The sequence below is a fragment of the Thamnophis elegans genome, chromosome 11 (assembly GCF_009769535.1).
Source record: "Thamnophis elegans isolate rThaEle1 chromosome 11, rThaEle1.pri, whole genome shotgun sequence".
NCBI lineage: Eukaryota > Metazoa > Chordata > Lepidosauria > Squamata > Colubridae > Thamnophis > Thamnophis elegans.
This window is the reverse complement of record NC_045551.1, coordinates 15,938,748-16,082,926: the sequence shown is the minus strand read 5'-3', so window position 1 is coordinate 16,082,926 and position 144,179 is coordinate 15,938,748. Positions and strand designations below refer to the sequence as shown.

At 39.7% G+C, this 144,179-nt stretch overlaps 4 protein-coding genes across 7 annotated transcripts; 2 read left to right on the top strand and 2 right to left on the bottom strand.

Annotated features, from left to right (window-relative positions):
* Window positions 1–11,793: 11,793 nt before the first annotated feature.
* On the top strand, window positions 11,794–22,147 carry CRIP1 (cysteine rich protein 1). The gene is made up of 5 exons (XM_032226831.1): window positions 11,794–11,833; window positions 12,680–12,710; window positions 18,033–18,180; window positions 18,714–18,771; window positions 20,940–22,147. The coding sequence occupies exons 1-5, from the start codon at window positions 11,794–11,796 to the stop codon at window positions 20,978–20,980; spliced, it is 318 nt and encodes a 105-aa protein (XP_032082722.1). The 3' UTR covers window positions 20,981–22,147.
* Window positions 22,148–47,067: 24,920 nt separating this feature from the next.
* Window positions 47,068–102,403, bottom strand: ALDH9A1 (aldehyde dehydrogenase 9 family member A1). Its single transcript, XM_032226460.1, is given in 18 exon segments — window positions 47,068–47,968; window positions 48,625–48,737; window positions 49,031–49,131; window positions 49,133–49,173; window positions 52,283–52,370; window positions 62,962–63,012; window positions 63,014–63,052; window positions 63,054–63,131; window positions 63,133–63,153; window positions 66,254–66,394; window positions 66,912–66,946; window positions 66,949–67,036; window positions 67,038–67,108; window positions 69,590–69,724; window positions 70,652–70,781; window positions 91,687–91,832; window positions 100,202–100,403; window positions 102,296–102,403. Coding segments are annotated over 17 exon segments (1,557 nt in total). The 5' UTR covers window positions 100,386–100,403; window positions 102,296–102,403; the 3' UTR covers window positions 47,068–47,873.
* A 2,304-nt stretch (window positions 102,404–104,707) lies between these two features.
* On the bottom strand, window positions 104,708–120,276 carry TMCO1 (transmembrane and coiled-coil domains 1). The gene is made up of 7 exons (XM_032226580.1): window positions 120,144–120,276; window positions 117,756–117,833; window positions 115,888–115,947; window positions 114,858–114,904; window positions 112,571–112,638; window positions 107,621–107,765; window positions 104,708–105,370 (listed from the first exon to the last, which is right to left on the bottom strand). Exons 1-7 carry the CDS (start codon window positions 120,211–120,213, stop codon window positions 105,272–105,274), a joined length of 567 nt encoding a protein of 188 aa, XP_032082471.1. The 5' UTR covers window positions 120,214–120,276; the 3' UTR covers window positions 104,708–105,271.
* A 761-nt stretch (window positions 120,277–121,037) lies between these two features.
* Window positions 121,038–139,544, top strand: LOC116515094 (trichohyalin-like). Of its 4 annotated transcripts, none has more exons than XM_032226995.1 (8): window positions 121,038–121,353; window positions 135,514–135,590; window positions 136,311–136,370; window positions 137,186–137,250; window positions 137,503–137,628; window positions 137,767–137,907; window positions 138,162–138,287; window positions 138,634–139,544. In XM_032226995.1, the coding sequence occupies exons 2-8, from the start codon at window positions 135,534–135,536 to the stop codon at window positions 139,193–139,195; spliced, it is 1,137 nt and encodes a 378-aa protein (XP_032082886.1). In that variant the 5' UTR covers window positions 121,038–121,353; window positions 135,514–135,533; the 3' UTR covers window positions 139,196–139,544. The 4 variants fall into 4 exon arrangements, with proteins under 4 accessions (XP_032082886.1, XP_032082885.1, XP_032082887.1 ...); XM_032226994.1 differs by lacking the exon at window positions 121,038–121,353 and adding an exon at window positions 133,852–133,957; XM_032226996.1 differs by lacking the exons at window positions 121,038–121,353; window positions 137,503–137,628 and adding an exon at window positions 133,852–133,957.
* Window positions 139,545–144,179: the final 4,635 nt, after the last annotated feature.

Here is a 144,179-nt window from a genome sequence, read left to right as displayed (position 1 = left end):
CCAGGGGAAGGATACTATGAAATCTACATTTCCTCCCCACTCCAGGGAAGGATACTATGAAATCCCCCAAATCCTCCCCACTCCAGGGGAAGGATACTATGAAATCTACATTTCCTCCCCACTCCAGGGGAAGGATACTATGAAATCCCCCAAATCCTCCCCACTCCAGGGGTAGGATACTATGAAATCCACATTCCCTCCCCACTACAGGGGTAGGATACTATGAAATCCCCCAAATCCTCCCCACTCCAGGGGTAGGATACTATGAAATCCACATTTCCTCCCCACTACAGGGGTAGGATACTATGAAATCCCCCAAATCCTCCCCACTCCAGGGTAGGATACTATGAAATCCACATTTCCTCCCCACTACAGGGGTAGGATACTATGAAATCCCCCAAATCCTCCCCACTCCAGGGGAAGGATACTATGAAATCCACATTTCCTCCCCACTCCAGGGGAAGGATACTATGAAATCCCCCAAATCCTCCCCACTCCAGGGGAAGGATACTATGAAATCCACATTTCCTCCCCACTCCAGGGGAAGGATACTATGAAATCCCCCAAATCCTCCCCACTCCAGGGATAGGATACTATGAAAGCCACATTCCCTCCCCACTCCAGGGGTAGGATACTGCAAAATCCCCAATTCCTCCCCACTCCAGGGAAGGATACTATGAAATCCCCAATTCCTCCCCACTCCAGGGGAGGAAATAAATATTCAAAAACATTATTGGTATCTATTTTTATTTTTGAAATTTACCGGTAGCTGCTGCATTTCCCATCCTAGGCTTATACTCGAGTCAATAACTTTTCCAGGTTTTGTGGTAAAATTAGGTGCCTCGGCTTATATTCGGGTCGGCCTATACTTGAGTATATACGGTATATACAAATCAAAAAGCCAAGGTTTTAATAATTAATGGTGAATTAATGCAAAGTATAGCAATCCAGAAAGGTATAAGACAAGGTTGTCCCCTATCCCCGCTGCTGTTTATATTAACCTTAGAGGTTTTAGCCAGGAATGTACGTAAAGAGAACAGATAAAGGGACTAGAAATTAAAAAGGAACAATTTAAGTTACAGGCTTTTGCGGACAATCTAGTGTTTGTGTTAGAGGCTCCTATAAAGTCGGTATGAAACTTATTGAGGAATTTACAGAATATGGGAAAGTAGCGGATTTAAAGATAAATATGACAAAGACTAAATGCTGGTTAAAAATATGACATCAAAATCAAAAGAGGAGTTAACGAAGAAATTGGGTACCCAAATTGTCAAAAAAGTCAAATATCTAGGTGTACATTTATCTGCGAAGTGTGTGACCATCAAAGAAGATAATTATACTAATTTGATCAATAAACTAAGACTTAGAAAGGTGGAAAAACCTACAATTGTCCCTGATGTGGATTGCAGTCATAAAAATGAATGTATTACCAAAATTTCTTTTCCTATTTCAGAATATTCCCATTAAATTAGAAAAAGGTTTTTTAAGGATTTGAATCAACTGGTTTCAAAATTTATTTGGCAGGGAAGAAAAACAAGAATAAAACTCAAGGTTATGCAAGACACTAAGGAAAAAGGAGGATTTGGTGTACCAGATTGGGAACTTTATTATACTGCAGGCCACTCTAACATGGTTAAAAGAATGGATAATGTTGAGAAATAAAAGATTACTCAAATTAGAAGGTCATGACCTCCAAGTAGGATGGCATGCCTTCCTTTGGTATTAAAAAGGATCTGCACACAAATATTACATCAGACAGTCCTTGTTATTAATATGGAACAAAATTAAACATGACCACTATACCAAAATACCCATTTGGCTATCTATGATGGAAGCATACATACACCCAAATTTAATTAATATGGAAAATATAGTTACATATAAAAGTTATTGAACAGACAGGGGAGATCAAAACTAGATTAGAATTGGCATCACAAGGGGTACAAGTAGAATGGTGGTCCTACTTACTGATACAATCAAGGTTTGCACAGAATAGGAAGGACGGTATTGCCAAAGATTATACGATATTAGATAAACTTTTGATACAGACAGAAAACAGGCTGATGAAAGTATTATATAGATTTTTGTTGGAATATAAACTAGAGGAGGAACATGTCAAAGAAACTGGTCGCCTGGGCGAAAAATTTCAGTTATAATGTGGAATTGGCTAAGTGGGAAAAACTTTGGATACTTAATTGGAAACTAACAATGGCTACGGCGTATAAATAAAACTTTATAAGATGTTCTACAGATGGCATCTCCCCACCAGCACGGCTCTCCAAAAAGTTTAAAAATCTGGCCCCAAATTGTTGGAAGTGTAAAAAAACACCAGGCACTTTTTATCATGTGGTGGACGTGCAATGAGGCAAAAAATATTGGAAAATGATTCAATCATGGTTAGAACAAATGGTGGGAGACCAAATCTTGTTTAAACCAGAAATTTTTCTCCTAGGTATAATACCAGAGGGGTTTAAGAAAGATACACTTTATCTAATTATACATGTTCTAAATGAGGCGCGCATAGCTTATGCACCAATATTGGAAAAAAGAAACATACCATCAGAGCTAGATATAATCAGAAAAGTGTTGGCCTGTGCGGAAGCAAATAGGCTCACTCTTGAACTTAAAAATAAAGGGGAAATCAGAATATTTTGAAGTCTGGAACAGATTTTATAATTGGTATAAGACAAGGTGACAAGACTGGGACAAACTGTATATATTGTGATTGGACAGAAGGACAGATAATGCACTAAGTAGGCTAATTGTTAATGGTTGAGACTAGCTGTATATAATGTGAATGTATGGTCACTTTGACTTTGCAGTACTGCATTGTTTTAACTGTAAAAATAATTAAAATATATTCAAAAAAAGAAATTGCTCTCGTCACTGAAGAAACCTTGGCCCACTGTTCATTGGTCCACTTGGCCCACGCACATCAACGAGAGTGGTGAGTGTCCTGTGAGTAAAGGTTTACTTCAAGCCCTACAGCTTTTGAGCCTTCTGGCAAGCTGTCTGTGATGCACTGTGCTTGTGCACACTTTTACATCACATGTTTTACCCCAAATTCTTGTAATCTGAGTTGTGGTGAGCTTCCTGTCAGCCATCAAAATGCGTTGCAGAGCCCGATCTTGCCATTTTGTTGACTTTCTTGTTCTTCCTGAGCAGAGCCTGTCATCAACTGAACCAGTTATTTGGTATTTTTCAACCACTTTGCTCACTGTGATGTGATGGCATTTCACTTCTTAGCTATTTCTGTACAGGAGTAATCCTCTTTTTTTAAAAAAATAAATAAATTTATTTATTTATTTATTTTCAAAACAAACATATATTGTAAAAAGTATATCAGCTGGTTACAAAAAACTTTTGTGCATCTCTTCCACCGTCATCAAATATAATTCATATTAATTCAAATATCTTAACTCAAATATTTACTATATTGACATCATCATACCTCCGCTTTTATTTGACTAGTTATTTAAACATCCTTCATCCTTAAGTATACCAAGATTCGATCCATAACCACATGCTGGCATTTCATTTACTTATTTATAAAATCCTCCATTAACATTAAGTCCTCATATCCTGTTTTAGCTAAACATCCATAATATTTAATACCAAGTTTTCTAATCCTCCATGTATATAATTTATTATCATTATCCTTTCTTTATTTAACTATATCCTATATCATAGCATTTTCCCCCTATTAGATAAAATTTAACTCTATATAGTTTTATTTTTTATTATAATTATTATTGTTATTAATAATCTTATTAGTAATCCTCTTCATGAAGCACAATGATGTGATGCCACTGCTCAGTACTGGTGAAAGCAAAGGCCTTCATCCTAGGCCGCAGCCAGAGCTAAATTAAATTTCTCGATGCTTTTTATGCCTATTTATAGTCAAGAGAGTATGACAACATTGATTGGCTCATAGATTTAGCCTCTGTGCATTTTGATTGGTCAGCCAAAGCTCACTGCTGATTGGCTACTTTTGATCTTAACATTCTCGAAAATTCAAGTTGTATTTATTTTAGTACATAAACTCACTCAAAACCTTAAAAAGACTGGTTATATTAATAAAAATTATGCATCTCAATCCAACTACAGAAATTTTCATCAAATTACTAATTTTGTGTGGTTTCTATGAGTGAAAATTGTAAATACAGTTTAAAACTGCAAGCATACAGGACTTTTTCACACAGCTGTACATTAAAAAAACTAGCAGGCAAGGCAGATAACAAAACCTGGCAATGGCTAAGAGCAGGGAAAATTGAAGAAAGAGGGGCTAATTCTGGCTGCACAAGACCAAGCTTTAAGAACAAATATATACAAAGCCAGAATTGAAAAGACAGTAACAGACAGCAACTACCATCTTTGCAAAGAAGCTGAAGAAACAATAGACCACCTTGTTACCTGCTGCAAAAAGACCGCATAAACACAGCATGACCAAGTAGCAACAATGGTACGTTGGAAGATCTGCAAGAAATAACATTTTCCTGCAAGCAAGAACTGGTAAGAGCACAAAATAGGCAAAGTTATAGAAAATGAAGAAGTTAAAGTGCTCTGGAAACTTTAGAATTGTTTAGAATTCAAACAGACAAACATTTACACACAACAGTAGACTTAGCAACTGTTGCTAAGAACGACAAAAAAGTGTGGGTAGTGTAGACAGCAAAAAAAGGAGATAAAGAACGTGAGAAAATCACAAAATATAAAGATTTGCTAATTGAAGTAGAAAAACTGGCAAAAGAAAATAAAGATAGGATTCTATTAGCTTTTTTGGCTGCAATTCTATAACTTTTTCCCTGGCATCTAAGCACCCTGCAGCATTCTCACCTTCTTTGAAATGTAATAAGGAGGGAGACCCATGTGGATTGTTTAAGTTTGCTGAAAGCGGAAGATCCTGGGAAGTCTCCTTATGTGTTTTCTCAAGAAGGCCATTACAATAAACATCTTCACACCTGTGGATTGGCTAAGTTTATCCTACTTGATCCTTGGGGGAAGGCAAATCTACCATGGTTGATATATTTATAGACAATCAGAAGAATAATCTGAAGAAAGGGGTTAGGATAATGATACAGATGGAACATTTTTTCTTATGTGAAAAAGCCTCAAAAGTACTGGAAAGAAATACATGGTGTTATTTTTAAAAAAATTGAATTGAACTGAATTTCATTTTTTTTCTTTTCCCTGTACATCTGGCCTGCACAATTTTAGAAGGGAAAGTACACTGATAAATTAAAAATATTCACAGACCACAAAGGAATATCTGGTACACTGACCAGCTATTTGGCAGCTAGTGGAGCAACAGCAGTGCTGAAACTTGTAGCAGCAGCGAGGCCTGGAGGTACTTGGCAGTGTGATTTTCAGGGTGGTGACAAGGTTTGGCAGTGGCAAGTTTTTTAAGGCTTTTTAGCAATAGCAATAGCATTTAGACTTATATACCGCTTCATAGAGCTTTCAGCCCTCTCTAAGCGGTTTACAGAGTCAGCATATTGCCCCCAACAATCCGGGTCCTCATTTTACCCACCTCGGAAGGATGGAAGGCTGAGTCAACCTTGAGCCGGTGAGATTTGAACAGCCGAACTGCAGAACTGCAGTCAGCTGAAGTAGCCTGCAGTGCTGCACTCTAACCACTGCGCCACCGTCGGCTTGGTTTTGGTGGACCACATGCAGCCCATGGGCCTGCTTTTCTTCCAGGTTTGCCTTAATTTCATATAGCTTCCATTTCTTCACAGTACCTTCTCGCAATTGAAATTGTTAGCATTAGAGTCTTTTATAGATTTGTAACGGTGAATTACCTTTATCTCCAATGCTCAGAGCTACTCAAGAGGAGCCCCAGCCCGTTGCCAGAACTGGTGCGTGCTAGCTGAATAAGTAGAGATCAATCAAACCCAAAACAAATACCACACCAGCAAAGTGTGGAAGAGTATCTGGAGATGAAGAGAGAGGCAGAGAAAATCGAAGTCCAACCGATGCGTTACACCACCTGCTTCAAATGCAGAAAGAGCAGCAGAATGCCAAGCTTAACTGTCAGGAAAGGAGACCAAGCACCAGGAAGAAAAGCCATGAGACAGGAGCCCTGCATGAAGGAGACAGCCCTGAAGAGCTCAGAGGTTGTGGAATTCACCTCCTCACCCAAATGAGAGGAGGAAACTCGACTCTGTTGGAAAGAGACCAGGGGTTAACCAATGACGACCAATGTTCCCTCTAATTTTTTTCAGTGTGTGCTGAAAGTATAGTGTTTGAGCGGCACATTTTCATACCTGAGCACCTGAATTTTTTTCACAGATGTTTCACAGAGCAATTGATTTATAGGATCCGAATTGGAATGGAGAAAAATGGTTGTGTGTGTGTGTGTGTGTGTGTGGTGTGTGTGTGTCAGTGGTGGGTTTCAAAAATTGTTGGAACCTACTCTGTGGGTGTGGCCTCCTTTGTGGGAGTGGCTTGCCGCCCATGTGACCGGATATGAAAATTATGAATTAGTACTTAGGTCGGTCCAAGTAGCTATTCAGAAACTCTGGCATTGAAGCACGCAAGTCTTAAAGCTGTCAAGTTACAAGATCCTGTCCCAGTGTGGGTTCAAAATTTTTTGGAACCTCTTCTGTAGGTGTGGTCTGCTTTCTGGGTTCACTGGTGGAACCTCTTCTAACCGGTTCAGTAGATTTGATGAACCGGTTCTAACCGAATAGGTGCGAACTGGTAGGAACCCACCTCTGGTGTGTGTGTTTGAGTGAGTGAGGGATCCGATAAGGGAACTGCGCCTATTTAGAAAAGGTAAATTATTGCAAACATGATCAGTCAAAGATAAGTATGGGGACAGATTGGGTGGTAGAGAGAAAGTGATAAAAGAGTGGAAGAGAGGAAGAAAAAAGAGGAAGAGAAACAGAAAGAGACAGAGAAGGAGAGAGAAAGTGACAGAAGAGTGGGAAAGAAGGGTAGAGGAAGAGAGACAAAGAGAAAGAGGGTGAGAGAGACAGAAAGAGACAATGAGAGAGAGAAGGAGAGAGAAAGTGATGGAAGAATGGGAAAGGGGAGAAAGAGAAGAGAGACAAAAAAGAAGAGGATGAGAGAGACAAAGAGAGAAGAGAGGAAGAGAAAGAGTAAGAGAGAACATCTCATTTCAACCCTGAGGTGCAATATTCTCTTTGATTGATAATTTTATTTGTCCATTTACTATCGAATACTCTCATTTCTCCTTAAGTTCATCAAGAATTCCCTTCTTTTTATTGAATTTATCACAATACCTTGAGAACAACTTTTTCAGCATAGCTTTACAGCTATTTAAAATATATAGTAATTTAGGTCAGGTTTTCAGAACATTAGTTTATAAGTCACTAAATGCAAAGAACAGAATTCAGAAAGTTGGCTTCCCTTTTTGTAATTGCCTACTGCCTGCTTATTTTTCTACCTACATTTTTGATAACTGATAGTCACTGTTGACCCAAGAAGCCCTCGTAGAAAGAAACCCTCCTATGAACTGTGTTGGGTTTCCATGGAATGAAGTTTGATCTTTTTCTTAACCATACAGTAGCATATTCTTTCTAAGGAGGATATAATCAAAATTATGGATTTGGATTTGGATTTACTTTATTTGTATGCCGCCCTTTTCCCTGAGGGACTCAGGGCGCTCACAAGTCAGGGGGAGGGAAGGACAAACAGTTACATACATGAAGATAATACATCATTAAAAAGTGCAACAGTCATACTATTCGGGTGGGGTTGAAGTCTTTAGGCCCCAGGCCTGTCAGGACAGCCAGGTTTTAAGGGCTACGCGGAAGGTCTGGAGGGTGGTGAGGGTACAAATCTCCACGGGGAGTTCGTTCCAGAGGGTCGGAGCAGCCACCGAGAAGGCTCTCCTCCGGGTAGTTGCCGTCGACATTGACCAGCTGATGGAATTCGGAGGAGGCCTAATCTATGGGATCTTATTGGCCTAGTGGAGGTATTGGCAGTAGGCGGTCTCTCAAGTACCCAGATCCAATACCATGAAGGGCTTTGTAGGTGACAACTAGCACCTTGAAGCGCACCCGGAGATCAACAGGCAGCCAGTGCAGCTTGCGGAGGATAGGTGTTCGTGGTGAACAGGGTGCACCCACTATCGCTCGCGCAGCTGCATTCTGGACCAGCTGAAGTCGCCGAATACTCCATAATAGTCCATAATTGCCTATCAATCGAACAGTATGGCGATTGACAATATAGTTCAACTCTAACTCTTTCAGTCTTAAAGGTTTGATGGAGGAAATCCAAAAATTCTTTAAAGAGGAAAAAAAATGCTTGCACAATTGCATCCATGGAGACATGTATGTATGTATGTATGTATGTAATTAGGTATGTATGTATGTCTGTATTATGTAGTATATTTTAGAGTTACAACCCCCGGTATGCCCAAATATGGGAGGAAGTTCACTACTTCCATTCTCTGTCCATCGGCCGTCACAAGAGACCATCCAGACAGAAACCCAATATTTTTACTGTTGCCTTTGTTACATTTTGTGTTGTATTTGTGCTGGTAAATAAATAAAGGGAGACTAGTATAGATCTATTTCAAGCTATTTAGCTCTCGTCAGCTAGCCATACCCTTACTGGGATTCGAACCTGTGCTGTATTACATCTTAGGCAGATGTCTTAACCATTGAGCCACAGAGCTCGACTCCTTATCAGCCAGCCAGGGTGAAAGGTATCTATTTAGATTTTACAACCCCAGTATGCCCAAATATGGGAGGAAACTAACTGCTTCCATTCTCTGTCCATCGGCTCGTCACAAGAGACCATCCAGACAGAAAGCCCAATATTTTTGCCTTTTTTGTAACAACACAAATGTACAATTACTCGCACATTACTCGCTGTTGCTCATACCTTAGCTCATGTAAAAGACTTTGAACTATTAAAACACATTATAGTTATCTGTTCATCTCACGATCGGATAAAAAGAGCATGTTCCAGGCCCCTTCCATTAAATGTTGCCACTTTGAGACCTAGGAAGGTCTTTTCTATAGCATTCCAGCTCTATGGAATACCCTTCCCCTTGAGATCCAGCAGGCCCCACCAACTTGACCTTCATTAAGAGCTGGCTCCCCCCGCCCCCTATTGTAATATAGCAAGACATATTACAAGACTATATAGCTCGATGAATGTGCTGCAATTGGATTGGGTGCCGGGCTTCTTATTTGTGGTATTGTTGTGATGGGCTGGCTGCTAAAGCAAGGTCATGGCACACACTTGAAAGTAAATCAGGAAGACTGTAAGTGGGGAGGGTGTGTGTGTGTGGCAAGAACAAAGAATGCTTATCAACAGGAAGTATGCATGCGTAAAGCTTGTAGCAATTATGGGTAGTTAGAAAGTTGATAAAATAACAAGGATTAGACAACTTGCACACCTTAGCCAAAAGTTAGCAATGGAGATGGTCTGCAGCAAATGAAATGTCTATTAGATAACTCCTGGAGCATTAATTAGCATAGGCTTAGAAATGGGACAGGCTATAGACCAATAGAAACAAATTATAGAATTATTGCTAAATCTTTATTAGAGGGATATTTCTTATTATTTCACCTTGTCCCGCCTTCTCCTTTAGTGAAAATGTATAAAGCTTCTTAATCCTTTGTTCTGGGTTCTTGGCTTTTTGGCCAGGAGCTCTTTTCCCTTGGAGTACTCCATAAAAAGCAATCAGAAACCTGCACCTCGTGTCTGGCGTCCATCATTGGCTTCGGCACCAGGCTCAGACCCGATAGGGGAGACAACAGTTGCATTCTAATTTTTATTATTGGTTTTGGGCCACTGAGAGTTATGTCTCCAAGTTGGAGAAACATGTACCATATGTTTCGGAGTATAAGAGGCACCTTGCCCCAGCCCCAAAGTGGGTGAAAATATAGGTGAGTCTTATAGACTGGAATACAAGTCATTTTTGGCTTCCCAAACCCTCCCATGTCACGTTTTCACTCTCTCAGGCCCCCCAAAAGCACTCTGCAGTGCTTTGCACATCCAATTTTTGCCAAAAAATGCGCCCATTTTTGGGCTCCCAAGCCCTCCGCACGTCACATTTCTGCCCTCTCCAGCCCCCAGAAGCACTACTGCAAGCCAAAAAATGGGCCATGTGGAAACATTGCAGAGTGCTTCTGGGAGCCTGGGAGGGTGAAAACAACGACATACTGAGGGCTTGGGAGCACAAAAACAGTTTTGGCAAAAAATAGTCCTGTTTTTGGAGAAACGGGCCAGGCGAAGCACTGCGGAGTGCTTCTGGGGGCCTGGGAGGGCAAAAACACGATGTGCAGAAGTCTTGAGAACCCTAAAATGGGATGTGCGGAGCACTGCAGAGGGCTTCTGGGGATCGGCGATGGCGGAGGCCAAAAACTATTTTCTTCTTGTTTTCCTCCTGTAAATTTAAGTGCGTCTTATAGTCTGAAAAAATACGATAAATCTTTTCAAAAAACAAATAGAGCATCCAGAAAGCAGCAGCTTAAGTGCATTCATGTAAAAACTTTGTTCCAAGAGCTATATTGGTTTTTCAGTGCAGTTCAATATGCCAATTGTCACCTTTAAAATCCTATATAGTTCAGTGTCTGGGTGTCTGCAGTATCTCAGTAACATCTACCATTTAAAAAAGTTCTAGTAGGGCAGCTTCACCTCAGTCAGGTCCCTGCCATCTTCAGGGACCATGGAAGTCTGGTTACTCAGCTGCTGCTCACCTGATATGAAATAGTATTTCCCACAATATTTGAATAGCCTCGTCCTTCTAATCTTCAGAAAATTAGTGAATTCTGTTGAATATGTTGTTTGACATAGGCGTATAGGCCAGGTGGCGCAGTGGTTAAATGCAGCACTGCAGGCTACTTCAGCTGACTGCAGTTCTGCAGTTCGGCTGTTCAAATCTCACCGGCTCAGGGTTGACTCAGCCTTCCATCCTTCCAAGGTGGGTAAAATGAGGACCCGGATTGTTGTTGGGGGCATATGCTGACTCTGTAAACCGCTTAGAGAGGGCTGAAAGCCCTATGAAGCGGTATATAAGCTAACTGCTATTGCTATTGATTTATGCTATTCAATATTAGCTTTTGTATTTAAATTTGATTTGTATTGCTTTAAATCTAGTTGGATATTGGACATTGTATGCCAGAGTTGGCAGGTTGAAACAGCCAATCAATCAATCAATCAATCAGGAAGTGTTAGATAAAATACAAGAAAAAAAGATTTTGATTTTATATTAGAAAAAATACTAAGTGCAGTTCAGTATTTCAAAAAGTGGTGGAATCTCCTTCACTGCAAATATTTCCTAGAGGATACACATTTTGCTTACTATGCTGTTGTAGTAGATTTCTTTACTGAGCAGGTTTGACTAGATGTTCAAGATCCCTTGCAATTTTTGTATTCTTTGATTTAAAAAGAATTTCCTTGGGAAAACAATTATAATAATAAACTTCTAACAATTATGATATAACTAAGCAATAGTTTGATCCATTTAATTCTCTTTCAAATGTATTCTTTTAAAAGTTCCTAACTGCAACTGAATTGAAGCTACGATCCTTTGAAAGCTTCTGCTGTTTTCCAAGAACTTTCCTTCCCTCCGCTTTAGAAGGCCTTTCTTTCCTAAAGCATCTCCACCATGCCATCTACCCTCCCGGGCCTAATCTTGACGGTCGCGCCTAAAACTGCAGACTGCTGCTGCTCCGAAAGCGCGGTCCTCCCTTCCAGTTCTACTGCCCTCGCGGGCGTGGCCGGAGGCGATAAAGCGAGATATTTTCTGCCGGAAGCCTCACTTGCTGCCTCGTTGCACTGCGGATCGATTGAGCCTTCGCCGACGCCATGCCCAAGTGTCCTAGTTGTCAGAAGGAGGTCTATTTCGGTAAGGGAGAACTACTGCCCCTTCCTCACTTCAGGACAGATGCAGCCGGGATGGAGCAAGCAAAGAAGGGACCAACTATCGGAACCAATTCCGAAAAGCATCTGAGAGACTAAAATATAAGGTCTTCCCCGCAGCAGGCGTTGCGTGTGAATCAAGGCTGATTCAGAACAGAGATTCTCGGGGCTGGTAATGGCTAATCTCGAAGTAGAGAGAATTTGGGCGCGCTAGAAGAGCGCCCCAGATCCTGGGAGCTCGCTGTAGTATCTGAGCTCGAGGTCTTCTGTACAGCATAGAGAACTTGGGAGACGCAATTTCGATTAGAAAAGGGCACCGGCTTCAACTTCTACTATGTTTTTCTCGATTTCTCTATAGTTTGTGTTGTTGTTGTAATCTGATCCTAACTTTTTGGTGCATCTCAGTGCATTGAGAATTATTGTCTCACACATTTGCACGCGCCACTAAACGATTTTAGTATACCAGTCCTAGATTCCATACTTTGCACTTCTAGAACTTTAAAAAGTGTCTTTCCTTTCTTAGAATGATAATTTGGTATTCCAACTCCAGCGGAGGTTGCACAAGAATAAATAAAAATGAGATCCAGACAGCTGTGAGGAAAGAAGAAATATTTATTCCTAAAAGCAACCGTTTTGCCTTTAGGGGAAGTCCAGAGAAATGGGGCACAGCAACCCAGTCTAATAGGGAGCTTGTCCTGGGTGTGGAAGTGCTGATTCTAGGGTGACACTTGAGGGTGTGTGTGTGTGTGTAGGCATATCTATGATGTTTATTCTTGGGAATATACAGTTGTGTTGGGAGACCTAATTTAATTAACTCTAATTGTGTTTGTAGACCTATCCTTTGATATGTGGATTCGGTCTGGGTATTTGGAGGCTTGAGGAAATTTGGGTAAAATATTTTCCGTTTGCTATTTTTACTTGATTAATTTAGTTTCAGCTTGACTCTCAATTACGGTATTTAGTGGAGACACTGATTCTCAGACCATTGTGGAATCTCTTAATATTTTAATAGAAAATGGAAACAGTATAAAGATAAAATATATTTTAATATAAAGCTTCTCATACCTTAAAGCGGAAACGAGAGTGTCAAATGAAAAAAATGGGAGGGGTGGAGATTATAGCCTGTTGCAGGAGGAGAGAGGAAGTGTGGAGTAAGAGAATGGTACTCAATTTATTTAAACTGCTTTGTGTGTTTCTAGATTCTCCTAAAAGACCTAAAAGAAGTCTCAGTGTTGTCTTGCTGGCTGAGCATCATGAGAGTTGTTGTCTCAATTAATGTGAAAAGTGCCAGACTTTGGGATATCGTAGAGGGTTATAAAAATAAATTTCAGGCTATCTAAAAAAGCCATATTTGAGGGTTGGAAAGTGCCTTTGATTGGATCTAAAGTCCAGTTGGAGCTATATACCTGTTATCATTATAAAAAAATGAAGTATATCGTGGTTAATGCTTGACTATCACTTTATAAATATATTTTCCAGTATTTCTGATAGAGTGGCTAAATGATATAAAATTTGCTTGAAGCCAATAAGAAACAATATTAAAATAGCACAATCAACTGTTCTCGGAGACATCTCTTGGAGAACATATACTTGTGGAACCTATGTGCAGGAAAGTTAGGCCTGAGAAAGACAAAAAGACAAGAAATAAGAAATGCTAGTTGCCAATTGCTATCACCTGAATTATAAATTCCTAGTGTCTTTAATTTTTACCAGTAGGAGAAGGGAGAAACAAGTATTTAACAGGGATATAATATTAAAGTTCAGAGACTTTTCATGCCAACAATATAGAATAGGAAGTGAATCTTGTAGATTTCATAATAGATGGAATATCCTAGATTCTAAACCAGTGTTTCTCAACCTTGGCGACTTTAAGTCCTGGGGACTTCAACTCCCAGAATCCCCCAGCCAGCACAGCCAAGGTTGAGAACACTGTTCTAACACCAAGAATTAATTACTTAATTAGTTTACATACACAATGCAATACTGTAAATTAGGCAAACCAGAAATATAAAAAGATCAAGGTAAATAATTTCTCCAGCTTTCAAATTGAAAAGTGTATATGTGTGTGGGCTCAGTTCATGCCTTAGGCAAATCTGTGATATTTATGATATATGGCTTGACACTGTATTAATCTAGATTTTTATTGTTCGTAGATTATACTTCAGAGTTAAGTGCAATCTGTACACACTAGATTGTAAATTATTTACAAATCTTACTTAGCCTTAGCATGCTGTCCAAGCCAAGCAAACGCATCAAGTTTGTACAGGTCCATGGCAATATTTCATGGGTGTTATGTGAGGGAATCCATGAGTTTGTTGCAACATGTTTTTACTGTACATTATTCAGAGCTACAGCATGCATCTTGGAAGACATTGCAATATCAAATTGGTGGATACAATTTAATATGATATGAGGAACCTTGAGATTTTATCCTGGTGTATTTCTTTAGTGCCAAGTACAGTTTTAGAACATAAGAGAGTTAGCTTTGAATATGTCAAAGCCCATAAAATATTGTCTGTCTGTCTGTCTATCTTCTGCCACAGCACTTCTTAGGAAAGTTGCTGTTTGTTTTCCTTTGCACATAATGGGGCCTTTTGAACAGAAATGAGTAATAGCTGTTCAAACTTATTTGCTGTCATAGAACAGTAAACTAATGCTACCTTTGTCCACAATAGCTTTGATTTCAACCTCTTAGTTATATGTTATGTTTATCTTAAGTAAACATTCAGCAATACAATTCTTGTTATAAAAATATGTAAACATAATTAGTGAGAGGAATACATGCAACTGAAGAAGATAAATAAAGTAAATAAAATGCTTAAAATTAACCCAAAGGGTTCCCAAATGAAGTTAATAGCAAACATAGAATGGGCAATTCTCCCTGGACATTGTAAGGCCATGACTAATGGCTGCAGTGCCTTCCTGAGCTGACCTAGTTCATTCCATACTACCTAATTGTTTTCTTTTAAAATACTAGGCATAGAAAGTCTTAAAGACCACCCTTGTCACAATGGAAAAAGCTGGACATTTTTATTGTTAAGTATTTTGTTTAATCTTTGTAAGAAAATTTAAACAGATCTGCAGTATGATAAAATGCAGAAGTACCCATATGTAAGAAAAGTAATATCTAATTATTAATAATCTACAAAAATAATCTAATTCTTTCCTCCAGACATTCAAGGCTATATAAATATTACTGTTATTTGGATCATCAAATGGTTGTGCTAGTGTACCATTATGATCCAAAAGTATTTTGCTGAACTGGGCTCATGTTACCGTGTTAAGCTGTCTGCTGTACAGTGCAGATTCAATTGAAAGCATACATACTATATATATATGGAACGAAAAGAGAAATGTCCTGACAGTAAGAACAAATAATCTATGAAAGAGTTTACCTTCCAGAGCTGTGGGTGTGCCATTGCTGGAAGTCTTCAAGAACAGAGCCCCTCCCAACCTTTTTGATTCCACGGACCTGGGTGGCAGCAGCTTCAGTGGTAGAAGGAGAGAATGGTTTCACACGTGCAACCTAAATCCTGTGCATACGCAAATGAAGCTTTGTGTGCTCGCCTGCTGTTTCAGCAGTCCAGTTACCAACAGGCAACGGCCCTGTCCACTGTCCGAGGATTTGGGACCTCTGTTCAAGAAAATATTGGGCAGTCATTTGTCCAGGATGGAATAAGGTCTCTTGCTTTGGAAGAGTAGAAGTTGGAGTAGAAGTCTTCCAAGGTTTCTTCCAGTGCTATGATTCTATGATCAGTTCTCAATATTTTAAATACGTAGGAAAATGAATGCCTGTCAAACAACTGTTCAGACACCTATGAAAGCATATTTTAGAAATCTGTGAAAGTACATATAAATGTTTTTCATTGTTCAGAGCAAAGTTGTTGTTCATGTCTTAAACTAGCTTGGAATAGATAAACAATGCTTTGGCAGCTTTCAGAATCTTCCATCCACAGTATGGAAGTAGATTAACAGTCTAGTCCACACAATAGTATGTATAGTTTAGAAATAAAAAGTTATCTTAATATTCAAGCAATGAGAATATTTGAATCCTAGAAAGTGGTTGTAATCCTGAGGCATTTGCAGAAAAAACCAAAGGAGACATTTTCCCACTGTTCAAATGATCCTTAAATCATTCAAAATTCAAAAACCAGTATCATTCCCTTCCCTTTCTCACCCCCACCCTTGTTTAAATCTCTTTTAAAATACAAGATTCCAGCAGGGATTCTCCTGCAGTAATTTGGGGGGTATTTATTATTTTTAAAATCTAGGTTTTGCTTTACCTTTGTTTTGTTTTTATTACTGGGAGAGTCTTGGATAAAATTGAGATAAACAACTTAGTCATTTCCTTGTCTTACCCAGCAATTTTCTCTATGGCAACTGTTGTCATGTTACTGCAATAAAAGAAGAACTGAATTATACACAGATTTTTAAAAGACTCTGTTCGAAGAATCTAACCAAAGTGTTTTTTTCTACATGGAATGGTTTAAGCACTTCCAGAATTTCCTTCACACAAAATATATAAATTGGTCATCCATTGATGTTGCACCTTCCAGAAAATAACCTGTTAAGTGATCTGTTCTCTGACCTTGCTCCCTTTTTCATGTCATATATTTTTTTCTTCTCCAAACACTTCTAAAGGTCAAGCCATCTCAGAATGTCTTTTCTTTCTGGAGCATGGTCCTTCTATGATTATATAGGTGAAACTCGAAAAATTAGAATATCGTGCAAAAGTTCATTTATTTCAGTAATGCAACTTAAAGGGTGAAACTAATATATAGATAAGACTCATTACATGCAAAGCATGATAGTTCAAGCTGTGATTTGTCATAATTGTGATGAATTATGGCTTACAGCTCATGAAAAACCCCAAATCCACCATCTCAGAAAATTAGAATATTACATGCATCAATAAAACAACAATTGTACATAGAGCAATATAGGACCTCTGAAAAGTATAAAGTATGAAGTGGTCCAAAGTCCTCTTTTCTGAGGAGAGCAACTTTGCATTTCATTTGGAAACCAAGGACCCAGAGTATGGAGAAAGAATGGAGAGGCCAATCAAGCACAGTAATCCCACGGAACCAGTTTTTGGTGCTTTTGGCAAAAGTTGCTCTCATCAGAAAAGAGGACTTTGGACCACTGTGCTTCATTAAGACCAGGGTCAATGCAGCCGTCTACCAGGAGATTTGGAGCACTTCATGCTTCCTTTTGCAGACAAGATTTATGGGGATGCTGACTTCATTTCCAGCTGCCCACACTGCCAAAAGCACCAAAACCTGGTTCAATGACAGTTGGATTATTGTGCTTGATTGGCCAGGAAACTCTGCCTGACCTGAACCCCATAGAGAATCTATGGGACATTGCCAAGAAAAAGATGAGAGACATGAGACCGAACAATGCAGAAGAGCTGAAGGCCGCTATTGAAGCATCCAGGTCTTCCATAACACCTCAGCAGTGCCACAGGATGATAGCTTCCATGCCACGCAGCATTGAGACAGTAATTGCTGCAAAAGGGGCCCAAACCAAGTACTGAGTACATATGCATGCTTAATATTTTTCAGAGGTCATATATTGTTCTATATCCAATCCTTGTTTTATTGATTGTATGTAATACTCTAATTTTCTGAGATGGTGGATTTGGGGTTTCATGAGCTGTAAGCCATAATCATCACAATTATGACAAATCACAGCTTGAACTATCTTGCTTTGCATGTATGAGTCTTATCCTCATATATTAGTTCACCTTTTAAGTTGCATTACTGAAATAAATGAACTTTTGCACGATATTCTAATTTTTTGAGTTTCACCAGTAGGCCTTACGTTCAGATTCATCTTCCTATAGTAGTCAAAAGTATTTCCCAACTAGCACCAAACTATAATTTTTTTCTTTACCTACTCACTATTAACATCCAGCTGAGGTTTTGATTATTATTAACTCATTCTTTCCAGACAACTCCCACTCAGTATGCCCCATCTTCAGGACATACTCAATCATCTTGCTAGCCACTAAATAACTTGTTTTATTATTTACAGAAATAGAAGATAGATTGGGGCTATGAGAAAAAGGATTTTTAAAAAAGTTCAGTTCTGCAGAAGGGGTGGTGACTGCATTCACTGACTAGATAATAAAGCAATGATAGAAGCAACAGCTCAAAAGCAAGCATATTTTGTGTTTGATAAAGTAGCCACAGTAATATCTCTCCTTCCTCTCCCCCGCCCCCCAATATTATCATAGCTGAAAAAAGTCACCTCCCTTGGGAAGATTGGCACCGGCCATGTTTGAAGTGTGAAAAATGCAAGAAGACCTTAAGTGCAGGTGGCCATGCAGAGGTAAAGTGGGACTACATGAAGACAACGCATGTTCTTGGCTTGAAGAAGCAGTTTTGTACTGTCTCATAGCTTAGTTCTTTTAGTAACTGTTTTCCTGTTCTTTTCAATGTTTACCTGTTTTATCTTAGCTATCAAACCATATAAAGGACAAAAAGAATGCTGCAATAGGCTTTTCCTATACCACTTTTGGGAATATGTTCTTCTGTAAATGGACATGTTCTCCAGTGATGCTTGGGGGGAAAAAAATCTGTGCAGAAAAGCTGGACAACAGATATCATACTTGAGATGTCTGTCCAAGTGAGAGGAACTTGGGGGCAAAAGCAGGCCTATAGCTCTTAATGTTAATCTGTTTCCCACTGCAAAGTACCTAGTACCTGCTTGCTTAACTTTGGGGAGAAATAAACTGGCAGCTACAGACTTTGTCTCTGCCTCCGTTCTCAGAAGGAGAAAGTAATGGAACAAAAATTTAAATAGACTTCCATCATATATAATTTTGTTTATGTTGCCTTGAGATATTTCTCTTATTTCTTCAGCATGAGGGGAAACCTTATTGCAACTACCCCTGCTATGCTGCATTGTTTGGACCCAAAGGTAAGAGCAAGTTTATTCTATAAACTACCTACCTACCTAACCTACCTATCTACCTACCTACACACACACACACACACACACACACACACAACACACACACCTATTATAGATAGCCACCCAAAGTTGTATGATAATGAGATGGACACCATAAAATTAAATAAATACATAAAAATTATAAATGCATAGTATTTATATCTGGCATCATTCTAATAGCAATAGCAGTAGACTTATATACCGCTTCATAGGGCTTTCAGCCCTCTCTAAGCGTTTTACAGAGAGTCAGCATAGTTGCCCCCAACAATCTGGGTCCTCTTTTACCCACCTCGGAAGGATGGAAGGCTGAGTCAACCCTGAGGCCGGTGAGATTTGAACCGCTGTCTAGCAGTAGCCTGCAGTGCTGCTTTAACCACTGCGCCACCTTGGGCTCACTGTTGGTGTGCCACATCTGAAGTAAGGATCAGAAGGCCAGTCAAGTAAATTTCTACAATGAGTTTAGAACAGTACATTTGTTCTATGCCATTGGCTCATTTACTTCCATGTTTTGTTAAAGTCTGCTTAACAACATACGTTATTATTTCATGTGCTTTCTACATATATTTTGTAACAAATGTTTCCTTACATAATGTTTTTCTAAACAAATTTTGAATTGAGAACTCAACCATAACATTTGAAGCATTGTCACTGTAACATATCTGAGAGATGATTCATTCCGAAATTCTATGTACGGCATTAGGATTGAAATATAAAAAATCTTGGTTAGATGGAATACTTTTGCTATTTAAAAAAATAGCATAAATAAATCCAAATAAAAAATAGCATAAATAAATATAAGGGATTTTATGTAAAAACTAGCTATTAAAATTATATACTGGGCAATCCTATGTTGTATTGTAAAATGCTTCAGCTTTCTAGCAGTTCAAAAGCCCTGTCTGGCAGTTTTCATGGTCACCATTTTTTAACTTCTTAATTTTTCTTTTCTAAACCATGGGAAAAAAAATATTAAACTAGGCCAGCAGCTGTTCTAATTCCCCCTGGGTCAGTAGCATAACTGAAGTCTGTGAAAGATCTGCAAATCTTTTTGCATTCCCGCCCTTTGCCCAATTACCTCTGATATTTAAGGCTTTTTAAGAGATTTAAGAGCGATGAAAAATCAGAGAGATTAGCTGGAAGGGACAAAATTCTAGTATGTCTGTTTTCTTCTTAAGAATGGAATCACCTTAATGACCTTGGAAAGGGAACGCTACCAAATCCTATAAGACCCAGTAATTTTCCCCCTTATTTCCCTGTTCAGTTAAAATGTGAATTGTGGTTTGGTATGACGCTGGAAATCTTGCTATACTAAACATATTTTTCAACTACTTGGCTGAAGTTCTTGAAAAACAGACAAATATTAACAACACTGATGTATCTATTCATCTTAGATTAGGATTAAGCTTGCCAAACAGAAAGCTTGTTTTGATAACAATCCATGTTTTACAACAGATTGGGGGAATAATATTCCCCAACATGTTTCTATATGTTTCTAATAGGAAATTTTACCAAAGGTATGGCAAATTTCTGCAGAGTAGGATTTTTCCAATGTGAGGTGTCAGATTATCTTCAGTGCATGTTCACTAAGACAATGTCATAGAAGTCTTCCATTTGTTAAGGATATTGTTACATTTTTGCTGCCAAACTATAAATGTTATAGTCTTATTTAACCGGAAGCGTCAGTCTATTTAAATACATTCTTATGTCATCACTACAGAAAGAGAGCAGTTATAGATAACTCCTACCCAAAACAAAAAAAATATTTTTCCTCTATATCTGAACGGTATAGAACAGGGTGTCAAACTTGTGTTGTCACGGTATCATCACATGATGTATCACAACTTTCCCCCCCTTTGGCTAATCTGGGCATGGGCGTAGCCAGTGCGTGACACATCTGGCCTGCAGGCCGCGGGTTTGGCAGACCCGGTATAGAAGAAAGAAACATAGAGCTAAAAGATCTTAGCTAGCATTTAGCATTTTTTTCTGATTTTTTTTTTTCTGGTTCATCAGGTAGCACAGAAACCTTAGGTCTCCAAATACCTTATCTCAAAATGAAGGACAAGCACTTGTCTTGGACTGAAAAATGGAGAAGTGCCATTAAAATCTTTAATGCTTACATTAGTTTTTTTTTTTTAAAGGATTTGGGCGTGGAGGTGCTGAAAGCTACACTTTCAAATAAACTTAGGTGAGTCCCACTTTTCTATTAATAGCGTCATGATTAGAGAGCTACATGTAGCATTGTAGATTAAGTCTTGTTCTTTTGGTTTTGCTTATATGTTATCTTTTCCTTCTAGGAGTGGAATGATGAATTTTGGCTGATTCCAGCGGAGTTCATAAGAATACCACACTGTGTTTTTTCACTAGAAGTGAATATAATGAAGACTTCAAAAGGGGAGAGGGGGATGATAATTGAATGGAGGGTTTCCTGTTTAACATAAGTTGAGAAATATAATCATGTGGAAACTAGGAAAGAATAGCATTGGGGGGCATCATAGGAAAGTGTGGAAATTTTAAAAAAATCAAAGCCTGTTTTAGATCTTTCCTTTTATTCTTATTTTTCTAACTTACAAATAAAATCTTAAATCAAAAGAGGCTTGCAGATACCAATGATCAGAAAATGAACATAAACACCTGGGAAATGCCGTATTTACTAATGTTCTTTAAGAAAGGATATCCAAAAGTGTCTTCAGAATTATTTTTAGTGAACTAACATATAACGGTGGAAATGAATATTTATTGCATCCAGTGAAACTTTGCATTTTGAATTTATAAATTTGCAATTCCACTGAAATCCATCGGGGAGCAATTGGCTGATTGTACAATCAGAAACCAAATACATAATTCTGCAGAACATTGCTATATATTTGTGTTAAAAGAATTCTGAGAGAGGCTGGTTGTTCATTTTTACTCAGAATTAGTAAGGTGTTTAATTTACTGTACAATATATATTATATATTTACAGTGGGTACAATTGCAGTAGAAACAAGTTTACCTGACTCTCCTTAGCATCTTTAGCTCCTTTTGTCAATATATTTTTCCATGCCTATACTGCAAACTAGCAAGTCTAGGCCTCTGGTAAGGCTAATATGGGTTTGACTTTAATTGAAACTGAAAAGTGTGTGGCATAGCGATGGGATCCAAAATGGCCCAAATGTCAATTCGTCAATTATGAGATTTACTGACATTTTCATTTTACTTAAGTTAAACCAGATTATATGAAAGTAGTTGGCTCCAGTTAAGATGAGAACCTACTGTGCTGAATTAAAGAAACAATTATTTCCTATTCAGTACAGTTTTTCTAATTTAAACAACCAAGAATATTCAGTGACAGAGATGCGCCCCATTCTTAGTAAAATAATGCAAAAGACAAAACAAGTGAAGGCCATTCTGATTGGAATTTTAGCATTTGGTTTTCCTGAGTCTTTTGGCTTCAGATATCTCTGCCCTGGTTTGAATAAAGTATTTTCTTAATTCTTTTACTGACTGAATATCTTGGAATTGGATTTACCTCCATTTGCTACAAATCTTCATTTGTGTTCTTAAGAAAGATAAGCAGTCATTTATAACGGTTTTAACACATTTACTTTGCTCACTGAAATAAAACGTGCATCTAATTTCATCTCTAAGTATTAATTGCTTAATAAATTCATCAATGTTTTAAAAATAGAGGCAAAACAAATTAATACAAATTATACAGAACTCTGGATGTAATTCGTCAGTGGTTGAACTCCTCTAGAGTAGGCAGGTGTTCTCTTACCATTTTCTTACTTTAATTTGTATTCCTAGTCTGTATTTTAGGTTATGTTTTTGTAAATTGGCCTGTATTATCTTTTTGCGTGAAGACACATGCAAAGAATGAATTAAGAAGATCCATGCTCTTTCTACTTGCCCTTTACTTCCTTGCCTCCTTCCCTCATTAGTGGACTGATTGTTTCCTTGACTTTTTTTTTATATGTTGAAAGAAAACTGTTTTAAATATACATTTCACATTTGGTTGCAAGTTTAGTTCATTCTGAGCCTTAGTTTTCCTGACCTCATCTTTACCATTTCGGGCTATTGTTGGTATTCCACCTTAGTTATGTGTCCCTACAAAGCTACAAAGCCTTTCACAGTATTTACTCCAGAATGAATGAAAAAAGGATGCTCTGTGTACAGGGTAGTCGGCTAGTCTGTTCACTGAAAGAAAAAGTCAAATTCCTGTTTAAGGACAAGAAATAGATCAAATGAAATAAATTCACACAATAGCAAGACCTGTTGCAAGCAAAAACCACACACACCATTAAACAAAAAAAAAAATGTTGGCTGTTGCTTTTTCAGAGATTTTGCGGAAGTTCTAGTTGCTAAAACATTTAGTCATCAAAACAAAGGCATCTGCTCTACTGGGTGTGGATAGAAATAGATAATGAACGGAAAGACATGCAGAAAACTGATTGCCTTCGAACAGATGTTGTAGCTGTAAACAGGCCTGAGATCAAAACAAGGAGAAATGAACCAAGACTCTGATTCAGGTTTATTTTACCCAGAACACACAAGAACTGCTTTCTGGAGTCCAACAGAAAAAAATAAGCATTGTATGCTCAGCTTGGCATTATACTATAACTCTTCATATTGTGTATTAAACTGGAAATTAAAAATAAGTGCTAACCAAATATGACAGAAGTATGAAATATATCTCTTGTTTTACTGAGCATTCCTACATCTGCTTTCTGTCCTCACTACTGACTACAAGCCTGGGTTTTTTCAGCACCACAACCTGCCAGGCATCTCCTTGTACATTTTAAAATGTACAGACTGAAATCACCTCAGTGTGGGAAAAATCGTTTTGAGACGATCAAATTAAAGCAAATAACACAAATAATTAGGCAGTTGTTTACATAATTTAACAGTAAATACTTTATGCTTACTGTATAGAATACTGTTATTTCTCTAGTTTATCTTTTATCTATTCTATCTTCTTGGTAGTCTGTCTTTATACAGACACACACACACGTATATATAATAAAAAAGAGTATGTATGTATGTATGTATCTATGATATCGATCTATATCTATCTACCATCCATCCATCCTGTTCAACTCTGGAACGACTCAAGCAATTTCAACCAAATTTGGTACACAAATTACTTACCCTCTGGAAAAAAAATACTCTGTGGGTAAGACATCTCTCAGGTGTGGGTGTGTGTTCCAGTAGAACTCTGGAACGCCTTGAGCAATTTCAACCAAACTTGCTACACAGATGACTTGCCCGCTGGAAATAAATACTGTGGGAGTAAGATACACCTGGGGTGTGTCTGTGTTCCAACACAATTCTGGAACACCTCCATCAATTTTAACCAAACTTGCTACACAGATGACTTGCCCTCTGGAAATAAATACTGTGGGAGTAAGATACACCTGGGGTGTGTCTCTGTTCCAACACAATTCTGGACACCTCATCAATTTAAACCAAAACTTGCTACACAGATGACTTGCCCTCTGGAAATAAATACTGTGGGAGTAAGATACACCTGGGGTGTGTCTGTGTTCCAACACAATTCCTGGAACACCTCCAGCAATTTTAACCAAACTTGCTACACAGATGACTTGCCCTCTGGAATAAATACTGTGGGAGTAAGATACACCTGGGGTGTGTCTCTGTTCCAACACAATTCTGGAACACCTCCATCAATTTTAACCAAACTTGCTACAACAGATGACTTGCCCTCTGGAAATAAATACTGTGGGAGTAAGATACACCTGGGTGTGTCTGTGTTCCAACACAATTCTGGAACACCTCCATCAATTTTAACCAAACTTGCTACACAGATGACTTACTCTGGAAAAAAATACTGTGGGGGTAAGACACCCTTAACACTCATCTGTGTGTGTGTGTAATGAGTGTGTGTGCGTTCAACCATAACTCTGGAATGCCTCAAGCAATTCAACCAAGCTTGGTAGACAAACGACTTACCCTCTGGAAAAAAATATTGTGGCGGTAAGACACCTCTAACACCCATCGGGGTGTGCGTGTGTGAGTTGGAGCATAACTCGGGAACGTCTTAAGCAATTAAAAAAAACTTGGTACACAGATGACTTTCTGGGGAAAAAAACACACCCTTGGGTGTGTATGTGTGTGTTCCAGCATAACTCTGGTATGACTCAAAACAATTTTAAAACCAAACTTGCTACACAGATGACTTACTCTGGAAAAAAAATACTGTGGGGGTAAGACACCCTTAACACTCATCTGTGTAATGAGTGTGTGTGCGTTCAACCATAACTCTGGAATGCCTCAAGCAATTTCAACCAAGCTTGGTAGACAACGACTTACCCTCTGGAAAAAAACATTGTGGCGGTAAGACACCTCTAACACCCATTGGGGTGTGCGTGTGTGAGTTCCAGCATAACTCGGGAACGTCTTAAGCAATTTAAAAAACTTGGTACACAGATGACTTTCTGGGGAAAAAACACACCCTTGGGTGTGTATGTGTGTGTTCCAGCATAACTCTGGTATGACTCAAACAATTTAACCAAACATGCTACACAGATGACTTTGTGACAGTTTCGTAGATGGCAAGAAAGAGGAGCACATGAGTGGGGGAAGGGAGAGGGCATGGATAATGGTCAAGGGAGTAGAGGAGTAGAGGGAAGAAAAGCTCCTTCCAATACTGTGAGGGTAAGTCTCCCTCCCTCCCTCCCTCCCTCCCTCAATGTCTGTGTGTTCCAGCATCACTCTGGAATCCCTGGGCTGTTAAGAAGAGTGAGTGATAATGGGGAACCGCCTGATGTTCCCTTCTCTTGCAGAAGGCGCCCCTTGTGGATTTGGGGCAAAGTGCCAGGATCATAGAAGGTGGGGAGGAGAGGAACGCATGGGAGAGGGGAAGGGGAGAGGGCAGGGATGGTGGGCATGGGAGTAGGGGAAGAAAGGGCCCTCCCAATGGCTCCCTGTCAGACAAACAAGCACCCGGGCAACTCCGGTTATAACTATTGAGTTATAAAGGCAGAGCCTAGAAAGGTTTGTCCAACCCATCTCAGTCCCCCCTAAAGCAGGTGTCGGCAACCTGCGGCCTGAGAGCGGTATGCAATGCAGCTCTTTGACCTGCGGCTCCCTGCTGACCCAGTTGCACGATCTCCTCTCTGCCCCGAGAAGGCACGAGCCTCTCGGCTGCTATTTACGATTCCACGTCCTTCACAGACAACTCAGCGCCAGGAAGAGCTCCAGTCATTTCTTGCTTTCACCATCACCTTTCCTTATCTCGCCGTGCAAACAAAATACCCTCCTGGGCCCTCACGGCGGTGGGACAGCGACTCGTCCTCCGGCTACCGACCGGTGCACAATGAGGTGAGTAGCTGCTGTGCAGCGCGGTCCCCTTCGTGTTAGCTCAGAAGGAGGGGAATGAGGAGCAGCAGGGCTCTCCTGCGTTGCACAGGAGAACGGGAGCTCTTCCTCCCTGCATCCAGTGCTGGTTGCTGCTGCTACCCCAGCTGGAAGAGGAGTCGCGTTCCCGCCGACTATGATCCCAGCCCAGGAGAGTGTTTGCTTGCATGCGAGTGTGCGCGCAAGAAAAAGATGAGAGTGAGAAAAGAGGAAGGGAAAAAAAGAGAAATGAAGAGCTGGAGGGAGACAATGAGAGAGTGAAAAGAGGACAAACACATCAGAGAGAGAGAAGGGTAGGGGAGAGAGAAATGAAGCGACTGGAGGGAGAGAAGAAGGAAAAGAGGGAAACAAATCAGAGAGAGAAGGGATAGAAATGAAAGAGCTGGAGGAGAGAATGAGAGGGGAAAAGAGGGAAACTAGAGAGAGAATGGGGAGAGGAAGGAAGAGGAAGAAAGGAAGAGAAAGAAAGAAAAAGAAAGAAAAGAAAGAAAGAAAGAAAGAAGAAAGAAAGAAAGAAAGAGAAAGAAGAAGAAACTTTCTCAGCCCCATGAGGAAAGCAATGGCAAACTAGATCTCTTGCCAAGAAAACCAGTTTGCCAGAAGGCACAAATTGGAAGCAGGTCTGATTTTTTTTAAAGGAAATAACAGAGATGGGAAAAATGCATCTGAAAATAAGATTATTTATAATTTTTGGATATGTAGTATATTGTCAAATTCAAAAGAAATCAAAATATATGTGCTATTGCTGTTAGTGCAATCTTACCAGCTTCTATCAACTTAGAGTTCACTATGAAAGATTGGAGCGAAGCAATGTCCCAAATTAATAACTTTATTTTGGATTTGCTATCATATTTAATGAGAAAGAAAGAGAGGGAAAGGGAAGGAAAGAAAGGAAGAAAGAAAAGAAAAGAAAGAAGAGAAAGGGGAGGAAAAAGAGAAAAACAGAAATGAGAGGAAGAGAGAGAGAGACCTATTTCCCACAGAAAACACCGAGAGCCATGAAACCTGGGTAGGCGTGGTCTTTAACCCTAAAGAAACTGTTTTCTTTCTCACATGGGACAATGTAGATTCTGTGACTGAGCAAAGAATAAAAGTGATGTCTTCCCAATTTTATTAACTCCTCACAGCCTCACAATATTAGCCATTGTTCACTATATACTGCGATCATAATATTATAATGATATAGCTTTTTTGCTTCTAGGATAAACGTAATGTCAAAAAGAAAAATTAGGACGCAACTATTTCAAACAACCTCTCACACTTGATCTTTAAGGAATTTGGGAAATGTGAACCATAAGTGTAATTTGTAATCCTGCAATGCAACGTTAAGGAGAATGAGAACGGAGTAAATTGGGAAAATTACTTTAAAATGAATCAGATTAGCAATGGATTTCCAAAGATAATTTATTCTTTTCGATTGGTAGATATGGAAAAATAAATAGACTGAAGACCACAAAGTCTCAAATGATCTCCTCACTCTGAACTTTGCCAGTTGTTTTCCAAACACATTCTTCCTGATTCTTATAAAATGTAGCGTATCCCCTGCTGAAGCTCCTCATGTACGTAATCCAAATTCTCTCGATGGCACCATCCCTTGAGCCAATTAATTTCAAAGCACAATAATGAACAAACTTTCCTTTCAGAGTCCTTCACTCCCTCATTGGATGTTGATCTTCCATTGGATACAGATGAAAACGCATCTGTGCTTTTATCTGTTTGCTTTTCATGCAAAGTTCCTTGACATTGTTTGCAGGCTCTTTGTTGTATCATGTTTCACCACATGAAAGAGGAGAAAGGAATATAATCTATGGTCTTAATTATTTTAGAAAGCCTCTCAGTCACATATTGATTTTGCTTCCCCAAAATCTTTTGCACTACCTCTCTATCTATAAAGCCTACCAGTGGTCCCTGTGGCATTAACCACCAGGTATGTGGAGGTATGTCTAGATTCTAAGGAGATTCTCAATCATCAAGTCATGGTTGTCCCAAAGGTGCTTTTTCAAAAGGCAACTGGACTTTTCGTTGTTGTTTCCTTGAAAATGTTTCACTTCTCATCCAAGAAGCTTCTCAGGTCTGATTGAATGGTGAGGAATGGAAGAATTCCAACTCTTTTATCACAATAGAAAATAATAACATTACAGCCTTATTTTTTTGATTATACACAGTAATACATATAGCCATTTCCATAACATAAAACATATCTAATCAGCAAAATCCAAATTAAAGTTTCAATTTTTTACCATCTCAAGCACAAAATCCAGAAGTGGTTTCCAAGTGGAAACAAAATTAGATGTGTTCTTTTCTTTGAGTCAATTTTTGGCATTTCTACTTTTATCTTTGTTGTGGAGAAAATATATATTTCTATTTACATTTATTAATGTTATAGACTATTTATATTAACAAATTCACGATACTATTTCAAATTCTTTAGCCTTAAAGCCTCGATTGTGTCATGTGATATCACATGATGTATCACAAAGTTTTTCGCCTTTAAAGACACAACTTTTTATCTCTCTTTTGAAACTAAAATTTTATTTAAAAACAAATTTTAAAGTCAATAATTCTAATACATATTTTTAAACTTCCTGTTAACATACAGTACATACTTTTAAAATTCACTTTCAATAATATTTTTACATACATTAGGAATTACTCAATCATGATATATAAGAAAAAACATTTTTAATCCCACTAAACAAAAAATCATACACTGGAACTTTCTTTCAATTACATATATCAAGCTGGTAAAAATCTATCCTAACTCCAGTTAACTCATTAAGTTTTAAATCCCTACCTCGAATTTTGCCTGATAGAATAAACCATCTTCTTCTTGGAATATCTGTCAAATAAATATAACTTTTTTTTTCTCAGAAGATTTCAATCTTGTTAGCATCCATGTAGTCCCAAACTTGTTCTGAGGATTGTAGATTTACTTAGAACTTTTCTTCCATTGAACTGGAAGATGTTGTATTTAAATTGTTATTAGATTACGCATTATTAGTTTCAGATTTATATTCCAAATTTCAGTTAAATCCTTTTCATTGTCAAATACTTGCGGAATAGCAACAGTAAGTTTGGTAGCTTTCTATACATAATTGCATCTCTGGGATACTCATCTTCTTCCAATTACTTGAAGTAATTTATTCCTCTTTTGTAACACCTTTAGATCATAATTTGTAAAGTGAATTGTTTATTTAAATCACTTTCAAATATAGCTTGGTTTTCTAAAGATTTCTATAGTTCTTCATTTTCTCTTCTATTCTTTAGCTTCCTCTTGTGGTCAAAGAACAGGCTTTTATAAATCAACTGTATTTCCTGGCCAATCAAAATTCATTAAAGTTGAAAGATTTCAGACATCAACAAGTCTAAAGCAGGGGTGTCAAACTCAAGGCTGGATGCGGCCTGCGTGGGGCTTAAATCTGGCCCATAGGGGCAGCCTGGAAATAGCAAAGGACTAGTCCGCAGAGCCTCTGGCAGCCAAAACAGGGCGCAGGGTGGCCCACATTCATCCCCCGTGCCTCATTTTGGCTGCAGGATGCTGCAGAAGGCATCCATCCTGTCTCTTCCTCCCAATGCTGATCAGGCCTCAAATCCAGTTTGACACCCCTGGTCTAAACCAAATAAGAGTGATACACCTTCCAACACCAAGTAAAGTGATACATTCATAAAAATGACAAAATAAAACCACAACTTTCTAGATCCTTATGTTTCTCCATCAAAGTTTTTAAAAAAAAAATACTCCAAGCTTACTATTTTAACTCATCTGCAGCAATGATGGCTTAGTGGTTAAGATGCTGAGTTTGTCAGCTGGAGAGCTGACAGCCTGGATGTTCTGAACCCAGCATTCGCAAGTAGTGATAAGATGTTTACTTACAACCCCTTTTTAAAACAGGGCAGTAACAGTCTTTTATTCATAGGGATGAACAAAATATCAAATGTAATTAGTCCTAACAAACCTGGGTTTATCAAGAAATCCGAATTCGTTAGAAATTAATGTTTGTCGTGCAACAACTGGCCACTCCTAAATCCCTTGTAAGGGCCTGCCCATCCTCTCATTCAAGAAGTACAACTCTTGAAGCAATTAGCCTTTCAAAAAGGAACCTTTTATTGAAAGAAAGGGATTGCAGGACAAAGGAAGCAGGATCTGAAGATTCCGGTGCAATTCAGTTAGGATAAAGCAGTTAGAAACCCCTCCCTCTCTGTCCATACATGGATCTGGGATGGGCCCAGTCTGTTCCACCCCTCACTCAGCTCAGGCCCTGAAGACAGCTGCCTCTCCACCTGGGGGATGCTGTTCCTTATCAAAGCTTCCAAAGGCTCCAAAGCTGGCCCAGGGGCTCCTCTACCTCCTCCTCATCTGACTCTGCAGCTATCCTGCTGGCAACCAATGGAACACAACACTGGGTTTGAGACTTGAGCTCCATGCACAGGGTGATTTCCCTGCCTACCTAGCAGTTCAAAAACATGCAAATGCGAATAGATGAATAGGTAACACTTCGTTGGGAAGGTAACAGCATTCTATGTGCCTTGTTCATATAACCATGCTGGCCACTGACCATGAAAGTAGTCTTCGGATAATGCTGGCTCCTTCAGACAAGAAACGGAGATGAGCATTGTGCCCTAGAATCAGACATGACTGACAGGGAGAGCATTACCTTTAGCTTTTCACAGCAGCTCTCTTCCTTGTCATTCAGCAATAACAATATCTCCAAAATGGCACAAATCTTCAAAAGGAGTAACAGCTGTGATTAAAAAGAGCCTCTTTTAACTCAAAAAATGAAGTGTTGAAGAAGTGAAAGGTACAACTTATTGTCCATTGAAAAACCAGTTCCAGACAGCTACTTTTCAACAAAGTGATTGCAATCCAATTTCCCAGCTTAATGGCTTACCAATTATTCTGAAGCACAGCACCCTGAGTCTTCCAGGAGATTGCTCCTGTATGGAGGATATTGTGGGATTATTCTTCCTTACCAAGGTGAATCATATTACAGTTCTTTTGTTAGTAAATTGAAAAAGCTTCCATCTGGAGAAAACTCTCTTTCAAGCCTTCTCCTGGACTGCTAGTTGTCCATCTTCACTAGAAGCCTCCAGTCTATTCTTGAAAACCTCCACTAATGGAGCTCCCAAACTCCAGGAGGAAAGCTATTTCATTGATTAATGTTCTGTCAAGAAATTTCTTCTTAGTTCCAAATTGGTCTCTGACAAGCTTCCACTCATTACTTCTTGCCCTACTCTCAGATCCTTGGAGAATGTCAGTCCCTCTCCTCTGTGATAGTCCCTCAGTACCAGAAAACAGGTATCATATCACTCCTAATCCTCTGATACACTAGTCATAGCTACCTATCTCAACTATTCATCGTATGATTTAGCTTTCAAACACTATATCATTTGTGTTGCTCTTCTCTGCACACTTTCTAGGGTTACAACATATTTTTCGTATCATGGTGATCAGAACTGAATGCAGTATTCCAAGTGTGGCCTCTCTAGTGTGGTATAAAGCAGTACTATAACTTCTCGTGATCTTAATGCTGTCCATCTGTTTGATGTAGCTAGGACGGCATTGGCTTTTTTGGCAGCTGCAGTACATGGTGACTCATGCTTAAGTGGTGGTGTACTAGGACATCTAGATCAGTGGTTCCCAACATGGGGCCCATGCCCCACAGGGGGGGCCAATTTGATTTTTAATGGGGGAAATTGAACTTTGTTTAAAACAAATTAATGCCCTTTTAGACTTCCTCTGCGTGAATGGAGTTCACTTTTTGAGTAAAGTAAGAATTATATGTCACTGTGTGTGTGTGTGTGTGTATGTGCGTAATCAGGATTTTAGAGATGCTTAGGTGGGGCATGGCCAGAAAAAGGTTGGGAACCACTGATCTACCTTCTCAAAGTTATTACTGTTGAGTCAGGTAATCTATTCTATATCTATACATTTAATTTTCCCTGCTAAATTACATTACATTTCTTATCACTAAACTGCATCTTTTTTAATAACTCACCAACTGTTTTTAGCAAGGGTCAACCAACATTTTTTTCCACATAACCAATCAGAAAGTCTGCCTGAAATATAATTCTCATTGTTACAAGACCTCCTCTTCTTATATTGAAATCTGAACAGTGCATCCTAGCAGACTTCCCTAGACATATACCATGAAATCTGCTATTGGCTTTATATTATTCAATGTAACTGTAATGGTGTGACTTATGCTTAAAAAAAATGAGTCTATCAACTGAAATCTATTAAATACTGGAGACCTGACGCTTACAAGTCGACATATACCCCTTTCATCTAACACGTGTGCATATATTTCTAACTTGAATTGGGAAGAACAAAGGTTTCTTAAGATAATATTCACACTAAATAACTTTACATAAATTCCATTGAGCTTTACTTAATGAATGTCACAATTTTAGGCTTTTGTGTTATTACTATACCATGCCCATATTGGAAATGAATTGGGGTGGCTAGTTTGATAAGGCTACACTCTTAGTCAAATATAACTCTTTTCCTTTTCCTTCTTTGTTTTGCACAATTTAAAGAGAGTGCTTGGCGGCATAGTGGGTTGTCAAGACTATCACCTGAAAACCCCCTGCCAACTAAACATATAAACATTTAGTCTTTGGCATGTAAAGGAAGTTAACAGAATAACAGAATTGAAAGTTACACTGCTGTGCAAAAACAAGTCTCGCACATGTAAACACATGTAAAATTAAATATTGCATTCCCTTTATTGTACTTTTCTGGTAAAATACCCAACAAGAATATTTCTGCTTTAAAATCTATATGTTGATTTACCGTTTTTTTCTAACCACGTATGTACTTTTGTCAATAGTTGTTTGCCTCACATATGACAGTACAAACTCGGTATCTGATTGCATTTCCAACATTTGGTGAACATGTTTTAAACATCTTTGCCATTCTTGTTGGTGGTAAATGCCACCTATAAAACTTTTGATATAAATTTTCCTTATAGGTAGTTGACATTGTTAATTGGTAATTTCTATCCCATAGTTTCTACCATTTATTTAGCTCTATAGTATATCTAAAGCTTTGGGCCCACACTATCATTGTTTCTTCACTTGTTCTTCTTCCATTACAATACTCAATAGATAGTTATAAATTTTTTAAATTAATTTTTCACTTGTCCCTAATAGTATCTGATCTAATTCTGTGGTTCTTTTAAAATCCAACATGTTTACATCTCTCTCATACCTTGATAGTATTTGCACGGTGGCCACCGTGCTTAAATCAATCTTTTGATTTTTCAATTCTTGCTTAGTTTTAAGTTCCCCTTTTTCATTCAAAATGTCTTTAGATCTTGTAATTTTTTCCAAGTCAACAACATTCAGATGTAACAGTGCCTCCATCGTAGAGAGCCAGACTGGTATTTTCATATGTTTTTCTTTGATCCCCCCCCCACTAACAACAAAGCATTTCTAACATAATATCTTTGGAAATATTCTATGTATTTTATTTTCCCCATACATAGAAAGCACGTCACCCCCATTTAAGATCATGTCTCTCCACGATTAATAATCTTTTATCCCTCAAATTTATCCATTCTTTCATCCATGTAAGTACAGCGGCCTCGTAATATAGCTCCCAGTCTGGCAGCCCCCTTTGTTTTAGAGTCTTGTAATATTTTTCAATCTTATTCTTGCTCTTTTCCCTTGCCAAATATTTTAACATCATTTTGTTTAGCTTCTCACAGTATTTTTTTTTTACTTTATCGGAATTGTTTGGAACAAAAACAATAATCTTGGGAAAATATGCAATTTTATTGTAGCTATTTTTCCTACCATTGATAATTGCGAGGTTTTCCACCTCTCTAGATTTAGTTGAATGTTGCATTAGCTTAGTATTATTACTCTTTAATAGTGCACATCTTGCTGTTAATTGGATTCCTAAGTATTTACTTTCTAAACTATCTGAAATCTGTCTTCTTCATCAATTCTTTTTCTGTTTATCTGTAAGATTTTGACTAGTATCTTGGTTTCTCTTTATTTATTTTCAATCCTGCAACTTCATCATATTATTCTATTTTTTATTAATTTGGGTCCAGTTCTGTGGTTCTTCCAGAATAAATATTATGCACAGAATTGTTATATGCTACCTCTGCAAAAGGCCAAAAAGGCAAAAGGTAACCCAATTGTCCTGTTGGTAATAATGTAGTTCCAGTACTGCATAGTTCTCTCACAAGCCCCATTAGTTTGGGGGTGATGGAGGAGCTTAAAACCTGGGCAGTTCCCAACAGCTTCAAAAATTCCCACCAAAACTGTGATGTAAATGCACTCTCTATTGGTTGGCTCAGGTTCACTGTGCAACCTATATACATGTTGTATGAAGAGTTAGCTAACATCTTTGCAGAGGAAATTTTGGGGCATGGAACAAAGTGCACCTGGTCTGAAAAAAAAAAGTAACAACCCAATAACAATGTTCTCCAACTTCCAGGCAATTCCACAATAAATATTTATTTCCATGGTGGCTTGGGGTTAGCCACCATCTGTAAAAGTGGGTTTCCGCGGAGATCTCTCTGCAACAGCACAAAACTGGACAGCTGGCCACATAGCTTTCAATGTCTTTCTTCAAGGAAGTCCACCAAAACTGCCTCTTAAACCAAGTGTAGGGTGTCAGGGTTCCAAGTATCACTCCCAACAAAATCAAAAACTCTGAGACAGGCATCTTCCTCAAGGCATGAATTTATTAGAGATGTCATATTGGCACATCTGGGAAAACCCCAATCTGAAAGCCTCAACAGTCACGGTTCTGACTGATGCCTTAATTAAATCACGAGCTTTGAGCCAAGCTTCAAAGAAATCCAATTAATTGACTTCTGGGGGCGGAGCCTGTCGCCGAAGGAGCTCAACGGAGCTCCTCTCAGAGTTCTGGTCTGTATATCTAATTAAGATCAATAGATATCACCCTTTTTGGCAGAAAGGGGGCAGGCAGAAGCTCAGGTGCTAGGATTTATTCGTAGTTCACAGCCCCTTTTCTTTTTTTTTGGGCTGCGAACGGAGAAAAGATCCAGCGTAACTGAGCTCTTATCTCCAGCCAGTTCTTCTCAGCTGCTTTTTTTTTGCAGCCCTAGACAGGCGATCCCCCCCTCAGGACAATGATAAACTGCTTAAAGTTACTTAAGACCAACACGAGCGGGTTTACTCCTGAGATGTTCCTTTTTTATAACTATCTAAACACCAGCCTCGTTTTCCTTTGAAGCTTCTTTGTTCAATCGTGCTACCAAAATGGCGTTTTTACTGTGTTGGTGATTGATGGACGTAATTAACCGGCTCTATCTCCCCGGAGACTGCTCCTCATTAACAAGCAAAATCTACAAATAACTTATTGAGAACTGAGCAGGTGAAGATACTGTTTATCTGTTTATTCTCAGCTTTTATCTATAATGCCTCCCAGGTCTAAGCAGGCAAACGCTCCCCTTCGCATGTGCTTAAAGAACTTGTAAGAAATCGCTGCCCTTGCCTCCTACACCCCCTACTGGAGATTCCTTAACACAGGAGCTTCTTTTTCAAATACTCAATGATTTTAAACAAGAAATCAAAGAATTTGTGCTGGATTTATGCGACAAAATACAGACCAAGATTGCCCAAATAAAGATGGATATGTTTGAAGCTATGTCTACTTTGACAGATTATATCGAAGAAATGGAGACTAAACTGGAAACTTTGGAGGAGGCTAATTCTAATTTGACTTCCAACATTCAAGCATTACAACAAGAGATTAGAGATACTCAAACACAACTTATAATGATAAATTACAACAGAAAGGCGTTTGCAATAAGAGTCAGAGGACTGCCCGAAAAGAAAGGAGAGAACTTGAAACAGACGTTGTAGAGGCTTTCAGTCAAAGCGGTGGAAGTCGGGATTCAATTTTGATTGGAATATTCGAAAATCTATCGCCAGAATCATGTGTAGCAGAACAGCGACAGCTTCCAAGAGACATAATTATATACTTTTTCACAAGAGAATCCAGAAATGCGATCATCCAAAGTTTTACAACAACAGGCTGCGAATCGATGGGCAGGATTTGTTTGTCTTTAAAGAAATACCATTCCAGATGCTGCAAGCAAGGAGAGACGATACTTTTTTTAACCCAAGAGCTTAGAAACCACCAAATACAGTATAAAGGAAGCTCCAGTTGAATCACAGTTACATTCGAGAATCAAAGATTTCGTCTCAATTCTGTTTCGGAAGCTCGGGACTTTTATTATAAAACTCTGAAGGCTGGGACTTCTGACTCCCATCGGAAATGCGGAAAGACAAGGTGAAGGAAGACAAGCAGCAATTCACTTGTTACAAGACGGAGGGAGTTGTTCTCCCCATACCGGAGAGCAGAAGAGCGGAAACTGAGGATTTAGCCATATCTTCAAAGCAGCGGGAGCACGTGGTTATAGGCAGAGGGGTTGCCTTCTCTTTCCGGAAGGGCAAAGAGTAAGAATAAAGATCCAGCGATGTCTTTAAAATACTTTTTAACTCTTGGAATTGATTAAAATGTTAGGATTCCAGTTTGGTATGAAATGGTAAAGCTGTTTACCGTGAGGAACGGAAAGAAGCATCGCTTATTTTGGACAGATATTGTATGGGATCTTATAAGACTTATTTGAATCTTTAAAATCCAAACTGCGCCATGAATTGTTTTCTGGGTGTGAGAAGCGGAGACCAAGATTTATTTGAATTGCGGTTGGGATGATGGAGTCGGGAGGAGTTGGGGCAGAAGGAAGGTTGGAGCGGGATATCGATGAAGGGATCTTGGGACTGAATGAAGTGGTAATGGATTTTGGGCACACATTTTACGGATTTACATGCTGAAGTATAACATAAAAAGCTCAGGATTTTAAAGTGAAGAGCGAGATCCTAATCTTATGGAATTTTGGCTGGGAGGAATGGAGATGAGAAACGAGGGGGTAGGAAGAAGAGTAGCGAAAGTATGATTAGACTGCTCTGTATTTGAAGGTAAATTGATTTTGTATAAACATTATCTGAATATAAGGTTAAGAAAGGCTATTTGGAGAGTCTACAGGAAGATGGGGGTAAATATCAAAGAAGCAAGGGACGAAGACAAAATATAAATGGAATGATCTATACTGTTTAAATTTTAAGAATGATGGGAGGCTGAGCATAATGCAAAAGATTTTTTTTCTTTTTTTTTTTTCGGAGTGTTCTTTTTATTTTATTTCATTATTATTGTTAATCTATTTGATTATAAGATATTCTAGAAGGTGAATGGTAGTGAACTGTGCCGGGTGTGGGACCTGGGAAGTCGGAGGGGATTAGGGAGGGGGGTTTATTGGGGGTGGGTGGGTGGGTGGAGATATAGTCTCAATATATAGAATAAGAAGAATACACTTGTATACTGTTGTTCCTTATCTTTTCTTTTTATTTTTCTCTCTTTTTTTCTTTTTCTTTTTTTCCTTCTCTTTTCTTTTTAGCGCAATTTTTAGTAACTGAATAGATTAATGAATAGAGAAATGCACCAAAGTGAGAAGTAGAGGAAAAGAAGAGGGAGAAGTAAGGAGGGAGGAAGAGGGGAATGTAAGGAGGATGAGAGGGGAAGGAGGGTGAGGAGGCGAGAAGGAAGATAGGAGGGAAAGGGAAGTAGGAGGGGTGATTGTTGGAGGGAGAAGGAAAGTTGGAGGGGGAGAAGAAGGGGTGTATGAAAGCGACAGGTTGGGTTTATGATGAGTTGTGTTTAGGTTGGTTTTATTTTTTTATATTATTATTATTGCAAATATTCAGTATATAAGTGAATGTACAAAATTGAAAATGAAACTGAATAAAACATTTGAAATGTATATATAAAAAAAAGAAATCCAGTTATTTATTAGGAGCTTCATGTCAGCACGTTTCAAGTAAGCCAACTCTGACCCCTTCATTTATGTTCAATATTTCAATGTTCCTTTTTAATTCCAACTGATATACATAGTAATACCATCTTTCAACTCTAACTTTCCATCTAGTTATTACTTATATTCTATTATATAAAAAATTATATCTGCTAATATTCCGCCTATTTTTCCTTTCTATTTCTATTCTAGCTTCTAATCAGACCACCATTACTAACCTAGTGTTAATACATGTTTATATCAAGACATAGTCCTTCATTATTTGGTTATTCAAGTCTCAGTATGCCATTCTAGTACCAATCAACCTATTATGGCCCCAATAGTAACACCTTTCAACCTCCATTTTTCCATCTACTATTGCTTTATATAAAGGTGTGTATTCTTATTTCTACCCTCTCTTCTGGTTTTTAATCAGGCTATCATATTAAAAAAAAGAGAAAGAAACAAATTCCTTTCTATTCATCATCTCTTGCCTGTTTTAATACTTCAATTCTTATTCATTTTAGCTTGCCTTCCATACTCCTCTCTTGGATCTATGTCCTCTATCAGCATCTGTGTCTTCACCATTCAGTCTGAATATTTCACCCATCTCTATCCTCCTAAGCTGTCAGGTCTCCAGAGTGTCCACCCTCCCTCCCAGCCAGTGGCTCAAGCCACCACCGAAGGCCAAGCCAGGCACTGAAATAACCCTGGAGGGGATCCAATGACCTTGAGGAAGCACTTCCAGCAGTCCAGTGGCTCAACGGCAACAAAGACGCTTTCACCCTCAAAGATAGACTAGCCTGGAGAGGGACAAAGTTGTACATCCCTAGCAGCCTGAGACTCCAGATCTTGCAGCACAGCCATGACTCCAAGTTTGGTGGATATTTTGGATACTTAAAAACCTCTACACTTAACCAGGAAGCAGTTCTGTGGCCAAAAATGAAAGCAGTCGTGAAGAACTATGTAAAGAGCTGTGCCACTTGCGTTCCATGAAAAGCAGCCAAGGAAGCCCCCAGCCTCCTCCAGCAAGTGGCAGACCCAGCTGACCCTGGCAAGAGATTGCTATGGATTTTATACTTGCCGCTCCCAGAAAGTGGCGGGAACACAGCCATTTGGATTGTGATTGACTTATTTTCAAAGCAAGCCCACTTTACAGTCTGCTTGGGGCTACCCTTAGTCAAGAAATTAGCTAGAATGTTCATAAAACAAACAGAGATTACATGGGGTGCCCCACAGAATTATCTCTGACAGTGGGGTCCAATTTACCACAAATGTCTGGAGGGAATTCCTCCAGGCAATAGGGTCCACACTAGGAGCACAGCTTGGCATTTCATCCGAGCACAATGGGGTGGCAGAACAAGGGAACACAGTACCTGAGGTGTTACATGCAATATCAAGTAGCACTGGGGCTGACCCATTTCCAGATCACCAGTGGCATGGAGTTTGTCCCCATGCCTGAGTTACCTAGGGAACCACCCTCCTCCATGTTCTTGAACGACGTGGACTTGTTGAGACAAGGGTGGGGAAATACGAAGCTAGCTTTAGTAGAAGCGGTATAAAAAGCAAGTTTGACAAACGCTCCCCTCAGCCTCCTTTCCACATTGGAGAAAAAATATAGTTGTCAACAAAGTATCTAAAATCTTCTTACTAAGTAAGAACTGGGTCCAAAGTTTCATAGGGCCATTCCCAATAGTGAACGTGATAACTGTTCAGCTTAGACTCCCATGCTTACTAGGGAAAGTGCATCCAGTATTCCATAACAGCCTGCTAAAGCCAGCCATAAGCTCTCAGCTAAGGCCGGTTACTCTGGTTAAAGATATACTTCAAGGGACATCTGTGTGCTTCCCTCTTATCACTCTCTGTAGCCAAGCAGTGAGACCTTGCAATGTCAAGCCAAAGCAATCAGTGAAGAAAAAAAAGTGTTTCATTTCTAATATACTAACTCCAATAGACAAACCTCCCAGCCTTCGAGTAGCTGTGTTATTGTTGTAAATTTCCTTATTTCCTTATTTCTTTTGTATCTTTGTATCTTTTTGTATTTCAAGTTAGAAAAAAGAGTCCAATTTTTAAATGGGTTAGAAGAACACCCACATTAATGAAAGAGGAAAATTTTAGGCCATAGGTTACAGAGATAATAAAAGAAAAAATAGAAGAAACTTAATCCATTGTTTTTAAAAGGCTTGCATAATTTCCATTCATGAAGATAGCATTTAAAAAGGTAAGATAACCACTGTCCAAAACCATTCCAAATTTAATTCCGCCACTTGATTCTTCTGTTCTCCAATTAAAATTAATTTTAAGTTTTTTATAGGCTGTCTTTTTGAGACAGTAAAAGTTCCTCAACAGCTGAAACACTTTCTTCTTTCCCGCATGCTTCCGTTTTAGAGCCGCCCTGACTTGTCAGCCTTGGCTGGATTTTCGTCGCCGGCTTGAAGAACTTCTCTTGCATCGATCAGGGACTTTGCGATGTCCCTGAGGTCAGCATGACATATTCTTCCTGTTCACTGTCTCTTCGGGACAGTTTAGGTACGATTGGACCACCCAGTGGCAAAAGTATTGGCTGCGGTCTCGGAGTATCGAGACTGCAAGTCCGTATTGTCGCGATGTTGGTTCCTCCCCCCCAAAAGGTACTTTAACAGATTTCTGAGTGGCATATATGGAAATCTCTTCTATTCAGTGACCTCTCATGGTTCAGCTTCAATATTTTGTCTCAGATTCACAGAATCATAGGGGTGGAAGGGACCTTGGAGATCTTCTAGTCCAACCCTTGCCAAGGCAGGAGACATTATGCCATCTCAGACAAATAATGTCCATTTTTTTCTTGAAAACCTCTAGCACTTACACCTCTAGGAAGTAAGCCATTCCACTGATTAATTGTTCTCATCTTCAGAAAAATTCTCCTTAGTTCCAGGTTAATCTCTCTTAATGAGCTTCCACATTACTGCCCTCAGGTGCTATAGATAATAAATTGATACCCTCTTCCCTGTGACAGCTCTTCCTGTATTAGAAAACAACTATCATGCCACCCTTAAGCATAAGGAAGTTTCTTTAACAAATAAAAAACAAGAAAAAAGGCAAGGAAACATTTGATCACTATAGAGAAAATGGCAGGAGGTCAATCAGACTAGAGCTGGGAAAGAATCTTGGAGGCCTTCTAGTCCAGTCCCCTGCTTCAGCAGGAGAACCTATGTCATTTCAGACAAGTGACTGTCTAGTCTCGTCTTAAAAACCTCAGTGATGAAGCACCCACAATTCCTGATGGCAGCTGTTCCACTGGTTAATTGTCCTCACTGTTAGGAAGTTTTCCTAAATTCCAGATTGCTTCTCTTCTTGATCAGTTTTCCATCCATTGTTTTTGTCCTGCCCTCTGGTGCTTTGGAAAATAAGTGACCCCCTTCTCTTTGTGGCAGCTTCTCAAATATTGGAACAGTGGACTGCTTAATTCATTCTTGCATCTATCTTTATACAAATGAAAAAAAATAATAGTCCACCTATCAGAAGCAGTACTGTAGAAAAGAGAATGGAATACAAGTCAAAATGAGCAAGAAAATAAGAGAACACCTATCCAGTCTAGACAAGTGCAAATCATTAGGATATTCCAGAGTTCTGAAGGAGCTGAAAGACATGATCTCGGATTCAGGAAACTATAGACCAATCAGCCTGACATCAATACCTGGAAAAATTCCGGGAAAGATAATGGCACCTAGAATAAGCATGGCTTTGTTAAAACTGCTCATGCCAGATAAAACATGACAAAGTGACTAAATTAGAGGCTCATGGAAATGCTGTGGACATAGTTACCTTAGATTTCAGTAAGGCATTTGACAAAGAAGACCACAACCTATTTCTTGATAGATAGAAAAATATGGGATAGACAGCATCACCACCAGATGGATTCGCAACTACAATGAACATGTAGTCCTCAACAGAACATCTAAATAGATGGAGGTATGCAGTGGCATATCTCAAGGTTTCTATCTTAGGCCCAATGGTCTTCAATATCTTGATAAATGATCTGGAAGAGGTTTGAGGTTTATTCAACTTGTATGCCGCCCTATTCCCGGGGGACTCAGGGCGGCTAACAAACCTGGAGGGACAGGGGCAACCATACAAAAGGAAAGAACAAAAAACAAACAACAATACAAAAACGGTTTAAAAAGGTCTCAACAAACACTCCAATTCAAGAGGGATGGAACTCAGCAGCCCCAGGCCTGCTGGAACAGCCAGGTCTTAACGGCTATACGGAAAGCCTGAAGGGTGGTGAGGGTCCGAATCTCCACGGGAGATCGTTCCAGAGGGTCGAGCAGCCACAGAGAAGGCCCTCCTCAGAGTGGTTGGCCGGCAGATTGGAATTCGGAGGAGGCCTAGTCTGTGGGATCTAATGGGTCTTAGGGAGGTAATCGGCAGGGAGGCGGTCTCTGAAGTACCCAGGTCCAATACCATGTAGGGCTTTATAAGTGAAGACTAGCACCTTGAAGTGTATCCGGAGACCAATAGGCAGCCAGTGCAGCTCGCGGAGGATAGGTGTAACATGGGTGTATTGAGGCGCACCCACAATCGCTCGTGCGGCTGCATTCTGGACAAGCTGAAGTCTCCGAACATTCTTCCAAGGTCTGCCCCATGTAGAGCGCGTTGAGGGGATAGAAAGGGATCTCTTTAAATTGCTAAAACCTTGGAAATAGATTCATGATTTAGAATGATCTTGACAGACTTGACCATTGGGTCCTATCCAACAAAATGCAATTCAATGGTGAGAAAAGTAAAGTCTTGGGCAAGAAAAACCAAGTGTACAGGTAGAGAATAAGTGGTACCTGGCTCAACATTAGTGACTGTGAGGAAAATCTAAGTGTTCTAGTGGAAATCCACTTAGTATCTTGCTGCAACTGCCAAAAAAGCCAATGCCATTCTATGTTGCATCAATAGAGCAATAGTTTCAAGATCATGTGAAATGATAATACCACTGATAAGATCACATTGAAATATTATGTCCAGTTCTAATCCCACAATATTAAAAAAATGTTGGAATCCTGGAAGCATGCAGAGAAGATAACAAACATGATAAGGGTTTGGAGGCTAAACTGTACAATGATCAATTGCAAGAAATAGGTATGTCTAAGTCCAGGGGTGACATGATAGCAGTCTTTCAGTACTTGAGGGGCTGTCATGGAGAAGGGGGTCAACTATTCTCCAAAGCACATGAGGCAGGACAAGGTGTAATGGCTGGAAGATTATTAGAGAGAAATCCAATCTAAAATTAGGAGACGTTTTTGACAGAAGAACTATTAAACAGAGGAATGTCTTGCTTCTAGATAGTGCTCCACCATTGGAGGTTTTAAGAAGAAATTGGGTGACTATTTGTCTGACATGATAGGGTCTCTGCTCAAGCAGGGGATTGGACTAGAAGACCTCCAATGTCTCTCCCATTCCTGTTATTCTATGTTCTGACCTTTCTCTTCATTAGGCTAAACCTATGTAGTTCCTTAGGCCAGGGGTCGGCAACCTGCAGTTCTGGAGCCTTGTGTGGCTCTTTGACCCCTCTGCTTGCGGGTCCCTGTAGAACCGGTAAATTTCTGCAAACTGGCTGATCCCACCACTAGCTGGGCCTGCCCTCTCTCCTCCCTTTCAAGTCATTCCTTCCCCGGCCTGAGACGTTAAGGGCGATGACGGGGGATGGAGAAGTGGCTGGATCTCATCTCTTGCTGGATCTTGTGGGCACTTCTTCTGGCCCTTTTTGGTGCTGGGCTTGGAGAAAGCCAGAGCACCCTCACGTGCGAACTTTAGTGGGGCCAGACCCCCTTTCCCGTTGCCCTGAGCTTTACTTCAGCAACTGAGGCATGCCAGCACCCATCAGCCAGTCAACTTGCCTGCTCCACACACTTTTGCTGTGCTTTGGCAAAGTTCATCTGCTTGCTTGAGGATCTCCCCACTCATGCCCACCCTTCCAGCCCCGCCAGAGCCAGCCAAGGGGTCCTGTGAGGAGGAGGAGGGTTTTCTTTGGGGTAACCACCACCACAGCTCGCGCATATAATAACAATTTCTTGAAAGCTGCTTGACATGCATAGTCCAATTCAGAGGCTTACCTGGCCTAAGTTTAACCTCTTCCTTTGATTTTAGGAGATTTGTAATTGGCAGTGCAATGCTTGCGAACGAGAGGATAAATTGACGATAGAAATTTGCAAATCCCAAAAAACTTTGTAGTTGCTTCGGGTCTGAGGAGGTGCTCACTCAGTGACAGCCTGGACTTTGCCGGGTCCATCTTGATACCTTGTGGGAGATATGGTACCCCAAATAATCGATCCTCTCCTGGTGAAATTCACACTTAAAGACAATTTGGCATAAAGTTCAGTGGCCCAGAGTTTTTTGAGAACCAAGAATACCAAAGTCATGTGTTCATCATGTGTTTCCGTGTAGATAAGGATATCGTCCAGATAAACCAACACCCCTTCGTACAGGTGCTAATGGAAGACTTCATTATTAATTGCATGAAGACTGCTGGCGCCCCCTGAAGTCAAACAGGAGTACTCTAAACTGGAAGCATGCCAAAGGGCAGTTGAAAGCAGTTTTCCACTCATCTCTCCTTTATTCTGACTCTGTAGTATGCTTTCCTTAGGTCCAACTTCGTGAAAATTTTCCCTTTACCCAACTGGGCCAACATGTCCTTATGAGTGGCAAGCGGTAAACATTTTCCTGCAAATCACATTTAGATTTTTATAATTCATGCATAAACGAAAGGAATCATCTCTTTTCCCTGAACAACATGGGTGCAACCACCCATGGCCTAGACTGTTGTATGAACCCCTTTTTAAATTTATGTCAATGAACTTTCATAATTCTGCCATCTTATGGGGTCATCGAATAATCTTGGGGCTTAGGGAGTTTTTCCTCTGGGAGGATTTCAATACTGCAATCAGTGGTGTGGTGGTGGGGGTAGTTTGTTGGAGGCCCTTTCACTGAAATCTCCCTGAGGTCCCAATATTCTTTGGGGATTTTCTCTTCTCCTTCAATCTTTTCCTGCATTGCGGCAGCTAGGTTCATTTCAGCATTGGCTATGTGGGACATCCTCCACTTCCCTCAGTGGGTTTAGCAGAACGAATGCGCAACCACTCTTTCCTCCAGTTCACATAAGGGTTCCATTTCCGTAGCTACGGTAATTCCAGTATGAGGGGCCGATTCATCCCAGGTGCCACAATGAAACTCAAGGTTTCTTGGTGATCCCCCATCCACATTTCTATTGGTTCAGTTATAAAATGGGCAGGGGCACCCCCCAGCGATTGACCCATCCAGCTGGCAAAAGGCAATGGGCACTTTCAAGTCTTCAGTCTTAAACCCATTTTCTCCATCACCTCCGGGCTCATTACACATCGGGCGCATCCAGTCTCTAAAAGGGCCAGCATCTTCCCCGGGCTCCAGTTGATGGCACTTTTAATTCTACTGGGATAGTCATGGGGGCCCGATCAGGGGCTCACTGAGTGGTCATCATCTGAATCAGTTTCACTTTCTCCCGCAGAAGAGGAGGGTTCCTTCTCCTCCTGGCTTGGAGGAAGGACATCAGCAGTTCCACGCCTTCCAGGGCAATTTCACAGCATCTCTCTAGCTGCCAGCTAGGTTCCTCCCTACCAGCCGGGTGCAGTTATGGGCTATGTCTAGCATAGCAGTTGGGCTCCCAATGCACCTCCTGTCCTGCTTTTGGTGCCTCCCAGACGGCCCCCGTGTATGCACAAAACAGCTCACAAAACTCCTGTGTGTACTCAGCCTCAGGCCTCACTTCCTGGGTTAAGGGTTTCATCCTGCTTTTCACCTTTAGATTTAGGAGAGGGTCATCAAAACGTTTCCTCAGGGCAGTCATAAACCCCTTGTAATCCCTCAGCAGGGGAGAATTATCATTAAGCAAGGCTACCATCCAGGCAGCCACTTGCCTCCCAAGCCATGTAACACTTCTCTCTTCGGCAACTTGCAATAAGAAATCCTCCACATACTCTTGCATGTAATCCCAAACTTGCAGTAAAAAAAAAATCAAGTTCTTTGGGATCTTCTCTGTACTTCACTCCAAGTGCAGGTATCTGAGGCATTTGGTGCCTTTGGGGGATTTCCCTCCTTCTTGGGGAGCTTGAACTGTTGCTGCTGCTGTGGCTCCTCCCTCTTGCTCAGCTCCGGTAGCTGTTCTGTTCAGGGCTAACCAGGTCTTCTGCTCTGCCCTCCGCCTGCTCGGCTAATCACTCTCTCTTTCAGCAAGACTTACATGGACGCTCATCGTTCCCAAGCCTCCTGAAGGAGGTGTAAAGCATAGGTCATCATTAGATTCTCTCTTTCAGCTGCCTGCCAGTCATCCTCTGGTTTTCGGCTGGTTGTGACCTTTGCCATCGTCTTCTCTGCTTGTTGCAAGGGTTAGGCATTTGGGTGCTCCCCCCACGGAAGCTTTTAACTCCAAGATGGGTGTGAGGTGTGATCTTGCTTAATGTCAAGCATGCCTCCTTCAATATCCAAGAAAGGAGAATCTCAACTCCATTGTTCATAGAATTAAAATACTTTACTGGTTATGAAAAGATAGCAGTGAAAGTAAAGCAAGATCTGAGCCAGGAAGGCGTGAACAAATACATATCAAATGACAACCCAGCTCCTCCCTCCAACGACCCCACCCCAGTGTCCAATCTGCAACTCCCTTAGGTATCATGTAGGGTGCATCTCCAAAAGGCATCATCAGGTTGGTATGCAGGACAGTTGGCCTTGGCCAAGTCAAACACCGACTACCAGCATGCGCAGAAGATGGTGAGAATAAAAACTCCCTTTTCCATTCACTCCTATATCATTTATTCCCATCCCAAACACCATGCCCCCAACCCTCCCTGTTTCTTATGGCAGCCAATAGTAAGGAAGCAAAGCAGAGGCTGACATGGTGCTTTGAAGGTATACAATCTCCTTTACTACAGTTCTCCTAATATCAAAATAGTAGTTAATTATTCAGAAATTAGCAGGTTTTGCTTCTATGGCATGCTTAAATCAATCCATATATTAAACCTTTTAAGGGAATTATGAAACTGTCTCTCACTTAGGAAAAAATTCTGACTTCTGACCATCTCCTTCAACGGTTTTTTATTTTTATAAATCTGGAAAAAATGTCATTTGCAGTCTCCTGGAATCATAGTCCTATTTTTGCATAAACCAGTGAGAAAGAATATATAACACGAAATCTTGTTTTTATTGAGACAGTACAGATTTGTCCCAGTAAAGAGAAACCTAGCTTTGAAGGATTGATTTTCCAGTCATTTCTGAAAGGTAGAATCACCTCTTTGTAATTCTATTTAACAAAATGCTTCTGTGTTAAAGGGGCTTAATTAATTTCCTATCAAATCCCTATCCCTTAAGGCATAACCCATCCCACACATTGAGAACAGCTAGAATACTTGTGTATCTCATGTAATTTATGCATTCAGTGCTCAGTATCGGAACCTTTATTTGCTCAAACTGCATTATATAAAACTGCCTACCTAGAGTAGACAGTAGGAATACAATCAACCTCCTTTGTGCAGCGATGTTAGTTACTGTTTCTGGGTCGTGACAACTGAGATCAATAGATTGGGAATATAAGTTATCATAAGGACACTTATGATGCTGAGACTCTGCTCTACTGTGCTTAGGTCAGAAAACTTGGCAAGAGGTGTCAAGCAATTATTTGGGACTGGTTGCAAAAAAATCTTATAGCCAGTGATTGTTCTTTTTCTCCATTATGTACTTTCAGAGAAGAAAGGAAAAAAAACAATGGAATTCAAAGTAGTTGTAGGAAAACAATGATGTAATCAAATGCTGCAAAGATCATTTCCAGCTTCTGTTGTACATAGCATCTCAATAGTATGCTAACCAGAAGCAACTATACTAAAGGCATTAGAACACTGATTCTACATTTCCCATTTCCACAAAGATTGTCTTCAGCTGGGAATAGTATTCAATTGCTGCTTTGCCATTCTCTCGTCCAAACCCTGAAAAGACAGATAAATTTATAAAACTGTAACCATCTGCTCTAAAAATTGCAAACAATGCATCAGAGAATGAGAATCTGTTGAAACAAACTTAATATTCTCATTCTAGAAGTGAGCAAAACTGATTCATTAGATTCCTAATTATAAATGACAAATACTTCAAATATAAATCAAGCGTTTTACCTCACCCACTCAGCAGCAAAGAGTCTATAGTTTACAAATCACACATTAATTTAATACCAGTTTTTCTTATCTGTTTTAATTAAAAATACCATGTATACATTTTTCCACTTAAGAGAAGTTTCTTTACAGCCTGTATGTAGAAGTTATCCTTACTGAATGGATTTGCATCCTTCTTCCTAAAATAGGTTTACGTAAGTAGGTAGGTCCTGTATCTTGTTTTAAGTAAATTCAACTTCTTTTTGAAATAAAAGTTTTCAGAAAGAAGGTGAAATTATCATGAGAAAGCAACAAGTCAATCTAGCTATCACTGCTACTGTAACTGGGTAATAAAGTTCTGCTGCTTTAATTGTGTACAATGAAATTGTGAAATTTAGTTTACAATCCAATTTAGGGTATTCTTCAACTTTTGCCAAGTATCATATAAGCAGCTATCAACAGCCAAAATATTACAGCAAAGTTGCTGAGTGAAATACCTGACATCTTGTATCCTCCAAAGGGAAGCTCCACAGGACTGACATTATAGTTGTTGATGAAGCACATACCAGCCTGGAGACCAGCTGCTACTCTGTGGGCACGCTGGATATCTCTGTAAAGCAGAATAATTTAAATTCACTCTTATTTCCCTAGTACTTTGTCCATCATTTATTAACTCTGGGACATGGCTAAGGATGTCTGCTATTTTAGTGAGGCATCAGAAAGTAAGGATAACACTCAGTTTATATCAAATGGAAGAACTATGCAGCAAACAGCTTTTTGCCATGCTCCAAGCTGATTGTCTGCTTCCAGCCTCACAGCTGTCATAATTGCCTTATGCATAGGCAGCTCAACTTGCCATAGCCATCTCCCACTTCTGAAATATATTCCCTTTCTTGATGGTACCTGGTGAAGACACCTCCTGCCAGGCCAAAACGGGTATTGTTGCTCTCTCTAAGGACCTCTTCTTCTGTGTCAAAGGGTAGAATAGACATGACTGGCCCAAAAAATCTCCTCTTTTACACATGTCATGGTGTCCTTACAGTTTCCTGAAAGCAACACAGGTGTGATCATACAATATTAAGAAATCAGTCAATCTGAATCTACATGAAATGAGAAGCACTACTTCAGCTACTAAGAACTAAGTAGCAATAGCAATAGCAGTTAGACTTACATACCGCTTCATAGGGCTTTCAGCCCTCTCTAAGCGGTTACAGAGTCAGCATATTGCCCCCAACAACAATCCGGGTTTAGAATTTTAGATTACTTTTAAAGTTCCATTTGTAAGATCTGAGATAAACTTTTAAATTAAATAAAGGGCCAGAGCACATCTGTAAATAGTTAATTCCAAGTCCCACTTTAGAGTTTCAGTTCAGTTTTAGCATCTGATCATGAAGTCTGTTTTTAATGTCTAAAACATATTGGGTAGTATGCTCCTCAATGCAATTGGAAAACTGGATCTCTCTTTAACAAGCTTCACCCTTTCCTTCTTATCCTGCCCTCAGGTGCTTTGGAGAATAATTTGACCCCCTTCTTCCTGTGACTGCTTCTGAAGTACCAAGACAATTATCATGTCACTCCTAATCTTTCTCTTCATGGGCTAGACCTACCTAGTTACCTTAACCATTCCTAATGCAGTTTAGCTTCCAGACTCCTTTATCTCTTCGTTGCTCTTCTCTGAAATCTTTCTAGGGCATCAGCATCTTTTTTTGTAATGTGGTGAATAGAATTGGATGCAGCATTTCAAGTGTGACTCACTAATGCAGTACAGAACAGTACTATCACTTATCATGATCTTGATGCTATCCCTCTGTGATACAGCCCAGGACCTCATAGGCTTTTTTTTTGGCAGTTGCAGCATACTCATACGGAACTGAACTGCATCCTGTTGGCTAAGACCCTAGGTTCAGTTCTATCAACTGAATCATGAGTAAACTTCTGAAATTGTTAGCAATTCCCCCCAGCTTATTGCCTGCAAATTGGATGAGTGCCCCTTCAACTAGGTCATTTATGAAGATATTGAACAGCACTGGGCCCAAGACAGAACCTTGAGGTATGCCACTGCATATTTCACTCCATGTAGATGTAGTTTCAGCAAGTGTCCATGTAGAATAGATGTAGTTTCAGCAAGTGTCTAATGAGTGTGGTGGTCAGTCAGTTGTGAATCTATCTGGTGGATATAAATTGTGGCTTCTTTGTCAAATGCCTTCCTGAAATCTAAATAAACTATATCCACAGCATTTCCACAATCCTCTAATTTAGGTCACTTTTTAAAGGTGGCAATAAGGTTTGTCTGGTATGATCTGTTTTTAACAAAGCCATGTTGGTTTCTAGTAATAGCTGTGTTCATTCCTAGGTGCTCGATTAACTTTCCAGGATTTTCCCAGGTACTGACGTCAAGCTGATTGGTCTGTAGCTTCCAGATCCATTCCCCCACTCACACGTTTTGTTTGTGGAAGATTGGAACCACACCAGCTCTTTAAGATTGCAGCAGTAGTTTTCCTGGTGTTCTAGGAGTTTGAAAAATTTTGTTCAGTGTTTTCAAGATCATGTCTGCCAGCTCCTTCAGAACCATCTGGCCCTGGTGATTTGCACTTTGCAATAACACTATTTGCAATAGTGAAAGGTAAACACCTGGAAGGCCTTTTTATTTTGGTTTCATATCTACTGGAGTTTTGGCTGCTTAAAAGTATTAGTGTGCTGTTTGAAGATTTTTAAGGCAAGGTGGATTACAATTAACAAGAAACATCCATGAAACTGAATATCTAACTTTGTGGACTAAAGACATTTGTGGAAATTTGGTGGAACAATCTGGATTATTAAGATCATTTGACAGAACATTCTACGAGGTGAAAGAAGAAAGAAGAAAAATGAAATAAGGCTTAAAAACTTGGAAAACATAGGGGGGTGCAAATTGGAAAATTTAAGGACTATAAATTTAAGGGATTTTGAGCAACAGCTCCAGGTCTGTGTACATTTTATTAATACTGGTGTTTTTGGTGTTTCTGGACAACTGGGATATTAAAATTTTGGTGGAATATTGAGCAGTGATTAGTGTGTATATCAGCACAAAATGTCTCAGCAGGGAAAACAAATGTAATCTATAAGTAAATATTATTGATGTTTCAATGTATTAAGGAAGATATAACAAAGAATCATAGGGAGAGATGGAATTGATGCACGATACTGTGAGATTAGGAAACCCTAGCAAATAGCAATAGCAAATAAACAAAAAACTCAGAAAATACAGGAGATACCAGAAAGAGCTGAGGAAAGAATAGAGGTGATAATTCCAAAATGATACAAGCAGACAAAGAGATGGAAGAGACAGCAATAATCTCTAACACGAAAAAATAAAATATTTTTTGAAAATTCAAAAGATAAAAGAGAATAAAGAGAAAGATCTAAAATAGGGGAACTGCGGATGGGTGCTAGATGGGTGAATCTAGAGATTCAACAGCAAGAATCAGATGCTATGGCAGAGGAAATATTTAAATAAACATGATAAAAGATGTTACAAGATACCAGAGGAGAAGCAGGACAGATTCACCAAAAAGTTAATGAGTTGAAATTCTAAAAAGGGCAAGAGATGATGGATAGATATAGAATATTTTAACATGGTGGTTATTCTATTAAGTGTTGGAAAAACAAGTAGAACATAGAAATTGGGAAAATAGTATTATGCATACTGAAATATAATAGAACATATTATAATTATATACACAAATATTAGAAGTTGGAAAAATATGATATGTATATTACCAGAATTGTATGTAAGTATGTTGACCCAGATAATACACTGTTCACCAATCACTTATGAATGTTAAAGAAAAAAATCATTAAAAATTATATATAGATAAAAGAAATGCTAAGAGTTACCCTGTGGTAAGATGGGTGGCCAATAAATTTAATAAGCAAGGTAAGTAAGTAAGTAGGCTGTGGAATTTGTCAAATGCTTTACTGAAATCCAAGTAAACTATACCAACAGCATTCTCTGATCCACTAATTTAGTCACTTTCTCATTTTAATTTAATCACTGTTTAGCACCATGTTATTATCTTGTTTTCACCTTACCCCTTTAGTTTAGTCTAGTAAGATCAAAGTTTTGACTATGGTTAAAAAGTAGTGCCAATGGCATTAATAATATAGTATCCATACCTAAGACACAAGGAGACATATAAAAGCCATTTTTCAGACTGGGATCATCTGGCACAAAGGCATTCCCTCCACACAGGACTTCTGCACCCTAAAAAAGCGTAACAGAAGATAATGGCAGAAAACCACAATGCATTTTACATATAATTAGCAAAACTTTGCCAACCTATGCAGGAAGGTACCAAAACTTGAGTGTATGTAATAAAACACTATATTGGACAGAAGATTCTTCTCTTGGTGCAATATCACTCTTGGCAATAGAAATGAATCTTCTCCTATCACATAATGTGTATAAATGTTTGAAATCCAAATAGATTGGTTTGACATTTCACCAATGGAAGAAGCATGTGACTGACATGTTTCATTTTCTCATTTTTACTACAATAGAATAAAGCTACTTCAAAATATGTATGATCAGGATACTCAGCAGATTGCCTTCTATATTATTCTAAGTCAGTGCTTTCAACCTTAACAACTTTAAAATAACCTGGAATTCCTTAGCCGTTTTGTACAGTGCCCAGAGCTTGCTAGTTGGGGAGTTCTGGGAGTTTATCCATCTTAAACTTGCTAAAGTTGAGAAGCACTTACTTAAGTATTGTCAGCTCTTCCCTACAAATTTATTTTAAAAAGCAGCATATATGCTAGAGAGGTAAATATAGACAAGGAACAAAGTGTATTTTCAGTTTTGTGATTAAATGAGCTCTGTCTTTTTGCACATTACTCTTAGGGACTATGTGAGTCTCAAAAATGGCCTGGAAAACGGCCTGAAAAATGGTCAAAAAACAGGCATGCGTGAGCTGGCCAGCTAGTCTTTGGGTTTCCGATGCTCAGGCGTGCATTCCAGTTTGGGCACTCAGTGCCGAAAAAGGTTCACCATCACTGCATTATACATTGATTTCATAAAGTGTCTGCAAGGGGTGGTTATAGGGAAGCAATGGCTGATAGTTAAGTTGCATTTCTTATGTCAGGGTTCCAAGTAACACCCCTAACGAAAGAAGACTCTTAGGCTTGAGTTTCTTCAAAGTTCTATTTTATTAGAGATGTCATATTGGCACATCTGGGAAATCAGAACCTGAACATTTCCAGGTTTTCCCCACCCAAAAGAAAGTTCAAGTTCCTGCCCACATGCCCATCACATGATCCAATCAGGCACCATCCAAAACAGGAGATACCTCCCAATCACCTCATCGGAGATGCAGGGACAGATGATTCTGAGAAAGAATGTTATCATGGCTATACATCACCTACTCTCTATATAATCCCCAGTAGAAAATGTGGCAGTCCCAAAGATAAAAGATGGCTTCCAGGTCTGACAGGCTGACCCCCCCCCCAGCTGAAAAATGTATCCTGTAACAAGAGTAATGCAGGGGGTAAGATTATCCAACTAACCCGCCCCCCAGGGAGACCCTTTGGCTTGTCAGGAAATTTGTCATGGAACTGCTTAACTAACCTGTCTGCTTTAACATGCCAACTCTTAACCTAGGTAGCTTCAGACAAAGGGTACCCTTTCTAACGAACTAAATATTGCAAACAGCCCCTATACAGCCTATAATCTAAAATTTTCTTCACTTTGTAATGGGTCTCTCCTTGCACCGCTATAGGAGGAGGAGGTGGCTGGGTCTGAGGTCTTAACCTAGAGCCAAGGGCTGGTTTTAGCAGGCTGCAATGAAAAATGGGATGTATTTTCCCTAAGATGTGGGGAAAGCTAAGCTGAACTGTCACTGGGCTAATTACTTTCACTATGGGAATGGCCCCCAAAACATAGGTTTTTTGCTAGGCAGCCTCAACCATATGTATTTGGTTGACAGGAAAACGTTATCTCCCACATGGGAGGGGGTTGAAGCGAGTGGTGTTTGCCTGCTTCTTATATTCTTCTGCAGCTTCTGCTAGCACTTTCTTGGTATTCTCCCACCCCTTTTTCAGAGAATCCATCCACTCTGTTAAAGACATTTAAGAGTTCTCTGGGTAGTTTGGGCATGGGGACAAATTCCATGCCACTGGTAACTTGGAAAGGAGTCAATCCAGTGCTGCTATGCACTGCATTATTGTAAGCCACTTCTGCAAACGGCAACAGGTCGGACCAATTTTCTTGTTGGTAATCCACATAGCAATGGCTATATTGTTCCACTACTGTGTTTGCTCATTCTGCAGCTCCGTTTCAACTCGGATGAAAAGCCGAGCTAAGTCCTTGTGTGGACCTAATGGATCTCAGGAACTCCTTCCAGAATTTTGCCGTAAACTGGACTCCACGGTCAGAGATGATTCCCTGGGATACTCCGTGCAGGCGGTAGATGTGGTTGATGAATAGCTCAGCTAACTTCTTTGCTGAAGGCAGTCCAGAGCAAGCAGTGAAATGTGCTTGTTGTAAAATAAATCAATTACTGTCCAGATTATAGTGTTCCCCCCACTTTCTGGATCTCAACTATAAAGTCCATTGCGATTTCTTCCCAAGGTCTACTGAGGCTTGCTACTTGCTGAAGGAGCCCAGGGGTTTTTCCTGGTCTCGTTTTCATGGCAGCACAGTGTGGCTGTAAGCTTGTCCTGGCTGAGGTCTGGAGGCCACCTGCCTTGGCCTCTGGTGGTGACTTGCACTGCTAGTTGTGCGTGAGGATGATGGCATGGACTACTTCCTCCTGCCAGTTGTCAAATTGCGGCTTTCTTGACAAGGTATCAGCTAACAGGTTTTTTCCTGGCAGTATGTACTTCAGTTCAAATTTGAATTGTCTGAAGTACTGTGTCCAGCGGACCTGCTTGGGAGACAATTTTCAGGTTTTTTTCAGAACTTCAAGGTTTTTATGATCAGTCCAGATCTTGAAAGGCATTAGCCCCCCTTCTAGAAAATGTCTCCATGAGAGCAGGGCCCAGCAGGCTGAGTAGGCTTCTTTCTCCCAAATTGCCCATCACCTCTCAGAGTCCGTGAGTTTTTGGGATACAAGGCAGAAGTTGTCCTTTTGGACCCTTTTGCAAAAGCACTGCTGCCACAGTTACATTGCTTCCATTTGCCTGTATTATGAATTGTTGCTTTGGATCCGGGTGTTGCAACATTGGCTCTTGGACAAGAGCTTTTTTAACTTCTCAAAGGCTTTTTGACAGTCCACTGTCCAAGCGAGTGGTTGGCTTGGCTTTTGCTTCACCAGCAAGAACCCCATTTTCAACAGTTCTGTTAGGGGCAGAGTGACCCACAAAAGCTGGGATAAATTGCCTGTAGAAGTTGGCAAACCCCAGGAAGCTCTGAAGTTGTCTGTGGGTGTGTGGGGGTTGCCAGTTGAGCACAGCTCTTACTTTCCCCTGGTCCATTTCCACCCCTCCACTGGATATCCAATAGCCTAGATAATCGAGGGAGGTTTTGTGCAATTCACATTTTGACAGTTTCACATAAAGTTTGGTGGCAAGGAGTTTCTTCAGTACTTGCCGTACCAGCTTTATGTGTTCTTCAAGGGTCTCACTAAATATGAGAATGTCATCTAGGTAAACAAGGACCCCTTTGTAGAGGTGCTCATGCGGCACTTCACTGATTAGTTGCATGATGCTGTGGGGGCTCCCTGCAAGCTGAACGGCATGACCTTAAATTGGAAGCTTCCAAACAGGCAGTTGACTGCAGTTTTCCATTCATCATCTTCTTGGATTCTTACGTGGTAATAGGCTTCTCTTAAGTCCAATTTGGTGAACAACTTGCCCTTGGACAAGTGATTCAGCATGTCCTTCATGATGGGAGGGGATAGGCATTCTTCACGCACACTGCATTAATTCCACGGAAATCAAGGCAAAGTCTCACCCCCCCCCCCAATCATTTTTTTCTTTGAAGGGTACCCGGGCTGCTATTTTGGACTACAGGGGATATAGAGGGGGCATTATTTATTTATTTTGCAGTATTGAATGGGAATAAAGAGTTGAGACTTATTTTGTCCCTTAAAATCACCTAAAGCCAAAAAGGTTCCACTGCTCATTCAGGTAATACCATGACTTTACCAGCCACATGAGTTGCAGCCCTACAGTGTAAGTAAATCTGCTTATTTAATGCTTATTTAACATTACTGTCTTAAATTTGTTGAATATAGGGTTGATGAGGCACACCACCTGACTATAAAATGTTTTTTCTATGGTAAATGCTGCTCAAATCTGAGTTCTTCCGCAATAAGAGATAAAAACACTAATATAAGATCTACCATTAAGCATGCCAATTTTATTCCAGATGTGGTTTGTGCTCATTATTATTTTTAAAAAAAATTCTAAATTTTATTTACAAACATGTAAAATACACACACACAAAACTTAGGTATACACCACATTTACACAATACAATACGAACAGGAGCTTCCTGTTCTTTCTAATAGCAATTCCTAATTGATATCACCCACCTTATATTGTTTCCCCTTCTATTATATTTCATTTGCATTTCACCATTCTTAACCCTCTTATCTTACTCATCTGTCTGCTATATTGGCTGATTACCTCAAGTAAATTTAAACCACTTGGATACATATATACATATGTGTTAATTCTCCTTAACTACTAATTTTGGACTTTGTTGTCTTCCTTCATTGATCCTTGTTTCTTTCCTCCATCCACCTATACTATTTATCCCTTATCTGGTAATATTCTGTTTCTTCTTTTCCCTGGATTTCTTTTGTTAATTTGTCCATTTCAGCACAGTCCATAACCTTTCTTATTATTTCATCTTCGCTTGGAATTAATTTCTTTTTCCATTTCTGGGCAAAGGCAATCCTCGCCGCCATAATTATGTGTAATATTAAATACTGAATTTCTTTTTTATATTTTGCAGTCATTATTCTAATAAAAAAACTTCAGGTTTCCATTCTATTTTAACACCTGTTATTACCTCTAGCCACTTTTTGATCCTTTTCCAAAAAATTTTAGCCTCCTCACAGGTCCACCATATGTGGTAGTATGTTCCATATATTGATTCATATTTCCAGCATTTTGGGGAGGTATTTGTTGAGATTTTAGCTAACCTTGTTGGTGCCAAGTGCCATCTGTAAAATATTTTGTACTGGTTTTCCTTGTATGCAACTGATAGTGTCATTTTTAAGTTTGTTCCCCAAATTTTTCCCATTTATCCAATTCAATATTATAGCCAAAGTTCTGGGCCCATTTTGTCATTTATTATTTCACAATTTCCTCTTCCATTTTATGCTTCAGGAGAAATTTATATATTCCCCCTATCATCTTTTTATCTGAGCTGTGAATTATTTTATCCAATTTGTGTGGTTCCGTTTTGATGTCATATATTTTAGTATTATTATTGTGTTTAGTTTTGATTTGCAAGTAGATTAGCCATTCAATTTTCATGTTTTGTTCTGCCAATTTTTCAATTGTTTTTTAAATTTCCCTGTCCATCAATTATGTGTTTGTATCTTAGCATTTTATTCATATCTATAAAATCTGGGTGAGTCGTCCTTTCTGTCGGTGATAGCCAATTCGGGATTTTCACATAGTGGATTTTTTTTGATTTTAAGCCATTTTTGCAATAACGCTCTTCTGATTAAATGTTTTTGAAAGTATTTGTGAATTTTATTTTATCATCCCATAGAAATGTATGCCAACCTGCTTGCAAATCATGGCCTTTTAAGGTCAAATTCTTTTATTCTTTAGCTCTATCCAATCTTTCACCCAGTTATTTTATTGCTAATGTGTATAATTCCCAATTTGATAATGCTAAACCTCCCCTCTCCTTGCTATCTTGCATTGACTTTAATTTAATCCTCGCTTTTCATCCTTGCCATTCTATTCAACATCTACATGGAAACCGCTGGGAGAGATCATCCGCAGGCACGGGATAAGATACCATCAATATGCGGACGATACCCAGTTGTATCTGTCCGCCCCGTGCCAACTCAATGAAGCGGCGGACGTGATGAACCGAGGTCTTGAGGCCGTTATGGACTGGATGAGGGCTAACAAGCTTGTACTCAACCCAGAAAAGACCGAGTGGCTGTTGTGCTTCCCTCCCACAATTCGACCAATATTCCATCACTCAGGCTGGGGGGTCAATTCTACACCCCTCAGAGAGGGTTCGCAACTTGGGAGTCCTCCTGGATCCACAGCTATCCTTTGACCACCACCTGACGGCCTGTGACCAGGGGGGCATTTGCCCAGGTTCGCCTGGTGCGCCAGTTGCGACCCTACCTGAATCGGGAGGCTCTCACAACAGTCACTCGGGCCCTTGTGACCTCTAGGCTGGAATACTGCAATGTGCTCTACATGGGGCTGCCCTTGAAGAGCATCCGGCGACTTCAGCTAGTCCAGAACGCGGCCCGCGCGAGTGATCGTGGGTGCACCCGGTTCACCCACATAACACCTATCCTCCGCGAGCTGCGCTGGCTACCTGTCGATCTCCGGGTGCGCTTCAAGGTGCTACTAGTCACCCATAAGCCCTTCATGGTAGTGGATCTGCGTACTTGAGAGACCGCCTTCTGCCAATTACCTCCCTGCGACCAATTAGATCTCACAGATTGGGCCTCCTCCGAATCCATCTGCCAGCCAGTGCCGGCTGGCAACTACAAGGAGGAGAGCCTTTTCAGTAGTAGCTCCGACCCCTTTGGAACGAGCTCCCCGGGAGATTCGTACTCTCACCACCGTCCAGGCCTTCCGCACAGCCCTTAAGACCTGGCTAGCCTGTCAGGCCTGGGGACAAAGATAATCGCCCCTCCCGAATGATGAATGAATGTTGCTCATTATTTTTACTCTATGTGTGTCTACGTTACTGTCTGTATTCCCCTCCCTGATTTTATGTAAGCCGCCCATGAGTCCCCTCAGGGAAAAGGGCGGCCTATAAATGTTAATAAACTACAAACTACAACTTGCCAAATGAACCTAGCGGTTATTTTGTTTAATTCTTGAAAGAAAGTTTTATCCGGGTTAATAGGTGCGGCTTGCAACAAGAATAAGATTTTGGTAAAATATTCATTTTGACTGTGGCTATACATCCCATTAGTGATAGCTGAATATTTTCCAACTTTCTAAATCTTCTTTATTGTGTCACTAGTTTATTATAATTATCGTCCTTAATTGTGGAACATTTTGCCGACACCCAGATCCCCAAGTATTTCACTTTCTTAGTTATTTGCATTCTAGTTGCTAATTCCAGTTCTTCTTGCTTTTTGTCATATTCTTGATTATCATTTTGTTTTGCCTTTATTGATTTTTAATCCTGCCACTTGGCCATATTCTAATTTTTAAATTAATTTCAGACTGGATTCTAATGGATCCTCTAGAACAAATACTAAGTCATCGGCATAGGGTTGGGCCTTATACTCTTCGTTTTTGAGTCTCAAACTTTTATTCCCTGGTCCTTCCTAATTTTATTTAATAAAATTTCCAGGGTTAATATAAACAGCTAAGGAGAGAGGGGGCATCCCTGTCTGACTCCCTTTTTTATTTCAATTTTCTCTGTTAGTTCTCTGTTCATCAGAACTTTGGCTGTCTGACTGTTGTAAAGTTTTTCTATCATTTTTGTAAATTTTCCTCTGAATTTCTCCTGTCTGTTATTATAAATTTCCAAATTATGCTGTCGAATGCTTTTGTGCATCAAGGAAAATCAGTACCATTTGTTTTTCTGGATGCACCTCGTAATATTTCTATTAGTCTAGGATGACTCTCATATTATTTTTAAAGTGTTTGTGAGGTAAAAAACTATTTTGGTCCGGGTGTATTCGTTCATTTAAAACCTGTTTAATTCTTCCTGCCATAATTGCTGCAAATATTTTATAATCGGAATTTAGTAATGAAATTGGTCTGTAGTTTTGGATTCCTTGTAGATGGGTTTCTTCTTTCGGGATTAGCAAATGTTATTGCTTCCGTCCATGATTCAGGCATCTTGGCTTTTCCTAAAACTTTGTTAAACATTCTCACTCCTAGTTCTCCAATATTATTTGATTATATTTGTATAGCTCACCGATATTCCATCTGGTCCTGGGGTTTATTATTTTTCTGGGTTTTCAGGACTAATTCCACTTCGGCTAACGTTATTGGCCTGTATATCGCCTCCCTTTGTTCTTTTGAAATTGGTGTATCTTTTCTGTGTTTAAATAATTTTTATCTGATTTCCTCCATACTATCTTGTGTGTATAGTTTTGCAAAGTATTATGAATAATATGCTTCTTTTCTTCCGCTTTGTATTGAATTCTTCCCTTATCATCTTTTAATTGGTATATCATCCTTTTTTCTCTTTCATTCTTCAATCTGTATGCCAGCCATTTTCCAAGTTTGTTGGCTGTTCAAAGTAATTTTGACTGGCTGCTTTAATTTTCTGTGCTAATTCCTTTTGAGTTATTAAGTTGATCTTATGTTTTATCATCTCTCTTTTTTCTTTTTTAATTTTTATTCTTTGGGTCTTTCGTAGTTCAGGTTCGGCTTCCATAAGTTTCTTTTTGCAACATTCTTGTTGCTCTTTTTGTTTTCTAGTTTTTCTCGCCATGTTGGCAATCGTGAGGCCTTGTGTCTGCTTTCATAGTGTCCCAGAGATTTTGAATTGAGGTGTCTTCCTTTTTATTTATTTTTTTAAAAAGTTTTAATTCTTTCTCCAGCATTTGAGTGTATTCTATTTCATTTACAATATTTGAGTTCATCATCATCTTTTCTTTCTTGACCTTTCCATCTTAATTTTATTGGATTATGATCTGCCCACTCATTTGCTTCTATATCTATTTCGTCTAATGATTACATAGACCAGATGAATCCAGGCCATGTCAATTCTTGATAGGGACTGGTGGGGATTCGAATAAAAAGTATATTGCTTTCTTGTTTTGTGCCTTTCTCTCCAAAATATCATGTAGTTTATATTCCATTGCCATCCCAAAAAAGGGTTTGGGTAATGTATTTTTTTTTGTTTTATTTTTATTTTTGCTTTCATAGTCCATTTTTTTAATCCACTATGCATTATAATCCCCAATTAAGCAAATATTTTCATATCTAATTTGTTTATTTTGTGTGTAATTTAGAATCCTCTTGTTCTGATTTGTCTGCATATATGACTAATATAATATTGGTTTTTCTGTTGTCTTTAATTCAATCATAGCATCCTGCTCCTTTCATCAGAGTAGACTGCTTTGGAGTTTACTTTTTCCTTATATAGGTGCTATCTCTCTTTTTTTTAATCTGTCAGTGCTGTATATAATTTCCCTAATTTTTTGTTTCCAGTAAATTCCTATGTTACCCTTTTACTATGCACTTCCTGTATACAAATTATATCCGCCTTCAGTTTCTAAGTTTAAACCATTTGCCACTCTTTTTTTTTTGGTGCGTTCAGTCCATTCAAGTTTATCGAGATAATTGTTATTTCCTGGCCATCTTTAGATGGGGTGTTTTTTGTTGCTTCTGGTTTGTATTCTGACTTTTCCCTCTCGCGCCGTCCCTTTCTGCTCTCTCTTTCTTGCCTGTTCTTCTTTCCTGTTCTTTCCTTGTCTTCTGAGTTTCTTCCTCTTGACTTCTACTTTCTAAGTCCCCTTTACTTCCTTTTTTCTTCTTCCCATGTGCCAGTATTTTTCATAGAATTCCTGCGCTTCTTCTATATTCTCTATCTTATATCTTTTTCCTTGGCCAAGATACCAGTACCCCTTCTGGTACCAATCTTTTACATTATTCTGTTTTTACTTACTGATTTGTTAAAAATTGGTATGTCTATGTTGTTCATGAATTCTCTGTGGAATCTGTTTAGCGTGATCAACTCTTTTCCCTGTAATGTAATCGTCCCTTCTCTGGTTTTTTTTGTACACTTCGTCTCTAGTTGTTTTTTTGGCAAATTTTACGTGCACTTCACTGGGAGCCTATGTCTTCTGGCATAATTAGATGCACATGTAAGCTTCATCGATGTCCCCTCTCAACTCTTGTTGTTTTCTCTGTAGAATTTCGGTGAGATTTTGATCATTTTTCCTTTCAGGTCTTCCTCCTTCTCTTCCGGTATGTTTTGGAATCTTAGATAAAATGAAGCTTTTTTGTTTTCAAGGCCAATTATGATAACTCTAATTCTTTATTGACTTATCTATATTCAGCTCCATTTTTTTCCATCTTCTGATCTGTTTGTTCTATTTTTGTTTCAATGTTCTGGATTTTCTGTTCGTTGATTGCTAAGGCATTCTGTATCCTTTCAATTTTGTCATCCATGTTTTTGATATTTCCTTTCAATTCCCTATTTCATTTTTTCATTTCTTCATGATTTGTAGTCGTCACTCTTGGTTTTTCGTCAATGTCTCTTGTATCATCTGGAGCATCAATTGCATACTCTGCATTGTTGGTGCTGGTCACGTTGTTCCTACCATCGTTCCGCCTTTCTCCAGCTTATGTCACCATTGATTTTCTTGCGGTCAGTTAGTACAAGAGTCCAGTGGCAAAGGCAAAACAAAGGGTGGGTAAAGAAGCCCTCTAATTGTTCCAAAACAATTCTCTCTCTACTGTCTCCAGTGTCGTTCCAAGTAGAATAAATACTGTGCTCATTATTTTTAGCCACCCAATTATAGTTTGTTAAACATATGCATCCAGATCAGATTTTTTCACTGAATAGCCATAAACGTTTCAGACACATAAAAGCACCTTTGTTCTACCTTGAATACTCAATTTTGCACATATGATGGCTGTATGATGTTCTAGCACCCCATGTGGCAAATGAGTGAAGCATTTCAGTAGCCCAATCCCTCAGGATAAAGCTCAGTAAACATAATGCTCACCTGCTCCTTTGCTTGTTTAACAAAACTCAAGACCTTCTCCAGGTGTGCCTTTGTTAATAAGTGCTCCCATCCTTGTATCTTGCAGCAGGGGGGTTACCAATTTTGATGTTCTGAGTCTGTTTCACAACTTCTTTGGTGAAGGCTTCCAGGGATGCTCGTTGTACATACACCCCGAGTACCATTGCAGCAAACCTGAGGCATAGAGAAAGGTTTAAGAAAGAGCCCACTTTCAGAATTGACAGGCTCAGAATTAATCTGTAACTACCAACTTACAGACCACCATTGGGTTAAGTCACTGAATAAAGTTGTTAAGTGACCCACATAGGTTGTTAAGTGGAAATGCCAGGGAGAAGGCCTGGGCCTTGCAGGTGTGGTGGGGCAGGAAGAGGGCACAGATCGTCCACCACACCCAGGCCCTCTCCCGTCCCACCAGGGAGAATACCCACAAAAACTATGGTGTTGCTATTGTTCACTAGAGCTGAGGCCCGTTTCTCCAGTGGGCTGATATATTTCACTCTTAGAGGGGAAGCCTTCAGCATTCTGGAAGAATAGACCTCAAATCTGGTGAAAATGCTAGCAAATACCATTGTTTCTGAATGGCTCAGAATGCTGGTGTTCACTAATGTTTTTCCTCTGAAGATTGGAGGGGGGGGGAATGCTGACATTTGTTAGCATTTTCATCAGATTTGAGATCTGGTGGATTTCTTTAACTGCACAGAGGAGGAGAAATCCCTCAGCGTGCTGGAGGAACAGGCCTCAAATCCAACATTCCCTCACAATCTTTCCTGACAGCTTCTCCAATGTTTTTCTGGGGAAGCTGACAGAGAAGATTTCAAATAGTGATTACAGGATATTTTGTAACTGGTCATACATGTGGACAAATTGCCAAGCACTGAAATACGGTCATATGATGCCAGCAGTTGTGATGCAACATTTTACAATGGTCAAAAGTGCTTTATGGTCAGCTAAGCACCCATTCAAAGTCTGTCATGCCTGCAAACAGTCATTAAATAACTGATCATAAGTTGAGGATTACCATATTTTTCAGAGTATAAGACGCACCTTTTCACCCCCAAAAGAGGGTGAAAATCTGGGTGCGTCTTATACTCTGAATGTAGCTCCAACCATCTGCTGCGCACATCACATTTTCAGTGGTCCAGGCCGGGGGGGGGGGGAATTCCTCACTTCCACATGGATCCTGATTCCCGAAGCAGCCCGGGGAATTGACTCAAAGCCTTTTCAACGAAAGCATTTTTGGGCCGGCAGCACCACAATTCCCTCCCCAATTCCAAAAGGGCGCATGCAGAAGCAAAAAAAATACATCACGTTTCAGGTGGAAGGCAATTCCAGTACGCGCTGCCACCTCAAAATGCTTTCCTTCCCAGTTCCCCAGTGCACATTGCAGAGCCGCCGCGCCTCCTCCTCTGCAGACTCGCCCTCTCTTTTTTCCTGACCAGCACTCTCAGCTGGGGAAGGCAGGGTGAAAAGCGAGAGGGCAGCGTGGTCAGATGAGGGCGCAGGAGTTGGGCATGGACACAGGGCAGGCAGATCAGAGGCAGCCAGGCGATTGCTGGCTTGCCAGCTTGGGCTCCTGGCCTGGGAGATGGATCTAGCCAGGAGGAATGCACATCTGTTTTTGCAATCGGGGAGGAAAAAGAGTGTTTCAGGTGCGGGCGGTTCCAGGATGCCGGTGATCCCTGCAGTTTGAAATCGCCTGTCACATAAAATGCTTTTTTTTCTTCCCTGATTGCAAAAAATGGCTTTTCTCAGGACACTAGATTGGAAAATAAGGAGGACGGCATATACAAAAGCCTCTGAGTAACTGGGAAAGAAGGCCGCACTTGCAACCCCCCGAAAACTGCCGCCAAAAAACCTGGCTTCTTTCCCGGTTACTCAGACACTTTTGTATATGCCGCCCACCTCCTCCTCCTGCAAATGAAGAGGTGCCTCAGAGATGCTAGATTTCTTCAAGATGCTAGACTGGGAAGTAAAAATCTGGAATGGGGTACAATCAAGCTTGATTCAAGGCTTTAGCTTTGGATCGCTGCGTTGCCACCCAAAAATGCTGTTATAGCGATCTCTGCAGAGCCCACTTCACCTGCCCCTTCTTGGCAATTCCAGCTGGCAGAGATCGTGGTAACAGCGTTTTTGGGTGGTAGTGAAGCGATCTCAGGAGCTGATTGTATCCCTTCCAGGTTTTTAACTTCTAGCGTCCTGAGAAAAGGCTTTGTGGGAGGAGACTGTTCCTCTTCTCTTCCTCCACCACCACCCCCAATCTGCTTGGATGTGTCATGCAGCAACGATATGGTAGCTGGGAGTCTGGCACCTGCTTTTGCCCGAGACTAAGAAAGCAGGATTGTGAAGAGGGCTGTGAACAAGTCCGGTTTTTTTGAAGGAGGCAGACCTTGCCGGTCATCTCTTTGGGCTTCCCTTTTGCTGCTCAGGCACCACCATGAGGAACTGTTAATCCAAATGGAAGGGATCCCCACCCTGCCTTGCCCACTGGGACGTTCCAGTCCAGTGCAGCGGCAGCTGTTCAGCAGCCCCCACGTGTCTTTCTTTCCTCACTGTAGAGAAGAAGTGAGCGACTGCAACTCCTTGGGCCAAGAGGCTCTGCGCGGTTGCCGGTTCAGAGGGGAAAAAAAATAAAGTGCAGAGATATGTTTAGTCCTGCCCTGCTGTGGGGAGAGGTAGAGAAAAGCGGATTTGAGATTGATAAAAGCCTTACCCTTTAGGAAGATCAAGCCCCCACACATTGCATTTTTGCCCTCCCTGGCCCCCAGAAACATTTTGCAGGCCTCCCAAACTCCCTGCATGCCTCATTTTTCAGAGGGTTTGGGAAACCTGCAGAGTGCTCTGGGGGCTGGGGAAGGCAAAAACTTTTTTAAAAAATTTACCTCTTCAAAATCTTGGTGTGTCTTATACTCCGAAAATACAGTACCTGACATTTCTGCATTGATTTAATATTTCTTTGGAACAGCAATCCGTAACAAATATCAATAAGTCAAATCAATCAATACAAGATAATACCAATCCTGAAAAGCAATAAACACTGAAAAATTTGGATCTTAGAACACAGCCCAAGTTTAGGCATTCCTCCTCACTCAGAATGAAATAAGAAAAATGTTTGTGAAATGGTAAGGCACCAAGATTCTGATAACATTTCCATATTACAATATTTTACAAGATACAGCAAATTTCTTCTCCAGGTATGGAACTTAACTGGACTTTTAAAAATGATTAGTCAGACCCACAGCTTCTTCCCTGTTAGATAAAATTTGCCTTTCCTTACCTCACCCTGGGTAAGGAAATTAGCCATGAGGGCTCCTTTCACAGCATTATCCAATGCACAGTCAGAGAAGATAATGAGGGGAGACTTTCCTCCTAACTCTAAAGTAACAGGTTTGATCCCTTTGGCTGCCATTTCCATAATCTATTGGGGGAAAAACAGAACAAGATATAGCAGCTAACACAGGCAATTATAATATAAATATAATATAAATATAAAATATATCTTTCTTAGTAGGTGCAAAGAGCCTCAGCTAGAATTTGTGAAGCTATACTATTAGAGTAGCAATGGACCATTATTGAAGCTTTTTTGATATGAATAATAAGAATGTTTTTTCTTCTTCTAACTATAATGAATATGTTTTATTTGAACTGTTGTTAATTATGTATTTAATTGCTATTTTGACTATAAATACTGCCAGATGCTTCAGCACAGAAAAAATAACGTATAAATACATTGAGTAAGAATTACTGATAATTTTTTCACCAACATGCAATTCAGAAGTAGAATCTGGACTAAGAAGTGATCTTCACATTTCCAAGAAGACTTTGTAATTTCAATGGACTACCTGTAGATTTGGCAACTGGCAAATCAATAACTTACACAATGAACAGGTATATGTTCATTCATATAATTAATGTATGTATGTATGTATGCATACCTTAACACCTGTGGGCCCACTCCCGGTGAATGAGACTTGGCCACATCTGGGTGTTGGCACAGGAATTGTCCTGTGGCAGCTCCACCCTGCACCACATTGAAAAGTCCCTTAGGGACACCAGCCTCAGGTGTAGATCTCTGCCAGCAGCACAATAGAGATGGGGGTGAAAGGAGAAGGCTTGAAGACCATGGCATTACCTAGATAGCCAAATTCACAAGAATAAAAAGAATCATTTTCTGTCTAAAAATAGTTTCATCTGCAATCAAATGAAAGAGCAATACTGAAGAAAAAATATTTCAGCCCAACTAAGACAATGTCACACAGGCATCTGGATCATTATATCCATCCCACGTATGGTTTTAAGCTAAATCAATGCCAATATCTATAAAGTGGTCTCTTCTACTATCATTTAAGTGTTATTAAGTTCTAATAACCGTCCATTGGAACTTTATTCCCCATTATCACATCTCAAATGGTAACAATGAACTCCTAGAAGGCAACCCTGACTACTAGTTTCTGTTTGGTTTGGTTTATTAGATTTATATGCCGCCCTTCTCCAAGGACTCAGGGCGGGCGTACAACATTTAAAAGAAACACATAATACAAAAGTTAATAAAACTTAAATAGAATATCCCAAACAAACCCCAATTAGAATTGACAATAACATTTTTTTTTAAAAAAATTCAAATTAAATTAACAATGGTCAATAATTTATTTTGGTTTGTTCAGGCCAGGCTGGCTTTCTGGAAAAGCCAACATTTTAGGATGCGTCGGAAGAACCGGAGGTCGGGGATTATACAAAGCTCCGGGGACAGCTCATTCCAGAGGGAAGGCGCTTCCACAGAGAAGCTCTCCCCCTGGGGGTCGTTAGCTGACACTGTCTGGCGACGGCACCCTGAGGAGGCCAACTCTGTGGGATTGCACTGGATGGTGGGAGGCTACCGGTGGCAGTAGGTGGTCTCGCAGGTATCCTGGGCCTAAGCCATGGAGCGCTTTAAGATCATAATTAGCACCTTGAATCGCATCCGGAAGACAACCGGCAACCAGTGCAGGCCGCCTAAAAGGTGTGTAACATAGGAGCACCTAGGTGCCCCCATGATAACCTGTGCAGCCACATTCTGTACCAGTTGAAGCCTCTGGGTGCTTTTCAAGAGCAGCCCCATGTAGAGAGCATTACAGTAGTCCAGGCGAGAAAGGACGAGGGCATGAGTGACTGTGCACAGAGCATCCCGATCCAGGAAGGGGCGCAACTGACGTACCAGGCAAACCTGATAAAAGTCCCCCTGGTTACGGCTGTAGGTGTTCTTCTAAACTAAGCCGCGTATTCAGGAGGACACCCAGATTGCGGGCCCTCTCTGAGGGGGCTAGAATTTCTCCCCCTATTGTCAAAGATGGAACAAGATGCACAAATCGGGATGATGGAAACCACAGCCACTCAGTCTTGGAGGGATTGAGCTTGAGCCTGTTCCTCCCCATCCAGATCCACACAGCCTCCAGGCATCAGGACATCACGTCGAGGGCATCGTTGGGTGGTTTGGGGTAGAGATGAAAAGCTGGGTATCATCAGCATATTGATGATACGGTACCCCAAAACCACGGATGATCTCACCCAGTGCTTTCATATATATGTTGAACAGGAGGGGTGAGAGAACCAACCCCTGGGGCACCCTACAAGTGACGCGCCTCGTGGTCGATCCCTGCCCTCCAGTCAACACAAACTGCAACCGATCCGACAGGTAGGAGAACCACCGTTAAAACAGTGCCCCCCACTCCCACCCCCTGAGTCGTCACCAGTAGGATACCATGGTCGATGGTATCGAAAGCCGCTGAGAGGTCTAATAGGACCAGGACAGAGGAGCAACCCCGGTCCCAGGCCCGCCAGAGATCATCGACCAACGCGACCAATGCCGTCTCTGTGCTGTACCCGGGCCTGAAACCCGACTGAAACAGATCCAGGTAGGCAGCTTCATCCAGGAACTGGGGAAGCTGACGTGATACCGCACTCTCAACAACCTTTGCTACAAGGCGAAGGTTGGAGACTGGATGATAGATGGCTAAAGAAGTTGGGTCCAGGGAAGGCTTCTTAAGGAGGGGCCTCACCACCGCCTCCTTCAAGGCAGTGGGAAAGAACCCCTCTCTCAACGAAGCGGTTGGTAATTGCCTGGAGCCAGCCTCGTGTCATCTCCCGTGAAGCCGAGACTAACCAAGAGGGACACGGGTCCAGCACACAAGTGGCAGCACTGAATCTCCCCATAATCCTGTCCATGCCCTCGGGGGTCACAGGGTCAAATTCACCCCAGATGGTCCCCACCAGATTCATCCCCGTCGACTCACCTGAATCTACCCAGTCAGAGTCCAAGCCTGTCCGGATCTGAGTGATTTTATCCTGCAGATACTGAACAAATTCTTCAGCCCTATCCTGCAAGGGTCTTTCTCAGTTCCTTGGTTAAGTAAGGAGCGGGTCACCCTAAACAGGGCGGCTGGACAGTTATCTGCGGACGCAATAAGAGTGGAAAAATGTTGCCGTTTTGCCACTTTTATCGCCACTAAGTAGGATTTAATATGAATTCTTACTAGTGTTCGATCAGATTCAGACCGGCTGGCCCTCCAACCACTCTCTAGGCGTATTTTCTGGTGTGAATGAAACACATTCATTTATCAAAAATAATTTATTTTACCACAAGCCAAAGCAGGGGCTGATTTCCAGCAGGCAATCTGAAAAGGGTAGTTCCAAGCCCCTATCCCAGCACAAACTCCAAGAGGTTCTCTTCTGGTATAAGCAAAGGATCCCTCAGGGAGCTGGACATGTTGACCTAAACAGAAGAGACGAAGAGATCTGGGGATAAGAAATATAAACCCATTCTCAAGAATGAGAAGCAGAGTAATTAAAAAGGCTTTATATCCAGAAAAGTAGTAGAGGAAGGATGAACTTATATTCTAATTATTGAAGAAAAGACTTTTCCTTCCTATAATAAATACAGAAACTGAATGCTCCAGAAAATGTAGATTGGGCAACCGGTCTTTCTAATCACTAACCTGCATGGAATTCCAGCAAATCATCAAATCAAATCATCGAAGAGGGCAGAAGCATAGCTATTTTTACTTCTTTTCAACAAGTCATTTCTTGTAGTAGACATGTGCTACATATTACCTTTCTCAATGATTGTGGAATGGTAAAAATAACACAAGATTCATTTTGAGCAATTTCAAATTATTCTATGCAAATTAAGATGAATAATCTAAAAAGCTAGTCTCCCATGCCCCACTAATCTGGAAATAAGTACCAAAACATTCAAGAAAAATTCTGCTAGTCTACATCAACTATAGCTCAAATAAGGTAACCTTTGCTCTAAGATTTTGCCCTTGGAAGTATCTCATATTAATTCTTAAATATTAAGTACTTATAAACTGAGCCGAGGTGGCGCAGTGGTTAGGGTGCAGTACTGCAGGCCACTTCAGCTGACTGTTATCTGCAGTTCACGGTTCTAATCTCACCGGCTCAAGGTTGACTCAGCCTTCCATCCTTCTGAGGTGGGTGAAATGAGGACCCAGACTGTGGGGGCAATATGCTGATTCTGTAAACCGCTTAGAGAGGGCTGAAAGCCCTATGAAGCGGTGTATAAGTCTAACTGCTATTGCTATAAAATTGTATTAATTGGTTTTATTTAAGGAGATTTTAGACTAAGGAATAATAAATGAAAAAAGAGACAGAATGAACAAACAGAACATGTAACAGCTACCTGCTAAAGAACAAGCTAGACCAGCATAAAACTGCAGGCATTGCCAAGATATATCAATGTCTATGAGCGCTTCAAAGATGGATTTCCCATTGTTGATTGTTTCTAGGGTGGCAATTTCTTCTCTTCTTTCCTGGAATCCAATACATGGCATAGAACATGCTAAGCAGTAGCAATAAGTTTTCTATTTTTATGCATCTATTAAAATGTTTAAAACATATAATAACTGAAGCTCTCTGGACAATTTACAATAAAGCATACTAAAAAAGTATAATTGAATCAAACATATACAATAAAATTAAAAATAAAAAGAATAAATCCTGAATAGCCTTTATACAATATGTACAAAGCTTCAAAATAAAATTCTAAAAAAAGCTGAGCAATAGGATATTTGATTTACAAGTGCATGCATTTTACAAATGAAACAGAATATAAATGTAATACATTTTGTTACATTTGGAAACTATGATCTGCTGGATCAAGGTGAATAATTCTTTTTCAATGAATCTTGAAACATGAAAATAGCTTGTATTCAAAGCTCTGGCAAAATTACAGAAAAGCATATGCAATTAAATGTTAGCGTGCTATAACCAAATATCAGGGTTAGACAAGCTGCACGCTTCATGAGACATTTCCCTAGCACTGCTTTAAGTCTGCTGAAATTAACTGGAACAGTTTTTCAGTCAACATGGCAAAATAGGGATAGGGAAAGGAATCCTCTGGAGATCCTTTCTCTGTACAAACTTCTCAAATCCAACAAAATTTCATTAATATCCCCCGACATTGGAAAGCTTCTTACAGCTTGGAAACTGATCAGGAGACAGTTACAATTCCTGACTCACAATTTGCCCATTCTTGCAATATGCCATGACCGAGCATGTCCTGTGCATTCCAAATAGACCAGGTTTCTAGCATCTAGTCCAAATAAAGACACACTGATTATGGAACCAGGAATTAATAGTTATTGTATTTATTTGGGATTTTAATTTTGCAATTTATTTAAGAACGGAAAGGAAATCTTTCTCAGATGACCAAAATACTTTTCAAATGACTTTTTCTCTTTGTAGCTAATTAGTAGTATGCCTGATATTTAGAGATCTGGTGTATGGTCCTGCCTTTCCCCCCTATTCAAGAAAGCATGGTCTCTCAAAACTTTCAAAAGGAAACTTTTCAAAGGAAACTTTTATTGAAAGGATATAAATGCATGACAATGCAAAGCAGGGTCTGAGTTCCCCCCAGGTAATTCTGTTAGGATAAAGTGATTAGAAACCCCTCCTCTCAGTTTGATGTTGAATGAGCCAATCCACAGGTGCGAAGATGTTGTGGAAATGTGTCATCCTGAGAAATAGAGTCATTCCTGTGAGCTTCTTCTGTGAGGCTTCCAAATGAGAGAAAACAGATGGTCCTCCCCCCTTGTACATCCCTCAAGGTAAATCAAAACATAGGGCAGAATAGGTGACAGGATAAAAGTTATAAACTAGGGAATTACAAGATACATAGGAAAACAGGATGAGAGCAATAAGTGAGTAAAAGAATCCAGGGCCCCCTCCCCGCTTGAATGACAGTTTCACAATAGAATGACATGATATGCTGCCCACCTTAAAAAAAAATGAGGGGATTACGGAGGAGGAGCCAACGTCGCGACAATACATCATGCAGTCTCGACAGTCCGATACCGCCGTTGACACTATTGCCACTGGACGGTCCAGCAGGACCTAAACCGTCCCGTAGAGACAGTGAACAGGAAGACAAAGCCTTGCTGGTCTCAGGGACATTGCAAATTCCCTGATTGACCCAAGGGAAGCGCTTCAAGCCGGCAGCAAACAGGCAGCCCCCAGGCTGATGAAGTCAGAGATGGCTCCGGAAGGAAGGAAGTGAAAGAGAGTCCATCGGATGAGGTTTTTTTATTCTGAGAAAGATTGCCCAAAGAAACTTTTTTTAAAAGATAAATTTAAGTAAAAGAATAAAGCGGCAAATTTAATCCTTATTGGACTGCCTTGGAAAGTTTTTGTTTTTTCTTACAATGATATTTTGTGGATTGAAGTGTTTCTTGTTTCTCCACTTGAAGTGAACGGATTGATTTTTTTTCCCCTCTATTTTTTTATCACCTTATTTTTTGGCTTAAATTAAAACTCTCTTTTTTATTTAAAAAAAACAACAACAATAGCAGTAGACTTATATACCGCTTCATAGGCCTTTCAGGCCTCTCTAAGCGGTTTACAGAGAGTCAGCATATTGCCCCCAACAATCTGGGTCCTCATTTTACCCACCTCGGAAGGATGGAAGGCTGAGTCAACCTGAGCCAGTGAGATTTGAACCGCTGACCTGCTGATCTAGCAGTAGCCTGCAGTGCTGCATTTAACCACTGCGCCACCTTGGCTCACAAATTCTTCTACTATTTGTTATTAAATTCCACCAAAGACAACTAAAGTTTTGTTTTCTATAAGATTGAGAAAGTATGAAAATTTGAATCTGCCATTAGGAAGCCAGAGTCTGGAGTTCTCTCTTTGAAACAATGTATCCTTTGTTCATTCCTTTTTGATCTTAATGACTTTGTAACTGAAGGGTTTGCAACTTGCTTATAAAATCTGTCAAGAGCATGAATTTTTTGCAGCTGCTCTTGGAAAATATTTTGGCAAGAGAAGGAAAGGAAAGAAAAGATAGAACCCTTCTCCTTTGAAGAGTATAAAAGAACTTGTGCTTAAGTTAACTTAAAGTAATTATATATATGTACACAAAAGAGGCTTGGAAGGCTAGAGTGGCAGTGGCTATCAGACTTTTTCTTTTTTTCTCCTTCATTTTTTTTGGGGGGATGGATCAACATCCAGATGAGGAAACCTTAAAATTTCAAAACATCCTGGCTGGAATTCAAAATATTTTGGAAGGATTTGGGAGATTTGAGAAGAAGTTGGATAGACTATAGTTCTCACAGCAAAAGACGATGGGGTTGGAGCCCCAAAAGTTAAAGAAGAGAATGAAAATATAGAAGATAAAGACAAGACAATAGATGAACTTATTAATGGAGCAAATATGGGTGAAAGTGGGAAGAAGGGAAGATGGAAAAGTGAATTTGACAATTTTGAGCTTTATCCCAGATTTCAAGGTACAGGAGGGAAAAAAAGGTGATAGTGATGGAGTTAAGAAGAGAAACCTTTTCAGAAATAAGTTTAACAACCAAAGACAAGCTAATGCTAATAACAATTCAAGGGCAACGAGACTATTTGAGAGATCTTTTAAGCAATAAAGTGCAGAGAGAAGTTTATAAAAACTTTATAAAGGAGCTGAAAAGAGAATTGACACAACTGGCAAGAGAGACAAGACTGTTTTGCCATTGGAAAGATACAGGTTGATAATGAAAGTTGATGATAACAAGTTAGTTAATTTTTGGTACTTAATAAGTAGGGATTTTAGTATTTTGTAGATTGTTTAGATTATCATTCAATGTTTATTTATTAACATATAATTAACTACGACAACAATAATGAAATGACAACACCAATTAGTAAAAGTAACTTAGTTATAAATTGTAAATTGGGACTTGGCGAAAGTCCCATAAATTTTATTAATAAATTTTTGTTTAGATCTTGTTATAAAGGTATAATGCCTTTGGGTCTGAAGAGAGATGTGATATAAATAGTACATAACTTTGCGTACAACACTCTACCCAACTGTATGCAAGCACCAATGCTCTGTCTCCTGTTTGTGGCGCTGGATCATCCCTTTCAGCCTTGTCTGGCCCATCACAGGTCCCCCTCAACATGAGCAACATTGAGCAAGCCAGGTCGAGTTGCTATGCCCACCAAGTCACGCGGCCAACCAGCCACACCCACCTGGCCCTTTGAGAGTGACCATAATGCTGATCTGGCCTTCCATGAAATTGAGTTTGATACCCCTATTCTAACTGGAATATGTGCTTGGGTGGTTCTGTGAGTCGTGTTTATGTGGTGCCTTCCTATTGGCTGATTGGTGTGTTGATGGCTGGCAATTGGCTGTCATTTCTTTGTGCTGCTAAGTCCTTGGTGCCTAAGTATTTGATAAGCTGGTTCATTCAGCACTCCTGTTAACTGACAAGGGGCCCATTTCCCAGGCTTCAATCACTTCCCTGGCTGTCTTTGTGCCTTCCTGCATGGCCAATGATCTTAGCTGCTGTGAAATTAAATGTGTATCTTTGTTCATTGCAATGTGAGACTACCAATGGGTTCGGTTGCCCAATCAGCCAATAGGAAGGCACAACATATACATGACTCAGAACGGCCCAAAGCACGTATTCCAGTAGAGAAATTCTCTGAAGAAATTCTCTGAAGCTCCAGCATGACTGTTAAAGCTTGGAAGAAAGGTTTGGTCCCAGTGACAGACACAAATTCAATTTTGCATTATTTCTTTTTCCTCTAGTAATTACCCCAATACATTCAAAACTTTCCTCCCTAGTATTGTGTATTTCTGTGGAAGTGTAGTACTTCCTGGCATAAATTCAACCACCTCCCTTTTGTTAGGTCTGTTTCTTTTCAACAGTTGATACCCTTTTACTTATGTGTTCTAATCATGGGTTCTATCCCACAAAGTTTCAATAATAGTTATATTATAATAATATTATATTATATTTGCATCATGTATTTGAATTTCAAGCTCTTCCTTTTTGTTCTCCATACTATGAGCATGGTTATCCTGGGTTCGCTTCCTATATCTCCTAATTTGTATTTGTGCACCTCTTCACTATTCCATTTTCAAATGCAGTCCATCTGCAAATGGACAAACCCATATTCTGGACAGAGAGGACTGCTGGTTTGAAAGAGGGGTCAAAGAGGCCATCTTCATTGAGATTGAGCAGCCCTCTTTCAAGAGAGGGGGAGGGATATGACATCACATATCTCCTGTTTATAGCACAGTCCTTTCAGCAGTTCCAAGAAAGTTTCACACCCATTTGCACTATTCTGAGAGCAAAGATAAATATCCAAGTGGTCTCAAAAACTCTCCAAATGAGTACTAATGACCAGATGACTGCAAGGAATATCAATCCTTTCATTTTCCACCACTCAGAACTGAAGAAGCTTCTTGATGAGAAGCTAAACATCTTCAAGGAAAACCAAAACCGAGTTACCTTTTGAAAAGGCATCTTTGGAACAATTATGACCTGGATTACTGAGAATTTCCACAGACATGCCTCTCTTTGAATCCCACTTAAACCTTCCTGTTCCATATGACACCTTGCATGTACCCTCTACAACCTGTGCCATGCTTCTTGTGCATGCCCTTTCAGACCCTCTTGCACATTCTGCTCATGCCATGCCTCTTACATACCCTCCCCAACTCTTCTCTGCACTCACGTATCCTCTTGGTCTCTCCCTCACCTAGTAGCAGCTATTCACCTTACCTTATGTACAATTTCCTGCTGGCTTGGTTATGGGAAGCTGGCAGGAAGATCCCTCACCTAACTACCATGAGGTTTAGTTAACAATGGCAACCAGGACTGCAGGGATTTCCTGCCTCTTAAGTGTTGTGGTCATGCTTTACAATCATATATCACTCAGTGATAGAAATTCCCATCCCAATTGCTGTCATATGTTAAGTATTACCAAGAATTAGTTTCATACAGATAATTCACACTTAACCTTTTTTTCCAGCAACCATTCAAAATTACAACAAATAACAAATGATAGTGATGACCAGTTCTATGGCTGCTACAGTATGCTTCCTCCCCTGTAGTCACATGATCAAAATTTGTGTGCTTGACAACCCACCCATATTTACAACTGTAGGTGCTTCAATTTCCCACATTAATCTATTTATCCCAATCTTTGCCCTTTTGGCTGCCCTGCACTCAACAACCCTCCACTGCTGATCTTCATTGTCTTCTTCCTCCTCTGAGGCAGTTGAACACCTTTTGCTAAGACCTCCATAAAGTTGTGTAAAGGCCTTGCAAGGGAGTAGCAGGAGTAGCCTAGTGCAGGGTGAATGAAAGGCAGAAATGTGGGAGAGATAAGAAGTTGGGGATGGTTGAAGCAGAGGTGAGTTAGACAGACCAAGAGAAATGGAGGTCCTTGTGAATGATGGTGGGGTACTAGCCTAATGACTGTAACTAGGTCTATCAGAACTGCTACCACTAAACATTTTAGCATTTCAGTTTCATATTTTGGTCATGTGATGTTTGGCAATACTGACTGCAGGATACTGCAACTGTCATACGTTTCTAAGCACCTGATCCTAATCAAATAACTGGAGATGTGCTGGGATGGATGGAACTTTGACGACAGGTCATAAGTACCACTTGTTCAATGTTGTCGCAACTTTGAGTAGTTGCTGAATGAGTTAAAATATCACTTAGAAAATAGTCCAGTGCTCTAAAAGCAAGATATGAGACACTTAGGAACCCGAGCTCCCATTTTGGGTTCACCGACAAAACTGCGAAGCCCTTATCCGCGCCGACATAAGCGCGGAGGGCAAATCCGCGCCATCCGAAGCGCTAAGGAAAAAGGCGACCCTAGCGCGACGACATAACCGCGGAGGGCAAATCCGCTCCTTCCGAAGCACTCAGCACCCTAACCCTAACCCAGTGATGGCGAACCTATGACACGCGCGTCAGTGCTGACACGCGTAGCCATTTGGGGTGACACGCACAGGATTTCATGCGATTCATCCTCGGCTCCTGCACGGCCGCCGAGGATGAAAGAATCTGTGCTGGAGGAACGGGGGGGGGGGGCGGGACGTGTGATCTCCCCCGCCCACACTCACTTACTGTATCGCCACCACCCCTTTCTGAGCGCAGGGGCTGCTGGTAAGGCGTGCGTGCCGTGCGCACACACGTCATCAGCGCGGCGAGGGAGGACCCGCAGGAGAGGAGCGCGGGAACAGTGCGCGCCTCTCTCCAGTCAGGCCGGCACAGAGAGTCTACAAAAAAGTCACTAATAGGCAGGTTAGTTAAAGAATTCGCCCTCCCCCTCACTTATCTCAATTCACGGCAGGGCTGTGGAGTCTGCTGCTTCCAGCTCCACGTCCTCATCAACATGCCGCACCGGCCCGCCCCCGCTATGAATATTCATATTCTTCGCCCTTGCGTCACTAGGAATATTCATAGCAGGGGCGGGCTGGAGCGGCATGTTGATGAGGACGTGGAGCTGGAAGCAGCCGACTCCACAGCCCTGGTTCACGGCACCCCAAACAAGTTCAATAATATCAAGGGCAACATACGAAATCGACTGATGAACAAAGAAGTTACTAAGCAGGTATGTTAAATAATTTGTTTTTGGTTTATTAAATACAATTATATATTGCAATTATACATTTTTGTAGTTTAAACTATAAATTGCGCAAAATTATGTTTTTGTCAAAGTGACACACAACGCGAGTTATGCTCGATTTTTTGCCGATTTTTGACACACCACGCCAAAAAGGTTGCCCATCACTGCCCTAACCTAACCCTAACCCTAACCCAAACCTAACCCTAACCCCTAAACCTAACTCTTACCTTAATTTAAATCGGCTTTCTGCCACCGCGCTGTTTTAAAGCGCCCTTCTGTCGCCGCGCTGTTGTCGCCGCGGTGATGACATCGCAGTGATGACGTCGCGGCTTTAGCGATGCGGTTTTGTCACCGCTATTTTGACGAGCGCGGTTTTGTCGGGCCACGCCCATTTTGTGTTCCATAGAGCACTTGCAGATCATGATGTCAAAATTCAGAAACCAACTTTTGGTAGTCTGATTTTTAATTACTTTCTGCTAAATTAAAAACTGAAATTAGTAATTGTAAGCTCCATTTTGGCTCTTGAAGCTCTATGCACCCAAAATGATAGATACTTATCAGCCAGGGCCCTGGTGATATCATCAGATATTCTCTACGTTGTGTAACCATCAACTAGAGTACATATTTTTAGTATGTGTTCCACTAATTCAAAAAAAAGTATAGTTCTGTCCTAATTCAATTGGTATCTCTATTAGTATGTTCACTTACTGTATTTAATAAATCTAACTAAAAAGATACATTTGAATGTTCAAAAGATTTCATATGATCAAATCATTGGACTGAAATATTAGATTGGAAGAAAAAATAAATTGAAACTTTTCTTGAAAATGATTTTAACTTGTTTTTAAATAATTTAAGCTATCTCACCTAAGTATCATTTGTCTTTTAATGTTTTTTTCCCAATTCTACAATACCACATTTTGAAGAACGAAATTGAAAGAGATCATTTAATCCACTCCTTGCTCTATGCAGGAAATCAAGTTAAAAATGCCAGATATGGTCCACACATCCTGAACATATTCACTTTGTCCTGGTAATTATAGCTTCAATTTCAAGTTACTTTTGCTTTTAGGAAGTGTTTTAAAACTTTCATTTAGAATCAATCTTCCTTTAATTTAAAGTTCTTGTACCACAGTTTGCAATGGCAAACTACTACACAAATCTTGGCATTCTTTTTGTGACATTCATTCAGGAATTGGTAGACTTCTCTCTTCTTGCCTCAATCATGTTGCCTTTTCTGAAGGCTAAATATTTTTTTTCTTCAATCTCTTTTAATTTGGCTTAGTTTCTAGTGTTGATCATCTTTATTGGCCTTCCCAGAACCTGTTTCAGTATCTCTGAATTCATTTTAATATGTGGTGACCTGAACCTGACATATTACTTGAGCTTATTGTATGTTTGACTAAGCAAAGCAGAATGGAATAATATTATAATGATTTAGAAATTATACTTCTGTTCATAAAGCTTAAGTTTGCATTTGCTTTTTTTGCAGCCACATCCTATTGGTTGCTATTATTCTGTTTGCAACCAACTCCAGTCTGCTTTCTTATAAATGCAATTACAAAGCCAGGTATTGCTCATCCTATACATATACATTCACATTTCATAGTAAAGAATTGTATACTTTCTTCTGTTACATTTCATTCTGTTGCTGTTAGTTCACGTCTCTAACCTATCAAGATAGTTTTAAATCTGATTTCAGTCTTCTAGGGTTATCCCACCCAATTTGATATAAACTGCAAAACTGGAGAATTACCTCTACCTCTTCTTCCAAATCATAAATCAAAATGTTTAAGAACAGAGGATTCAGAGTGACTCTTATTTTTATGTGATCCCAGTTGAATAACAATAGAATTTGATGGGCAACCATTGATGAGTACTCTGTGGTTATAATTTCAATCCACTTAACTGTCATGCCAACCAGACCAGACATAAATATTTTACTAATCAGTATTTTATTTATTTGTTTGTTTATGTTTTGTATTTCTAAACTGCCCATCCCCCTCAAAAAGGGGATCTGGATAGTATATAATATAATATAACTGATAAGTCAAACAATGTAGAAAATTAACATGAAAATAAAAAAAATTAAAATAGCGTTTTTTAAATTGTAGAATAATGACAATTAACCATCAAGGGGGGGGGGAATCCCTAAAATGGTCATTTAATGTTTGGATTATTACAGGGACTAGCCAGTCACAGAGTTGTATGCCACACACACCCCCCCCAACCAGGCTGCAGCTTTGACCCCATCTTTCCCCAATATTTCCTTACTCTGGGAGCAGGATGCTCCACTAAGAGGAGCCATGGTAGAGAAGGCTCAATTCCTAGACCTTCAGCAGTCAAAATTCTTTGACTGACAGGTTTGTAGCATACCTTCCTTGCCTGATGAAATGAAACAGACCAATGAGATTAAGTGAAGCTGGTTCTGCAGATATCTGATCCTAGGCCATGTAGAGCTTTATAGGTGATGACCAACACCTTGAATTGAATCCAGAAGCAAATTGGTAGCCAGTGCATTATATTAGGGAATACTTTGTCTATTCTTAACAATTTATAATTATAAATTTATAGTTTAGCAAGATAAATTATGTGAAAATTCTAGTCATATATAGATCATAGTTAGAAGGCAGGATAAGAAATAATGGATGGAAACTAATCAAGGAGAGAAGCAATCTGGAATTAAGGAGAAACTTCCTAACAGTGAGGACAATTAACAAGTGGAACAGCTTGTCTTCAGAAGTGGTAAGTGTTTCATCACTGGAGGTTTTTAAAAAAAGACTGGAAAGCCATTTGTCCGAAATGGTACAAGGTCTCCTGCTTGAACAGGGGGCTGGACTAGAAGACCTCCAAGGTCCCTTCCAGTTCTATTCTATTCTATATCCAAGATATTTCTGGAAGAGATGCAGAAAAGGACAAACAAATTTAGTGAGTGGGAGTTTCTGTATTAGGAACTATTTAATTTAGAAAAAAGGCAAGAAAGGGAAGTCATTATAAAAATTTATAGAATTATGAATGTTGTGAAAAGAGTACAGAAATAAGCCATTTTTCTTTTTCACAATAAATGAACTTAGAGTATCCATTTACCTTTAATAATGAAATAATGAAAGTGTGGGAAAAATGAAATGATACTTCAGGATTCATTACCAGAAGATATGGCAATGTACCAATGGTTAATAGAGCATGAGTACATGCTATCTCCAGGATCAGAGACACCAGATGTCAGATCGCTATCCTGATACTGCCATTCAAGTGGGGAGACCCAGATTCTTTTACTCACTTATTGCTCTCATCCTGTTTTCCTATGTATCCTGTAGTTCCCTAGTTTATAACTTTTACTCTGTCACCTATTCTGCCCTGTGTTTTGGTTTACCTTGGGGGATGTACAAGGGGGAAGGACCATCTGTTTTTTCTCAGTTTGGAAGCCTCACAGAAGAAACACACTCCTTATCTCTTTCTCAGGATGACCAGTTTCCACAACATCTTCGCACCTGTGGATTGACTCATTCAACATCTTCAAAAAGAGGGAAAAACAGAACTACAGAACAACCAGTCTAATATCAATATCCAGGAAGATACTAGAAAAGATAATAAAAAATAGATCTGCCACCACCTAGAAATGAGTAAAGTAATAACTACCAGCCAGCACGGGTTTGTTAAAAACAGATCATCCCAAACCAATCTTATTCATTCTTCAACATAGTGACTAAATTAGTAGACCAGCAAAATACTGTGGACATAATATACTTAGACTTCCGCAAGGCATTCAACAAAGTAGACCACAACCTATTTCTTCATAAGTTAGAAAAAAGTGGGATAGACCGCTTCATCACCAGATGGATTTGCAACTGGCTGACAAATTGTATTCAACAAGTAGTCCTTAATGGGTCTAAGTCTGCAGGAAGAGAAGTGAGCAGTGGGGTACCATGAGGTTCCGTCTTAGGCCCAGTACTCTTCAATATCTTCATATATGACTTAGATAAGTGAATAGAAGGGGAACTTACCAAATTTGCAGATGATACTGGCAGGAATAGCTAACACCCTAGAAGATAGGCTCAAGATCTAGAAGAATCTTGAGACTTGAACACTCGGCCCTATCTAACAAAATGAAATTCAATGTAGATGGAGTAATAAAATAATATAAGTGTTTATATTTTACTGAAATAGTCCCCTAGGGGGAGCTATACCATGTGGTAATGGCGGAGAGAAGGAATATGTAAATACTTGAGAGGAGAACAATGAACTGTAAGAGGAGTGGCTATGAATTGAGCGGGAAAAATGTGATTGCTTGATTGGCCAGAAGGATGCCAAGGGCTAATTGGTTAAAAATTGTATTCCCAAATAAGGTAAAAGATAGGGTAATTATTGTCTCTGATTGGTCTGTAACCACCCTCATCAGGCTAGCTGACCAGGAGTAGGAGGAGTTAGGGAGGGTATAACTGCTGTTTCACTTTCGAATTTGGTGTGGCTCTCCTTGTGACTCAGGTGAAGTCAGGGTGAGACCCACCAACGCTTTGCAAACCGTTTTCAAATTAACTCTGATTTTTGGATAATAAAAGGGAACTTTATTCTTCTACCCCGAACCTCGTCTCTAGAATTCTTTTTTTTTAAAATTCTACAAACAAATTGGGGGCTCGTCCGGGATCCAATCTGCGCTGGAACTCTGAGGGATTCTCCTCAGGTGCACCCCTTTCCTTTTTGAAAGGAGAAGAATCACCCAGAGGACTGCGCAGCTCTTGGAAGCCCGTAAAAATTGTGCGATAGACGAGCAGTAGGGGGGGTTGAATAAAGGGAAAGGGGTTGAATAAAGGGAAAGAGGTTGAATAAAGAGGAAGAGACGGCTTGGAGATCGACCGGGAAACATCTGTGCACAGAACCCTGAGTGAGTACCTGGTAAAGACACCAGAACACAAGATCCAGGGCGGTCAGGGAGTGTGTGGATGTGAGAACTAGCAAAGGGGCCGGGTGGAAGTCCTTTTGAGGAATCTCGGGAGATTCGCAGGACGGAGTGAGTGATGGGGATATTGTGAATATCCGGAGACGGTGACGTGTGGAATTGAAAGGAATTGCTGGGAGGGACACAGGAGCACATACTGAAGGGAAGGCTACCTACCCATAAGAGAGATGGGGGGTAATACAAAGTCGACTGAGTCAGGGAAAAAGTGTGTTAAAAGGATCCAGAAAAACCCCAAACTGAAAATCAACCCGAATGGCCCTTTGGGCAGAATATTGGCTGGATGGGGATCCCCGCCCTATAACCGAGAGATTTTGAGGTTGGGGTTGAACAAAGAAGATATGGTTAATTTTTGTTGTTTTATATAGTGGAAAAATGATGTTGAGTGGCCACGAGATGGCGCTGTAAAATTACTTTCAATGCCGTAATCTGTATGATTACGTGAAACAAAAGCAATGTAAGAGTTTAGACAATGAGTTAGATTATGCTTTATTGTGGAACCCAGATCTTTGGCCTTCGGAAAGAATTTTGATAGCCAAATCTAAAAATATACAAATAGAAATCAGAGGGGACATTAAATACCCATTAGTAAGGCCAAATTGGAATAATAACGATGCAGAGGGAAGACAGAATATGATGGATTTGAGATCAATAATCATAAAAGGAATGAAAGAAGCTATTCCACAAGCACAAAACATGACCAAAGCAGTAAATATAAATCAAGGGAAAGATGAGGACCCGGCAACATATTTGCAGCGTCTTAAGGACGGAATGCGGAAATATGCTGGGGTGGATCCGGACAATGCTCTAAATATCCAATTGGTGAAAATCCAGTTTGTTACCAAAGCCTGGCAGGATATTGCTAAGAAATTACAGAAGAGGGAAAATTGGACCACGGAAGCTATGAAGGTTCTGTTAAGAGAAGCACAAAAGGTTTATGTAAACAGGGAGGAGGAGGTAGTGTCCTGAGAACACCCCTCCAGTGTATGTTGAAGAATTTTAAGAAGGCATATAATGGGGATTATGGAGACCCCCCCATCAACCCAGGCTAATTTAAAAATATTTTGTGAGTCAGAATGGCCCACTTTTGGTGTAGGATGGCCCCCAGAGGGAACTCTGGATCCTAGGGTTGTAAGCTTAGTCCATCAAGTTGTAACAAACTCAGGAACTGGCCACCATCAGGTGAACTGAAGAGAAGTTCTACCTGAGTTTCTTCCCCAAAGCGATTAAGAAGTCCACAGGGACATGTTAGAAAGCTGTTAATAGTTGTCTTTTAAAAGAAAAGTAGAGTTCGAGCCCCACCCAGATGCAAATGATGAGTTAATAAAATATCTATATATCTTGCTCTTTAAAACTATGCCAGCGTTCTGCTGGGAGAGCTAAGAGTTTGGACCTTTAAAACTATGCCAGCGCTCAGCTGGGAGGTCCAATCTAGAACCCTGGCCAAGCAATGTGTGGACAAACATCCCTATACATTGTCTCTATAAATCTTGACCTTTAAAATTATGCCAGCGCTGCTGGGAGATCAAGATAGAAACGGAACATCACAGGGCAGAGACAGGTATTAACGAAATAGTGCTTAAAGAGATAGAACAACGGGTGTAACTTCGAGCAAAAGTAAGAAAGTTAGCAGATAATAAGGTAAAGCCTGACTGAATGGGAAGACCTAGGTAATTGGACTTGATTAATTTGATGTAATGTCTGTTAAAAAAATTCTTAGGTGTGCATCTAATAACATGTAGAATTGAATGGAATTGATGGTGATATGTTTGACCAGTTAGCTAAATAAATAAATAAGCTTGGGCTTGAAGCTGTGGGGGAGGGGAGAGTAGTTAGGATTTAAACTGCTCTCTCTGAGTTTCTCCGCTGCTTGGAGAATGAGCCATAAGTTCTCCAAGGAAAGAAATTTGAAGATTTAAAGTGACAGGACCTCCCCCAGGCCTGAAAGTGTTGTTTCATGGTATGTGTGCATGTGTGTGTGTAATCATTTTCAGACCTGGAGGGAAGTTGAGATTTCTTAATAATAGAAAATGGAGCTCATTGGCTTATGTACAGCTCCCTGAAATAATTATAATAACTGCTTTGTATGAAAGAAGAATGAAATGGGATATTTTTGTATGTGAAATTAATCTAAACAAGCAGCCTGATTGCAGTGCAAATGTATGTCATGGTAAAAGTTGATATGAATGTACTATAAAGAAACAGTAAGCTGCAAGATTGTTTAATGGTATATGCATGTATGCTTGTGCGTTATCATTTCCAAACCTGAAAGGAGGGTGAGATCCTCTAATAAATAAAATGAAGCTTGGTGGCTTGTGAAAAAGCTTCCCGAAATAATTATAATGATTGGTTGGCATGAGCAAGCATGATTGCAGTATGAATGTATATGTCCCCGAAAGTGATAACTGAAGAGATCCAAAGACCTGTGATCGCCTGCGTGAATCCCCCCCCCTCTTTTCCCCCTGAGTCATTCTTTGGAGGAAAATAGGAGAGGTGGGGAGAGAGTGTATGTATGTGTTTGAGTGAACGAAAGCTCCGGTGAGGGAATTGCGCCTATTTAGGGAAGTAGGTGAGTTATTGCAAACATGATTAATCAAAGATAAGTATGGGGACAGGTTGGACAGTAGAGAGTAACGAGAAAGTGATAAAAGAGTGGGAGAGAGGGAGAAAGAAAAAGAGTGAAAGAGACAGAAAGAGACAGAGGACAGAATTGTTGCCTATAGCTTTCTGCCCACCCCCAGCTAATGGGCCATTAAGATGGCCCGGCGAGCTCACTTTACATAATAAAGACTTCTCCTCACTGCAGCTGTAGGGGGAAGGGATATTACTCAACTGACCACAAGGCATCTGAGAACTCATCACAGCCTAGATGAGAGAGAAGAATGGAAAAGAAAGAAAAAGAAAGTGAACAGAAACAAAGAGATAGAGGATGAGAGAAACAGAGAGAGAAGAGAGGAAGAGGAAGTGTTGGGTTTAGAGGAAGACCAGGAATGAGAAGCAGGGGCGGAATAACCAGAGGAGGAATGATAGGAGAGAGAGTAACTTGCTTCCATTGTGGCAAGACAGGACATTTTAAGACAGAATGTCCTGCTCTGGCCGGGGAGGAACAAATTAACCGATTGATGGAGGAAGATGAAGATATATATTAGGGAAGTCAGGGGCCCTTCATTAGGAGTTCCCGCCAGGAGCCCTTGATAAATCTGGAGGTGGGAACCCAGGAATATACCTTCTTAGTGGACACCGGAGCATCTCGCACCTCTGTGTGTGTGATGCCAGGGGAAGGTAAAATTGATAATCAGACCCCCCAAAAAATATATATCAAAGTTAGTGGGGTAAAAGGGGAAGCTTTTAATGTGAAGCAGTTAGAACCAGTGAAAATAAGATATGGGAAAAATGAAATCCGGACTCTAAAATTATTGTATGTGCCTGAAGCAGGAATTAACATCATGGGAAGAGATTTGATGTCTGCCTTGGGAATTACAATAAGCTTTAATAAAAGTGAAACAGTTTATGTTCTAACAGAAGAGAAAGAACAAAAGATTGATCCTTTAGTTTGGGTGCAACCAGGAAATAGAGGTGGATTAGAGATAGAGCCTCTAAAAATAAAATTGAAACCCAATAGTGTAGTAGTGAGCCAGAAACAGTATAAGAGTGAGAAAATCACAATGGGAGGGGCGCTAATTGTAAGCAGCCCACACCAAGTGAGAACACTGTTGAGACAGAAAGCTGGGAGGTGGTTGACTGATTCAAGGTTGTTGAAATATGAGGGTATGTTGCTGGATCATGCTGACCTAGTTCTAACAACGGACTCGGCATTGAATCCAGCACAGTTCCTCAATAAAACTAATTCATCAGGAGGTGAAGAAATTGAACATTGGTGTAGTGAAATAGTGGATTTAGAAACAAAAATTAGGCCGGATTTACAGGATACCCCTTTGGAAAAGGGAGAAAGATGGTACATTGATGGTTCTTCACGAGTGGTGGAAGGGAAAGGCAAAATGGGTACGCTATAATTCAGGAGGGCACGTGGGCTCTTTTGGAAGGGGGGAGGTTGCCAAACCATTGGTCTGCACAGGCAGCTGAATTATATGCCTTGAAAAGAGCTCTCATATTGGGGGGAAAATCAAATTTAACGATTTACACCGACTCTAAGTACGCCTTTGGAGTGGTGCAAACCTTTGGGAAAATCTGGAAGGAAAGGGGGTATGTGACAAGCCAAGGGAAAGACCTGATCCATCAACAATTAATAGAAGAAGTATTATCAGCCCTTGTATTGCCACATAGAGTTGCAGTGGTGCATTTAAGGGCACATCAAAGAGGGGATGAAATAGAGAAACAGGGAAATAGGCTGGCAGACCAGGAGGCTAAAGAAGCAGGCATGAATGAAGTCATTGAACAGATCAAAGTTATGATTCCCCATGTGTATGAAGTGAAAGAAATACCAATTTTTAATGAGAAGGAGGAGAATAAAATTAAACAAATGGGGGGAAAGAAGGATGAAGAGGGGAAATGGTGGTTACCAGATGGGAGACAAATCCTCAATTACCTCCTAATGAGACAAATCTTTGAGAGATTACATGAGGGGAGCCATTGGGGAACTCAGGCTTTGATTGATGAAGTACTAAAGAAGTATGCAGGAATAAAAGTTTATACTGCCGCGCAACAAGTGGCCCAAAAATGTATAATTTGTCAGAGGGTAAATCAAAACCAATTAAGGGAAAAACAAAGAGGAGGGAGGCCTTTAGCGCTTTATCCTTTTCAAAATATACAAATAGACTTTACTGAAATGCCACAGGTGGGAAGATATAAATATTTGTTGGTTATTATAGATCATTTAACGGGGTGGGTGGAAGCCTACCCATGTTTTGATGAAACTGCTAGAACTGTTGTCAGATTAATCTTAGAGCATATTATACCAAGATATGGAGTGGTTCAGAGAATCGATAGTGATCAGGGAAGACATTTTACGGGGAAGATTACTCAAGGAATTGCTAATATATTGGGAATTAAGTGGGACCTGCATAGCCCGTGGCATCCGCCCTCTAGTGGAAAGGTGGAGAATATGAATGGAAAAATTAAAGTAATGCTGACAAAGTTGTATTTGGAGACAGGAATGAATTGGATGAAAACTTTGCCAATAGCCCTGTTTAGGATAAAAACACAACCCAGGAGGGATGTGGGAGTCTCACCTTATGAAATATTATTTGGAATGCCACTAAGGAATGCTGGGATACGAATGGGGAATTTACCTAGTAAAGACAAAGGGTTGATACAATACTTGCAAATACTGTCCCAGACTTTTGATTCTTTCAGAAAAGCGGGCTATTTAATACAGACTCCTCCATTGAGCTTCAAAGTACATTCCATTGAAGTGGGAGACCAGGTGTGGATAAAGACTTGGAAGGACGATTCCCTAAAGCCAAAGTGGGATGGACCATTACTGGTGTTGCTGACCACAGACACTGCCATCCGGACAAAAGAAAAAGGCTGGACCCACTACACCAGAGCGAAGAGAGCCAACTTGGAGGAGTCGGAAACATGGAAAGCCCTTCAAAAAGAACCGTTGAAACTGGTGTTAAAAAAAACAAAACAAAAAAAAACCCCAGTGACTTATATCCTTTTGAATATAACCCTAGTGGCGGTTGGGGGAGAATTATGGATTGAACCGCCTAGAATCTTTGAACCTGATGGAACTTGGACACAAATTCGGTGTTATAATGACAAGGAGAGTGAGTGTTTTCCCATGAATTGGATCTTTGAACCCAAAATTTGGTGGTATGAATCTAAGTTACAACCAAACTGGCAACAAGTAGGTCAGGAGGAAAGTTGGATAGTGGTAACACAAAAGAGAGGGGGTAAGTGTCAAACCACTCTATATTTGCAAATAAACCGAGAGACTATAGGAAGATATACTTGTACAATGTGGGAGGAGAAAGACTATTTAAACACAAGCTCTTTAGTGGTCTCCCCAAGTTCTTTCGAATTTCCTCCTATCCCCTCGTGGATGCTGACTGCTTCGGCTATTAGGAGACGCTCCCTGCAGAGAAAGAATAGAGCCGTTGGTATGGTGATCTGTTTGAAAAGTGGGGGACATCGAAAGGGAGAGTTCCAATACTGGAAAACTGCCCAATATGGATGTAATCTGACTCTGGAGGTAACACCAAGGCAAACTCAGAGAGATCCAGCTTGGACTTGTAAAAATCAAAGTAGAGAGTGGATGAGTGGAATCACCCAGATGTGTGAAAATGCAACCAGGGGAGACCCAAGGTGCTATTGGATAGGGAAGGCCTTGTGGTTCAGTGGTTGTGGCACGGAAGGGGAAGGCACTGAGAATCTCCACTTTCTATGTGATAATACTAGGAGTCAGTATTTACAACCAGGAAGGGGTTGTGTAAAGTATTGTGGGAACCTGCTCGGAGTCATCAACCAGCCTATCCCTTAAACCCCCATGGAAAAAGAAAGAACAGAGCATTACTTGCCATAACCCAGGCCTACTCACAAGGTATAATGTGACCCTGTGGGTTGGATTGGGAATTATTAGTGGACAACCTGGGGCAGCATTACTAAAATATCTTAATCATACGGTGGTCACCAAAGAAGAAAAATGGGAGCTTTCATTAGATGTATGTAGAGCAATGGATATGATAGCATTCCGAAAATGTGGTTCACAAACCTGGACTGGCCTGTTAGATGAAGGAGGGTTCCTAGGGGACATTTTCAGAAACTGGAAGCAAGCCTTATTTATGGTTGGTGTAATTTTTATTGGATTAATGTTGTTGCCATGTCTAATCCCGGTAATAAGAAACTTAGTAATCACAACTGTGAAAAGTATTATGCAGGCCCAACAAACAGAGAAAACAATGATGGTACTAAAAGAAATTGGTAACCAAATACACCTGTTGGAAAGTATGGACACTCTACACCCTATGAAAAATACTGAAACTGAGAAAGAAAGATTGAAAGAAATAAAAGAAAATATTAAACAAATCACCAAATAAGAAATGGGGGAATTGGAGTAATAAAATAATATGAAGTGTTTATATTTTACTGAAATAGTCCCCTAGGGGGAGCTATACCATGTGGTAATGGCGGAGAGAAGGAATATGTAAATACTTGAGAGGAGAACAATGAACTGTAAGAGGAGTGGCTATGAATTGAGCGGGAAAAATGTGATTGCTTGATTGGCCAGAAGGATGCCAAGGGCTAATTGGTTAAAAATTGTATTCCCAAATAAGGTAAAAGATAGGGTAATTATTGTCTCTGATTGGTCTGTAACCACCCTCGTCAGGCTAGCTGACCAGGAGTAGGAGGAGTTAGGGAGGGTATAACTGCTGTTTCACTTTCGAATTTGGTGTGGCTCTCCTTTGTGACTCAGGTGAAGTCAGGGTGAGACCCACCAACGCTTTGCAAACCGTTTTCAAATTAACTCTGATTTTTGGATAATAAAAGGGAACTTTATTCTTCTACCCCGAACCTCGTCTCTAGAATTCTTTTTTTTTAAAATTCTACAAACATAGAGAAAAGTAAAGTCCTATACTTAGGTAAGAAAAACCAAAAGTACACATATAAACTGGGTGAAACCAGGCTTAATAGCAGTGACTGTGAGAGGGATCCCTGGAGTCTTAGTGAACAACCAGCTAAATACGAGCCAGCAGTGTGCAGCAGCAGCCAAAAAACCCAATGCAATCCTAAATTGCATTAATAGAGGGATACAATCAAGATCAAGTGAGATACTAATACCACTCTATAAAGCCCTAGTAAGACCACACCCAGAGTACTGCATCAATTTTTGGTTACCACTCTAGAAAAAGTGCAGAGGAGAGCAACCAAATTGATTAGGGGACTGGAAACTAAAACATATGAAGAACGGTTACAGAAATTGAGCATGGCTAGTCTAATAAAGAGAAGGACCAGGAGAGACATGATATCAGTGTTCCAATATCTGAAGGGCTGCTAGAGAGAGTAAGGGGTCAAGCTACTTTCTAAAGCACCTAAAGGCCAGACAAGGAATAATGGATGGAAACTGACCAAGGAGAGATTCAACCTAGAAATAAGAAGGAACTTTCTAACAATGAGAACAATCAACCAATGGAACAGCTTGCCTTTGGAAGTTGGGGGAGCTTTATCACTTGAGACTTTCAAGAAGAGATTGGACTGCCATTTGTCAGAAACTGTGTAGGACCTCCTGCTTGAGGGATGTGTGCTGTGTTGTTGGACTAAATGATCTATAAAGTCATTTCCCATCCTTCCAACTCTTAATCTGTTAAACATCAAACTGAAAGGAGTTAACTACTTTATCCTAATGGAATTGCCTGAGGGGAACTCATTGCATTGTCTTCCATTCACTTCCTTTCAATACAACATTTCCTTTTGAAATGCTAAAGTTTTGAGAGTCCCTGCTTTCTTGAGCAGGAGGGAGAGGCAGAACCTTACAACAAGAGACTTTTAATGAATTGTTTATGGATTCTCAGACATGCAAACATTGTTCTTTAAATTGTAGGTTTCTGAACTTTACAAAACAGCAGATTTTCTATCTGAACTCTTCATTTCTTATAATGTACAGTTGCTTAAGGAAAAACTAGAGTACTGAAATTAACAGATAATGTGGAGATAGGATTTGACCTGTTTCTTTAAATCAATCTATGATCTGTATGCAGCCTGAGGCTTACATATTTTTCTTCCATGTCAAAAGTGACAAAACAGCAATCTTGACTAAAATCACCCAGATTCCTGGGAATCAACATTTATCCTATCCACTTGATATTTCCCAGGTTCCATAAAGTCGGGGTACCCCCAAAACTAATAAACCTGCCAACACAACCTTACATTATTGCTTTTATATCACATACCCGGATAATTCGGGCTGCCTCCAGCAGAATGCTGCTCCGTTCCATGCCTGATTTCTGACTCCATATTTTGAAAGCAGCATGTCCACTCTTTACAGCCAGATCTACCTCCTTCTCACCAGAGAAGGGTAAGTTCCCAATTACTCTGCCTGAAGAAGAAAAAAGGCGGTTCAGTTTGCCAAAATCTATCGACAATGCTTACTTGGCAATGCTTATTAATACCATCTATTAAGCTACTTATTAAGAAGTGAAAATGACTTGATAATAAATAGCAATTCAATATTACAGCACCTTTTGCCACAATTTTAACAAATCCACATTTTAATTAAATTATTAAGTATTATAAAATAATATTTAAGGAAGGAGGGGAAGAGTAAAGGGAAGTGGGAAAGAATAGGAAAAAGAAAAGAAAAAGAATTGACTTCCGACTCTCTGATGCAGTAAAATAAAACTTCAAGTCACAACTTTTTGTTTTTCCATATTAACAAGTAATTTCTATAAAGATCTATCTGTTTAATCTGTAAAAACCCAAAGTCAACGTTACATTCTTTTCCACATCAAGCACGAAATTCAGAAGTGGTTTCCATGTGGAAACAAAAGTATTTATATTCTTGTCTTTTAGTCAGTTTTGCCATTTCAGCCAAATCCATCAACTTCCGCAACCATTCTCATGGTTGGTATGAAGGTGTTTTCCCATTTTTGTACATATAATAATCTTGCTGCTGTCAATATGTATATTAACAAAGTGCCATTTTTTTTCCACAGTTCTTTTTCCATTAGTCCCAAAAGGAAAAGTTCTGGTTTCATTTCTATCTGCATTTTCAGGATTTTCTATCTGTATTAGAGTGTGAATCATACTCCAAATTTTTTTGCTTTATCGCTTTAAACAATGGCGGAAGGATATTTCTAAGTTTATGTGGCAAGGGAAAAAAACCAAGAATTAGATATAAGCTATTGCAAAATGCCAAGGAAAGAGGGTGGCTGGGCCTACCAGATATGAAATTGTATTTTGATGCGTGTTGCTTGACCTGAGCAAAAGAATGGATGAGTTTACAAAACAAAAGGTTATTTGAATTAGAGGGACATGCACTAAGGTTTGAATGGCACAGCTACTTATGGTATGACAAAAGTAAAGCTAATGTTGATTGTAATAACCATTTTGTTACAGGTGCCACACTAAGAGTTTGGAATAAATATAAAACAAGACACTCTATAAAGTTGCCTCTCTAGGTGTCGCCACAGGAAGCCTTTTTTAGAAAAGAAATGGTGCTGAAGCCAGTTTGGCTGATGTATGATAAAATTTTATCTTTCAATTCTGATGACCCATATTAAAGCCAAGGGAAGAACTTGAATCAGGAGGTTATACTTGCCATTGGTTTACTTACCAGCAACTGAAAGAAAGGTTTACATTGGATAAAAAGTGCTATGGTTTTGATTTTGTTAAAAATTAATTGGAACGTTCATTATGAGATAACGATGAACATATTATTGCTAAGATTTATAGAATGTTATTGAAAATGAACTTAGAAAATGAACATGTAAAACGTAGATTCAGTGGGCAAAGAATTTTGGATATAATGTGATGCCTGAACAATATGTGGACAAAAGGTCCCAAAAGTTTCCATCCATTGTTTCTTATCTTGCCTTGTGTTTTGGAAAAGAAGTTGACCCTTAGTGGCAGCCCCTCAAATATTGGAATACTATCATGTCACCCCTAATCTTTCTTTTCAATAGACTAGCTAGCCAAACCCAAATCCTGCAATTCTATCTGCTCTTTATATGTTTTAGTCTCCAGACCTTTAATCATCTTAGTTGCTTTTCTCTGCACTTTTTCCAAAGTCTCAATATCTTTTTTGTAATATGGTGACCAAAACTGGATGCAGTATTCCAGGTGTGGCCTTACTATGACTTTATAAATCAGTACTAATACCTTATGTGATTTTAATTCTATCGCTTTGTTTATACAACCAAGGATTGTATTATCTTATTTGGTTCCTGCCGCATAATGCTGGCTCATATTTAAATGATTGTCCACAAGGACTCCAGGCTTCCTCTCAGTTACTGTTTTTGAGCCAGGTTTCACCTAATCCCATGATAGCGAACCTATGGCACATGTGCTGGAAGTGGCACACAGAGCCATCTCCCCAGACACAACAGCTGTCGCCCGTTGCTCTTCCAGTTCCAGTGTGCTCATGCATGCTGGTCAGCTGGTCTACGTGTGCGCGGAAGTGCTGGAAACCAGAAGAGCAGCTCCCCGGCGTCCATGTGCACACTGGGAAGCTGAGCTTCTCATTTCCTTTGCATGCATACATGCTGGCCAGCTGGTCTTCATGTGCGCCAGCAACCAGAAGACCAGGTAGCCGGTGCACATTTGTGCACCAGAAACCAGAACCTCAGCTTCCTGGCATGTGCATGCACGCGCACCATGGAGCTGCTCTTCCGGTTTCCGACGCTCCCCCACGTGTGCACGCGCTGTCACTTTGGCACTGTCGAAAAGGTTCACCAACACTGAACTACTCAGTACTTGCAACTTTGGTTTTCTCCTGCCTAAGTGTCAAACCTTGCTTTTCTCCAGATTAAATTTCATGTTGTTGGATACTGCCCATTCTTCAAGTCTGTCAAGATCCATCTGGATCTTGAGCCTATCATGTAGGCAGAGATGGCAAACTTTTTCAGCACCAGGTGCCAAAAAGGGAGTGTGCACGTGCTTTGCACTCGTGTGTGCATTCTCCACAGTTGTGTGTGCTTGCTCGCATGCGTGCTCATCAGGGCCACAAACCAGAAGAGGAGCTGCCCAGGGGACATATGCATGCCGAAAAACAAATTTCTAGTTTTCGGTGCAGACTGGTGCGCCAGCCAGCTCGTCTTCCAGTTACTGGCATGCATGCACGCACGACGATCAGCTGGCTGGCACGCACTTCCCCCCAAAATATAAGACCCAGTCTTATTTTTGGTAAAACATGGCTATCTAGGGTCACTTTATTGGAAGCCGTTTGTTCTCGATTGTGTCCAATGTGGGCGGAGCAGTTTTGTTCTTTTTGTGAGGTCATTTTTTAAGCTGTTAAACCTGTTTGCTCTGGATTGTGTTTAATTTTGGTATAGTCTTCCGATCCCTTGGCCGGCGCCCTGGAAAGGGAAGGGAGGGGCAGGCTCGCTGGAGGACAAGGTTGGACAACGAGGGCCAAGTGCACAGGGGCCATGGCGTGGCAGTGACGGCAACCAGATGGGCTGCCTCACTGTGATCCCATCTGTCTTTGCTTGCCCAGGCCTGCTACAGCTGGGACATGTGTCCCTCACTGCTTCCATCTGTTGCTTGGATGGTCGGCTTGATGGTCACAGCACTTGGATGCACCTGTGCTGCATGGGCTGCAGAGTCTGGCTGCCTCTTGGGGATGGAGGCTCCCCACCCTTTCTGTTCACTGTTCATCATGGGTGGGCTCATCCCACATGTGCAGTGGAGCTGGAAGACAAGGTTGGCTGCTCATTTTAAGAAAACTTCAGTATTTTTAAGAATTTACAATAGCTCTTGGTCCTTTATGAAATGTTATGACTTCTTTTATGTTGGTAATCTCAGGCTTTTTTCTAGGAAAGGGCTGTCAAACTCCCAGCCCAAGGGCCTGATGCATCACACGCTGGCTACACCCCCATCCGGTTTAGCGAAGAGGGAAAAAGTCCCAATACGTCATGTGACACTGCCATGATGACACAAGTTTGACAGAGAAGAAAGGGATAAACTTTCAAGGTAGGTATATAAGAGCTTAACATGTCCTAACAGGGGTGCTCTTACACATCCTACCTTGAAAGTTTATCCCTTTCTTCTCTGTCCACTAGTGTTATGTATTTATCTTTTTCCTGTCAGTTGCCTGACCACTGCTGGGGTTTTCAGGTATGATGTGCTTCTCTGGGTGCTTAGCTGCTTCTCAGCTGCAATGCCATGCTGCTCTGAGCTGTTGTTGGTCAGCCCCACTGCTTTAAACTGCTGCTGTGGGCACCCCAGTCTGCTATCAGATCTATTCCGCCACTGCTCAATTGGTATGCCATGCTGCTTTCAGCCACTGATGATCTACTGCGCTGCTCTCAGTCATTGTTCTGGGTATTCCGCTCCTCTGCCACTTAGCTCTGCACAGCTGCTGCTCAGAGGCTCTCAACCACTGGTCTGCTGCCACCTAGCTCCATTTCACCTCTGCTAAGTGGCCTCCATTTGCACCTCTGCTCAGCTGTCAGGCTCTCAGTTGGGCTGCAGGTTGTCTTTCAGCTGGAACACTGCCTGACAACAAGGTCACTTCTCAGCTGTGCTGTCTCTAAGTTGGAACACTGGGCCACCTCATTAAAGGGTTTTTTTAAAAAAAATTCTAGAAGTTTATTTTTATAAATCCCAAAATTTAGATTTTTTAAAAAAATAAAATTTAAACTGAAATTTCGATCTTTAGATGTTAATCTTCTAGACTAGTAGAATAAGAGAGGTGAAGGAACCTATTTTATTTAGGACAAATAGCTATCCAATCTCACAAAAACCTCCAGTGATATGGCACCCATACTTCTGATATCAAGCCATTCCACTGGTTAATTGTTAACACTATCAGAAGTTTTGGGAGTTCTGAGTTCTCTTTTTGGTCCCTTCTGTGGCAATGTTGATTTTGGCCTCTTGATATAATTTGTAATCCACAGATATATTAAAAAATGACAAATGTATAAAATTTGAAAAGGAAAACAAAATCCCAGCAGATAAACTTTGCATCCAAATAAATACTTGAATTCCAGTTTCCTCTTCTCTCCAAGTCCAGTCTTTTTCTCAATTCACTTTTTGTTCCTGTGGGTGCAATTCTGTGCATGTTTAGGTTTGGTTTTTTTTAGGTTTTTAAACAGATTATTCAGGACAGCCCATTTCTGTATGTCTGTCTGCAGGCCTGCCATGCCCAGAAGATACAGTATTCCAGATGCAGTGTAACATGGATTGCTTTTAAATCACATGCCTGAATAATTCTATTTTGTAGAATTGCCACACTATTGATTCACATTCTTCTTATAATCCATCAGGATATCTGCATCTTTTTGCATGTCACTGTAATGTGTCCCAAATAACCTCTCTCATCCTATTTTCATGTCTTTGATTTTTTTGTACCCAAATATAGAACTCATCCCTGTTGAAATAGATTTAGCTACCATCATTCCAATTTGTCAAGGTTCTCCTGAATCTTGATATTACCTTTGTGTTTGCTGCCTCTTCTATAGTTGTTATCAACAAATTTGGTAATTATATATTTCGTAAGGTCTAGCCTCTCCAATCTTCCCAAGAAAACAAGACTCTTGAAACTGAAGTTGTTTCAAAAGGAGCTTTTATTAAAAGGCTTGAGATAGGCAGGAACTAAATGTTCCCACTTAAAAAACAGCAATTTAAAGCAGTGCAAACAAAATCCCTCCCACAGTACAGCAATGCAGGAAACTGAAACTCACAGCACAGTGGAACAGGGGTAGTAGCTGGACGAAGGTCAGAAGTGACTTCAGGCTTCAGCAAGCTACAATGGAAAATGGGGTGGACTTGCCATAATGACTTAAGGAGTTGCAATTCCACCGTGACAGGGTTAATAATATGAACGATGGGGAAAGGCCCAATGTATTTAGTGCCCAGCTTTTTAGCCTGCTGCAAAAATTTTAGAAACTTTGTGGAAAGGTAAAATTTGTCTCCCACTTTATAAGCTTCAGATTCTACTTGTTTCTTGTCCTCTTGTGCTTTATAGGCAGCCTTGGCTTCATCCAAGGCTCTGTGGACCACTGGCCAAATGGTTTGCAAATGTTTCAAGGAGGCGATTTCTGATTCACGTGAGGGTAACTCAGGCATGGCATTAAATTCTTGCCCTGTGGCCACTCTGAATGGGGTAAAACCTGTACTAGTGTGAACTGCATTATGACAGGTCACTTCTGGAAAAGGCAATAGCTTGGTCCAGTTGTCTTGCTGATATTAAATAAAACAATGCAGGTACTGTTCCAGAACTGAGTTTGTTCATTCCATGGCCCTGTTGTTGTTGTTTTTTTACAGATGATGACTAGAACGAAGTCCCTGTTTGGTTCTGAGTAGGTCCAAAAAGGCTTTCCAGAACTTGGATGTGAATTGGACCCCTCTTTCTGAAATAATACATCATGGGGCCCCACGCAAGCAGTATATGTGGACCAAAAAATATTGGCCATAGGGATCCTTTGGCATGGGATGAAGTAAATCTGCTTTGAAAAAAACTCTGTGACAACCAAGATCACTGTGTTTCCAGAACTCTCAGGTAATTCTACAATGAAATCCATGGAGATCTGTCTCAATAGTGCTGAAGGGTCAGCCACTGGCTTCAGTAGACTGGGTTTTTTCCCCTGCCTGTGCTTTGTGGCAGCACAAATGGGACAGCTTGCTACATAACTTTCTATGTCTTTTTTAAATGAGAGTCACCAGAATTGCCATTTTAGTAAATGTAATGTTTTTACAAAACTGGGAATTGTACTATCAAGCAGTGGGACTAGCTTGCATGAAAGAATGGATTTTATTGAGAAATACAAGATTATTGACATTGGAGTTGGCATGCTTTTTGTGGTATGATAAAAGTAGGGCACATGGCTATTCTCAAAGACATTATGTAAGGAATGGATTATTAACAATATGGGAAAGAGTGAAAGGGAAACATTATTTAGAAATACCAATGTGGTTTTCAACAATGGAAGCATTGACACATCCAAGTATTACCAGTATGAAAAATATTATTAGATACAAAGATATCTTAACCAAAAGGGGGAACTAAAACAAAAACAAGAATTAGAAAAACATATAGGATGGTTTTCACAATTGCAAATACAATCAAGATATGAAAAAGATAAAAGAGAGTATGGTTTTAACTTAGGAAGTTCGAAGTTGGATAAGATACTTATGGAAATGGAAGAAAGAATAATCAAGGAATATATAGCTACCTATTAAGAACTATGCTAGAAGAAGTGGTTAAAGACACAATGTTAACTTGGGCAAAAAATTTTGGTCACATGATTGAGCTAGAAAAGTGGCAACAACTATGAGAAAGGAATTATAAATTAACCATGTCAACAGCTTACAAAGAAAACTTAAACAAAATGTTTTACAGATGGCACTAGCAACTAGCAAAGATGTTTAAAGAGAAGTCAGCAAAATGTTGGAAGTGTCAACAAGCAATAGGTTCATACCATCATATGTGGTGGACATGTGCAGAAGCAAGGAAATATTGGACTAAAATAAGAATATGGTTAAAGAAAATGTTACAAGAAGAAATTGAATTTAGACTAGAGATATTTCTACTAGGTATTATCCCAGAGAAATTCAAGAAAGGTGATAATTATTTGATTATACATGCAATTACAGCAGCAAGTATTTGCCCCAAATTGGAAATTAAATAAACTACCAACTGTTGAAGAGATAATAAAAAAGATATTAGAGTGTGCACAGATGAATAGGTTGACAATGAAAATAAAGGATAAAGAGAAATCGGAGTACTTCAAGACATGGGAAAGATTTTATGATTGGCTAGAGAAAGCAAGCTAGAAAAGAAAATAGGGAGAAGATCAAGTACCCAGATGACAAACTATTAAATGGAAAAGGGAGGGGAAAACAGAAAAGAAATAATATATTCAAGAGCGAGATATAAAGGGGTGGGGAACATAACTAGGGTAGACTAGCAAAAGTAAGGGAATAAGAAATGATACTAAATTATATTTGGGTTGGTGAAAATACCATCCCAAGGAAACATAATCTGAGATTTGAAATATACACCAACAATAGAAAAAGAAAGGGAGAGAGGAGGCGAGAAAGGAAGGAAGACGGGGGGGGGGGGGGAAGAAAGAGGTAAGGAGAGGAGGATGGAAGGAAGAGAAAGAGAGAGGATGGGGGGGAGAGGAAGCAGTAGGAGAAAGGGAAGGGAAGAAGAAAGGAGGAGAGGAGGAAGGAAGAAACTAGAGCAGGGAGGGAGGGAGAAAAGAAAGGGAAAATAAGTTGGTGTTACAAAAGGAGGAAGGGATGGCAAATAAAGCAACCCAAAGTGTACATTATAACCTATTAAATGAAATAATAAACATATAAGAATGATAAATGTAAAGAAGAACAATTATGTGAATGTATACTTAAAATGGTATGTAAGAGAATAAACAAAGAAAAAATTATTTTCTAAAAATTATTTTCTAAAAACAATCACAATGATCTAAAAGTGTATTCCTATATAAACATACATTTTGTATCAATTACTTTACTTATACATATTGAATAAGAATCCTCAAAAAATTTCTTCTATCAGCAGATTAATAAATCCTGCCATAAAAAAGCATCCATAAAAATATTCAAAAAAACAATATATTTTTTCTTGTATTGATTATTATCTAATTTTCTAAGAGGATTTAAATGTCATTTATATAACTTCCAAGTCAGCTTTATTCCTATGAGCGTGATAAGAGGTGAACATTATATAGCTGTATAACATTAACTCTATAAGACTTCAATATCACCATTATAACAGATGATTACCAGTTGCCGGTTCATAGATCTCCTCACTGTGATCCCCATCCACAGGCTGGTGACGGGTACCGTCTCGGTAGTTGAGAGGTTGCTGCAGTATAAATGTACCAGTAGTAATGGTGCTCATTGCAGTAGAATGGAGTAAACGAGAAAAGCCGCGTGGAAGAAACAATAAACTGGAACTAAGAAGCATCCGAGGTCTGAAGCAAAGCTGCAGAGGATGTAATATATGCAGGTTCTGTGACAAGGTATCTTATGTAAAGTACATATTCTTTAGAATCAAGCCCATATGGATATTAGGTTTCTTACAAAAATAAGAGTAGTTTACCACTGGATTTCAATATTATTATTAGTTTTATGTCCCATCTTTATTTTCTAAAACTCAAGTTGGCATACATAATGTTCCCACCTCCTTTTCCTCACCACAACTGTATGAGCCAAGTTGGGCTGAGAGAGGAACTAGCCCAAAGACATCCAGCTAGTTTCATGCCTAACTTGTCAGCTCCCAGTTTCTAGTTCAGCACCTTAACTAGTATGCCTAACTGGCCCTCACGGATTCCCAGTGTAGGCTATTACTCTGGATTCCCTGAGGTTGTCTCCCGTACAAGGATAGCTTTCCATAAGTTTTTCAAGATCAGCCATTTGTGTTTTATTTAATTCAATTATTAAATTGGGCACTGGGAATTGCCTAGATGACTTCCAGGCTCCCTTCTAATTCTATAAATTGATATTATGTTTCAGAAAAGCTTTCAAAATAGTTTACAAAACAAGGCAAAATATTTTTATTATCAAATTCAATAATTGTGGGCACTCATTTCTGTACCAGAGACATTGTATAAAGCATTATAGGTTGTATAATCTATTCTGGGGCATAATTAATTACATTATTTAATACCACTAGTGTACTTATATCTGATTTATGCATCCAATTTACGCACTCACTTGATACACAAAAATGAATTTTGTGATAGAAACATGCAAAGCTTGGTGTAATAATTTCTTGAATTATTCTTAAATTACAGATAGTCCTCAATTTATTACGGTCAATTTAGTGACTATTGAAAGTTACATCACTGAAAAAAAGTGACTTAGGACAGTTTTTCACACTTACGACTCTTACAACATCCCCATGGTAGATGTTATGCAACTGACTCACATTTATGATGGTTGCAAGTGTCCCAGAGTCACTAGACCCCCTTTTGCGACCTTCTGTCAAGCAAGTTCCATGGGGAAGCCAGCGTCACTAAAAAGCCATGTGACCAACAACTACTGCAGTGATTCACTTAACAAACCTGGCAAGGAAAGTTGTAAAATGGGGCAAAACTCACTTAACATTCTCATTTACCAACATCAATTTGGGGGTCTATTGTGGTCATAAATTGAGGGCTACCTGTTCTCTCTCCCTCCCTCCCTTCTCCCCCCACCCCGCAGCTAATGGATCAACAATTTAAGTAAATTGCAGTAAATTTGTCAGTAAATTGCACATACTGCTAGGATACGGAGGCCACGACGGCAATATAACATTATCGCGGTTTAGAAAGCAGCTTTAAAAATCAGGAGGAGGAGATTTGAAACAGGCCCCGCCTTATAAACCTCAGGCCTAAAACCACATCTCGGGAAATGGGAATAACTCTGACAACTGGAATAAAGTGTGTTGTTTTGCACAGCACCCGCTCGGATCTACCGTCAAAAAAAAAATACCCGCTCCAAAACTAGCAACCTGAAAACAAAGCGCGTCCCTTTCTTATCTACTTTTCACAGCAAGGGAGGGGAAGTTTCCCTTTTTTCTAATCGTAGAGTAGAACCGCCTTCCTGCGCGCGGAGCAGTTCAAATGAAAAAAAAAAAAACCCACCTATGGACAGGGAAATGCTGGATTGCTCTGCACCAGCGTATGCGCAGATGCAACCATAATCAGTAGGAATAATCTCCCTATTGCAAAAAAATACAATACAACCCACTCCCGGTTGTCTCTTCACTTCGTCTTGGAGACCGCCCTGTCTGCGATGAACAGGAAAGCGGGAGCCCTCTGTCAGGGGCCTCCTGCAAACTGAGTGGAATTATCCCTAAGCCATCCTCGCCTCTTTAGTATCGCTCATACTCACATTTCAGTTACTGTATTTGCGCGCCGACAATCGCCCTTTGATGCGGAAAGAGCCTTCTCACTCCTTTCTACAACTCCACCCCCTCTTGTAGGAAAGCCCCACCTTATAAAGGGGGCAAAAAGCAAAGGGCGTCCGGAGTTCAGATATTGCCTCACATTTGGGATTGCACATTGACTCCACCTCCCACTCTATTGGCTGGTTATATGAAACCCTCGGTGGAACAGCCTACAGCTAGGAGTCTCGTCGTCCCAGTGCATATTTGCTGAAGCAACAAGTATGCGTTTACTGAAGACTTTTAAGAGTGCCTGCACTGAGGGCGGAGTTGTCGCCCCCCCCCCCCCCCGAGAAGAGAGAACAGGGAGAGGAATTCGGGTTAAATATTTAGTCAGTCATAAATTTTGCCCTGCCTTGTCAATTTGGCCTCAGAATTCTCTATGGCTTCTCTAGTTCTGCAAAATCACTGTTTCTATTTCTTTCATTATTTTATATATTATATTATAAATACTGTAATCACCAGGGGATAGGATAGCAAGGTAAAAGGAAAAGTGTCCAAATGTGTTTTTGAGAAAAAATGTTCCAGATACTCTATCCCAGTATTTTGTACTGTATTTATATTTTGGCATACATTATTTTTCTGAGCCTTAACTATGATTACACTTGCTCTTGCAGGAACAGGAAAGCAGGACATTTCCCCTCCAAACTCCAGTGTTTCCTCTAACAAAATGCTTAAAGTATAACCAATCCAGAAATATCAGCACAGCTATTAAATGGAGCGAATACCGTGGAATCACAAGATGTCTCAAATTTGTTTTGAATAACTAGTAGTAGTGGCATTTAGTAGTGGAATTCATCCAATTCCCATTATAATGAGGCAGTTTATATTCCCAAATTGTCTTTGTCTAGAATATTCATTTAGAAGAAACTTCTGACATTTGCAACTGGCCTAAGGTCAACATTTTTACTGAATCACTATTTGACTTCTGCAATATATCAAAAATAGACCAATAAAATCCTTCCTGTGTTAGACTTCAGACTCTACAAACTGCAGACAAAGCAGTTTGGTATGTGGTAATAAAACGTTTAAGACAATATTGTATGTGTGTGGGGGAACACTGTAGGGATACATTTTTTAAAAATGTATTTCTTCTATTTCTGTAGGCTTGCCTGCATATGCAGCATAAAAATAACTTATCAAGCCATCCTTTCCCCTCCTCTTTTTACATTTTCTTCTTGGTAAGCAGCTGAAATAGTTTTACAATCAAGAGATGGGCTCTTGGCAAATATGTAAGAGGCTAATCATTTGCTCTATGGACTGTCTAGCATTAGCAAAGTCGAGTAGAAAAAATACAGGAACAAAGCTTGTGCAACACTAAAGCTACTTGAAAAGGTATGTTCCAGGACCCCTCTATTAAGCAATGTAATTGTTTGAGCAAAAAAAAATGTGCCTTCTCAGTGGCATTTGCCCTATGGAACAGCATCCTCTGGATTGTCCCAATCCTGTTAGCCTTGCACAAGGCATTGGAAACCTAGCTGTTCCCCCAGGCAACTGAGTAATGGGTGGTGGTAAGTGGGCTCTATGGCTTCCTTGTTGGCCCTGTGGTTACTTTTCTGGAGTTGTTTTAATTAGGTAAGCCAAAGTGTGATGGGCTGCTAAATAAATTAAATAGAAATACAATAAGAAGAAAATATTACCAGAGGGAAGAAGTGTGATTAGTAGAGTTATACTTACATTAGGGAAGAAGTGTGATTATATGCTTAGATAACAGGTATATTATGTAAGCAATAACACAGAACAGAATAAACAACTCAATAATTTTTTGGCAACCTGGGAGCTGCAGCTAATATGAACATGTCACTAGAGTGAGTGATTTAAGGGCAACTTCTAAGGCAAAAAATAGGCAATCTGTAACCTCCATGCTTCTCCTAAACATCTGTAATAGGAAAGCTATTAGGAAATATTGTCAAGTAGCCAGTCTGCAAGCAACCAGAGAAGAATGCTACTATTTCTAGAGTAGCAACATTAATCATATCATTTAAAAACTGAAATGAATATTTTGATAGACCAAATGTGGATGCAGTGTATCTTGATTGTAGTTTGATAGTTTGATATTTTTGTCACAAGTTAATTAAATATGGGCTAGGGGGAACTGCAATCTAATGGATTTGCATCTGGATAAACAATTACACCCAAAAGGTACTCAACAATAACTCTGTACTACCCTAGAGGGAAATAATGAATGCAATTTCCAGCAGCCAATACTCCTCAGTATCTTTAAAAATGAACCTAGAATAGCATGGGATATCCACATTTGCAAATGATATTCACCAATCTGTAGCAGATTCACCTTTCTAGTGAATTGCCAGATAAACAAGAACAAATACAATGGAACAAAAAACAAATCAACAAAAATATGCTGTGATGAAAATTTTTAATTATTTCTATAAATAAAAATAATTAATGTAGATTAAGTGTCTCATGGCAAATTTTCTGTCATAATTTAATGGAGTCTCCATTATCCATTAATATCAAATACTGAATGACAATGTATAATCTTTTTTATAAATTCCTAGAGAAATCCAGTTAATGTTGGACTAAATTAACATTTGAAAAATTGCAGCAAGAGGGAAGACAAATTAAATAGTGAAGGATAATGGAAATTCTTCTTTGTTTATCAATACATGTGGAATCATGTCTTTAAAAAAGACCCAACTTTATATGAATCCCTGCACCATCTTTAATTTCAATATGTATTCTTATAAGTTTTTCCAGACTTTAAGATCTTTATGAAAGTACCTTCTCTCCATCCTGGAAACTGAGAGTCAATCTAAGATATTTGTTCAACTTGGTTCAATTCACAAAACACATATGTTACTGGATATCTTGGGTATCCAAATATTTTTAGAAACTTTTCTATAAAATCTGAATATTTCTAAAATATTTTCGTTGGCAAGAGAGATAAAATTATTTTTCTTATTTCAGGAGAACTTCCCAGCTTGAGGTGGGGGGCCAAGGAATCCTCCAGCCTGCTTGGTGGCAGCTCGGGAAGGAGCCAGACCCAACAGCTTCTGAATATTCTGATAAAGGAGCAAAAAGGACAGAAGAACTGAGTAGTGCATTTTCCCTTACCAAATATCAAAACCATATGCAAACATTGTAATCAACCTCAAATAATTGCTAGTTTCATTTACACTTACACATTTACAAACTGAAAAAGTAGGTGTGCTTAATCTGTACCATTCTGATTATAAAGAAATAAAAATTTAATTGTTAAGTACAGTTAAGGGATTTTCAGAATTTGTATTCTCCTGTAAGAAATAAAGGAGATAAAATGAAGATTTAGATTCCAGTATACAAATAAGCTAACTGATGTAATAATTTCAATTCAATTATTGCAATATTCAATTTTCTTTGTAGTGTTAGAGAAATGATTTGCTACTGCCTTCTCCTGCCCCCCCCCCCAAGCATTTCAATTTAGAAACCACTTCAATTTAGGAATGCCTAATGATCCTCCATATAATCATAGCTAACTTTGTTTTGCATGAAATCAGCCAAGACTGGTTAAGTGTTACCACCTTCTAAGTCACCACTCAATTATCAAATCTGTATTGTGTAGTGTGGTGTATATCATACAGTATTTATTTTTATATTTTAGAATTTTTGTTTGCTCTGATTCACTTAATACTGTCAACTATCTTGACTATTCAATTTTTCTTGAAACACAAACAAATTGAATTAGAACTTGAATTTTGTCAACTGCTGCTATCCAAGTTAGTCTTTTCAAGTAACGTACCCTACATTAGCATAAAATATAGTATCTTCAGTATTTCAAGATATATGTATGGAATTGAAGTTGTGCCAATACAATTAATAGGCTTTGAAAGCAGTAGCACTTGGACTTACATGCCGTTTTACAGTGCTTTACAGCCCTATTTAAGTCAGCATATTGCCCCCAATAATCTGGGTCCTCATTTAACAAAGCAATTTAACAAAACACATTTCTGAACTCAGAATAAATCTAATTACCATTTTCGCACTATAAGATGCTCCGGACCATAAGACACACATTAACTTTAGACGAGGAAAACAAGAAAAAAATCTGCCTCTGCATCCATCTGGTAGCATCCTTGCAGCCAATAGCCTGCTTCCTCCGTGTCTGCTGCCTCCACTGGGGAACGGTGGAGCCTTTGCTGCTGAGCTGCTGATTGGTGGTTGGATTGGCCTCCCGGAATACCACCGATCAACTATTCTAGGCGGTGGGGATCACTGCCGCCAATCAATGACGATAGGCAGTGGCAAACAGGCAGTGGTGATGATAGGCGGCAGCAATTCCTGCCACCTAGAACAACTGATCGGCGGTATTCCGTGAGGCCGATCCAACCACCAATCAGTAGCTTGGCAGCAAAGGCTACAGCATTCCCTGGTGGAGGCAGCAGAAACAGAGGAGGCAGGCTGTTGGCTGCCACACGACCCCCCCCCCCACTGTAATATTCACTTTATAAGACACAGACATTTCCACCCACTTTTTGGGGGATGGGGAGTGTGTCTTATAGCGTGAAAATATGGTATCCCTAGCTTTTCGGACATGGTGGTGGAATCCTAATGTATTATAACAGTTTCCTTACAATAATAAACAAGAAAGGCAGTTACTAAAAGCCGAGGTGGCGTAGTGGGTAGAGCGCAGTATTGCAGGCCACTTCAGCTGACTGCTAGTTCAGCAGTTCAGCGGTTCAAATCTCACCGGCTCAGGGTTGACTCAGCCTTCCATCCTTCCGAGGTGGGTAAAATGAGGACCCGGATTGTGGGGGCGATATGCTGACTCTGTAAACCGCTTAGAGAGGGCTGAAAGCTCTATGAAGCGGTATATGTCTAACTGCTATTGCTATTGCTATAACATACAGTAGCAAAGGCACAAACATTCCAGGATTAGAATGATGATTATCATCATCATGACAACCATTCTTGTCCCAAATCGATCCACTGGATGATGATAGTTTGAGATGATAACTTGAAGGTAATAGACTATAATCTACCACTCACAGACAGACACATAGGATAAAGAGTCTAGAATCCAGAAGCAGCGATTGGTGCAAAGTCACCCAGCCAGCTTCTGTGCTTAACAGAGCTAGAACCTAGGTTTCTTTAGATACACACTAAGAAATGAGAATAATAGACAAGTGTTCCATTTTGTTGAAATTTTAAAATGTTTACTAGAAAAAGTATAACATACCCATCAGTAGCAAACTACACCAATCATTGCTTCTAATTCTCTAGAAGTTTTGTTATGGTTATTCAGCCACAGAAATAAAACCCAAAGCAGACCTTACCTGCCGAATAGACATGGTGCAGAGAATATAGAGAAAGATGAAGGAACAATCTGTGCAATCTTCACCCAGAAGATTACGATGAGACAACCCCTGAATGTAAGAAAGTGGTATGAATGGGAGCTTTGCAACCACTCTTCCATCAAATCTGCGAAAAGAATTGAGTTAGAAGGCAATTTATATTATTTGCAGAATAATTTCAATACAGAGATAAATATTTTGTTTATAAGCAACATTTTGTTCCACAATAACCAAATAACATCACATTTAGGGCAAACGATAAAATTGCAAGGACAGAATAAGGAGTAACATTCCCATGTCCATAGCCTTAGTTTATAAATGGATATTTTAATAGATTAACAGGAAAATAATCCTTGAAATGAGCTTTGGTAGCTGTTTTTTTACTTCTTCACATAAATCACCACCACTTACTACAAACCTTTTCCCACAAGAGGCAAGATTTTTAAAGCTGTTGTGAAATAATTCTACAATTCCATCTTTTCAACAAGATCCTGACAATCCTTTCTATTCTTTGAGTCACGTTTCCCATAATGACATCCTTTCATGATCACATGGTGCCATTTCTGAACAGTATTGTGGATAAGGTAAATTAGTTAGATCCAACTTTGCAATACGCTGAGTGCCTTGTGAGATATGAGGTCTAGCAAAACTTCCTTCTTGTGGTTCTGACCTCTGCTTAATCATCTTTTTGAAATGCATTTTTTAACAATTCTGGGCAAAATAAATAAATAAACAAAAAGAAAATATACAGAAATGTGAAGGAACAGAATCAGGTGGACGAACAAGGAATTTACAAATATGTTATAATTATAATTTTAGAAAATACACAGAAAAATGTGGGTTAGACAGCATCACTACCATATGGATTGGTAATTGGTTAACCCATCACATTCACTGGGTAGTACTTAATGGAACTGCATCCACATGGAGGGAAGTATGCAGGGTATTCTCCAAGGCTCTGTCTTTGGGCCAGTACTCTTCAATATCTTCATCAATAATTTAGATGAAGACAACAAATTTGCAGACAACGCTAGCAGGAATACTCAACACTCCAGAATAGGGGTCTCCAACCTGTGGGCCATGGCCCACTACCATGGCCTAATCACCACCAGGCTGTGAGTGGCCCGCTGGTGTGCATGTGCGTGCTTGAACTAGTGTTGCCGCAAGCATTCGAAGGTACCATGGCTGACTGGATGGTGGCTCTTCACAATGATGATTCCCCACAGCTGAGGGATTACAATGGGTTTATGGCGTCCCTGAGGCACGCTTTGAAGATCCCCTTGCAAATCGGAAGGCAAGAGCCAGGACGAAAACTTTAACCCAGGATAGAGATCTGTGACAGAATACACTCAGGAGTTTCGTGAGCTGGTTGTACACATGCAGGGGTGGTCCCAGGAAGCACTGATGGACAGCTACAGAGATGTTCTTAATGATGACATGTACCAGAGCTGTGTGAACAGGGAGGCTCCCCAAGACCTTCAGAGCTGCTATGTGCTGGCTGTTGATGTGGAAATTGACCTAGCCAGAAATCAATACAGTGGGGCAGCTGTTGGAGCAAAAACCCACCTCCTGCTTCAAGAGAGGCTCCTAGAGGAGCAAAAGAAGGGCTAGCAACCAAACCCAAATCAATGGCATGTTTCAGATATGAGAAGGAGGGGCTGCCGATTGCTACTCTAAGCCTGGCCCAAAACCACCTTTGGCTGGAGGGAAAAAAGCCGACAAGCAGCCAGTGAAACATCACAAAACAGCCCTGAAAGGTGAGGAAATTGTTGATTTTCCTCCACCATGCCAGGAGGAGAGGGAAACCCCTGGTCACTTCATGGGAAAGCGAAACCAACTCCAATGATGACCCCTTGGTAAGTCCTCATGCGGGCCCCATGACTATCTCAGTAGAACTAAGGGTACCCTCAACCGGCGCCCAGGGGAAGATGCTGGCCCTTTTAGATTCTGGATGCACCAAGTATGTTATTAGCCTACAGGTGGTGTAGAAAATGGGTCTAAGAACAATGAAAGTACCCATCACCTTTTGCCAGTTGGATGGGTCAGTTGCAAGGGGGGGGGGCATTTTGTAACTGAACTGGTAGAGATATGGATGGGGGACTACCAAGAATCTTTAAGCTTCATCGATTTGAACCTTCGCTGATAACGGATAAGAGCCTGTGGCCTAATGGCTAAGAAGTCTGCCTAGTATGTCATATAGCCCAGGTTCAAATCCCAGTAAGGGTATGGCTAGCTGATGAGAGCTAAATAGCTTGAAATAGATCTATACTAGTCTCCCTTTATTTATTTATCAGCACAAATAAAAAAAAACACAAATATAACAAAGGCAACAGTAAAAATGTTGGGTTTCTGTCGTGATGGACTCTTGTGACGAGCCGATTGACAGATGATAGAAGCAGTTAGCTTCCTCCCATAATTGGGGCTTACCAGGGGTTGTAAAAATCTAATAGATACCTTTCACCCTGGCTTCGCTGATAACGGATAAGAGCCTGTGGCCTAATGGCTAAGAAGTCTGCCTAGTATGTCATATAGCCCAGGTTCAAATCCCAGTAAGGGTATGGCTAGCTGATGAGAGCTAAATAGCTTGAAATAGATCTATACTAGTCTCCCTTTATTTATTTATCAGCACAAATAAAAAAACATATATATATATGTATATATATATATACACACACACACACACACACACACACACATACATACATATATAATGTTAAAAAAATGGCAAAAAAGAGAGAAGCGCATTCAGTGAAAGGGCTTCCAATAAGCTCCCACCCCACCACTCCATTGATTGCAGTATAGCAATCCTCCTGGGGGGTGAAATTGCCAAAGCCACAGATTTACTCGACCCCATGCGAATTGGAGGAGCTACGTAACTTCATTGATAAAAACCTAAAGATGGGGTTCATGCAGCCAGCTAGGCCATGAGTGGCTGCGCCAGTGTTATTTTGAGAGAAGAAAGATAGCTCTCTTTGTCTAGGTGTACATTACAAAAATCTCCTAAAATCAAAAGGAAAAGCAAAGCCAAGACCTAGTCAGTCTTGAAGTGGATGATGGAATGCCAAGCAGCCTTTGAGAAATTGAAACGACTTTTTGCAACTGAACCTGTTTTAAAATACCCCAACATGGATGCACTGTTTGTGGTCCAAGTGGATGCAAGTGACGTGGTGGTAGGGGCAATATTACTTCAAATGAATGCTGATGGAAACCTGCAACCTTGCGCCTACACATCCTGGAAATTGACTGAGACAGAAAGAAGATGGGCAATTTGGGAGAAAGAAACTTATGCAGTCCGGTGGGCCCTACAAACCTGGCGGCATTTCCTTGAGGGGACCAAGCAACTATTTGAGGTGTGGACTGATCATAAAAACCTTGAGGCATTAAAAACCCCACAGAAACTGTCACCCAAACAAGTTTGCTGGGCACATTTTAATTGGTTCAACTTTACGCTGAAATACCTCCCTGGAGGTAAGAATTTTATGGCCAATGCCTTGTCCAGGCTGCCCCAGTATAACAGCGCCAGGTCAGTGGTGATTCATCCTGTCATTCCTGCCAAACAACTAGCAGCCCCAGTGGTCACCAGGAGCTAAGGGAAAGCAGACCTAGATGTGCCCACAGACCTAACAAACTGACTGAGGGAGGCACTTGCATCTGATGAATGGTTCAAGTCCCACTCCAATGAGTGCACCATGCAGGATGGCATTGCATTGGTGGGAGCCAAGTTGTATGTACCTGCTAGTCTAAAAAGTGTTGTCCTCCAACAGGCCCATGATTCAAAAGCTGCTGGACATTTTGGTTTCATAAAGACCTTACATTTGGTTAAAAGAGAGTTTTGGTGGCTCTCTCTGAAAAAAGACATAGAATCCTACATTGCTAGTTGTCCTGGCACCAGGTAAACCTCAAGTACTACTCCAAAATGTTGCCAGACCTACTGCCCCTTAGAAGGAAATATCCATGAACTTTATTGTTGAGCTGCCAGAGTATTGGAAATACTATCATTTGGATGATCACGGATTTGTTCTCCAAGCAAGTGCATTTTGTGCTCTTCCATTTGCAAAAATGCTGGCTAAATTGTTTATCCTACATGTATATAGGTTACACTGAGCCCTGAATGCATTATCTCAGATGGAGGGGGGTCAAATTCACCTCCCACTTTTGGAAGGAGTTCCTAAAGTTAATAGGCTCCGCCCCGGGTGTAAGTTCCGCCATCTGCAGACAAATGGAGCTTGTGAACGAGCTAATTCGGTTCTAGAACAGCATCTTAGGTGCTATGTCAATTATCAGCAGGATAATTGGCCCGACCTCTTGCCTTATTGCAGAGGTCATGTATAATAATTCCGTACAGAGCAATATAGGATTGACCCCTTTCAAAGTAGTGTTTCCCCAGGATTTTGTAACTATCCCGCAATTGCCCCAGGAGAAACCACAAAACCTATCTTTATCCGAATGGATTAAAACCTCAGTCAACAATAGCAAGGATTCTTGATGTTGGCCATCAATAGACATATAGACATTAACAATATGTATATACTGTGCAAAAGAGATAATCAAGAAGCCAAAAGGGGAACAAAAAGACCAAAACATCTCCCCACCAGGAATCAACACTTAGATGAACACAGATTAAAAGCAAGATTATCATCAGACTAACTATCAAGAAGTAAACTATATCAGAATCAAGGAACTGCACTGCATAGGCGTCCTTTTTCCAGACTGCCCACCTGTACTAACAGTAAACAGCACAACCAAAAAACCTTCAAGACCACCCCCATTAGCACTGACAGGGCAAGCCAGTAGAATATAAACTGAAAGCAAATCCAATTTCCTATTACCACTGATGTTACCTAATGAAATGTCTGCAAAAAAGCAGCTAAATTCAGAAAGCACCAAGAACCCCGCAATTTAAAAATAAAAACAGTACCAATAATCACCTACATGGAATTAAACATTCCCATCAGAGCAGTGAAACAAAAACCAATGGCAAACATGGACTTCATGCGAACCTGCAATAAAAAAGTGAAAACATTACTATTGGATAAATAAGAATCCAAAGTGCAAAAGAGAGGCTGAGGGAAGAAATGGATTTATAAAGCAATCTCTTAGCCTTCTGGAAGGTCATTAAAACCTGGATTTTCACTAGGCAGTGGTATAAAAGGGGTAGAGTCTGCAGATAAATGTTATGGCACCCTGGGAAGTTGATTGAGAAATTGGTTTTTTAAGGGGGGTGGGTTTATGGTTTTTATAGTTTTATTGTTGTGAGCCTCCCAGAGTTGTTTTAAGATGGGCAGCCATACAAATCTTTTAAAAGAAACATAAATGCAACAGTTAATGTTAAAATTGCCTGGCACCAAATAAACCACAGCAACCATGTACCATGCTCATTCAGGTAGTTTACTTTCAAGTCATTTATGGCTTTAAAAGTCAATTCCACTGCATTAAATCAGGCTATGAAACAATCTGCCATATGATCATATAATCCAATCCCAGACAACAGTCTTGCTGCCCTATTTTGTCTAATTAAAGTTTCTCTTCTATTTAAAAAGTAATAATCTAAAGAAGGATTATACTGGCTAGATAGTACAGTATTGAGGGTTGGTTGTTTTTCAACTAATATTGTAATAATGATCTATCCAGGATACTTTAAAAATTCGGAACTGAGCACAGGGTTGTTTCCAGTCCTGGCCTGGGAACTGAGCATTTGTGAACCTCAAATGTTTATTTGCTCCAAGTTTTTAAAAAGAATAGATTAAAAGTCAGAAAAGTCAGAATAGTTAAATCTCATTAGGAATGTTTCCCCAAATAAAATCTGATGATTCCACTTGGAAAGATTTGAACATTTGAGTTAAACTGAACCACAAAAGCAGAAAGCCCAGTATCACAGATTTGGACTGTATTTAGCATATCAACTGCAATTCTTTGTTCAGTGTAGGATCCAAAGTAAAACATTCCAGAAAGAGTAGCCTCTACTTGAGGTTATCTAGTGAAGGGGAGCCCACCAGCTCTCTAACTAAGTACCCAACACTTCTGTTAAGGTCTGTTTTCTAACTTTTTTTAACAGTCATTCCAAATTTGAATTTTTGTAACTTAAATCTGTTTTGCCCTTTTGGAATGTGAGAGAATAAGTCCTGACCTCCTTTTAACAGTTTGACCAACGGACCAAGTACCCAAGGAGGCGCAGGTTCTCGTCACCGGATAAGCACAGACAGCACAGGTGTCTCGGGATGCTTTAATTTGGAACCTTGGCTTCCTCTGCTCAACAGATCAGACTATTCCATGATCTCATTGGCTCTTTCTAACTCTTGATTCTAAAATTATGCCCAATTTCTGCAGTGGATTCTGACAAATTCCCTTAGTCATTCATGGATTATTTTTCTTCCATTCCAAAAAACTATATCCAGTCTTTATATTTTTATTGTAGATTATGCATATCTACTATCTGCTTCTTGGTCTTAGTATGTAAATTAATATTCATCATTACTAAATCCTATTGAGTATTTTAAGACCAAACAGATAAGATTGAAACACAAAGAAATTGCTTAATCTGGTTACTTCTCACCTCTTGTGATAAATGCTGCTATTATTTTTATTCCAAAACTGCTCAATTTGAAAATCAGCTTTTCATTTTGGGATTTGAGGATTAGATTGAATTTGAGTAAAGAAATACCATAGCTTTATAAATATAAGGTTATTTACATTTGACAATTTATTATGTGTTGAATTAAAATTAAGAGAAAATGTATTAAGAATATTAGCTTTTTAGAATTTGATTTCAATTTTGTAAAGTTATAGTTATAGGTTGTTTAAAAGGTGCATTGAAAAAACCTGAATGTACTGAATACTCTCTATATATAATAAAAACTATCAAGATATGAGGTGTTCCTATGGAAGTTATGAAGAGATAAAACTCTTGTCATTAAGTTTCTGGTACTTTCTATGGTACCAGAATGATTACAAAGAACAACTTGACCAAATGGACCAGATTTTACTGAATGATTATATGACCTATAATATAACCCAGCAAACAAGCTAACTAAACTAAGGTAACCCAGCAATTCTTCCCTCTTGTATAAATAATCCCAGATTACCCAGAAAGATGAAGTAATCTGGGATTACTTATACAAGAGGGAAGAAGTCTAAACCCATATCTTTTACAGATAGTCCTCAACTTACGACCACATTCATAATTCTATTAAACAGGACCAGACTTTTTTGTAACACTCACCATTGACAGATCTCTATTGTTGTTCTTCAGTTTCTCTTCTTGCCTCTCTGAAAAGCATTAAAATGTTTTACAATCAATTTACAAAATCAGAAACTTACTTCCAATGAGCCAAGTATCATCTAAAGCACTTTATGATAAAACAAAGAGGCATATTGGGAAGTCTGAAGATTCAGATCAATTACCCATGTCCTAAAAGTGTATATAATACAATGTACACTTTGTATTATGTACACTCAATGCAATGGAGTCCCCTTTTCTTCAAAACTTTGTAGGCACTGATAAACACTGTGTTATAGGAAAACTTCCAACTAGAAATGGAAGATCATTACTATTTTTCATGTATAAATTGAACTCCATGATTACATTCCAGAATCAGTATCACTGCTTATTCAGTTTTAATACAGGGGAAAACATAAGCCAAAAACATGGACAGGCAGCTCATGGGCTGCATACAACTCTTGGTAGCCGTTGCTATTATCCTGTTTAGATACCACTTACTGCTCACTCCTGATATTCTGCCAATTGGTAATTTGGCAAGCTGTTTGGCAAACAATTGCACCTCTTGTGCCTTCCACTGAGGATCTGTATACTGCATGAACCAGAAACAGGACTGAGAAATTATCTACATACTCCTCACATCCTGGACATGAACTGTTTCAACTTCTGTTTTCAGGACGCTGCTACAGAGCATTGCATGCCAAAACAGCCAGACATAAAGATAGTTTCCCCACTCCGCCATGCTATCACTCTGCTGAACACTTAATTTTCACAGCACTGTCTTTTTTTTCACCTTCTCATTTTTCCTACTATCTTCTATTGGTTTCTTATGATTTATCAATATTATGATTGTTGTTTGTAACTTACGATTAATGATTATAACTGATTATAACCTTTGACCTATTACTTGCTTTTTATATGTATACTGTGAGCTTATTATGCACCAGAGACAAGTTCCTTGTGTCCGATTACACTTGGTCAATAAAGAATTCTCTTCTCTGCAGAACACACAAACTTCAGCATTTGGCATTACCTATTTTCTTTTTCTGCTGTCGGCCTGCTGATTCTGTTATTGTTTCCTTCTTTTTTTCCACTGTAGGAATTAGACAATACAGCCAGTTATTTTCATGAACAATTCTTCCCTAGAAAACCATCTTTCTTCTCATTGCTTTGCACCCAAACCAAAAATCTAAAGATATTATAAGTAGTTTATGGACAGATATAAGTGGAAATATGTGAATAAATGTGTGCCTCATCTACTTTCTTTGAGATGACGGATAATCTAGTTTTTATAGATTGATGGAGATATAAATGTGGAGATGCCAGAGAATATACTATATTTTTCAGAGTATAAGTCGCACCTTATTCCCTCAAAAAAGAGGCTGAAAATCTGTGTGCGTCTTATACGCTGAATACAGCATTTTTTGCCTCCCGACACACACCCCTTCACTTAAATAGCCGTGCATAGCCTTTAGAAAGCTTGCAGAGTGCTTCTGGGGGCTGGGGAGGGCAGAAATGAGCGAAAAACGGGCTGTTTTTTGCTCAATTTTGCCTTTCCAGCCCCCAGAAACACTCTACAAGCCTCCTAAAGGCTATTCATGCCCTTTTTTGGGGGGGGGAAAACGGGCCCATTTTCATGCAAAATGGGCCATTTTTGGGAGGTCTAAAGAGTGCAAAAACTTTTTTTAAAATTTGCCTCTTCAAAACCTTGGTGCGTCTTATACTCCAAAAATACGGTATCTTCTTCTCTAAAAGACAATCCACTGCAGGTTAATTTCGCCGCTTATTTCTTCTCCTTAAGGATTTAATTATCTTAAAAAAATTTAGGGGCAATCTTTCTCAAAACAGAAAAAGTTCTCACCAGATAGATACTTTCTCTTTCTGTTTTCCTTCCGTTCCAGAGCCATCCCGACTTAATCAGCGTAGGCTGCCTTTTGTCACCAGCTTGAAGACCTTCTCTTGGATCAATCAGGGACTTTGCGGGGTCCCTGAGATCAGCAAGACATAGTCTTCCTGTTCACCGTCTTTTCAGGATGGTTTAGTTCTGATTGGACCACCCAGTAGCAAAAGTATCGGCGTCAGTCTCAAAGTACCTCCATACTGTCACGACGTTGGCTCTTCTAAGTCAACTACTTGTTACTAAATTTTATTTAAGAACTTTGTTTCCCTTAAGCCAAAGATAATATCAGAAAGTGAAAGGAAGCAAAACTGCAGCTCGGAGGCTAGAGGTTAGATTTTTTTAAATTATGCACTGGCTCCTGTTTCCCTTTTGATCTTACTGATTCTGTACCTCAAAGTGCTATAGCCAAGGACACGGAGTGTTTACACAGATGTCCTTTGAGAGCTTTATCGGCATGAGAGAAAAAAAAACATTATACTCCAGTGCGTCTTATACTCTGAAAAATACAGTACTTTTGTATTTTACAATACTTTATAACTCAATAAAAATGTTAAACTCAAAAAGTGCAGAATTTATATGCCAGTCTTTCTCCTTTGCTGGCTATTGTTTTATTTAACATTCCTTTGCAACATATATCTCACTTGGGGAGCATTGGCTGCTAGGGTTATTGCATATAGATCACAAACCAACCACAAAGATTTATAACTACAACTCAGCCTAGCAAAGAATGTAACTCAGCCTTACATAAAAATGAAGCTATAGCAATAGCATTTAGACTTATATACTGCTTCACAGTGCTTTACAGCCGTCTCTAAGTGATTTACAGAGTCAGCATATTGTCCCAAACAATCTGGCTCCTCATTTTACCAACCTCGGAAGGATGGAAGCTTGACTCATCCTTGATACAGTGAGATTCGAACTGCTGGTAGGCAGCAGTCAGCAGAAGCACCTGCAATACTGCATTTTAACCACAGTGCCACTGTATTTGCGAACATACTCACACTTTTTACTCTGTTTCTCCACTTCTGCTTTCAGTCTTTTATACTTATCTGTTCTATACACCAGAACCCATGTTATGCCTAAAATAAACAAAAGACAGAAAAAGATGTATAACAACTGGGCAGAAACACACAAAAATCTTCAGACCAGTTGCTTCTGTCAGTGGGACAGAACATCCAAGGCATTTAAAAAAAAAAACATTCTAAGTCCACTCTCATAAATTTAAAACTCAACTCTGTATCTCTTACTTTTGGATTGCAGCTAGCATTCTGCAATCCAAAGCCTGATGTGGCCCTTGAACCAACTTTAGTTATTCATATCTGACATAGCAAGAACCTTGATTATTTAGTAAGAAGTCTCACAACTGCTTAACATTTTATGGTTCCATGCAATTAATTTTCCTACCTATATTATGATGACACAATAATTTTAAATTTACAATACAATAAAATGAGAAAGAAACAGATGCAGTTTCTCAGGTGAGAAGTCCCAGTTATTTGTTGATATTAATATGTTCAGTATGTAGTTTTTACTTGTATTAGAATATTTTTAGTCCATCTCACTATTTCAAAATTGGGTTGTAAAGCAGATCTTGAAAATTCAAGATAGCATTTGGAATGATTTATAGATTCTCTGCCCCAACTTTTAAAAATAAAGCTACTATTTTGGTGCTATTTTGAACCCGAATAAGATAAACAACTTTTCTAGTGCATACTTTTTGAGATTATAACAAAATAAAGGAAGCAGTGATAGATCAGACCATTATTTCATATGGTAGCCAGAAAGGGCTTTCCAAGATGCTCCACTAGCTATTAAAGTGAGACCATCAATAAAATAATGCCAACACTCAGGTTGAGATTATCTAGTTATTTTTGCTGTAAAACTATGAGAAACAACCAAACACTTTTCTCAAAACTATAAGAAATAACCAAGCATTTTTCTCTGGTGCCTAACTAGTTTTAAGTAAAAGCCTACTGCATCCCCTCCTCTCTGGCTAAGCAGAATTGCTGGAGAGGAAAAGGTCCAGTCCACTTCATAAATATGAAGTGAATTATTTTTTGCAATCTTGATTTAGCTTTCCCCTACAAATTAATATTTAACCATAAATTAATAATGTCTCTTCCAAAATATTCTATTCTATTCTATCTCTCATTCATCTTGACAGACTTCCAGCTTGGAGATGTGCTGGGGAATTCATACTGGGTTATTGTTGCTATCAAATAATGGCTACATAATAGTTGAATCTCATTATTCATGGATTTGCCTAATAGCTACAATTTATGTGTAACTACAAAATCAATACCCATGGCACTTTAGTCATTCACAGGCATGCAGAGGGGGAGGGGGATTGAGTTGCCCAATGCAGAGATTTGCTATTTTGGTGTTTGTGGAGATTTTACAGAACACAACTAATAAGAATTACTGAATCTGGTCATTAGGCCTCTACAAACACAAATCCCATGACTCCCAAGACAAAACTCACTGCTTCCTCCTAGTGGTCTTGTTCCAGCTTCCCTTGACATTTATCAGTGATAATATTTTGATCTTGAACAGATTGGCTGATTGACAAAGGGTACTGTAAACAAAATGCATTGTGACACATTGTCCCCTTAGGGAAAGAAACACTTTTACAGATGGTGTGAGGCCATGTGTTTTAGACAAATCTGGGAAGACGCTTCTTAGGCTTATTTTCTGTAAAATGCACAATGCTGATTTCTTATTCATTACATCAGCTGTTGGTGTAATTGGCATGCTACATTTAATATTCTTCTGGTGTAAAGTTACTGGCTGGATGTGATTCAATGATTTTGAATACTGAGCACAAAATTAGACAAGAGTATCATGGAGGTTAGAAAAATACATTTAATTCTGCACTTTTGTCATGTGCATATTAATGTGGATATTTCAATAGTAACAATTTTGACTGGACAGAATTATTATAATATTTCTAACTTTTTTAGCTTCAAGCAATGGATCAAGGAATTCAAATATGACCATTTTAATCATCCCTGGCAATGTAAGCCAGCCAAGATTCTGAGGTGGAATTCAGGTGGGCACCACTTTCTGAATCACCTGAGAAGTTGCCAGCAACTTCCTGATTCCCTTCCCCGTTCCGCTGCCCTTTCGACTGCAATGCAAGCATCCACCTCCTCTCTCTCGACGTAAAAGAACTCGGAGCCCCTATAACTATCCTGCCAGCTTCTGGGCAGAAGTGCAAAATCCAGTCTAGCATGATCATGGAATACCAATACCAATTGAATGTGCACGAAGTTGCAACAAATACAATTAAAATTGGTTAAAGGAAGATGACCCTAACTGTAGCCACCATCCTGCTCTCCGTCCTTCTCACTTGGAGAGAGACTGATTCTATCCTCCTTTTCCCCACTCACCCTCCGCTAATAAAGCGGTGCAGACCGAAATGAAAACAATAAGGATAGTATCAGCGAACATAGTAGTCATCTCGCAGATCTAGCGGCAACAGCTCCGTTCCGGAAACTAGGCCAAAACGGAAACTACAGAATATCGATATTTACATCCTAGAGAGTGCGTAACTTCCGAGTTGACCGGAACTCCCTGCAGGAGCAGTGCTCTTTTCCGGCGCATGCCTGCCTATTTGAATTCGCAGGATATTCGACCTCGGCTGGTCCAGGAAATAACCAGAGAGGGAGAGAACTGTCCATAAAAGTGGGGGGAGGGGAGATGTGTACAAGTGTGGAGGCTTGGCATCAGGGTAGCAAGAGTACGAGCAAGGTTGAGGAGCCTATTATATTAAGGGGATGAGTCTTGGAGGTTGCAAGGCGCACGTTATACTGCACTAGTGAAGTTACACTTGGAATACTCTGTCCACTCCTGTTACTATGGTACAAAAAAGATGCTCCTAGAAAGTGCAGAAAGGGTCTAGAAGCTAAACGTTATGATGAACGGTTAAGAGAGATAGATGTGTCTAACCTATCAAAGAGAAGGATTAGGAAGTGTAGTGATAGCTCTTCCAGTACTTGAGGGGCTGTCACAGAGGAAGGGGGATCAATTTATTCTCCAAAGCACCAAAAGGCAAGATAAGAAATAATGGGTGGAAGCTTGTTAAAGAGTGATTCAGCTTAGAACTAAGGAGAAATTTCCTCACAGAACAATTAATGAAATATCTTGCCTTTCAAAGTTGTGGGTGCTCCATTGGAGGTTTTCAAGTATATGCTGGACAACCATTTGACTGGGATGGTATAGCAGTGATGTCAAACTGGCGGCCCATTGGCTGAATGTGTCTCATGCAGGCCACACCCATCCCAGCTCCATGAAGCATCGTGAAACATCACGTGATGGCGATGTGACGTGGCGAGTTTGACACCCATGATATAAAATCTCCTGCCTTGAACAGTGGTGTGGGCTAAAAGACTTCTGATTCTATATCCTATGTTCTATGACTTCCAGGCAGTGTGATGCAAATGTCTAAGCAGATCCACCCTCACCTTTTAAAACAGTGGGGCGTGGTAGTAAGATAGTGATGTGAGGTCCCTATAATTTTATGATTCCATCGTATTCTATAAATCCCCTTTATTTTTGTAAATGATCTTTTGGATAGCAGGTGGAAAGGCAAGGGAAAAGGTAAGAAAGAAGCTGGATTTAGGGAATGAGGTACCTGAAACAAATATAATAATTTTGCAATTTCAAAATGTTTTTAAGATGTAATTCTAATGAAGAAGAGATGGTTGAAGAGATATAAACAATGGGAATTTTTGCAGGAAGTGACCATGTAATCTAGGGTTTCAAGAAAAATAACTTGAAGCATAGTCATATATGTATACTAAATACCAGTATCAGGACAGCCAATTTCAAAAGTGGTAGAGGAGTATATGCAGGACTACTTGACTTTCAGGTCAAAGGGAGCACAGCAGAGTTGGGAACTTCTGAAAATGAAGATACTAGAAGTATATTTATCCCCCATTCCAATGAGATGGGACAGTTTAGAAAAATAATTTATATGTAGTTTCAACAGCGTTAAGAATGAAAGGACCAGAATAAAATATTAACTATAATCAAGAAAGAGTTATATAACTCCCTTTAGGTGCAGTTTCTAGCAGGTCCTCTAAGATGGAAGACCAGGTCATCTGCAAATGCCTGCAATTTATACTCTTCCTTTTTAATATTCATTCCTTTTATGCAGTGGTGGGTTTCAAATATTTTAGAACCTCCTCGGTAGGTGTGGCCTGCTTTGTGGGAGTGGCTTGCCAGCCATGTGACTGGGTGGGAGTGGCCAACTTGAAAAATGTGGTGAAACTCACTTAACAACTCTCTTGCTTAGCAACCAAAATGTTGGCTCAGAAACTGGCATTTGAAACACGCACGTCTTAAAGCTGTCAAGTTACAAGACCCTTGCACCCCCAATCCTTTAGAAAAAAAACAACCCGGGCTGTTCAAACTTGACAGCTTTAAGACTTGTGGACTCCCAGAATTCTTCCTCCAGTTATGTTGGCTCAGAAACTCTGGCATTGAAGTGTGCAAGTCTTCAAGCTGTCATGTTACAAGACCCTTGCACCCCTAACCCTTTAGGAAAAAAACCTAAGGGTGTTCAAACTTGACAGCTTTAAGACTTGTGGACTTCAAATCCCAGAATTCCTCCTCTCGCTCTTCATCTTGATGATGTGTGGATGGGAGGGAGCTGGAACTGGTTCTAAACGGCATGGTAGATTTGTGGAACCTCTTCTATAGAAGAGGTTAGAACTGGCAGGAACCCACCCCTGCCTATATGTCTTTTTCTTCTCCAATGTTTCAATTTAGGACTTCTAATGTTAAGACGAACAACAGAGGTGATAGTGGACAACCGTGTCTCATCCCTTGCTTTATTTCAATAGAGTCTGTCAATTCGCCATTTATCATTATCTTTTCTGTTTGTTTATGGTATATAGTTTGTATGGCTTGGGTGAATTTCTTACCAAAGCCCATCTGTTCCAGCTGTAACAACATAAATTACCAATTCACATTGTCAAAGGCTTTCTGTGCATCTAAAAACACCAAAGTCATTTGTTTTTCAAGATGTGCCTCATAGTATTCCAAAGTGTCCAGAATTATTCTCATATTATCTTTCATTTGTCTCTTTGGTAGAAACCCATTTTGATTAGGGTGAATAAAGTTGTTTAAGTTCTGCCAATATTGAAGCAAATATCTTATAGTCTGAGTTTAGCAGAGAAATAGGTCTATAGTTCTTAATTTGAAGTGGGTTGGCCTCTTCTTTTGGTACAAGTGTAATATATGCTTCTGACCAAGATTTGAGTATCCTCATCTTTGACATAATCTCATTCATAACTTCTAGTAATGGAAGACACAACGATTCCTGCAATGTCTTATAAAATTCCACTGGCAGTCCATCCGGGCCTGGAGCCTTTCCATTGTTTTGTTTTTGAAGTGCTTCAGTTAACTCCATCATCGTTATATTGCCTTCAGGCATCATTTCAGTTTCTTTAGGTACCTGGGGCAAATTCACTTTCTGCAAATACCGTTTAACTCCTCCCTCTTCTATATTGTCTTGTTCATACAATTTTCCATAGTAATCTTGTATAATTTTTTCTTCTCTTCATTTCAATAACAAATTTACCCTTGATCATCTATTAATTGCATTATTTTTCTTGATTCTCTCTCTTTTTTCAATTTGTATGCTAACCATCTGCCTGGTTTGTTTGCATTTTCAAAGTAATTCTGTTTAGCACCTCTAATTTTTTGTGCTAATTCCTCCTTTTCCATTAACCCCATTTTATGTTTAATTGTGTCCATTTTTATTTTAATGTCATTTTTGTGGAGTTTTCTGTAACTCTTTTTCAAGTCTCTTGTAATCATTGTCTAGTATTTTAAAGGCTTATCTTTTCTTTATATTTTCCTTGTATAGTCTATTATCAAGCTTCCAGTGTAGGCCTTCATTGTATCCCAATTATTCTGCATTGATGTGTCTTCTTTTCTGTTTTCTTTGAAGAAGAGTTCCAGTTCTTTCTCAATTTTCTGTACAAAGTCCTTTTCTTTTAATATAGTGTTATTTAGCGTCCATCTAGATCTTCTCCTTTGTCCTTTCCATTTAATTGTCATTGGGTTGTGGTCTGCACAAGTACTTGTTCTTATGTCAATTTCCTGTATGTTACAGATCAAATCTGTTGAAATCTATATCATATCTAATCTGGACCATGATAAATGTCTATTTGAGTAAAAGGTATATTGTCTACTTGTGGGATTTCTTTCTCTCCATGCATCTTTTAAGTCTATTTCATCAGTCATTTTAAAAAAGGATTTTGGAAGAGTGTTTCTATTTACTTTTGTTGTTTTTTATGTTTTAGAGTCCATGTTTTGATGTATAATTCCATTAAAATCTCCCATGATACAAATATTAGCATAGTCCCATTCAATTATTTTCATCTGTAATTTCTTATAGAATTCATCTTGATTGTCATTAGGAGCATAAATTGCTATTAAAAGTATTTTCTTATTATTGTCCATAATTTCCACAATCAAGATTCTTCCATTGGGGGGAGGAGCCAACGTCGTGACGATATGGACATGCGGTCTTGATGCTCTGAGACCGTAGCCAATACTTTTGCCGCTGGGTGGTCCAATCGGACCTAAACCGTCTCGAAGAGACGGTGAACAGGAAGAATACGTCTTGCTGACCTCAGGGATATCGCAAAATCCCTGAAAGAAGCAAGAGAAGTTCTTCAAGTTGGCAACAAAAAATCCAGCCAAGGCTGACAAAGTAGGGGCGGCTCCAAAACGGAATGATACGTAAAGAGAAAGTGTTTCCAGCTGGTGAGGAACTTTTACTGTTTTAAAAAGAGACTGCCTATAAAAACTTAAAATTAATCTGTTGGAGAATAGAAGAACCAAGCGGCGGAATTAAATTTGGAATGGTTTTGGACAGTGGTTATCTTACTTTTTAAATGCTATCTTCATGGATGGAATTTATGCAAGCCTTTTGAAATGGATGGATTAAGTTTTCTTCTATTTTTTCTTTTATTGTTCTCTGTAACCTATGGACTAAAGTTTTCCTCTTTCATTGCTGTGGGTATTTTTCTAATTCATTTAAAGATGGGACTCTTTTTTCTAACTTGAAATACAAAAAAGATACAAAAGGAAATTAGATTTTCAACAGTATTACCGCTGCTCGGAGGCTGGAAGGATTTCTTGATTGGAGTTTGTGTATTGAAAATGGAACACTTTCTTTTCTCTACTGATTGTTTTGACTTGGCACTTCAAGGTTTCACTGCTTGGCTACAGAGAGTGATAAGAAGGGAAGCACACAGATGTCCCTTTGAAATATATTTCTAATCAGAGAAAAGTGAAGACAACGTTCTTTGTGAATCTATGCTTTAATTTTATTAACCTTCCAAACTAGAGTAGCTGTGTTTGTTAGAATTGTTAGAATCTCAAAAGAAAATAGACGTCTCAAGTTTGCAAAAGATACTTTCAGAAATACAGAAATTATCAAATACATATGAAAGAATAGAGAAAAAAATGGAATATTTAGAGCATATAATAAAATATGATGAAGAAATTGAGGATGTCTATCAAATGCAAAACGGGGTGGTTGAAACTCCAAAAATCAAAGTGAAAAATGAATATAAAGAGATTAAACCTGAGGATATTTATGGTGATTGGTTTGTCTATGAAAATGGAAAGAATGGAATACTGAAAGAGGAATTAAATGGAGAGGAAATCTATTCCAGAGGGCAAGATACAGAAGAAGAAAAAACTAAAGAATCTATGGATTTAAAGAGAGAAATTCTATTAGTAAAAGCATTGATAACACTGCTGATAATCAAAGGTAAGCTGAATAAGGAAACAGAAAGAGGACATCAAGATTATATGAGAGATTTTATAAGCAAAGTGTTGCTAAGAGAAGTCTATACAAAGCTGACCAAGAAGATGATTGTAGGACTGGCACCACAAATGGCAGAAGATATGAGACTAAAAGAGAAATTAACAACTAGATAAATAAAGCTGGATACTTGACCATGTGGAACAGGACAAGGATTAATTGTTCTGTCCGCCTCACCAAGCTAAAACAAAGGAACCAGGATATTGGTACAAATACTCCCTTTTGGGGGGCAATTGAGTAAGTTGAATGAATGTCCTGCCACAGTAGGGGAGACTGTGTACGAGGCCTACATGACACAGGAAAGAGGTGTATGTGACACAGGAAGGCAATGTATTTTGGGTTGATCGATATGCTGGCTAAAGAGTATAAAAGGCTGTAAACAACTGCCCTTCGGGGTTCAGATTTTGCTTGACCTATCACTGCTGAACCTTGCGCAATAAACCTTTCCCTCTGACAAAGAGTTGGTCTGATCTCATTTCTGCAACAAGACTGTTTTGCTATTGGAAAGATACAAGTTGATAGATGGAAGAATATAATTTAAAACTAGTTAAACGTAGTGAAATTTATTGACAATAGATATAGCTTAAATAAGTAACTGATAATGTTACTAATGTATGTAATGTGTAGTGTTATGATGAATATAATTGGATATGAATATTGAATGGTACCCATGTAAGGAAGATTATCAATCCCTTTGGATTATACATAAAGGATGATGATGATGATGATGATGATTATACAATTGTATCACAGCGGCCAGTTGTTTCGCCGGATTTGGCATTTGTTACTAGTCGGGCCCCACTCAGGGGCTTAGGATGTTGTAACGTATTTTCATAATATGCGTGCAGATCCAAGCAGTGTGGCTTTTTGCATTTGACTGATGGTGATTTTGTCAATTTTTAACTGTTTTAAAAGTAATTCCAGTGCTTTTGGAATAGCACCCAGTGTGCCAATTACCACTGGAATTACCACTGCTGGTTTGTGCCATAGTCATTGAATTTCGATTTTTAAGTCCTGGTATTTTGCGATTTTTTCATGTTCCTTCTCAGCGACCCTGCTATCACCTGGTATTGCGATGTCTATGATTGTGACCTTATTTTTCTCAACCAGTGTGATGTCTGGTGTATTATGCGCCAGTATTTTGTCCGTTTGTATACGGAAATCCCACAAGATCTTGACTATCTGATTTTTGGTGACTTTTTCAGGCTGATGTTCCCACCAGTTTGTTGCTGTTTTAATATTATAATTTTTGCACAAATTCCAATGGATCATTTGTGCTACTGAATTATGCCGCAATTTATAATCAGTCTGCGTGATTTTTTTACAGCAGCTGAGTATGTGATCAACAGTTTCATCAGCTTTTTTGCAAAGTCTGCATTTGGCATCATCAGAGGATTTTTCGATTTTGGCCTTAATGGCATTTGTGCAGATAGCTTGTTCTTGCGCAGCCAGGATTAGTGACTCTGTTTCTTTCTTTAATGTACCTGTTGTTAACCATAACCAAGTTTGTTCACTGTCTACTTTATCTTTTATTTTTTCCAGAAATTGGCCATGCAGTGCTTTGTTCTGCCAACTCTCCATTCTTGATTTTATCACATCTTTTCTGTATCTTGTTTCGTCTGTTGGGCCTTCAGTAGATTTTTGTTCTTTACTTCGATTAATAGATGTTCTTGACTTTCTTTTAAATTATCAGCCAGTGCATGTTTTTCTTCTTCTACTGTTTGCTTCACTTGTAATAATCCTCTGCCACCTGATTTTCGGGACAGGCATAGTCTTTACTAATGGACTACGGTATTCCAACGTGAGCTTCATAACCAATGAACCCTTGTCATCAACAATTTTTATTATTGTGGACTTCCATTTGGGTGTTCCACATATCACGGCTGATTCTACTCTGATAGGAGGTCTTTAGGGTCACCCTGGAGAGGTGGCAAAGAAGCGAGGGATTACTTGATTCCGGGGGATAGGCAGCTCTCCTGCTTGATCCCAGGAGCCCTCCCGACCAGTGGAGAAGAGAGACAGCCATTATGACTGGAATCAAGCTGGAGCAACCGAGCTGAAGTGGTGTGTGAAGAGAGGATTGGAACTGGGTGAGATGATTTTCAACTTCTTTATTAGAGACCCACCTAAATAAAAGAAGGTTTAAAAGTCTCCAAAGTGCAGAAAGTAGCAAGTTAATACATGGAGAAAAATTATAGACCCAAAAGAGAAGAATATGAAGTTTTACAATATAGAAAGACTGAACTGGAATTTTGTTGCTTTTAAAAGTGGCTTTGATTTGCCTGCAATATTGTTTGATTGTTGGAAGAAATTGTAAAAAGAATGTTTTTTTTCCCTTTTTGTTGAACATTGATAATCAGCTGTTAGAGCTTTCCCTCATCTTGGCACTGAAAACTACAGTTGAGACACCATCTACTGGCCAAAGAAGATACTATAATATTATATGGTTGGAAAGAACCTTGAAAAAAATGAGTTGATATGAAAAAAAGATAAGTCAAGAGTGATAAGAAGAGAAAGAAAGTGAAAGGAAAACAACTTCGGGAAGGCTGTCTTTTTCTTTCCCCTTTTTTATCTACTTGTTTTTTGGTGGCAAAAGTCCAGTCAGAGTCTTGAGAAAGCCTAAGGAAGAGATGGTTTGAAAAATCAATAGACAACATCACGAAGCAATGTTCTGAAGGAACCATGGAAAATATATTACGATGGCTTCAAGGATCCTTAGAAAGCTCTGCATTTTCTGAAGAACCTATACCACTTCTTGAAAAATGGCTTCAGGAATCCTTGGAAAACTTGGAAAAGGTCCCGAAACATACAAACAAGATGCCAAAAATGGCTTGAAATATCTGTAAACAGCTTCAAAGAGGAAGGACCGTGAAGCATCCCATCTAGGTCCTCAGGAATGGCTTGAAGCATCTATTAAGGGAATCCAGAATCTCAAATAATCTAAGGAATCAAAAACAAGAATGGGGAAGACGAAGGAGAGAGTGATTTGGGTAGAACTTCCTTGCTCGGAAAGAAACTGAAGTATGGATGGATGGCTTCAAACATCTTTAGCAAGTTCCAGACAGCCTGGTTCTACTGCATCCAAAACAGATATGCAAGTATAGCTACAATCATCTCTGCAAAAACTCAGTCAAGAATCCCCAGAAGAAGCCAAAAACAATTGTGGAAGAATGGCTCTAGGAATCCAGAGAAAATGCCCTGAAGAATCCAAGCAAAAGGTGAATGAGTAGCTTGAGAAAGCCTTAAATGACTTCCATAGGGGAGGGCCTGAAACTCCCCATCCATTTCATCTTGGTGAGAAAATGCCCTGAAGAAATCGTGTAATATGAGAAGCAGTAGCATGAGATCTGGGATCAAGTTGACAAAATGAACAAACTGGAAACCTCTCAGCAAGTATTTATTGTTTTGGTTTTTAAGAACTTAATGGGCTTTTTTGGACTGAGTGACATACTGTTTTCTTAATGGACTATGGTATTACCACATGAGCTTCATAATTAACGAACCTTTGTCATCAACAGTTGTGATTATCTAGATGCTGCCTTAAATTGGGTGGGAGGATAAAAGAAAGAGGAGAGAAAAAGGAAAAGGAAATAAGGAGAGATTGATATGGAGGAAGGAAAGGAAATAAGGGCCAAAGAACAAGCACAATTTATGCCAAAATGCCAAGAATGGATAGACAATGATAGAGCACAGAGAAACAAAGCTTTGGAAGTGAAAAGGAATCAACCAAAATCAGGAGGGTCCATTGACTGCAGCAATGCCGACATAACAATTCATCTTATGGGGAAGGGAAGAGGTGCATTATCACGAAACCTCTCGAGACTTCCATGCCCGTCAGACAGTTGCAGACCATGGTTTTGTCCACTGTCTGGGCTATACACTCAGACTAGAATTTCTACTGTTAAGGAAGGCAGTTGTTAGGTGATTCAAGCCCAATTTTATGACTTTTTTTGCCATGGTTCTTAAGTGACAATGGTAGACCAAAGACAAAAAGGGATGACTAAGATTGTATATGACATACACCTAACCTAGAGAGCAGCTCACTGAATCAAAGAGATCCTTGGGAACTAGGAATTATGCCAGTGGGAGCTGGATGATTCAGGAAGATAACCATCAACGTTAAAGAGTCCTCAATGATAGCCTATCAAGAAATCTCAAGCCAATGGAATATGTTCGAGGACTGACAATAGCATATTTGGCAAGAAAAAAAGAAAGAAAGAAAAACAAGAACTATTAGAGGAAGAACTTTAAAAATTGGAAGCGGATCTGCAAAAAGATCTACAAAAAACCAAAATAAAGGAAAAGAGGGATTCAAAAAAATATAAACTTAATTTGATGACACCAGAAGAAATGATTCAGAAAATTAAAACAGCTAAACAACTTTTTTTTTGACAACGCAAACAAGTGTGGTTAGCCCACAAACTAAAAAAAAGAAAAAGAAAAGAGAATAATGCATTAATTACAAGATGAAAAGGGAAACATACAACACTGGAGGGAAGAAAAAACAGTATAATACAAAATTTCTTTTAATATTATACAGCCATGAAAACATACCCATAAAATAATATTGAACAATACTTAAATAACATGAATTTTTTTAAAAAAATTGGGGAGACCAAAAGAGAAATGTTAAATGGAAAAAATTACAATGATGGAATTATCAGAGGCAGTGAAGATACAAAAAAAATAACAAGACACCGAGCCCAGATGGAATACCTGTTGAATTCTATAAGAACTTACAGGAACCAATAGAAACAATAATCCTGGATTTGTATAATGAAGCACTTACAGAGGCTAAATTACCAAAAACATGGACGGAATCATACCTAGCACTTATACCCAAAGAATATTCGGACTGTCAAGAAATAAAAAATTACAGATCCATTTCATTATTGAATACAGACTAAAAAATATTTACATCTATAATTGTGGAATGATTTTAAAAAATACTAACTATTCACGGAGATCAAAATGGATTTCTACCGAAACGACAATTGAAAAATAATATGAGAATAATTATAAACACATTAGAATATTACGAAGCAGAGGCCAGGAAACAAGTTGCACTGATTTTTTGGGACGTCCAAATGACCTTTGACAACTTGAATTGGCCATTCATTACTACACAATTAAAAAACCAGCAATTCGGAGGGAAATTTATGAAGATGGTAGAATCAATATATTCAATTCAAATGGCAAAAGTACTAATAAATGGAGATGTTACAGAGAAATATAATATTTTGAAAGGCTTAAGACAAGGATGCCCACTATTACCCTTATTATTTATTTTAACCTTAGAAGGGCAACTAACGGAAATTAGACGGGGACAAGAAATAAAAGGACTAAAAATTAAAAAAGAAGAATATAAAGTCCAGGCGTTTTTGGAGTATCATTTTAGAAGAAGCATTAGAAATGGGGTCCAAATTAATTGGAAAAAATAGAGGAATTCGGCAAAGGGGCAGGACTTAAAATCAGCAGGAGCAAAACAAAGATCATACCCAGAAAATCTTACTAAAAACAAGGAAGAGAATCAGAAGAAATAATGGGCATGCAGATAGCAAAAAAAGTGAAATATTTAGGAATTTGGTTAACAGAAAAATGTCCAACAATCAAAGAAGACAATTATAATAAGACTATGCAATGAATAAAAAAAGATTTGGAAAATTGGAAAAAACTGCAACTTTCACTTACAGGAAGATTAGCTGCAGTTAAAATAAATAATAAAATAAAATAATGTTTCAATGGTGTTCTAGCCCAAACTCCAGTATCACATCATAGTGGACAGCCATCGGTTGAATTGTGCACTAGAGGGGATTGGATGGTGTGTATGGTACAGAAGAACCTCTGGTCATGACCATAATTTGTTCCATAATTTTGGTTACAACTTGATTAGGTCATGACCCAAACCTAACCAAAATTAAAGCACAATTAATGCAACGGCCACATGAGGATGTTGTTGCTTGGTGCTTACAAAAAAATGGCCTGGAAGGGGAAATTGGCAGTAGCCATGGTTGATCACATGGTTCATCATGGCCAATAATTATCTAATATTCTCTCCCTTCACTTTAGAATGTTTTTCTAATGTCCAGCTGAAAACCTTCCATTTTTTGATTCTGTCTTCTGAAGCACCAGAGATAAAATTGACTCTCTCTCAGGTTCTTCTGGAGACAGCAATTCCCTTTTCACACACAGTGTGTGTGTGTGTGTGTGTGTGTGTGTGTGTGTGTTTTTGAAAAGGCAACATGGTTTTGTATGCAATCAAACTTTTTGAATTCCTCCCCCTCCCCCCCACACTTTTTCCAGCTGTTTCAGAGAGGTTTTCAACTCTGCTTTTGCCTGCCCTCATAAAAAGAAAAAAAAGCCTCTAAAAATGCCCTCTACAAAAAGCGAGAGAACACGTGCCTCCTTTGCATAAGAAATTTTTCATCTTTTAACCCTTGCTTAACTCTGCTCAAGTGATCATAAAGCTAGAGTAAAGGAGGCCCATAGTTCTCTCACCTCCCACTGCAGTTAAGCATTAAGCAGAGTCATCCACTGTGACTCTGGCAGCAACTACCTCAGCCTTTTTCCTTTTAATTTTTCTTTCCTTTTCCTCATGATGCTGGTGAGGCCCCACCTCCCCTGACTGCATGTCCCTGTGATGATGATGATTGGATATATTTTCCAAAGGCTTGAAAGCAGCTCCTCTGCCATACCCCGCCCCCTCATTCTCCTGCTGCCTTCCAATCGGAGCCTTTGATTGCAGGTGAAGCACGTTGCCTTTTCAAACTTGTAATCAGTGAAGCTGGGCTTATATACTTTTATCCAGCTGTGTGTGTGTGTGTGTGTTTTTGAAAAGGCAACTTGTTTTGTATGCAATCAAACGTTTTGAATTCCTCCCCCCTCCCCACACACGCACCTTGTCCAGCTGTTTCAGAGAGGATTTCAACTCTGCCCTCATGAAAAGAAAAAAAAGCCTCTAAAAATGCCCTCTACAGGAGGCGAGAGAACACGTGCCTCCTTTGCATAAGAAATTTTTCGTCTTTTAACCCTTGCTTAACTCTGCTCAAGTGATCATAAAGCTAGAGTAAAGGAGGCCCGTAGTTCTCTCGCCTCCCACTGCAGTTAAGCACTAAGCAGAGTCATCCACTGTGACTCTGGCAGCAACTACCTCAGACTTTTTCCTTTTAATTATTCTTTTCTTTTCCTCATGACGCTGGTGAGGCCCCGCCTCCCCTGACTGTACGTCCCTGTGATGATGATGTTGGGTAATGAAATGTCTGCAAGCTCAGAGAGCACCAAGGACTCTACATTTCAACCCTGAGCTACCAAGATGATTCTCTTCCATTAGATCTCATCTTGCAAATTTAAACATGGGGGAAAATGTATTTTCTACAGTGTTTCCTATGTGGCAAGTTGGTGATATTCTTTCATTTTTTTTCAACAACTGGGATGATAAAATATTGAATTAAATTGAATTCTTCGGCTAAAGGGGATACAAAGGTGGATACAATTTTCCCAGGAAAATCTTCATGTAGGATTTTTTTCTTGTTTCTGCTGTTTCAAGTTTATAAAAATGCAAAAAAAGCAGATGAGACCACCACATATATGAGGAACCATGTGGATTTTAGAGTAAAGGTTTGCCATTTGCCTTTGGTATTAAAACTATGATATCCTTATTTTGGTGACATGAGGGCACCTCTTGTCCCCCTTCATATTCAAAGGTGCCCATTTCCTGTGTGCCATATAAGGCTCACCCCTAGCACCCATCCACAGCTAGATAAAATATTAAGGGCTATGTCATGAAACACTGATTGTGATGACTTTGACTGCTACACATATATATATCCAGGATCCCAATCCTTGTGCTGAGGCGTTGAGTAGTTGAGGTGCTGAGTAGCGGAGGAGCTGAGGTGCTGAATTGCGGAAGTGTTGAGAAGCTAAGGTGCTGAAGTGCAGAGGTTCTGAAGTGCGGAGGTTCTGAGGTGCTGAAGTACTGAAGTGCGGAAGTGCTGAAGTGCTGAGGTTCTGAGGTACTGAAGTGCTCAGGCACTGAAGTGCTGAGGAACTGAGGTGCAGAGGTACTGAAGGGCTGAGGTGCTGAAGTTCTGAGGAACCAAAGTGCAGAGGTGCTGAAGTGCTGAGGTGCTGAAGTGCAGAGGTGTTGAGGAATTAAGGTGCTGAAGTGCGGAGGTTCTGAAGTGCGGAGGTTCTGAGGTGCTGAAGTGCTGAGGTTCTGAGGTGCTGAAGTGCTTAGGCGCTGAAGTGCTGAGGAGCTGAGGTGCGGAGGTACTGAAGTGCTGAGGTGCTGACGTGCTGAGGAGCTGAAGTGCGGAGGTGCTGAGGTGCTAACGTGTGGAGGACCAGCGGATCCGGGTAAGGACACACTTCTGGAATTATGGTCCAGTGGGTCACAGGTCACACTTCTAGAGCTGAGATGTCATTGCCAACCTTGCACCAAGCCTTGATGACATGTTTGCTTTCAGTATTTAGTAAAATTTGGGGGGAGGGGGCAGACACCTTGGTGGATGTCTGTAAAATCCTGTTGCCCATCCCCATTTTAAAGGCAGATAACTCATAGAATCAATATAGAGTATCAAGAATGCCTCTGCTATTTGTCGGCCTCTGTTCTGATCAAACTTTGAAGAAAAAAATCTGCAAACATCAATAGCTGAGCTTGTTTTGCATATGAAGCTCTCATCACTATTGCAAATTTTGTTGATGCAATTGTGATGTCATGCGACCTCCCAAAAAAGGTACTGTGAGGAAGTAACTTGTTGGGATACCTTTGCAGATTGGCGTTTGGGAACAAAGTGAGAACTTTTCCCACATAGTAAATAAAAAAAATGTACCTCTAGAAATTGTTTTGAATTGTTTGGGTCTGTTGTGGTATGAAAGAGAAAAACGTTCTTTGAATTGAAAGGCTCTTCATGGGGAATATTGACGGCCAGTTATATAGATCATTTGAGATAGTTCACAGATCCATGGCTGCATCCCAGTGGTGGGATTCAGCCAGTCTGCCCCTATCCGGGAGAACCGGTTGTTAACTTTATGAGCAGTTCGGAGAACCAGTTGTTGGAAGAAATCTTCTCCCCCCCCCCCACTTTACAGGGCTAATCCTGTAAGGAAGGCAGGAAGGAAGGAAACATTCTGGTGTTGTTTCTAGCCTAATATTTATTGCCCTCCTTACAGAAACTGCCTCTCTGGTTAACCCTAATTACATTGTAACAGCTAAGGTGAAGCCCCCATCTACCTGAGTGATATTGAGTTGGTCACACCCAAACAGTCACATGACCACCGAGCCCCACCTACCCAGCTGGTCATTAGGGCAGAAAACCAGTTGTTAAATTATTTGAATCCCATCACTGCTGCATCCCCTACATTGTAGGATTTACATTTTTAAAGCAATGTTAGTTTTGATGTTACCTGTTATAATCTGTTAATGTTTTATTTCATTTAGCTGCCTAGTGTTGCCTTTAGGTCAGATGGGCCACATATAAATAGGAAAATTGAATTATGTGGGGTTTAGATAGGTAGGTTGTAGCTTCTAGAAACACTTGAAGGGGTTGAAATAGCCTGGGAAACAGGAATGTCTCCCACATGTTGAATCGTCTATCCATCTGCTTTCATGAAAAAGATCATAAACTTCCCCTGTAAGTCATAGGAGATTGAAAAGTAGCTTAAGGTTATGGACCTTATCAATTGGAATAGAAATGCCCAATATTTAGTTGAAAGAAAAAAAGGAAAGGGGAAACTGCTGGGGAGGGAAGGGCAACGCTTGTCCTAAAGGATCAGAGTAGAGGAATTTGAGGGCAAATGTAATTAACCAATCATGTCCTATTCTAGACATTGTCTCTCAAGTTTACATTCCAATTTTTGAAATAAAAATGCCAAAGCTATTCTGCCTTGTCACCTATTTCTTTACCTTCTAGTTTCCATCACTGATTTTGCGATGGAAAACGATCGGTTGAGGAAATTAAGAAAAAAACTGAGGTGTCTCCAAAAAGAGGTAAGAGAAAATATTTGTTCATAGGCTGTCACAGTAAACGTGTGATGGAATCAGTGGTGGGATTCAGCCTGTCCATACGTATTCGGGAGAACCGGTGGTTAACTTTCTAAGCAGTTCGGAGAATCGGTTGTTGGAAGAAATCTTACTTTGGTTTTTTCCGCTTTACAGGGCTAATCCTGTAAGGAAGGCAGGAAGGAAACTTTCTAGTGTTGTTTCTAGCCTAATCTTTATTGCCCTGCTTACAGAAACTGCCTCTCCGGTAAACCCTTATGACATTGTAACAGCTAAGGCGAAGCCCCCATCGACATGAGTGACATTGAGTTGGCCACGCCCACCTAGACACTTGACCACCAAGCCCTGCCCACCCAGCTGGTCATTAGGACAGAGAACCGGTTGTTCAATTATTTGAATCCCACCACTGGATGGAATGTATAGAAATTTAAGAAAGACAGACAGGCAGATTAGGTAGTTAGAGACAGAATAGAATTATGGTTTCTGTTACGCCACGGTTAAGGCATCAATCTGCAAACTCAGAGACCGACATTTCTTGCCCCACTGTAGAAGCAAAGACAAGTGGGTCACCCTGAGCCAGTTAGCTTCTCTTAGCCCTAGGAAGAAAACAACACCGAATCACTTCTGAAAAACCTTGCTAAGAAAACTGCAGGGACTCGTCCAGCCATTCCCAAAAATCATTAAAAATTGGGTCTTTGGTCATTGCAGGGAGAACGATCGAGACTTCCTCTTCTGTCATCTACCACCGAAGAACGGAGACGCGCTGAGGTATATAATGTATACTTGTAGCTCACCTTGGAATATATTTATGAGAAAAATGAAAAGAAATGATTTCTTCACAATTGGTAATTGTGAATAATGCATGTGCAGCATATTTTATAGAGTATATATGTTCGCTTTATATTTCTACTATATGGATGAAATCCATACACACACACATCTATTCAATACAAACTAGTTTATTTGTAATTTCTATTCAAGAATGGCAATTGTCAGAGTTCATGCTCATTCTTGGTTGGTTCCTTCTTTGCCACATTAGCTAGTTTCTTTGGCCACATACAACACGAATGGCGGTGAAATAAAATGTAGATGATTCAGATTTTGTTTGAACCACTGTGTTTTGCATTTCCTAAACAAATGAACTAACACTAAATCTTTCTTTTTCTATCCCGGTGTGAATAGCCTTTATTGCCTGCATTAAACATCTACAGCAATAAATCGGGAATTGCACATTTGTGCTCATCTTGACATGCATGATTTTAATATGCACAAATATGCTTGTCTACACCCTAGACTTTTTTTTCCTAAAGAGGATGTTTCAACGAATATCTTCTTTACACTGACATGAGAGAATTTATGGAAAACAAATTCATGTAATTCTTCTCATGACCATGAAATGAAGGAAATTATGAAGCAAGCGTTTAAAATTCATTTTGTTCTTCATCCTTCACGGAACTGCCAGGTTTCCCGGAGTCCAGAAAAGCACATGGACCAGAACATCAGTTTAAAGATGCGTTCCCATCGGGTAAGCAACCTAGCATGGAAATATATTCCTGACTTGTGATGTATTTTGGCTTCTCTAGATTGTTCAGACAAAAAGTGAAAAATTGGAAGAAGATCTGAAGACAGTAATGGGCCAGAGTTATACGTAAGTCTTTGCATAGTTCATCACATCATTTTATAACCCTATTCAGTTCACACTTTTTTATACAACATTCATCATTTGTCCATTGGCAATGGGACGGGCCATTTTATGAAACAAGTGATGGAAAATTATATTCTAGTAAAGCTTGGGAAAAAAGGGTGGAATGTGTTGTAATTGTATCAAAAGGTTGATAATTCAAGTAGAAAAAACAAAACCCCAAGGGCCTAATTTCTCTCTGGTCTTCATAATTTGCAGAAAGACAATGGAAATATTCAAACTTCTGTCAGAAAAAAAGGAGCTCAGAGTCCAAATTCAGGACCTAATCCAGAAAAACCACCAGCTGGCCGAAGAGTACAAGGATTATAGAGAAAACTTGAGCAGGTTAAAAGATTTAGATAGCCACCCTGACTTTCTCTTCCTTCTCAGCTATTTCAATTAGTTTTAATTTTAAACAAGTTTTATAATTCAAATAAAAAAACCTAAGGGAGCTAATTACACTTTGCTCTTGATATTTTACAGAAAACTCAGTTCAGAGGAACTTGGGCAGCTGGAGAAACTGAGGCAAGAGAACGAGAGACTCCGCTGCGAGGCTCAGAAAGAAGCTGCAGAGAAAGCAGAGCTCCTACGTGAGAATAAGGATCTCAAAGAAGAACTTAATAGGTGAGAAATATTTAGATAGCGATTTGACTTTTTCTTTCAAATTCAGATTTATTTATTAGATCCCTTAGGCCAGATATACTGGATAAAAGAAGTATTCCATTCATGTATGTATGTATGTATGTATGTATGTATGTATGTATGTATGTATGACTGAGTAAGAGAAGAGCAATAGTTATAATAGAATACAATAATAATTAGTAATTCAAGTAATAAATTAAGAGGGCTAATATCTCTCTGGTCCTCATAATTTACAGAAAGAGAGCAGTGATGTCAAAACTGACTGTAGAATGTGAAGAGCTGCGAAACAAAACAGAGATTCTGACGTTTAAAAATATCGAACTTAGCGATGAGAAAGAGGCGTACGAAGAAATACTGTGCAGGTGAGAAATGTTTCGATAGACACCACAAACTATTTCTTCCAGAATTTCATATTAGGGTCTCCTTATCTTAGAAAGCTTGGAAAAATCTGACATTCTTCTTACTTTAGAAAGAAATTAACAAACTGTGGCTCTTATACTTTCACATATACAAATCTAGGAGTTAGTCTCATGGAATGGGAAGATAGGTATAGAAGAGACTTTTCAATCTCCATCCCCCGGTGCCCAACAATATTCATAAACTTTCAGAGTAAGAGTTTCCTGACATCAAAGAAGTTCCTGTTATTTTAACTAAGAATACTTTGTTGTTGGCGCAGATTCACAGCTAACATTCTGATTTTTTTTCCAGAGAGGAACTACAGAGGATAAGCCGCTGCACCTTATTGACACACGGAGACCAGAAGGAAGACAAGACAGAAGCTCAAGAGAAAATGAAGCCTCAGATGGTGGAACATCAATTGAACCATCAATGGCTTAAAGCTTCGGTAGACAGAATTAAAAAATCTAAGGAACCCGGGGCCAATATTCTGAGGTGGCTGCAGAAATCTCTCAAACTCCTAAAAGAGGATTCCTCTGAACGGTCAAAACACACCCTGCCAGAATGGCTTAAAGCATCTGCCACCAACCTCCCAGAGGAATGTGCTAAGGCAGCCAGGGAGGATGTGAATGATTGGCTAGAAGAATCAATTAATCATCTCCAGGAAAAAGGGCCAGAAACGTGCGAGTTAGATGTGGAGGGATGGCTTCAAGCATCTATTATAGGCATTCAACATCTTCAAAAGTTCAGGTCAGAGTCTCGTGGAAGCCGGAAAAAAAAGGGATGGCTTGCAGAACCAATAGAAAACCTGAAGAAGAAGACTTCCTGTGGTGACATCACCATGCTTAGAGTGGAGGGAAGAAAGTTCTCCTAACTCTAACTCCTTTGTTTGGGCTCTTTTTTGAGCACTGTTGATCCTGGAGGGGTCAACAGATTAAAGGGGATACTCTGTAGATGCTGGGGTGATAAGGCAAATCACCCCACGGATAGGAGAAACCCCCTAAACAGATAAGGAGATATCCTACAAAAGTTCAAGTCAGAGTCTCGTGGAAGCCAGGAAAAAAAGGGATGGCTTGAAGAATCAATAGAAAACCTGAAGAAGTAATGTCCTGAAGGATCTGAAGAATATGTTAAAATGACTTTGAGGATCCTTAGAAAGGCTGTCCCTTTCTAGAGAACCTAGACCAGTTCTTGAAAAATGTCTTCAGCAATCCTTGAAAAACCTGGAAGAGGAAGGTCCTGAAGTATCTAAACAAGGTGCCAACAAATGGCTTGAAAGAGCTATAAAGAATCTTGAGGAAGAAGGACCTAAAACACCACTCCTAGATACTCAGGAATGCCTTGAAGCCTCTATTAAAAGCATTCGGGATCTACCGAAGTCCAGATGAGAAGGTTTGAAAAATCAGTAGAGAACCTCAAGAAGCAATGTTCTGAAGGAACCGTGGAAAATATATTTCAATGGCTTCAAGGATCCTTAGAAAGCTTTGCATTTTCTGAAGAACCTATACCACTTCTTCAAAAATGGCTTCAGCAATCCCTGAAAAACTTGGAAAAGGTCCTGCAACATACAAAATAGATGCCAACAATGGCTTGAAGAATCTCTAAACAGCTTCAAAGAGGAAGGACCGTGAAGCATCCCATCTAGGTCCTCAGGAATGGCTTGAAGCATCTATTAAGGACATCCAGGATCTCAAATAATCTAAGAAATCAAAAATAAGCATGGGAAAGACGAAGGAGAGAGTGATTTGGGTAGAACCTGCTTGCTCTGAAAGAAACTGAAGGATGAACCCTTGTCATCAACAATTTTAACTATTGTGGACTTACATTTGGGTGTTCCACATATCCCGGCTGATTCTACTCTGATAGGAGGTCTTTATGGTCACCCTGGAGAGGTAGCGAAGAAGCGAGGGATTACTTGTTGATTCCGGGAGAAAAGCAGCTCTCCTGCTTGATCCCAGGAGCCCTCCCGACGGGTGGAGAAGAAGGACAGCCATTATGACTGGAATAAAGCTGGAGCAACCGAGCTGGAGTGGTGTGTGAAAAGAGGATTGGAACTGGGTGAGAAGTTTTTCAAATTAGAGACCCACCTAAATAAAAGAAGTTTTAAAAGTCTCCAAAGTGGCAACTTAATACACGGAGATAAATTATAAGACCCAAAAGAGAAATCACATTTGGAAGGAAGAATATGAAGTTTTACGATATAGAAAGACTGAATTGGAATTTTGTTGCTGTTAAAAGTGACTTTGATTTGCCTGCAATATTGTTTGGGTGTTAGAAGAAATTGTAAAAAGAATGTTTTTTTTCTTTTTGTTGAACTTTGATAATCAGCTGTTAGAGGTCTCCCTCATCTTGGTACCCAAAATAACAGTTGAGACCCCATCTATTGGCCAAAGAAGATACTGTATTATTATATGGTTGGAAAGAACCTTGAAAAGAAATGAGTTGATATGAAAAAAAAAAAGTCAGGAATGATAAGAAGAGAAAGAAAGTGAAAGGAAAACAACTTCTGGAAGGCCTTCTTTTTGTTTCCCCTTTTTTATCTACTTGTTTTTTGGTGGCAAAAGTCCAGTCAGTCTTGAGAAAGCCTACGGAAGAGATACTTTGAAAAATCAATAGAGAACCTCAAGAAACAATGTTCTGAAGGAACCATGGAAAATATATTACAATGGCTTCAAGGATCCTTAGAAAGCTTTGCATTTTCTGAAGAACCTATACCACTTTTTGAACAACGGCTTCAGGAATCCTTGAAAAACTTGGAAAAGGTCCCGAAACATACAAACAAGATGCCAAAAATGGCTTGAAGTATCTGTAAACAGCTTCAAAGAGGGAGGACTGTAAAGCATCCCATGTAGGTCCTCAGGAATGGCTTGAAGCATCTATTAAGGGCATCCAGGATCGCAAATAATCTAAGGAATCAAAAACAAGCATGGGAAAGACGAAGGAGAGAGTCATTTGGGTAGAACCTGCTTGCTCTGAAAGAAATTGAAGGATGGATGGATGGCTTCAAACATCTTTAGCAAGTTCCAGACAACCTGGTTCTACTGCATCCATAACAGATATGCAAGTATAGCTACAATCATCTCTGCAAAAACTCAGTCACGAATCCCCAGAAGAAGCCAGAAACAATCTGGAGGAATGGCTCTAGGAATCCAGAGAAAATGCCCTGAAGAATCCAAGCAATAGGTGAATGAGTAGCTTGAGATACCCTTAAATGACTTCCATGAGGGAGGGCTTGAAACTCCCCATCCATTCCATCTTGATATATACTTGTCTCTCATTTCTGCTGCTTCTAGTGTTACTGCGATCAAGATGATTAAATGAACAAACTGGAAATGAATCAGCAAGTATTTATTCTTTTGGTTTTCCAGAACTTACTGGGCCTGTATGGAGTGAGTGACATACTGTTTTAGTAATGGACTATGGTATTCCAACATAGCAATAGCAATAGCAACAGCAGTTAGACTTATATACCGCTTCATAGGGCTTTAAGCCCTCTCTAAGCGGTTTACAGAGTCAGCATATCGCCCCCACAGTCTGGGTCCTCATTTCACCCACCTCGGAAGGATGGAAGGCTGAGTCAACCTTGAGCCAGTGAGATTTGAACCGCTGAACTGCAGATAACAGTCAGCTGAAGTGGCCTGCAGTACTGCACTCTAACCACTGCGCCACCTCGGCTGTTACATGAGCTTCATAACCAATGAACCCTTGTCATCAAGAATTTTGATTATCTAGATGCTCCCTTAAGTTGAGTGGGAGGATAAAAGAAAGAGAGTGGAGGGAAAAAGAAAATATGGAGAGATTGATATGGAGGAAGGAAAGGAAATAAGGAATCCAGAGAAAATGCCCTGAAGAAATCGTGCAATATGAGAAGCAGTAGCATGAGGGCTGCGATCAAGATGACTAAATGAACAAACTGGAAATGTATCAGCAAGTATTTATTCTTTTGATTTTCCAGAACTTCTTGGGCCTTTTTGGAGCGAGTGGCAAACTGTTTTCTTAATGGACTATGGTATTACAACATGAGCTTCATAAATAACGAACCTTTGTCATCAACAGTTGTGATTATCTAGATGCTGCCTTAAGTTGGGTGAGAGGATAAAAGAAAGAGAGTGGAGAGAAAAAGGAAAAGGAAATAAGGAGAGATTGATATGGAGGAAGGAAAGGAAATAAGGGCCAAAGAACAAGCACAATTCATGCCAAAATGCCAAGAATGGATAGACAACAGTAGAGCACAGAGAAACAAAGCTTTGAAAGTGAAAAGGAATGAACCAAAATCAGGAGGGTCCCTTGACTGCAGCATTGCCGGCATAACAATTCATCTTATGGGGAAGGGAAGAGGTGCATTATCAGGAACCCTCTCAAGACTTCCATGCGCATCAGACAGTTACAGACCATGGTCTGGTCCACAGTCTGGGCTATACACTCAGGGCTTTTGAGTATCATCATTACTATAGGGGGGTTATGGGGTTTCCAGCAGCTGGACGGAGATCCTTGGACCTGAAGCTGTGGCAGCATGAACGGATTTCCAGAAAAATTGCAGAAGTACAGGAATCCTTTCAGCAGTTCCCAAAACGCTGCACAGCCGTTCGCACTACTCAGGTGATCCTGAGGATCAGGCAAACATCCAAGTGGTCTCACCAACTCTCTAAAAGAATGCAAATGACCAGCTGTCTGCAAGGAATATCAATCCTCTCCTTCCCACCATCCAATCAGAGCTGAAGAAGCTTCTTGGATGAGAAGGGAAACATCTTCTAAGACTTGATTGGTTCTTCTATTTAATTTGCCTTCTGCAGGTACTTAATAAAGCCTGAAATCTCCTTATTAACTGGTGTGCTCATTGTGTTTGGATATCTTATCTCATTTATCCGGTCCCTGGGCCATTGCCTGATACTTGGCAAAAAATACACACACAGACAGAAACATAAATGTATCTGATTTATCATATCAAATGTATTTTCTTTCAATAACAAAGTACATTTACAATCAAACAAAGGAGACCTGACAAACTTTCAGAAGCAATTGTGGCAAGAGACCAGGATCTCTGGTAAAACAGTCTCTCACCAGAAATCAACTGTGTATCCATAAGGTATGTGGGGCGATCCACTAGAATGGGTCTGGCCTTGCGTGGGCATCCCAAAGCAGCACCCCCAAACCATCAAGTGACATTATGGCAAATGCCAAGGATAGGAAGCTTTGCTTGGTTTTCTGCCCAGTGACCTCCCTGTCTGAGGAAAGATGCTGGAGAGAAGCAGAAGCCCCTTGCCCCTTGGTCTGTGAGGGAAGAACCCAGGCTCTGCTCTCTCCACGGAGTGCATCGTCTCCATGCCTGGAGCAGCCTTCCTCCCAAGACGTTTTTCTAGAAACCAGAGTTCTGGGCTGGCTTGCTGATTCCACAGCAAAGACAGCTAGTATTTGGGCCCCAGGAAAGAAAGCCTTTTGTTCCTTTCATTCTAGGTTAAGCTGAAAGTAAAGAGCTCACAAAGGGCCACATAATACTGTACTACACCCTCTCCTGCCAAATGACCTCACCTCTACTGTTGGGATTAAAAAGGAGCAGCAACAAACTCTGGACACTCAGACCATGCTATTCATATGCTTGCGCAGAGCTTGGAGGCTTTGAATTTCACCATAGGGAGGAACGGGGTCCACCCATCTCAACCCTGGCTCTCAGTGGGGTAAGCGCTCCCCAAGAGACAGCCGCAAGGCAGTTTGGGTTTTCTCTGGACTCACAACTATTGTTCCAGGAGTGGCTGGTAACTCCCTTTGCACAGAGCTATCTCCTGCAGCCATTCTTGGACTGAGAGGAATGCCCACAGTCTGTCACAAATTGGTCCTTTCACAGTTGGAGTCATGCAACG

Excerpts from the sequence above, each read along its gene's own strand:
- TMCO1 (XM_032226580.1), bottom strand. The coding sequence starts at position 120,213 with ATGACTACTATGTTCGCTGATACTATCCTTATTGTTTTCATTTCGGTC. Across the intron at positions 117,834-120,143 it reads CACCGCTTTATTAGCGGAGG|GCATAACATGGGTTCTGGTG; the intron begins GTGAGTGGGGAA and ends TGTTTATTTTAG. Across the intron at positions 115,948-117,755 it reads GGAGAAACAGAGTAAAAAGT|TGGAAAAAAAGAAGGAAACA; the intron begins GTGAGTATGTTC and ends TAATTCCTACAG.
- LOC116515094 (XM_032226995.1), top strand. The coding sequence starts at position 135,534 with ATGGAAAACGATCGGTTGAGGAAATTAAGAAAAAAACTGAGGTGTCTC. Across the intron at positions 137,251-137,502 it reads GTAATGGGCCAGAGTTATAC|AAAGACAATGGAAATATTCA; the intron begins GTAAGTCTTTGC and ends CATAATTTGCAG. Across the intron at positions 137,629-137,766 it reads TATAGAGAAAACTTGAGCAG|AAAACTCAGTTCAGAGGAAC; the intron begins GTTAAAAGATTT and ends GATATTTTACAG.
- CRIP1 (XM_032226831.1), top strand. The coding sequence starts at position 11,794 with ATGCCCAAGTGTCCTAGTTGTCAGAAGGAGGTCTATTTCG. Across the intron at positions 12,711-18,032 it reads GATATGTGGATTCGGTCTGG|TAGCCACAGTAATATCTCTC; the intron begins GTATTTGGAGGC and ends TGTTTGATAAAG. Across the intron at positions 18,181-18,713 it reads GTGCAGGTGGCCATGCAGAG|CATGAGGGGAAACCTTATTG; the intron begins GTAAAGTGGGAC and ends TTATTTCTTCAG.